The sequence below is a fragment of the Hirundo rustica genome, chromosome 19 (genome assembly GCF_015227805.2).
Source record: "Hirundo rustica isolate bHirRus1 chromosome 19, bHirRus1.pri.v3, whole genome shotgun sequence".
NCBI classification, from domain to species: domain Eukaryota; kingdom Metazoa; phylum Chordata; class Aves; order Passeriformes; family Hirundinidae; genus Hirundo; species Hirundo rustica.
In genome coordinates this window covers 1806906-1948184 of record NC_053468.1, presented here as the reverse complement: position 1 = coordinate 1948184, position 141279 = coordinate 1806906, and the positions used below count along the sequence as shown (strand labels likewise).

The following is a 141279-nucleotide window of genomic DNA, read 5'->3' as shown; positions in this document are numbered from 1 at the left end:
CTTTTTTAGCAGAAAACACAGGTTGATTGGGATAACCAGCCTTTCAGCTGGATAAAACAGGGTGTTTCGCGAAGACTCTTGAGCTCAGGCCGATGTGACACCCAGGGCATGGTAATTAATTAATTAACTGAGTGAGGAGGCCGCGCGTAGCTCGGTGTCCTGGCGCCACCGTGTGGGCGCTTTGTGTAACGCACCGCCAGGGAAGGATCCCCATTGCGGCTGAAACGTCCCCAAGTTTCAGTTCAAATTCCTAAATCTGAATAAAGTTACAAAATACTGAAACTTAGCGAAGCGTATTAGGTCTCACTCCTTTTCTATTAAACATTTCTTCGAAGGCAAAACCCCATCAGCTTTTTTATTTCCTCATTCCAGCTAACGAGATGCAATCGAGAGCATAATAAGATGCAATCGAGAGGATAATAAGATGCAATGAAGAGGGGAAACGCCCTACCACACCCATAAAACTCAATTTAACCCAACTTTTGCTGTAGAAATTAACGTTATTCTCTAAGCTATTGGTATACAAACACGTCTTACATAGCTAACCAAAAATGTACACATTTCTTAATAAAGTGTATTTTACAAAGGGAAAAGAACTCCGTCCTCTCTGCTTTATAATGAAGGACAAGGTGTTGCGAGCAATTTTGCTTTTTGAAGTTCAGAATTTTGTGACCTACTGTATCTAACTTTATTCTCTCATTTTGAGAAATTTGGGGGAAATTCCTCAAATGAAGATCACGTGCCCCATAAACCACTCTGCAACAAAAACCAGGGCGTGGGGATGGCAGCATGAAATCAAACCCACATGCACACAGAACCTTCCATAAAATTAGAATTGCAAATCATGTCCATGACAAACATGTGATTGTAAAATACTATTAATACTCTCATACTTGAATTCCTGGGACAAACAAATCCTGTTGGTGTTTTTCCACCCTTGTTCTTTTCTGTTAAAAAACAAAATCTGGGGTTTTTGGGGGGTTACAAACTATTCCTGAATGGCAAACACCGCTCCCAGTTTGAATGGAGTGTAAAAAGCCCATTCCCAGGGAATGAAGTGTAAAAAGCCCTCCAAAATCTGCAGGTACATGAATGGAAGTGTTTGAGCTGCGCTCAGGATTATCTGAAGATAAGCACATCACACACAATCCACAGGGCACTGACGGGAAGCGTTGGCGCTTTCCACTCCAAAGGGAGCAATTCAAGGTAAAATATTGCAGTTCTAACACCTCATTGCCGAAGAAAAGGAGCAGGAAGGAGGGAGGGGAGCTCTGTACTCACAGGTATGCTCCAGACTTGCATCCCATCGCTGTAGCCGATCATCAGCAGCAACGGGGGCTCATTCCCAGTGCTGTGGATTTCGTGGAATTCCATGTTCCTGGATGTGTCTGAAGGAGATTTCAACAGCAAAGCCATTATGAGACGTCAGGATCAAGCTCCCAGCAACATTAGATGGTGTTTCCTCAAGTGCTGGAACTAAAAGCAACCAAAGTGCTTTGCACCTTCATGTTGGAACAATACTGAAACGCATTCCTTCGTGCAAACACCGCTGTTTAAAGTTTCACAAAGGGAAAGCTTTAAAATGTAAAATGATGGAGAAAAAAATTCAGGGTAACAACATGGCCTAAGAGAACATGGTGATTGAGTCCCCATTCACACCTGAGCTCTTCCACCAGTTTACTTAGCCCTGTTCCCTTTCCTTTAAAGGAAGGTCAGGGATGGAGTGAGAGAGAACCCAAATCAGGGTTATTAGAACTAGAAATTACCTAATTAATCTCTACCTGGCTTTATGGCCATCTTTGGCCAGTTAAGGTTTGTTTGCTTGCGGGTTTGTTTTCCTTTTATTTTTTAAAAAAATCTCAAGCATTCCCTTTCTAGGTTCATATAACAAAACTCCTTACAATATTCTTCAGAATCCCTCATGTTGTGTTTAAATTTATTTTATGCTGCCTGTTCTGACTGGGCTTGGAAACATTCTCTTTCACCACCCCAAATAAATCTCTGTCTCTGATGCTTCCATGCTTTCAGTGAGCTTTGTTCATTCTCTCATGGTTGAAAATGTCATTTAAGAGGAGTTTGATTCAAGAAAATGATAATGTTTATGATTGTTCTATTACAGCTGACCCAAACCTCACAAGAACAGGTGAGAGAAAATGAAGCCATACCATTTAAATCTGCATTTTCAAATCTGACCCAGACAATTTTCTCTTTTTCTTCTGGTGGGGTTCCACTGTAGGCCTGGACAAAAAGCAAAAGGGTTGAAACAAGGAAGTTTAACAGCGGTGTTTCTCCCCCTGTAAGAAGGAATTTAATTAAAAACCACAAACATGATTAATGGAGCTTATTGTCACCAGTATTCACACAGCACAACCACGCTGAGCATCACTCACTGATGTAGAAATGACAAAATATTTACAACAATAAATCTTCTGGGGCAGGTAAGAAATGTCACATGACTTAAGAGTGAGTTAATAAAATTAAACACAGCGGCTTCTACAATCTTTTAACTTCAGCAAGTGTTGGAGGTTCTCACATGAGGTGTTCTATCATTAAAATTCTCTTCAATTCACTTAAAAGCTTTGCAAGCCAGACTGAGGAAAGAAAGAGGCCTTTACTGCAGTTTATATTACTGACACCTTTCGGTTCTGTTTGTGACAACTTTAATGCAGCCATTTAAGAGAGAATAAACTGCAATTCCAGGAGAACAGATCCATGTTTCAGCCCTGTGTTCTACAGATTCCCATAAAAAGATGAGATACAAAAGGAAATTGTGGAGTGTTTCCAAACTGGGGCTTTTACAGTCCTCAGGAGAAGCTGTGGTAGCAGGAGCGTGAGCACCAGCAGAAATACCATCACTTCCAAATGAGTTATGACAAAACACTGGGCAGTATTTGGGATTAAATATGAACACATCTTGTGTAATCACTTTCCACATGCCAGAAAAGCAGTAACATGAACTAAAAATACAAATGTAAAATAAAAGTGTGGGGTTTACTTTTCAAAACAAATCACATTCCACGCTTCCAAGGCAAGCTGATTTTTCAAATAAAACACAGACTGTATCCTTTAACCAGAGAGGGGGAATGGGAGGCTGTGGAATGCAGCAATCTCTTAATTGAAACTGGAAATATGTTTAATTTTAACCCTGAGTCCACAATGCATTTCACAGATTGATATTGCTGAGGGCACTGTTTTTGTATTATTACAGAATAAACGCACTGGGAATCCCCAAGAGGAAATTCATGAGGAAACAAGACCCTGAGTAACCAGGATAATCCCTGGAATCAGAATCAGGATCAATTCCTGAAGCTACAATCAGCTGCAGTGCTCCTCCACCACGGACCACAGCTTTCCCAAAGAGTAAAATAAAATTAGTTCCCTTCTGCTACTGGGAGGCCCCATGGGGAACCAGGGACCATTCCAGTGCCATATTTGTTATATAGAATAATTAATTCGTTTAATTAATTAATTTTATAAGTGTATGTGTATATTAAAATATACATGTCTACATAATTAATTAACTAATTACTTAATTAGATTAAATAATAAAATTTAAAAGCGGAGTGAGGATTCCTGACACTGTTTTTTTGTGCACTGAAAAAAAAGGGAATTTTAAAGATCCACACCCTACCTGTGGCACAACATCTTGGAGGAAGTTAACAACACTTTCCATGTATGACTGTTCCCTGGAAAACAGAAGGAGAATTTCAGCCAAAGATCAGAAACAATCGTGAGTATATTAAATTAGATCAGCAAAGGGAAGCATGGGCAGCCCTCAGAACGCAGGAGAACACCAAGCATGCAATGCAGGCACTGAATTTTACTGCCAAATTCTGGTAATAGAAACTGTGGCCTGTAAGTAATGAAAGGACTGAGTAATAAAAGTCTGTAACAAAGCCAAGTGATACCTGCTGATGGGGTAACTGCTTGGGGGGAGAAGTATAACATCTAAATTCAAGGAATAAGCCATGCTCTCCACATCAGAGGGGCCTGAAGTGGTACAGGGATTTGGAAATGATTCCTCAGGATTTTTCTACTTGATTTGGCTCTTACAACGTGAAAATGAGGATTTACACAACGACTGGAGCTCTCCTGGTGGCACAAACAAACTTCCAGAGCTCCCGTGCACGACGGACAGCGCTGGAGTACCTGGCAGTGCTCAGGGGATGGAACAAAACCCTCCCTAAGAACAGCAAGGAGAGGCATTTTCAGGTAAGATTTTACACCCTGGGAAGCTTATTCCTCCTTGGAAGTTCCTGAGCAGCATGGTTTATAGTGCAGGATACAATTGCTGGGGCAGGTTCAAAGCCCTGCTTCGAGCAGCGAGTCCCCCGTGGAACTGCTGAGTAACCCCAGCGTGGGCTGCGGGCTTTTTGCTGAAACCCTGCAAAAGTTGGTGCTTTGTGCCACGGGGAACACTTGAGACACGCTGGCAACAACAGCCACCTTCAGAAAGTCTGAGATTATTCAAGAAAAGCCTTCAGCTTTTCTTTAGGCAACAGCTTTGGCAGCGCCGAAATTAACTTTTACGCTGTTTTAATTTTTCCTGTGCTAACTCAAGATTTCTCTTAGCAACAAAGGAGATCTGTAAATCAGGAACTCTGGATGGCCAAAGGTGCTTTTTTTCTGAAGCTGTGCAAGATTGTTTTAATGAAAGCAGGAGTGTTCAGCAGTGAATAATGAAGCAGTCTGGAGAATTTAGGACTACACGCAGAAGATACTCGAACCCAAAGGCTGCAACACCTCTTTGAAAGCAGTGATAAATCTAAAATATGAAGTTTGACATTCCAGAAAGCCTATTCCAGCCCATGACCAAGCCAGCAACCCCAGGATTTCTGCATCCCAGACTGTCCCACTCAGCTTTAGGCTGAGGCCTTACAAACGAGCTGTGGTTTCTTGTGTGCTGATTCTTCTCTGATTTATGTAGGTCACCCAAGCTGCCCCTGCACACCTTTATTAAAATGCCTGGCCACAGGTAGAGCATTAAACAGTGTCTGAGGCTGCCCTGGGAATGCCAAGCAGCCACAGTCACGCTGCCTTCATGGTTCAGCCCATGCAATGCACTTTTTTTCCCTTCTCCCTAAGCACATCTTGAACCAAAGCTGATGTTTGGGAGGTGTTTATTCCGAGTGTGTGCATTAAATCGCTCCTGAAGTTGAAAAACTTCCAGAGAAGTGTCTTTAAAGTGGTTGAAAACAACATAATCCACAAAAAAAAAAATCCCAATCTTCCTTTAATAATGACGTAAAAACTTAACATGAGCAGCAGAATGCTGCTGAGTGCTCAGCACACACAGATTCATCAAAAACAGTGACATTTTAGAGGCACAGATACCTCAAGAACAAAACACTTTAAAGTAAAAAACAAACAAACAAACAAACAAAAAAACCCCATCAGGTAATCATCTTCTTACAATGTTTTTCTATTACAATATTTTTAAAGAATATTTTGAAGAAAATGTTTTTACAGAGAGGAAATGCATTTGTTGAGGAATTCCACCACATTAAAGAAATGGCTGCAAGACAAAGCTCTAACACAACTTTTTGTGCTACAACAATCAGTTTCTTGTGCTCTTCGATAAAAATGAAGCAAAATCATGTTTTGGAAATACAGAGTTATCTCCAAGGGGCACAGCAACACCCTGAAGTGGACATTTCCATTCAGTGCCATTCTGCAGCAACATAAGCATCCCAAGGAAGAAAGAAAAACTGCTACAGAACTCATTTAACAGACAAAGACCATAAATCTTCTAGGCTGTCTTACAGCCAAAAAAGCTCTTTTGCCATGAAAGCGTGAAAATCAGGATGCCCAGACACAAAAAGTGTCTGACCAGAAGACACTTCTTTTTCTTGGTTTTGTTCTTTTAAGTAAAATAAAAATTAAAAAAAATAAATAAATCCACAATTCTCCTTCCTGGAGGACTTTAATGACAAGGTTTGTATGTTTTAATATATCCATTCCTGGGACAAGGTGTTGTTTAAAAGAACAGCAGGAAAGGATCAGGTGTGGCACATCCCTCTGGCCTGGGGAAGAAGCTGGCATCACTCCTCTACACTGTAACGTTTCTACAGCAAAATGGTGCAAACAACAACAAAAGTTTGCAGTAATCAGCTTTTAAATACACAGCTTTGGTGTGCAGTTGCAAAGGATCCCATTTAGGGAGACAGCAATGCCACGTGTGCTGACTTTATTGGACAACGCTCAACGCAACACAACTGCAGCGTCAACACGAGCTGGCTTTGGGAGGGGAAAAAACCCAAACCAGCTCAGGCTGGGTTCTTCTACAAGAAAATCAAAGCCTTTTCAGTAAGGGCTGCTCTTCTAGAAGGTTCTTACGTGGCAGCTTGAGGGCGAACCACCACTCCTCCAGTGCAGCGACTGGGGCGGCGCGGGGACTCTGTCGCCATCGTTCCTGGGCACACACCTGCAACAAACACAGGGCTTTTACTGAAATTGCCAGGGGATTACTTATTACACAGGTTCTTGGTGTGTTCCTCAAGGAGGCAAGAGAGAAACTTCACTTACACGGACCTGCAGGCCTCGTCGCAGCACTTTTTTTTTAATGAGAAAAATAAAATCAAGCGGGCAAGCTCTTCAATCTCTACAGCTCCTGGAATGTTTGTGAAAACAAAAAAACCCCAAACCCCAGGGACCTGCATGATGAAGTGGGAAAGTTATCTCAAACTGCTCTAGATGATCTTTAAGGAGCCCTCCAACACAAACCATTCTCTGATCCCATGGTTAAAGATAGTGGTACAGGTACACAGTTGTCATCACCATTACACAAACCCACTGTTTACTAATGGGCTGCTGTCTCAGAAAATAATTATATAAAAATAACGTGCAGTCACAATTGCAGCGTACTGTACTCTTGAAAATATGGGATACGCTGCAGCTCACACATTCTACTGCTTTATGTCAGCTTTTTGTGCCATCCTCGAGCTTTCCTTCACACTCCTCCAGGGAAAAATCCTGTGTAAGGTTCCTAAAGGCAGAAAGCACTTGAGGAGCACCACAGATCCCAGCCAGCTTTTGGGGAACCCTCTCAGCTGCTCTGTTGTGTCTCCCCACCCCAAACCTGTTCATAAAGTAAAAGAAAAAAGCCAAAATCCCCAACGTGGTATCACTTATCAGCATCATTTCACGTCAGGCCAGACTTTCCAAGGGCCAGCTCATGAAGGGAGGCAGGATAACCACTGAGAAATTAGTAGCAAAATAATAGTTAATAACAAAACCTTCAGCAACACAACAGCAGCCTGACACACAGGCCGAGGAACCTTGAAAGGCGGAATGTCACGGAAAGGATGAAATCACCCCACGGACACCTGCGCCTGCCGTGCCCCGAGTGCCAACACCTTGTGCCACCCCACCCCGAGGGGAAGCGAGCACCGGGACAGATTTTAGTTCCTGATCTGGGCCTCGGCACGGCCGCGCCTCAGCTCGGGGCACCTGCGGAGCCGGGACCGTGGGGCCGGGACCGCCCGACCCCTCCGGAGCCCCGACAGCGGCCGGCCCGGCCTGGGCACCCTCCGCCGCCGCTATTGAGCAACTCCGCACCCAAACACCGCGACCTGCCCGGCCTCGCTCCCTGGCGAGAGGGGCCGCGGCCTCACGGAGCGCGCCCACCCCGCCGGCCGCCCCTCGCCTCACACCCCGCGCCCTCCGGCCGCGGCTGCCGGAGGTCCCCCAGGCCTCACGGGCGGGCCCGCCGCCCCCCGCCCCGGCCGCTGCCCGGCCTGGCCTCCCCGCGGGGCCGCTCCGAGCCGCCGCAGCGCTGCCCCGATCGCGGCCCCGATCGCGCCCCCGGCCCGGGCCGCCCTCACCTGCCGGGCTCCCGGCGCCACTGACACTGTTTGGGACCCCCCGGGCAATGACACCCAGCGCACCGCGTCCGCAGCCAATCGGAGCGCGCCGGGGGCGGGCCGCGCCCCGCTCGCAGCCAATCGGCGGCCGCGCTGCCCGGCGGTGGGCGGGGAGCGGCGGGACGCGGCCGGGGCGGCGAAAGGCGGGCGGCGCTGCCCCCCCCACCTCCACCGCGCGCCCCGCTGCTTTGTTTACATCGGGGATCTCGCGAGAGCCGGCGCGCGCCCGGGGTCGGCCCCGCGCACGTGGGGCGGGGAGGGGGAGGCGGGGGCCCGCGTGGTGACGTCACACAAAGGGCGTGGTCGGGTGGGCGGGGCCGTGAGGGGCCGTGAGGGGCCGTGAGGGGCCGTGAGGGGCCGTGAGGGGCCGAGGGACGGTGGAGAGCGGGCGGAGAGCTGCAGGCACAGAGTTACGGCAAAGGAGAAGGCCCGGGGAACCGAGGCGTTCCCCAACTGGAGCGCCTCCAGGCTGGAGAGCTCAGGGACAGCACAGGTTCTTGAGGGGCAGGAGATGCTGCCCCCTCAGAGCTCGGGTGCTGCGGCAGCAGCGCTGGAGACACGGCTGGGGAGGGGCCTCAAAACCCCCAAAAGGCCTCCAAGAGCTATGGAGAGATTTTTGGACAAGGGCCTGGAGTGACTGGACACAGGGAATGGCTTCACACGGCCAGAGGGTGGTGGATTTTAATTATACAAGAAATTGTTTCCTGTGAGGGTGCGGAGGCTCTGGCACAGGGTGCCCAGAGAAGCTGTGGCTGCCCCTGGATCCCTGGAAATGTCCAAGGCCAGCTTGGACAGTGGAAGGTATCTCTGCCTGGGAGTGACGTTTAAGTTGCCCTCGAGCCCAGCCCATGTGTGATTTATGTTTACAGGTTTCCAGCACTGCCCAGATCCCTCAGGGTGACACACAGGGCCCTGGTTCAGGTTTCCAGCAGTGGCACCAGGGCAGGAGGGGTGACCTGCTCCGGGAATGCACCTGACTTCTGTGACACCATCATCATCCACATACCAGGAGAATGAAACAATGACTGAAAACATGCACAAAGTGCCTGCGAGCAGGTTTGCACAGATGGGAGCTTTATTTCGCAAGAAAAGGTTGTAACTCGGGTTTGATCTTACCAAAGGAACCTCTGTTAACTTATCGGGTGTAAATTTCTTGTCTCACCTTTGGATATTAATTTCAGAGAAATCAAATGATAAAAGAGGTGGGCAAAGTACATTCAGGAGCAAACTGCTGCCAGTTTCTATCAGCAGGGAAGTTTCTGTCCAGTGCAGAGGAGCTCTGGCTGTTTAATTCTGATCATCGTCCAGCAGCTTCGCCATGAAAAATTGTAAGGTTGGGTTAATTTATTAAGGAAAAAAAAAAAAAAAAACCACCAAAAGTTTATAATTGCACAAGGAAACTTCAGTGAGGCTCACATTTCTGAGTGCAGCAGAATTCTGTGGAAGCTTAAATTTTGCTTCTGTGTAGAGAAAAAAAAAACCAAAAAACTGGGAAATTCACTACAAATCTTTTTTGTTTTGCATATTTCCCTTACAAGCATTAACACAGTCATCTAACCAAGGTGGTACAGTCACTCTTTAGAAGGTTCAGTGCAGAGTAATTGAAAACAGGTAATTATTGCCTTACTTTGTTGCAAAGGTTGTTGCCAGGTAGTTGCCACACAGTTGTGGCCTCTGCAGCCTTTCCTCCCCATCTGGGGTAGAATTTCAACATCACAGCAAAACTTTATGAACTGAAGTTACTTCCCACTTCCACAGAAATAAATTCTTGCAGGATCCAATTTGGACAGGCTGTTTCTTTCATCTCCTAAGGCAGCGCTGTGTTCCCAGCATGGATGAAAGGGAATATTTTCAGGAATAAAGTCCCCTGGGAATTCTGTAACCATGGTAACACATATAGATAGCAGGCCTGGTTCCAGCCCGTGGTTTATTGTTCCAGCAGTAAAGAACTGGATTCTTTAAATAACCATCCTGGCCACTGGAATAAAGTACTGGTCCCTTTTGCTTTCCCATCAAAATAAAATTTTTAAAAGTTAATATATTGCTACGGTATAACATTCAGGATAAAGTGCCAAGATCGGTTCTGTCGTAAATCTAAGCGGGATGTTAATGAATTCCAGATAAATATGAATACTTCTGTAACAATAAATTCATATTTCACTGCTGTATAAATAACAGAACTTAAGCTTGAAATAAAAATTAAAAAATAAAAAGCGTCCCCATCAAATTTTCATGTGTTTTATTGAGGTGAACATACACATGGTCCACATAGTCAATGAAAATAGTCATAAAATAATTTAAGAACTTGTGTTGAAAGGTATTAGCAGCACCATCGGTATTGGAATAGCAGAAAACACATCTCAGAGGGGCAGTGATGCCTGGATAAAATGCCATCATTTGGAACAGGGGATGGGAATGGCTTTGTCGGATGCTCTGGGGAGTTGGAGTTCTTTAAAACACACTTTTTTTGCTAAATACTTTCGACGATTATTGTTACAAAAAAATACAACTAAATAAGATACTGCATAGTATTTTAATTAACATAAAATCGACACTGAGGTGTGTAAAGCAAGTCTGAAATCTCTGCTTCCACATACATTTCATTTCTGAGTAGAGAAATCTAAAATTTAAAACCAAAATATAGACCTAGTGTATTCTCTAAAAGACACACTTTAGGTGGAACGTATCAGACTACGAAAATACATTATCTTCCATTCTGTTTAATAATTTACTTTAGTTAAAAAGTTGTGAAAGTCTCCTCACAAGAAGCGTATACAAATCGATGACTTTAGTAAATTAACAAAAAGGATTACTTTACTTTTTGTTTTCGTTTTGTCGGTTTTTTTTTTTTTAAAACAAGGCTTAGCCCCGCCGTAACAATTATACAAGGAAGAAAAGAGACTACATTTATATGAAGGAATACAAATTTACACACATTTTACAGCGACTTATACCCTACACATCTACAAAATTCACAGTTATAATACAAGCAAAGTACAAGGCTGGGATAAAGCTGTGTCGGATACCAAAAAAAGTTCCTACTTTAAAAAAAAAAAAAAAGATCAACGGGGAAGAGCTCCGAGACTCGCGCGGGCGCCGAGAGGAGGCTCAGCACACGCACACGGCTTTCCTGGGCGGGTGGAAGAGCGAGCTGCTGAGCTTCTTCTGCCCGCGGAGGCTGCGCCGCATGGCCAGCTTGGACGGGCTCCTGCGCTGCGGGCTGCCGCCCGCGCCCTCGCCCGGGGCCCTGCCCGGCCCCCGCCGCGGCTTCTTCACCGCCGGGCCCGAGTTGGATTCCTCCAGTGTCCGCTTAAAGCTGGCCGGGGGCGTCCTCTCCGCGTCCTGCGCCTTGCCGTGGCCCTGAGGGGACACCTTCAAGCCTTTTTGGTCCGTGCCTGAGTTGGCCGAGTTGGAAGGGGAGAGGCTGAGGGAGAAACCATTGCTGTAGGATTCCTGCAGCCTCAAGGCCAGGGCTTTGCTGCACTTCTCCTCCTGGGGGGCCGGATCCTTCGGGGTTCCTCCGGAGGAAGGTAAATTGCTTTTGGCAATCTCGTTTGGCAGCTCCGGGTATTTCTCTGAGAGCGTGTTGCTGTGCAGGAGGGGAGGAACGGGCTCGGCGGAGTTCAGTCGTGGCCAGGGGTCATCTTCTACGAGCTGAGGGATAAGGAAATAAAATGCTTAGGCATAAATACAACCACAGAAGGATCTGGGAAGGGACCTTCAGGATCACTTAGTTCCAAACTCTGCCACGGGCACGGCCACTTTCCACTATCCCGGCATGCTCCAAGCCCCATCCCGCCTGGCCTCGGACACTTCCAGGGACAGACTTGAGCCTATGCGGGAAGAGACAGTGTGTGGCGCTTTCAGAATTTCCCTAAACCTTATCAGAGGCAGAAAAATCCTGCTCCAAAGCAGACTCATCTTCTCTCCCTGCTGAGAGGTGGAAACAATCCCGACTGGGGACGTGAACGGCAGCTGGAGAACGCTGAGGGATCTGCTGGGAGTTCAGGGGGAAAAGCAGCGCCTGTAAGCTCTGCCATTGTCACCAGCAGCACTTCCCTGCACCAGGCACTGACAGAGGCACTGCCCTCTGATTTATACATGGCCAGTGGCCAAACGCCCTCAGGGCAAACAGCAGCAAGAGGCTCCTGACCTTTGCTGTGTTCAGCACTCTCCATGACCACGTTAGCAGGGGCTGGACAAACTCCTCAGAGCCGCCCACAGAGAGGGGCAGTGGCACAGACACCTAAAACATTCCTGTTTGCTGGGCAGGGTTACACTTCTCCTTGCCTCTGGATCCCTCACAGCACACCCAGCCACTCCCTGGGAAGCACAGCGAGGTCCCAAAAAACTTCCTAAACTCTGCCCCTCATCCCTTCTGCAGCCTCTGGGAAGTGTTCCTGCCCCATTCTCGGTTTTACCAGCTGGAAAATGGGGACAACGCTTGCTCTCGCTGTCCACAGGGGGATTATGAAAATTAGTGTTTATGCAGTGCCCTGAAGATAGGAATTCTGACCTTATTAAAGATTTAATTGTGAAGAAGTCCCTGGTTACTCGGTGAGTCCTTCAAAAGTAAATTTCAAGGCCACACTACACACCCTCAGTGGAAGGCAAATGGCAGTTATTATTTTAAGGAAATCATGTGCTGCAAACTGAAATGCACGCAGCTGAATCAGTCAGGGACACATCTCAGGTGAATAAACAGATGCTTCTGAAGCCATAACCCAGAACAACTCCAAGTTTAATAAAATGCACTCCAAAAGAAAAGATAATCAGGATTGTTCCCAGCATCCACACTGGTTTTCCACTCCTCTCTACACCTCTGTGGCTCTCCATGTGTAGACAAAACTGTTTAGATAACATCCCTCCACTGCATTTAACACAAGAGGGAAGACCTTTATGAATGGAATTTTAAAGGTTATTCTTCATCTCAGTTCCTGCAGAACGCAGAAGAACACCAGATCACACACAGCAAGCAGCTCTGGCAAGGCTGCTCCAGCTGCTCAATTTAATTCCTGACATTGTGTCACATAAAACTTAGTTTTATGTTTTTTATTGTGTAAGACATTTAATGTTGTGGCTCTTTTCCCCAACATCTCCCGCTGGTGCAAACAGCTGAGGCCGAACAAGGCTTTGGGAAGCCAAGGGAAAGGCAGAGGATGGACTGCTGGAGGGTGATGTAACAAAACAGGAAAAATAAACCACGAATCACCAACTGAATTTCTCAACACTCCAATCAATCTTCCTCACTGGCCTCAGGAATACTGGAATTAATTTGGTATTAGTACTTGCTGCCAGAAGCACAAGCAATTAAGAAATACTTTTGTTTAATTAAGAAACTTTGGTCTCCATCTATTTCCAAATTAATTGTTTTGGCAGGTAGCAGCTGTCAGGCATCAAGGCCATCCTTGCTTCCCTCACAGAAACCGTGATTGAAAATTTTAGGAGCTCTTACAATTTAATTTTTTTTCCTCAAGATTTTTCTAGGTTTAAAGCTCTTTTCAGGGATTTTACTCCACTAGATGAAAGGGGAGGAGACAAAGTTGAAGCTTGCCATTTTATTAGAGCTTGTTTCTCCCAAGGGAATGTTTAAAACTCCCTTTCTAATTTCTGCTTTCTTTTCCTTTGCCCAAAGGACAATTATCTGACGATTCTGCAGAACATCAAAGGACAGTGACTTAAATCAGGAGCAGCTGGTAATTACTGAAACAAACAGCCACTCATAACTACACTCCAATTCTTAGAGAGGGGGAAGAAAAGCCACAAAACAACAAAACAAAAACCCTCTGAAGAGCTCTGCTTTATGTTAACAACTCAAACTTGCAGCCTTCAGAAAGACCTTACGTTATGATGTCCCTGCCTCCAACAAAGAAAATCAAATCAACCAAAGGAAGATAATGAGATCTCCCAGTACAGAAAGAAAATGTTCTTTATGGTAACATGTGTTGGAACAAACTAACCTTAAAAAAATAAAATAAAAGCCCTACTCCACCACAACCAAACAAACCCAAATCAAAGCACGCCCTGTCAGGAGCAGGTTCACAATCTGCACTCCCTGGGCTGGGCAAGCGACACAAGCACCTGGCGAGGCAGGAAGAGAAACTGCAGCCCAGCCTTCATTTCTAAGAGGGTGTGTTGGATGGTTTCTGTTTTATACCTCTGATCCCCACTCTGGTTCCTCTCTGTCTCTAAAGGCTGCCCCAAATTTGGGGGAGGATCTCAGACAACTTACTTTAGGAAACAATGCATTTCAAGGTTTGTAAAGCAACATTATGGAGGGAGTACAGATCAACAACTACCAATAGCAGCAATTCTGAAAATTTATACTTTGGAACACCAAAGGCAGAGTGCTAAACACTTTTAAGAAACATTGTTAAAAGTTGGTCCAGTCCTCCAAACCTTTGCAGGTGGAAGTATTGAGGCTATGTTCTAACTGTAGCTCTCACAGAATATCCAGAGCTGGAAGAGACCCACAAGGGCCATGGAATGGCAACACCATCTTTTAACCAAACCGACCTCAGAAATAGATTATCTAGAGATATACAGCAAAAATTCAAAACAGCAACATGAAACAGTGACATAACCTGACAGGTGAGGTGTTCCTATGAGCGCTGCTGAACCTCTGGCAAAGTTCTGATGGCCGCAGGGAGCTGGGGGAGGCAGAGAGGGGACCCAGAGAGCCCTTACCTTGAGGGGGGGCGTGCAGCAGCGGGACGGGGTGAGGCTGCTGCCGTCGGGGCTGCTGTAGCTGGGCCCCTCGGCCAGGTTGAGCACCAGCTCCTCGTCGCCGTCCCAGCGGCCGCGCTCGCGCAGGGGAGCGATGCAGATGACGATGGCGCTGGTGTTGTCCGCCCGCAGCATCCGCTGCCTCCAGCGGCCCAGAGCCCGCCCCACCAGCATCCGGGCACACGACTGCCGCGCCTCGCCCTGGGGACACACGGGGACAGGGGGGGGTCACACGGGGCATCAAACACAGCCACCCCCACAGAGCCACCTCCACAGAGCCACCCCCACAGAGCCTCGCCCTGGGGACACACGGGGACAGGGGGGTCACACGGGGCATCAAACACAGCCACCACACAGAGCCACCCCCACAGAGCCTCACCCTGGGGACACACGGGGACATGGGGGGGGGGTCACACGGGGCATCAAACACAGCCACCACACAGAGCCAACCAGCATCTGGGCACGCACAGTCACACAGAGCCACCACATCACACAGGGCTGGCACCCAGAGCCACCACAAGGCACCTCATGCCACGCATGCTCCTACAACCCATGCCCCAAAGCACCTCCAGAAATACTGGTTAAAACACATCTTCCTTCTTAAATCCATCTTTAAATCAGTTTGTGGTATATTCCACATGTATACAGTACTATAAACAGTATAAATAGCTTGTAACACAGCAGTAGGTTGTAATAGGTTGGAACACAACCTACAGTCTTTCCAAAGTCCCTCATGGGGTTTGCAGAGTGTTTACTCTCTGATGCGCCAATATAAATTGTCAACCGTTTTGTAAAATAAATCAGAGAGTAATTTAATTCAGCCTAAACAGGCTGCATTATAACATGCACCTTAATGTGAAATAAATTTAATGTTCAGACAGCATTTTATGTAACTTCCTTAGAGAAGAAACTCATTATCTCCTTTATTACTCACAGACAACACCCTGCTAGTCAAATTTCCCCAAAACAAAAAGCCAATAATTTAAACTACGTTAACACCCATGGTATTTTACATCAGCCACATTGTAACAACTTTTACTGTTGTGGCAAAACCACCCATCTGCCTAAACCAACTCTGGGGGCTGTTTTTCACCCCTACCAGATCAAACAATCTTTAGAGGTAACAAGGATGAAATTCCCACACTGACTTCTGGCCGCTGCTCTCACCATGAAATACTTCTTCTCCTCGTGATCCTGGCACATGGAGATGGCATCCTGAGGTGGGATCATGTTCCAGAGCCCGTCACTGCCAAGGATGATGTACTTGTGCTTCTGGGGATCAATCGTGTGCACGCTGGTGTCGGGCTCGGGGGACACAACAAACTCCCCACTGTAGAAGTCGTAGCTCCAGAGATCACCTGGCAAAGCAGAAAATGGGTTGGGATTGTTACATAACACAAGAGGAATCTCACTCTTGGAAAACAGAGAAAAACGTTCCTTCCCAGGAAAACCATCACCATCAGCCTTGAGTCACCAGCAGAACATAAGGAAATTCCAGCCCAGCCACTGCTCAGCTCCTGCCACTTTCTAATCGTATTTAAACTAAACCAAGCTGCAATCAGAGGTCGTCTGCTCTCTTACAACAAGTATTTGTGGAAAAAGGAGAAAGGAAACAGATTAATACCTAGAAACTGGTGAAATCTCAACCACTCTCCAAACTAAAACCTATCTGAATTAATCGAGCTCTCCTTAAACAGAAGTAAAACCCGGGTTCGTTGATCCCACACCTAATGTGCAAATATTTGCGTGTGTAGGGGACGGGACCAAGGAAAAGCTAAGGAGGAGACTGAAGCCTTTTCCCTGTTAAATTCCCTTTGCCATTCCTTTTCCTCCCACAGCTCGAGCATCTCGTGCAGAGCCACTCGGGGCTCTCTGCAGCTGAGCACCACGCGCCAGCTCTGGGAGCTGGAGAGAAGCCACAGGAACACGGGCACTGCCTGAGCTCCGGCAGGAGGGCTGCAAAGAGCAGCTCCAGCCTCTCGGAGGACGGCCCCATGCAGGGAACGCTGCTATTTTTAAATCTCTCTCGCTGTGTGAATGAGTGTGGGGTCACCTCACCAGAACCAAAGCTGAACAGCACATCTGAGTCAAACCATCCCCTGGTTCAAGAGCTCCCTCCAAACCAGCCTCAAATAAAAACCGCTCCAGCAGAAAAAATGCATTGCCATGTCAATTTATTTCAATTCTATTTATCAAGTATGCTTGAAAAATTAAAAACCTTCTCTAAGGCTAGGCCTTCAAATCAAGAATAGTAATAATCTGCCCTAACACCTGTTTTTAAAATTTATTTCTATGTTCACAAACAGCTTCCTGTAGTCATAAGCAACATAAAGTAACATAATTATTACTTGCAAGCACTGGCTACATTTTTCTGCGCAGAATACACAGCTTTAAAAGCAGAAATCAATTAAAATGTCAGAGCTGAGCAGCAAACAGAAGCTCAACTCAAGAGTAAGGTTTTGTCAGGCTCTTCCTTTGCTTTTTGTTGGACAAAGCCTGGAGCTTCTTCCACATCCATCAGCACCCTTTTAAAGACAATAAATAAGCTTTTTGTCTTCCTCCTTGCCTCCATTAGCTTTGCCTTAAGCTATCAACCAGCTGAAAAGACTTTTCCAGAACCAGGGAAAGGGAATACTTCAACTCAATTACCCCACTCCACCGCAGCCCATCCTCAGCAGAGCCCCGGTTCTCCCTGGCCGCAGCAGCCCCACAAGCACACGCTGTTAATGAGCGCTAATTAAAAGCCACGGCTGCTCCTACAGAGGTGCACGGGCTCCCGACAAAGCCAGCTGGCAGAGAGATCAAAATAAATACTGTAACACTCGAGCTGAGCAACTTTTGGATGTGAATTGCCACGGAAAGTTCTCCTGCACGTCGGAGTTTCTCACATCACACTGTCACGGCCACAGCAGGTAAAATACACGAGAGCAGCATCAATTCCCAATGTATTTTCATATATATATACACGTAATATTTTTACACATCCATTTGCCACTTTGTTCATACTCACGTAGGAGAAATGACAAAATGCTATTAGCTGAATCGGTTTTTTAATTAAAAATCCTGTTCTGAGTGCTAAAAATAACCTGGCATTCATTAATTTGGGTTCTTTCACACACGTGTCATCGTGTCCATCTGCTCCCTTCCCGAGGAGGGAGCCAAGCAATCATCACACTGATCCCAGGGGATCTGCTCCAGGAGGAAGGAGGCTCCTCCCAGGGATAACTGGGAATATCACGAGGATTACAAACCTGCTGAAGGGCACAGAGTGGCTCTCACAGACCCTTCCAACTCTGAGCCCATCTCAAGGCATGGGGAACATTTATATTTTTATTTTGTTGGGGTTTTTTTTTTCCCTGAAGGGCAGAGCTCCCCAGCCTATGGCAAAGCTTTCTGGAGCTGTGCCCAGCTGTGCCCCCTCTCCCTGCCCAGCACCCCAGAACACAAACCTGCAGAGGAACTTCCCCTGGCAGCCTCTGTCACAACTCTGGGAAGGGAAAGGGAGAGGAGAGCAGCCAGAAAGCAGAGAACACGTTTCCCTGAGCGTTTCAAAGCGCTCTCAAGTCTTTAATCGTGTTCCAAAGCAAGCAGACAGAGCAGTGACCCCCTGGCAGCCTGGGATGTGCCAGAGGCTGGTGTTACAGGGCTGCAATGCCAGGCTCTCAGGCTGCCATTTGGGAGCCAGACTATTTTTGTACTGGATTAAACCCCAAACACTTACAAAACTCTCGACAAGTTTGTTCTTTAAAAACTTACACACTTGGGAGCGTTTCTTTCAGTGTGAGGTTTGCATATTTCTTTCCCAAACAAACAAAAAAAAGTTATTAATGTAGTTCCTTCTATATCTTCCAGAAAAACCTGTTTCTTAGTCCCGACTCAAACCAGAATAATATACACTGCATCTTACAAAATGAAATAGATGTTTGAAATCAGATACTAAAGGAGCAGGAAACTAATTTAGCTGCCTGTAAGAATATATCAAACTGTGCAGTCTCTCTTAATCTGCTTACTGTTACCTTATAAAATACAAAAAACCTAAGTCAAGTGCTGCCAGGAAGTAATGGAAATCACAAACAAAAACACCCATCAGGTAAGTGGGCTGGATTGGATTAAACCCAAAGCCTTCTTAGAGCAAAAGCACGTCCAGAAATCACATAAATCAAGTCTTTCATTTTAGTTTCTGGAGATGCTGTTTTGCATATAAAAAGGGGGTTTGGTTTTAATAGAGGAAAGAAAACTTTACTTTCATAACTCAATCCAAAATAAAACCCCAGTTTGATTAATCCCAGAGCTTTTTAAATCGATTTTTTTCCCCACAAGGAGCCACAGGTGCCCTCACATGATGTGTGTAACACACAGATCCCCAGAACAAAGCACACACTGCATTTGGCACAGCACATTTATTATTTTGTCTCGGGGCTGAAGAAAATTGTACAAGCTACAGCAAGATATCCTGAGGACGACAGGAATCCCAAGTTTGTCTGGTTTTATAGAGATAAAACAGAAGAGTAATTATCAACAGAAGCTGGAAATTGCTGTAAATACAACTTACACAATTCCATGCGATTCAGGTTTGTGGCCTACAATGGAGCAGGAAGGAAAAACTGATTGGCAGCTGTGCCACTTAATTTGAAAAAGAGATAAATGCACGTAAACAACCCTAAAATCTTACACAGGGATTTCCTCAGATCATGTGAGGTCAGCCATAACCTCTCCTCCAGGATTTCATGGTATGTGCATTCAGAGAGCTCCACAAAACAGTTCTGGCATCCAGTCAGTTGTTCTGGAAAACAGCTTCCCTACCACCCCTGTCAGAGATTCCTGCAGCAGCTCCACGTGGATTCCCTGCTCTGGTACAGAACTGCTCCTAGAGGGCAGCAGGAAATTCCTGTTCTGGGCAAGAGTCAAACCTCTACCTGCTCCACCTGACAGGGGTGAGTCCATTGTATTCCTGCCCAAAAAAGAAGCAGGGAAAGCAGAGTTCATGTTCCCACTGGAGGGAGTGGTTGAACTAACGGGCTCCTGGCTCAGGTTTCATCATTCATTCATTTAAACACCTCCCAAGCAGCTCCAGCAGTGCCAGGCAATCCCTCACCACAGATTCATGAGGATCTATTACAAGGCAAATTAGTATTTTTAAAAAATGTTCTCATTGCCTAGAAAAGGTCAGCAGAAGTAGCTGTGGAAACACAGAACTCTAGCACAGCTTAAAATGGTTTATTAGAAGACACAGAAACCTGCTGTGTACGTTAAAGCAGCTTACAGATGCTTTACAGGGACAGCACAAAGCCCAAATATTTCTGACTTGTTACGGGGCTATAAATAAATCAAGCATTATTTAAATACTTAAATAGAGCCGCTGTGCATACCACAAATGCTTATTTTAGGGCAGAAGGGCACTTCTGACAATCAGAATGGGAAAGGAGACGTCAACAGAATTAATCTGGTCACAAGGATTTCTTCTGCACCAGGATTTTCTGCTGTCTGGATGTAACTTTTCCAAGGTGCTTTATTCCTGCTATTTCCACATCCTTTTCTGAACTCCTTAAGAGTGCACCAGACTTAAAGGCTGGGGGATGAAACTACATCAAAATATTTTAAAATGTTGTAAGAGAGAGATGCTTAAAACGCCATCTAAGATCTAAATTTTAGGGGTTTTAATCAGATAATCTCCCCCATTCTAAATACAATAAATTCCTCACCCCAAGTTTCTCTGTTGAGAGATTCTTGTTGTCCTGCTAAACATTTTTTAATGCAGGTTGGGACCGGGCAGGAAGGGAGGCTGGTCCCAGCATGGGGTTTGAGCTTCCAAATCCAGGAATTGATAGAGATAGGTGTTCCCATTTTTTGGTCCTGGAAACTCTCCAATAATCCTCTCTCCATGCACTTGCTGGGAAAGAATGCACTGAGGGCCGACAAATGCACGGTTCCTTGAATTCCCATCTGCACACAAACCCCAGCCAAATCCTTTTGTTCAGCTTGCTGGGAGAGATCAGATCAAAAGCCAGAGAGCTCTCCAGACAGGCAACAAACTTACAATCACAGGAACAAAAGATGCATCGAAATTAAGTGTCCACATCTTGCAATCCAGGAGGAACACCTCCCCTGTCCTGCAGGAGGGAACAACAGGGACGTGCTGCTCAGGGGATGAAGGGTTTTTTGTTACTCGTTTACTAACTCCAAAGGATTTACTCAAACTCTCAAGTCAGTTCTCCTAACCACAAAATAAACTCGATCCTACCTGAAATATGACACATAAAGACTTTAAGATACAAAGAAAAGGTCCTTAAAATTGATTTTTTTTTTAAACTTTCAGGCACTTGTGACTCCTTGCTTGACACACAGCTGACTTTTCCACATTCATTATCGCTGCAAAATTCTCCTCAGCTCTGGACAAATCCCTGTGGCACAGCTATTCCTGCCTGTGAAATAAGACACAGCAAGGCTCTGGAATGATCCAGACCCTGGTCCCAGAACAGCCTGTCCCCATGGGCACTGCCAGCTGACCCAGGAGCACCGCCAAGGGCCTGCCAAGCTGCCAGCAAGGAATTACAGCACAGCTCTTACAGGTAAAAACACCACAACCCCAGCAAATCAAACCTATCCTGGGTATGTCTGCATAGAAAATTCTTCACTGCACAAAGGGAAAAAAACATGAACAGCCAAAGATGGGCATTCTGCAGTGGAATTTCAGGAGAAAAATGACCAGAAACATTAACACTCATGGGTGAGAGATACCCAATAATTCAGTTAAGAATTACTTCCCAAAAAACCATTCATCACAAGTTTTCTACTCCTGTATTATCCCATCTATCCTTGGAATGAGGTGCTCCTCAAAGACAGTTTCTCATTCCTAGTGCTCCCAAGTTCTGCTTAAATAGATTTGACTTTCATCCCATTCTATGCCAAGTCTGGGAAAAAAAAAAAGATTCTCCACAAAAGAAAGACTGAAGCATTTCATACACCATCCAGCAAAACCCCATTTCTGGTGCAAATGAAAATGTACAAACCCTGTGTGTCTCCAGGAGAGAGAGCACGTTTGTCTCTTTCTCACTGAGATAATGAAACTGTAATTTTTGACTAGCTGGTGGTAAAATTAAATCCCACCCTCATAGGGCTGACACTGAAAACCCTGCAAGTTATAAGTCACCTCCTTCTCTCCCCAACTACAGTGTTATTCAAAAAATGAGGTATTATTGTATTAAAAATACATTTTAAAGGCCCAGATTTTGAGAGACGAGTGAGGAGACCCCTGTAAATCTGTGTTTTGGCAAGCCCAGGGGGTGAACTGAGCTGAGGGCACTCACCCAGCGCTCTGGCCACGGCCAGGAAGGGGATCTGGTCGATGACGGTGCTGCGGCGCACGGGGCCGTTGTGGGTCAGCCGGGGCCTCTTCCACACCACCCGGTTCACACCTGACTTATTGATCACACTGCAAGCACCAGAGAGGGGCAGAGGTTAGGAACAGGAACCAGGAAGTCGGTGTCAATGAGGCAAAACCAGTTAAACATGCAAATGTGGAGGTAACGATGACGGCACAATGAAGTATTTCGAAACCATGGCGCTTCGATAGTTCTATATAAAGCCAAGGGGGAAATGAGAGATGAAGGGCAGAAGAAAATAAAAAGCAAGGTAATGAAGACCTGGAAGAAATTCTGGCTGGTTAGAACACATGCAAGAGTGTTTTTTTAATCTGTCAGGGACAGAGCAGAACTGGATTTGCTTCCCTCAGATGAGGACCATCAACATCAGCTCAACTCAGATCTAAATTCCACACAGTTCCTCCTTCCGTCTTCTACATCTCCCAAAGTTTGGCCGCACAGAGCAGCGTAGCACAGTTGAAACAACAGAAAAGGAAGGAGCAGCCTCCTTAAAGGATTTGCTTAATGCAAGGAACAGCAACAGGAAGTAGACACAAAAAGAGGAATTGTCCCGGGCTGGTGTCTGCAGGAAGCAGGAGATAAGAACAGCTCTGCATTTGCATGTGAACACCTGCTCTGAGGCACTGAGCACTGGTTTAGCTCTCCCAGATGGCATTGGAGGTCCAGAGGAGCTACAGAGCAAATAAATGGGGCAGCTGTGTCAGGCAGGGAAGAAGAACAAGTATGAACCATGAAGGAATAAGTCCTAATGAAACCAGGAACCAGCCAAGCTCGGTCCCAACCAAGCTACTAACGGGATACTTGAAAGTTCCTTTCATCCAAGGAACAGCCATTGGTAATTAGAAACTGAGCAGCTCTGGAACAGCCTCAAAATTCCTCATGCCGAAGCCATTCACTATGCACTTCCTGACACTTCAAAGGCCTTAACAACAAGGGCATGTTCGGCTCCATCCAGAGCACGGCAGAGTCACAAACACCACATCCTAGAACTTGATCTCATCCACTTGTGCAGCTAATGACCACACAGAGCTCACTTCAGTCACTATTGGAAAGGAAAACTCATCCCACACTCAGACTGTTACTGGGAAAACAGCATTTTAATGGAAGTTCCCATCATGCTCTCCTGTTAACTGTTCCCAGTTTGCTTTCATGAAAGACAAGACATTCCCAAGCACAGCTGCACAGTTCCACCTCACTCCCACCATGTGCCTCACAGCCAGCTTGGGAAAAACAGGAGGAACACCAGTAAAAATTTAAAAAAAAATTAAAAATTAACCATTCCTGTAGATACTAAGTTTCAGGGAATGCTTCTTTGAACCTTCAGAGACTTCCAATCTCCAAGAAACACCTTGAAAACCTACAGCAAAACCGCAGGTTATCCCTGCTGCAAAACAGCCCCTGATAACTCCCACCTGCCAGAGACACAAATATCTGAAGGTTAATGGGCTGACAGGGTTCCCAGATGAAGGATGTCAGCAGGAAAACCTCCAGTGATCCCTGCTCCGAGGAGGAAAGCGTGCCCATCCATCTGGTGTGGCACCAGGAGAAGGCAGAGCTCCCAGATCCCAGCCCTGGGGGTTGTCTCCAAACATTTGTGCCACCTGACAGAGCCCTGACTGCTCCTCCTCCCTCCCAGGGAACACACACCCACCCCAGCTGGGATGTGCCAACATCTGCCAGCACCTGCCAGGGAAGGAATGGCTCCTGGAAAGACAGGTGCTGAACTGTGGTGTTAAAACAGCAAAGGTTTTGTTTCAAATCCGGGATTTTCCTGGTGTTCCCTAAGTGGAAGCTTTGAGGAGCCGATTCCACAGCTGCCATTGTCATCTCAGGGACAATGCAGAACGCCTGAGAAATTAGAGTGCTGTGACAAACTGGATATTCCAGACCTCGTATCACTTTACCTATGTGAAAAGGCAACTTGCCCAACCTGCAGGTTCCTCAGAATTTAAAGAAAAACAGGCCAAAAATGAACATCTCTGCTTCCAAAGGGTTGTTAGTGAACATTTAGAACTGTAACCAACCCTCAGCTGCGTGATCCACCAGGAAATCAAAATTCTGGCTATACCATCAACCACTAGCAAAAAACCACAACCATGTAACAACAAACCCCTGTAATTTATTCCCCAATAAGTTGTAAGAAAAATTAAGAGAACAAAAGAGAAACAGCTGAGATTCAGCTCTTTGTGCCCTCCCACAACAAGCCCAGTGAAAAGCAGACACACCTACCTGCCCCCAAGGCCTTCGATTCTCTCCCTTTCTTTGGGAAGTTCTGGCTTGTGGTCCTGTGTCACCTCCACAGCTCTCACAAAGTCATCCTTGGGGTCATCTTGGACCCCCAGCACCACGCCCGAGTCGCCCACGTGGGCCACGTACATCTTGGAGCCGCGGATGATCACCACGCTGGCCGTGGTCCCCGACGTGCTGGGCAGGCCTGTCATGGTCTTGGGCCACTCTGCTGCAAGGAGAAACGAGGCAAAAAACGGACAAAAAGAATGGGTTTAGTTCTGGGGAGCTGGGAATGTCTTGAAGGGCATCTCGGAGGCTTGCGGGATGGTGAGACCTTGTGATTTACCCTTTGCTTCCCTGCCTGGAGTAGTAGAAATGTCCTAAATTCAGTTATTTTGTCAGGACGTTTGATTGGCAATCAGGATTTGTGGACGTTCCTGATCCCCTTGGAAGGGAGAAAAACTGCTATTTTACTGTCATAGGCTGAACAGCAACATTTTGTGCTGAATGGTGTCTCAAACGTTCTACTCACACTTCCCTTTGGAGGACTAAATAATTCAGACTATCTCAGTACGCTCTCGTTAAATTCTACAGGGGATATCCATGGAATTGAGAGCAATAACACAACTACACCTGGCCAGGGAAAGCCTCCTCAACTGCTTTGCCCTCAAACCACTTCTGTGAACTTCCTATTACACTACTCTCTCCAGTTACACCCAATCCAAATTTCTCTTTCGTGCCTTTCCTATTTTTGCGTCTACACGAGTTCATCTTCTCCCAAAACCGCACAAGTTGACTGAGACAACACCCCCATGGAGGCAGCCCAGCCACACCACCCTCCTCCCCACCCCAGCACCCACGAAAAGCAGGCTCAGCTCCCAGTTATCAGTGGATTCCAACTGCCAACAGCAACCTCGTGTTTCTTCTTCGCTGCACCCACTCACGTCTTCAGACAAACTCCAAAGGGAGCCTCATCTCCCTGTCACATTCTATCTCCTGCACTTCACAAGTCAGGCTCACGCAGCACAGCACAAAAAATTCCACTGTGACACAAGCTGTTTGCAGGAAATACCCAGCTCAGGCTGCCAAAGCACCGTGTTCTCTATTTGCACCACAACAAACAAACAAACAGCAAATAAACACACGAGGAAAGAAAAGGAAAGCACAGTTACACCTTAGCCTCTGTGAAAACAGATATTTTAATCTTCTAAAGCTTTAAATGGAATCAAAAGAATGAGGAACTTAAGTTCTAGTGCCACTGAATGATGTTCAGGTGCCTGAGGGAAGAAGACATGGAAGAGAACGGATGGAAAAAGAGAATTTGGAGAAGTAGAATTCACAGGCAATATGAAGATAAAATTGCAATTCCTCAGTGTGAGCGACCGAGACATCCAGCGCAATTTAAACATTTAAGTTCCAACAGTTCCAGCTTTGTGTTCTAAACACTAAAACACACTTTCTCCCTAGGAGCAGCTTTATTTCAAGAACACAAACATTCAATCAGCTTATTGGAAGTATTTTGTCTGGCAGTTTTAACTGTGGATATTAAATCTAACACATTCCAAATGGAAAGCAAACAAGGGAGGGAGCCAAGTGGTAATGAGGACTTCAACCATGCACTTAACAGAAAACAAGCTGAAACTAATGAGTTTCTGTCAGTGTAACAACCCCTGAACAGCAATAAAATATATTAGAGAGTCAAATCAGCCTTTATGGGGATGGGGAGCAGAGAGAAGGAAATCACCCACTTGTGGGAGAAAGAATGATGCAGCAGCCTCAGATTTTAGGCTCAACAAACCCAGGAATTATCTGCCTGTCATCCAGACACTGTAGCTCATGCCTTGCTCCTGTTCAGAGATAAGTATTAGATACAGCCCACTTCTCTCTGTAGAGATTTTGTCTCACCAGGAACCAGCACAAAGTGTCAAAACTGCTGGATTTTCTTCTGAGCCTGAGTATTAAAATCAAATCCATGTACTCAAGTGCTCCACAGATCAGGAGCATCAACAGCACATCTTTCTAAAGCAGTTTTCCCCCCCTCCACTTGAAAGCCACTGCCCTTCACACTCAGCTTTGTAACTTTGAACTAATAAACTCAACTCATTCTGTAGCTTCCAAAATGAACTCTGACTTGGGAGGATCTTTGGCATTCGGAGAATTTTATTACTACAGAATTAACGCCAAAAATGATCACCAGTAACAAATAGGCATTTTCTGGTTCAGTTTTTCTGCTTCTGTCCTCCTCAGTCTGGTTTGTGTCTATCAGGGGATGACTCCAGAACTTCCAACAACCAAGAGAGCAGCTGAGTACAAGCTGGAAGGGAAGGGATTCCAACTGGAAGCAATAAAGACCCCATCCTCCACCCCAAAGTCCCAAACCCTTCTCCCACACACTTCAAGATGCCAGCATACTCAGTCTCCATTCCACATCCACAGCGCCTTACACGTGATAATACGGAAAATTACTGCCTGTCAGAAGAATTCACACTGGGACTCCATAACAGGATGAAGTTATAAACTTGAGATAATGATGGGCTTGTCCCACAAGACTCAGGCTGCTGAGCACGTGCAGCAGGAATCAGGAGGAGCAAACACACTCTGGAGTTTACTAAACAGCCAACATCCAAGTGCCATCAAAGGCTCCCAGCCAGAGCTGTGCTGTTTCTCACAACAATTTAAATTGCTTCCACAAGCCCGGTGCTGTTTGCTAAACACCCATTACTAAACAGAGATTCCTGCGCTTTTCTCTGCCTTCAGTGCTCACACAGAGTTTCTGGTTACAAATAACACACCAGGGACACAAGAGCCAGAAAACTGAACTCTTTATCTTCTCCCCTCCCTGCCATCTCCCCCCGTTCACACATTTTGCACCTTATCACCCAGCCCTGCAGCCCAGAAGGCTGCACATCGCACTGCCAAGGCTGTGGTCAAGTTCTGGTGTTTCTAAAATTCACACCCTTCCCTCTGTACCCTCAAACTCGCTGTTCCTTCCCCGTTATCTCCTCAAGTATCTGACATTCACACAACTTCTCTATTTTGCTATTCAAGAAAAAGGAAAATGAAACTGTTTTGAAATTATAATTACTCCTCCCCCCCACCCCCCCCGAACCACTTCGTTGAAAGCCTGAGGTGCTCTCAGTGCAATTCTTGCTTTTCAGGTTTCCCTCCCAAGCCCAACTGTCACTGTCACTACTTCGGATCCAGTTTTACCATGTTCCACACCTCCCTTCACACGCTGTACGCTGCTTCTGCTGCTTCTCTGAAGCTTCTGAATGCCTAAATGCATAAACAATACACACACATTCTACACATTCCATATAAACAACCATGCTTTAAGTAAGAACCTTCATCTTAGGAAGAAAAAGTCGTTCAGAAACTCAAACTGCGACCTCACAAGACCTCGGGGAGAAGGATGAGTACAGGGATGATGACAGTCACTTGTCTGGGCATGCTCCTCTCCTTGACACTGACTTATTTACTACCCCAACTTCTGTGTTACTGCAAGTAAACAACGAATACATACATAAATACATAAATATATCATCATAATGATAATATATATTTATAGCTAGCAAAATCATCCTCAGGATACTAAGCGTGTTTTCTATTTTGCCAGGGACACGGCATATTCCCCCCTGCTCGAACACGAGTTATAAACCAGCCACATTTCAATCCTTCCATCAGGATTCACAAAAACAGTCGGAAGCACCGTTAGGGAAAAAAAAACCACCGTTCCCAGTCCATTCCAGCTGGTTAAAATTACTTTTTTAATTCTTTTTCATGACGAAAAGGAAACCTAAGGGAGAGTTCAGCGCGATTACCCAAGGCAACAAGATAAAGACCTTCCCAATGAATCGAACTTGGAAATCGACGCGTAACACGCTGAAAACAAACTGCAGCCCTACCACCGCACCGTTCCCAGCTACGTAACACAACAGCGAGCCCTCGCCCTGTGTTTACATCTTTCTCCTCCCAGCGTGCCCTCCAGTTTTTCTTGTTTCCCCGAATTACCCGGCTGAGCGGCCGGGATGCCCTCCCGCGCTCAGCCGCGCTTCTGGGCGCGGGGATGGCAGCGATGGAGGGAGGGAGGCACTCACAATAGTGCGGGAGAGGGGGAGGAGGAGGAGAAGGCGGCCGGGAAGCGGCGCAGCGCGGGCGGGCAGGGGGAGCGCAGCCCGCGGGAGAGCGCGGAGGGTCGGCGGCGGGCGCCGGCACTTACGCAGCTTTTTCCACATGGCGCGGTGGCAGGCGATGAAACCCTTGCGCAGGGCCGCGCACACCTCGGCCGGCTCCGCCGAGCAGAAGCCCTTCTGCTTCTTGATGAAGCCCCACAGGTTCTCCCGGGCGAACTGGGCCGCCTCCCGCCCGCCGTGCCCGTCGCACACGGCGAAGAAGGCGACGGAGCGGCGCGGCCGCCGCCCGGGGCCGGTGCCGGGGAGCTGCGCCCCGTCCTCGGCCGCCCGCGGGGTCCCCCCCCGCCGCCGCCCGCTCTCGGCCGGGGGCTCGGCGGCGCCGGGGCCCGCGGGCGCCGCTCCGCCTTTGTGCGCCCCGGCCGGCGGCGGCTCGGGCTCCACCACGATGTGGGTCACGTCCTCCATGTATTTCCTGCCGCCCTGGTCGGAGAACACGCTCACCCCGAGCGCGTACGGCCCCTCCATGGGGAGAAGGAGCGCGGGGAGGGGGGGTGGGGAGCGGCTCCGCGCGGCGGTCCCGCCGCTGCCCGCCCGCCGACGGCTATTGCTGGAGGAGGCGGCGGCGGTGCTCGGGCATGCCCGCGGCGGCCCCGGGCCGCTCCCGCTGCCGCTCCCTGCGCCCGCCGGAACGGGAACGGGCCCGCCCAGCGCCCCCTGCCGGCCCCGCCGCGGCGGAAGGGGCGGCGGGCGCGGCCGGGGCTCCGCGGCGCCCCCTGCGGCCGGCGGGTGGGAGCGCAGCGGCGACAGAGAGCCCCAAATCGCGACAGAGCGCGGGCGGGACGGGACACGACAGGACACGGCGGGACTCCCCCGGGCCTGCTGCTGTGGCACACACGCCGCAGCAATCCCGCCACGGGCATCCCTGTCCGAACGCTCGCGGAGCTCTGGCAGCCTCGGGGCCGTGCCCATTCCCTGGGGAGCCCGGTCGGTGCCCAGCACCCTCCGGGGGAAGAGCTTTTCCCCGATCTCCTGCCCAAACCTCCCCCGACACAACGTCAGGCCGGTCCCTCGGGGGCTGTCACTGCTCTGCCCCTCCTCTCGCCCTCCCGAGGAAGGTGCAGAGAGCGATGAGTGGTCCCCGGGTCCCCCCCGCGACGAGCGCTCCAAAAAGGCTTCACACAGAGCTCAGCACCGCAGGTAGGATGCGGAACTGGGAGCACAAGATTCCTCCCCCTTGCTCCAGGAATCCCCTGGTTGTTACCCAACCCTCCCGTCCTTCCCTGCCCGAGGAACCCCCACGGCTACTCAGATCCCCATCTTTCCCCACTCCTTGCTTTCGTCCCTGTTTTCCAGTTTAATTCCCACTAAGGACCCCTCTGGAATTACACATCCCTGCGTTTTATAATCACGACCACTTAAGACGTTTCCTTCACGCTGGAGGGGTTTGAGCATTTCGTTTTTATAGCTGAAATTCCAGACATTGCTTTACTGCCAGCTCTCAGAGCCCCTTCTCGCTACAGCGAAAACCACCGCGGAATTTTACAAAAATACTGCCCTGGAGATAATTGTTTGGCTTAAGGACTGCGAGCCCTTTGGATTTCCTTCCATCAGCCACATTAAAGTCAGCAGTATTTAAAACATAAAAAAAAATACATCCACAAGGCTTTGAATTCCTGGAGCACTGAGGGATTTGCAAACCTGTTACAGACATTAATGAATTAATCCACACTAATCCAATCAGGTAACGATCCCTTCCTACTTTACAGGTGTTTATACCCTCAGATCAATCACCAGATCATCAACCTCAATATAGAATTGCTTTAAAAATCTGACCATGAAGTTTCATGACAGTATTTTATGTAAGTATATTGGGCATTTCAACAGTGTGTAAAAGAGATAAAGACTAATTCGAGCTTTATGCAATCCCAAACATCACAAAGCATCACTATTTCCCTCTTAATTAACATAAAAACCATGGACACGACACATCAATTGCCAGGCCTTCACTGCCGCCCACATTGCAAGATATTTTTGATTACAAAGTAACCAGAAAACAAACAAACTGACTTAAAGCTATCAACAACAACAAAAAAGACAAAATAACATTGTCAGGCCTGGGTCGCCACAGGGACAGCTAAAGCCAAAAAAGTGCAATGTCTCTGTTTTGCAGCTGGATAAACGTAGCCAGATACGTTGTCATGTCAGGAGTAGCCTCCTTCAGTACAGGCAATGCTTTCCTGAATAATTTTGAGTGGAAAACCACAAGCTACTCCAGGAACAGAACCACACAGATTGGCTCCTACCGCTACTCTTTACATAAACGTACTTCAGGTAATCTGGTAAAAAGAAGGAAACAAGGGGAAAAAACCAGTTATGATGGAAGAAGCCCCTTTTAAACCCTAAGCTATTTCTGCCTTTCCATATCCTAGCATTGCTTTTGCCTTCCCAAGTGAAAAAGTGCCTGTCAATACTTCTACAATCGAGACAATAACCCATATCAATCATACCTACACTCACAAATTCAATCAAATTACAATACATCAAAGAGGTTTTTGCCCGTAACAACTACACCCTCCAAAGTGCCGTTGGAAAAGCAAAGTGCTTCAAGATTTACAGGGCACACAACCAGCAGATCCTGCAGCAACTCAAACCATATTTCCTCATTTTCTTCTGAAACCCTTCAGCTCACAAAAAAAAAAAAAACCAAAACCCTGCAACTAAACCAGACCCTCACAGAAATAGGAACATGTAAACGTTGCAGGGAGAAAAACTTCTAATAAAGACAAAGTTTGTTGCAGGGAGGAAAAACTTTGAAAAAAGATGAAGCTTTGACAGAAAGTACCACTGCCGTTTCCAAACCCCAGGACCTAAAAAACAGGCAATAACTGAGAGGCAATTTTTTTAGGCACCCTTGATACATTTATAAAAATGGGGAGTGCTTTTCTTGGTTTATGCTTAAAGGAAGCAAATGCTAAGCAGAAACTGCCCATGGTTCCTCAGCTATATTTTTCAGACGCAGAAGTCAGGTTAAACCACTCACAGTTAGAAGCTTTTTTACGTAAGAATTAAATTAATTTCACATAAAATATTTCTAACCCAAGCACAATCGGATATTTACTTGACTTTAACGATAACTTATCCTCATTTTGTCTAACAGTTGCTGAAATAAATCCACCTCAGAATGTTCTGGTTCAACTGATTTAAACCATTTCTCAAAATTAAAGGTCGTGATTGTTTTTATCAGAAAAAGTTCAGTATTTCTTTTAACTGGAGCTTAAAAAATTTTACATAGGCTTAAACTAAATTAGCTACATTTTGTTACAGCAGAATTCCTTCCCCTCAGCTACAGCAGACAATCAAAAGAAACAAAAACATGTCCACTTAAATTCTTCCTAATCCCCCATCAGCATCCTGCCCCTCTCTTCCCCAGAAGATTTAAAGATACCCCAAGTTATATTTTGCAAAAGCCATAACTCATTTTGTCTGGCAGGTCAAAAATATGTAATTATCAACACATGAAAATCCACATCAACTTGATATAGATATAGAAAAGCTCATAATTTAGGTAGAAACTTATAAATGATAGGAATAATTACAGCAGAAAGCTGCAGTGCCCACCTGGCTTTGGCAAACCCACATCCTTAAAGCCTGAAAATAATCTCTGCATTTGGGGACTGACCTTCATGTCTTAGTGCTTACAGATACCTCAGAATGTTTCTCCTTCCTCTAGCCCCTAATTATGCCCCTAATTAAGCTTCAATCAGCCCAGCTGACTGTGCCCAAAGGTTGTTACACCTCTTGCATAGCCCATGTGAAATGTGCCAATCATCTCAGCAAGGAGCTCAGATAAAGCATGACAATCTCACGTAAAAGAGGAAACTAGAAGTGAACAAAATCCACATTTTAAAAGGCTTTTCCCAGTCAGTGAAGGAAGGTGGGACCTGACCACACAAGGAGTTAACACCCCTGGCTCTGGTGCATAATGTGAATTTCTCCACTTGCCCTAAGGCCTGACCATCAGAGCACTGGTTTCACATCTCATTCAGAATGGGATCCTGAAGTGGATGTATATGAAAAACAGAAATGAAAATGTATTTATCTGGGTTGCAGTAAACATGAAAGGAAAGGGGGAAAAAAAGCATTAAAAAAAAAGATCTGACAAGTTCATGTGGATGCTCTGCATTTAGCTCTTATTTTAGAGCAACAGTCTGTTATGTTGGCTCCTCTACAGTTTAATGATTTCCTGTTAAGAATTTAAAATTAGAAGCCTCCAACAACTTCCCCATAAACTATTTTCAAGGTTCCTTTAATATCCACATCAAGGAGATATAGTAGGTTCATATGTTATCCATGTCAGTTCACTTCCTTCCCACTTCAAAATAAGCATATTGTAAGGAAATTCAGCAGGTTTTTATTGTTTTCTTAGAACCCCTTTTTCCACTAACTATGCCCAGCTAGAGTAATTAAAAAACCAAAGCTGTTCACATAAACAAGCTCACATTTAATCCATGACAAAACAAGAACTGCTGGTCCAATCTGAAAAGCCTGAACTGTGTTAGATAATGATCCAAAACTTAATTTCCCAATGACGAGTTAGCTCAAATTTTCAACTCCATCCATACTGAGCTTCCTCTTTGTTACCACATGAATGTTACAAACATTTTTTTGCTCTCTGACAAGTACCTTACCTTTGAGGAAAGCATGCAAACAACATTCTCTCACTGGCAGCACATGAAACAGATTCCATATTTTTCATCCAGGTTTCTAGAATTATATTCCTGGGGAATAAAAGAAAATATATACTACTTATTTATCCATAAAATCATTTGAGCCAGGCATATAAAAGGCAGAGCATCTGCAGGCCTCCCCTCTCAGTCCCTCACTGGGTCAGTGAGAGGCCTCCCAAACACTGATCACCACTTCCCTGACAAAAATCACCTCCCAAATCCACCCACCAGAAATGCTCCTGATATGAGCACCTCCTAATTGGTTTCAGCTAAAAGTGAGTCAGGTGAAGCTGCAGGTGACTTAACCTGACCCGAGGGCACAGCAGTGAGAAAAAAAGCAGCAGTAGGAGAAGCAATTCTGTTGCTTCCTGCGTGAACTTTAATGAATATACAACTCCTAATTTGGCTGAAATATAAATCTATGAGCACAACAGGGAAAAAAAAATACAAAACCTCCCTATTTTCAGTTTGAAGCTCAGTTATAGAGTCAAAACATGTGAGATAAAGACAACACTGCTACTCTCTGCGGTAAGTTTCAGACCAAGTTGACTTGTTATCCAGCTATGGTTTCACATATAGATTTGGAATGGAACTATGGAATGGTTTGGGTTGGAAGGGTCCTTAAAGTTCATCTCATTCCCACATTTCCCACTGTTCCAGACCGCTCCAAACCCCATCTAACCGGTCCTGGGACACTTCCAGGGATCCAGGGGCAGACACAGCCTCTCTGGGCAGCCAGTGCCAGGGCCTCACTGCCTTCCCAGGGAGCAATTTCTTCCTAAAATCCAATCAAAATTCACCCTCTGTCAGGGTGAAGCCATTCCCTGCGCCCTGTGGAGAGAGTCCTCCCCTGCAGGCACCCTCAGGTGCTGGAAGGCTGAAGCTGGGTCACCTGAAGATTCTCTTTTCCAGGCTGAGCAATCCCAGCTCTCACCCTTTCATGGGAACAACAACTTCCAGCAGAGGGGAGCTTCAGCAAGTCACTGGGGTCCAGAAACAGTAACTCAATACCAATATCTGGTTGGAATTTGGCTTTTTTTAAGGATTTTGAGCCTTTTTTTTGAGAGGAAGGGGGGGGGGGGCACAGAACATCAGCAGCCTCCATCTCTACCCTCCTAAAATCACACAACCACAGCTGCAGATATAAAAATCTCTTCCATACAAACCCCTTCCACACAGGGAGCTCTGACAACCCAGAGGCTGTTTGATCTCTGGGGGCAGCTTGGTTTCTGTTTTTACAATAACCACGACTAGATTTTCTTTCTCCATTCACCCCTCGCGAGCCTTGCCTGCATCCCCTTCCCCTACAATGACACCCAGATGTGCCACACTCCAGATTCTGCGCATGTGAGGGGTTCAGATACCCAGCTGCATCTTCAAAAAGCTCAGATTGCAGCAGCCAGACCGACTGAAGGCTTTTCCCCAAACAACATCCATCCCCGTTCTGCTTTCAGGCATTGGCAGCGTGCGTAAAAATCCTTCAACTATTTCTCCACATTAAAAAAAGACAAAAGGAAAGAGAAAGATACCAACAAAGATAAGAAAATCCATCAGAAGGGCTGCCAGCAAGCATTGGAGGCAGAAGGATTTTCCAACATCTGCAGTGATTAACGAGTGATTGCATTAAAATAATTTACGGATGTGAAAAGCACGTTATTGAATGGAGATGTTTTATTAATAAGCTCCCGATACAGTCTAAAGAAAATTAAAAAATAATTACACTCTATAACTAAGGAGTAACCAATTATCCAATAAAATAGTCTGTTGTCTGTTTTGCTGTAAATATGTTATTTTGATGCTCACTAACTGACTCAACACAGTGACTGAGGACTCCACCAACTCTCTGTAACACCTTCAACAACAAGCCAACTATTTGTGATAAAACAACACCAAATTGTTCAATATATAAAAATATCAAATCATGCAGTATTAATAAAAACCTGATTCTTGTATATTTAAAGTCAGTCTCTACCTAGAGATGAAATTGCATTTGCCATGAAGACTATTTTCCAAGCTTCACCGATATAAGTTACAAACTGAATACACAACATAATCCAGAGAAGCTTTGTACAATGTTCTTCCTTCACAGATACATTTATTTCTTCTTCTGAATGGGTACACTCTAGTTTTGTCTAGGAAAAAAAAAATACAAAAAAAATAAAAATTTGCCATGCAGTAGAAGGTACAGCCTGGCTCCTTTCTCAAAACATAGTAATTCATCAAGAAGATAAAGTCCATTGCCACAGTGCTTAAAAAGTATGTTTACCTTCACTGCATTTATTTTCAGAAAATTTACTAGATACTTTATTTTGAAGCAAAATAAAGAGCAGTATAAGCTTAAAAAATTACCTTTCTTAATACATTATCAATATTTTTTCCTTTATGCACTGGAAACCAGCTCTGTCCTGCTCTTAACAGACCTCCAAGCCTCCCAAACCAGGCCTCTAAAAGTAACTGAGCTAAATAGCCCCCACCCCCAGGGGGGCTAATCGCCAGCAGGAATCAGCTGTATTCCCTCCGGTGAAATAAATCCTCATCGTTTCAGAAAATAAAGGAAAAAGCTGAAGCCACCAATAAGAAATAGAGGGGAAAAAAAAAAAAAAAAAAAGGAAAAAAAGACAAAACAATCTTCCATGGTCTGTTTATGTCACATTCCTTTCTTCCCACCCCATAACATTTCTTTCTGCAAGTAGAGGACAAAGAATAATGTCCTCTCACAAAAATGGGAGCAGTAGCAATGATTTGAGTTTTAAAAATAATGTGCCCAAAGCAAAACAGCAGGAGCTTTGCCTCCTGTAATTTTAAAAAACAAAAAAGAACAGTAGCAGTCCTACATGAGCTAAAAACCCACAAGCAACAGAAATTTCATACAATAATGAAATTTCTTTCATTTTAATGATTATAATGTCCTGTAACAGCAAACTCTGGGTGCCCAAATAGCTCTCACACGAGCTGCCAACACACCTGGAAGTTGGAAACACACATGGAAAGCCCCGTATTAGCCGGGTGTTAGCACAGGGCAGCTGTAAATGATATTTAGGCTCTGTGAGGAGTTTGGGCTGGGTGGGGCTCAGGGTGTGAGGGGCGATATTGGATAATTTGGTGCTCAGCCCCAAAAGATAAAGACAAAGCTCCTCGTGTGGACCGTGAGGCCATGGTGGTCAATCCTACCTCACTCTCTATGGCTGCCTGCGGGGATTCACAGAATCCAAGGTTTGGAAGGAACTTTAAAACCCATCCAGTCCCAGGCAGGGCCAGCTGGGGCAGGAATGTGTCCAGGTGCGTTTGGGATGGCTCCAGAGAGGGACATTCCCCTCCCTCCCTGGGCAGCTGCTTCAGGGCTTTACCTCCCTCACGCAAAGATCTTCCTCGTGTTGGGGCGGAACTTCTCGTGCTTTAGTTCGCAGCCATTGCTCCTCGTCCAGCTGCTGGGAATCACCGGAGAGAGTCCGGCACCACCTTTGAGAGGGTTATTACGCGTTAACGAGAGCCCCTCTCGCTCTTCTCCAGGCCAACCAGGCCCAGCTGCCGCGGTCTCCACTCATCAGGGAGATGCTCCAGACCCTCCATAAAACCCCACCCCACAGCCGCTTCCCTCGTGCTCTTCCTCACAATGCCTCGTTGCTGCCGCTGCCGCCCGCCTGTGCCCGGGCAGGGCTGCGGGACCCCGGGGTGTGAGGGGGAGCAGGCAGGGAACCGAGAGCCCTGAGGCGTGATGGAGAGCGGGCGGGCAGGGGGACGAGAGCCGTGAGGCGGAGCGGGCAGGGCTGCGGGAACCGCGGGCCGTGAGGCGGGCAGGGCTGCGGGAGCCCCGTGAGGTGGAGTGGGTAGGGCTGCGGGAGCCCCGGGCGTGAGGCGGGCAGAGCTGCGGGAGCCTCGGTAGCTCCGGGGCGTGAGGCGGCGCGGGCAGAGCTGCGGGAGCCTCGGTAGCTCCGGGGCGTGAGGCGGCGCGGGCAGGGCTGCGGGAGCCTCGGTAGCTCCGGGGCGTGAGGCGGCGCGGGCAGGGCTGCGGGAGCCTCGGTAGCTCCGGGGCGTGAGGCGGCGCGGGCAGAGCTGCGGGAGCCCCAGGGCGTGAGGCGGAGCGGGCAGGCGGCGGGAGCCCCGTGAGGCGGAGCGGGCGGCAGGCGGCGGGGCGGAGGGAGGGGAAGGCGGCTCCGCACAGCCAAGATGGCGGCGGTGGAGCTGGAGTGGGTGCCCGAGACGCTCTACAACACGGCCATCTCGGCCGTCGTGGACAGCTACGGGCGGGCGCGGCGCCGCGACATCCGCTCGCTGCCCGAGAACATCCAGTTCGACGTGTACTACAAGGTACGGCGGCGGCCGAGCGGGGCCGGGCCCGGCCGGGCCTGCGGGACGTGGAAGGAGAAGCGGCCCGGGGGGCGGCCCGGGCCTGGCCCGGCCGGGGGCGCGGGGCTGACGGGCTGCGGGCTCTCGCCGGTGCGGGGCACGGCCTGGGGGCTCAGGGCCTGCGGGGCCGCCCGAGCTGCGGCTGGAGGAGCGGAGGCTCCGGGCTCGGGCCGTGCCGGGGCCTTGTGGTTGCCCCCGGGAGCCGCCCCGAGGCCGCGGTGAGGGGCTGGGGAGCGGCCGGGGGGGACGCGGAGATGGGGCCTGGCCTTGGGGGTCGCGGGGGGAATGTGCTTCTCACCACTGGGGAGCGGTGCGGGCAGGATGAGGCCGAGCTGGCTGTGCTGGAATATGTTTTTTCCTTTTTTTTTTTTTTTTTTTTTAATAATGTATTAGACACAGTGATGTCAGTGGTTGAAGGAGCAGTTTGCCGTGGTCTAGTATAAATTATCTGGGAGGAACCAGATGGAAAGAACTGGTAGTTGTTTGATGCTGTAGTTTATTAGCGTTAAATTATTCCTTGGTGAAAGGGCTATTCCTCGTTCAGCTGCCTCTGCAATATATAGATTTGGTGTAAAAAGTGCACTGAGATGGTCTATTAACTTCTTACTGTCCACTAAACAGGCATTTCATTCATATGCTGGAACAGCTGGAAATGAGTATTTGTCAGGGGAGAAACAATGTCTATAAAAACCCCCAAAAATCTAAGATGAGGAATAACCCTCCTTTCCTCTGCCAGCAAATTTCTAAAAATATTGGAATTTTTAAATGAAATAGTTCTTTAGACTAATCTTTATGAACTAGGGTTAATGACCCATTCTGTACATGGAGAGCAGTAGTATTTACTGGAGATAGGGAAATTGCTTCTCTAGCATTAAAATGGGCACGTACATTCTCTGTGTCCTGGTTATTTCATGTCTGCCTTAGGTGCTGTGAAGGATGGAAACCCATTTTTATGACATATGAGCATGCTCACAGATAATGATGTGATTGACACATCAGCTAAATACTAAAGATATTAAAATCATCGTGTGGAAGAATATTTTGGGGGTTACTTCCGGCTGTTAGTAAGTATGACCGTGGATAAATAAACTTCCTTGGTATTGCCTGTTCTCATGCTCATTCAGGTGAGAGGATGGTGCTGTGTGGCTTTTAAAAGCATGAAACAAAACCTCCTTCTGATGATGGAAATATCCAAGGGTACATTATTCCCACCTGTTTAAAAACTCATCTGTAGGTGAGCTTAATAGATCATTGACTTTTTATGCTTTTATTAGCACTCTTGAGTGGTTGCTTTGAATTCAGGTGGAGTTGTTCCATGCTGAAGAGGATCCAGCAGCACATCTGATTTCTGAGACCCTCGAGTGTGTTTCTTCTGCCTGTGTACCTGGGTTTGCCATCTTGCTGGGCAGGTGATAAGTGCCTATCCCCAAACGGTGTTTGTGTTGTATGGACAGTACAGCTGTTAATGGCAGTGGAATCACAGACTGGTTTAGGTTGGAAGGGACCTTAAGGAACATCTCTTTCCATCTTCCACTCTCCCAGGGTGCTCCAAGCCTGTCCAGCCTGGCTTTGGACACTGCCAGGGATCCACGGGCAGCCACAGCTTCTCTGGGAAACCAGGGCCTCACCCACCTTAGATATTTTTTCCTAATCTCTAATCTAAGCCTGTTCTATGCCAGTTTGAGGCTGTTCCCCCTTGCTTTTCCTGTAATTTCTGTGTTTCACCACTGGAGTTTTTGAACTGTGTGAGGTGCATCGATGTTCATCTTACTAGCCCACATCCACAGGACATCCTCATACAGAATAAACCAAACTGGGCCATGCCTGCAGTGAGTGTTCTGTGGCTGTAAGAGTAGGCTGGGCTTCCATGTCCTCAGTGTCATCTTTTCTGTGTAGGACAACCAGCTTGGATGGGGTCTAGAGAATGGCATCCCTGCCCTTGGCACGGGTCCCTTCCCTCCCAGACCATCCTGTGATTCTGTGACTGTCCTCTTTAACAGTCACTTTCAAATTCACTTATCCATAAATGTCCCTAAACCCTGGATGGGGAGCTGAAAGGAAGTCTCAATCCTCCCCGAGTGATGTCTGCCTCAAAGCCCAGCCCTGATCACAGATGTTCTGAAACTCTGCATTTCTCTGTGCACCTGGTAAATGGGTCTTGAGTCTCTTTTTGGATGACAACAGCATCGAATACATCAAAGGTGTCATTCAGGGGCAGCTGAATGAGGTTAGGCTGGGGACAGCATCCCTCTCATGGTATGTGTGGTGCTTGTTTTGGTTCTGGGTGGTTACTTTGAATATCAGGTGGATATTAAATCCCAGTTCATCGTGGTGAGCCATATTCCCTATGTCCTGACTATTGAGTTCCTTAAAGCAGAAGTAGAATTTCCAAAGCTATTAACAATTTTTTGAGTAAGACGGACTAGAAGACCTCTAAATATTTGTTTGACTACATGGTGTTTGTTGCTGCTGTGCTGGAGGGTGTGAATTATTTGTTAATGTCCTGTATTACTTTCATTCTGTGCTGATTAAAAGGAATAAAAAATGTTTCCAGTCTTTCACATATAACTTGTAAGTAATAGTTTTTTTTATCTAGGGATTAGTCATGGTTTGTGGTACTTGAGAAACTGCCACTGATTTTTGCAAAAAATAAAAGGTGGTACCAGTCAGATTTTGTTTTGATCTGTGGATGTTAATTGTCTGTGGCAACACAAAAATGTTTTTATCCTATTTATTGGTATTAACACTCAAACTGAACATTTGCCAGGCCTGCCTGGGTTTACCAACGTGTCCAGGTTGATTCAGAAGCCAAAGGTGAGATACAGCGGCAGAGACAGTCAATGTGCTCCTGTTTAAAAGGGAAGAAAATGCCAGCAGTGTCTTGGTGTTGTTCCCCAGGACACCCTCTAATCCAGTGTTTGGCTCTACTGTCATAACTGACTGCCTTTATTTCCCACTCCTTACCAAATCCAGCTTGTTTTACCTTTACATCTTCCGGAATTGTTAACTTCTGGGACGTGCTGTATAAACCTGAGTGGGGAACGGGGCTGGGGAAGCTGCAGCACGTTCTTGTGGCTTTGATAAGGAGTGGGTTCTGCTGCAAGGTGACAGGAACAGGCAGGTTCCTCATACTGAGCATATTTATTGTTCTGGAGCATTCTCAAACAGTGACTAAAGCTCAAAACAAGGCACTATCAAATAATCATGATTGTGGTAAAACAACAAACCTGCTCTGCTTCAGCAGGGTATCGCTGCAGATCTCTCTTTTTTCAAGCACCGTTTGACTTTTCCTTGTAACCATTAGAAAAATAAGAGGCAGAGCAGGATGCTTGTGAGGATATCCTGGAAATTTCTGAGCCTGCATTTGAGCTACAAAATATTTAAATGTCTTATTAATCACAGCTGTATTTTGAGGAGCTTAATAACTAGTATTGTTACAAGTTACACCTGCCTCTGGGGGGGGAAATAAAAATGTACACACATCATACTTTGTTTCCTTTGGGTGTTTGCCAGGCTGGTGTGTATCCTGGATGTTTTTTTCCTAGTTAAACTAGTTAGGTTCTCTTGTTTTTTGGAGAGGGAGGATGATAGAGAGGGGGTGTAGGTTTTAGAAGCCAAAGAAAGAAATATGTTGGGTCTCATATAACTGAGATTCAACATATGAACAAAATGCCAGAATTGTATATTAAAAAGTAGTGATAGCTGGAATAAACTGCAAGTCCAAAAAAACCTCAAACAAACAAATCTAAAACAAACAAAAAAACCACCTGAAAAAAATCAACTTATTATATTCTGTAGCTTGTTGGGATGAGGATAATGTTTTGAGGGAGGGTGTTCCTTAAAGAATCAAGTTTGTTGGCACAAGTCAGGTTTTGAACTCTCTAGTCAGTGTCTTGTACAGACTTCTTTCCCCTTGTGCCTCTGCTTTATACTCTATTTTGTGTAATTCCCTCATGACTTTGGTTTGTTCTCGAGGTGCTTTGCTGCATCAGTGTTCTCTGTCCCAGGTATTTGTTGCAGTTTCACAGTGCCAGCCTCATCTTGGACTGGTACTGGTTAACAAGGAGTTTCATCCCATGTTCATTTTCCTTTTGGAATGTCTCTGCTGGATCGTGTGTTTCTCTTTTCTTCCAATTGATTTTTCTTGAAAATTATTTGTCCTTGGAATGCTTTCTGGTGAGATCACTAGCCACAGGAGCAGTTGGAGATGCCATTAATTTGGTTTCTGTCATGTTTGTGTGTCCTTTGAACCAACGAAAATGAACAAACAGGGATTTGCTGACTGTTGACAACAAGCAGCCGAAAGTCCGTTCCCTGCATTGCAGCAGAGGTTGAGTTTACTGATGGAGGATCGTTGTGAACAGCATTTCTGTCCATTAGAGTAAAACAAGCTTGTCCCAAGGCTTCGGTCTCCAGGGGTTTGATGAGAGCGAGAAGGATGAGCTCCCCCTGAAATGAAGTGTGCCTGTGCTGCTGCTTCAGTTCTGAGCCTCTCTGTACCCAGGGAAGTACAACCAAGGTCACAGCACAGTGTGAGGGAGGCAGAGCACCCCAGAGCTTTCTGGGGGGCTCCTGCTGCGACCCCCAGGGTGAGCTCACGCAGACTGAACCCCCTCGTGCTGCTGTGCTTTTGGGGTTAGAAATGAAATGTGTGTGGGGGAAGATGATTTCACACATGTGCACAGCCTCTCTGTCACCTGGCAGGAGCAGAGCATGCACTGAATGCTGCTGGGCTTAAATCAGATCTTCCAGCACCTCTTCAAATTAAAGCCTCACAGTGAAGGAGAATCATGACCTCATGACTTTTTGCCAGTTATTATTATTAACACATGCCTTATTTCTGTAGTCTAAATTTAGAAGTGAACTGAACTGTCTTTCCTTCTTACATCTTTACTGGTTTGAAACTTCTTGTCAAACTTGTACTTCTCAGACTGGGTGTTTTTGGTTTTTTTTGACTTCTAACTATGGGTTATGTTTCCTCATCCTGCTATCTTCCAACTTCCCTACCTTTCCAGTATCTTTGTTGAGTCTGGGACACCAGAACTCATCATAATTGAGATAATGAGGTCACATCATGAACAGAGGTGTTGAGCTCCTGCTGAACAATAATTCCTGTTTCCACTTCACTTCCTCTGGGCTGATTGAGCTCTGAGTAAAGTTTTCCCAGTTCCTGAGGAGATTCTCACGTTTTTGTGACTGAGGCTCAGACTTGGTATCCCTTGTGCTGGACCCTGTGGAACACAAACTCTGCTGCTCTGGCCCAGAGAGCAGAGCAGGTGGGAACATTTGGGGTGCACAAGCACTGGGCTCTAAAAGTTGTCTCTGAATTCATTCTAGCTCAATAACATTGGGGTTTTAAATTATTTATTTGATTGAGATTTGTATACAGATCAGCCGGTAGCTGGCATTGTGCTTTCCAAGGAGAGCTGGAATTTTCCTTTTTTTAAAATGCCTTAAACAATATCCAGTAGAAGCAGTGCTTGTCCAGAGGGCTTGTAGATGATTTTGAAATTGATTTAAAAGCATGGAATGTACCTAAATTTTGAGCTGATTATTTTGGTAGTGAGTCATTTGTCAACAGATTGATTCAGTGAACTGTTGACTCAGGAAAACTTTTTCCTTCCTTGTTGAGTGGGGAAGGAAGATGATGGTTTCAGCCCAACTTTTTTCCCAGATTCTGCTGTTTAAGTACACTGTCCTTCCCCAGTCTGGCCTGATGCTCCATATTGCATTATTAGGCATTACAAAACATGCTGGGGAGCTTCTTGGATTTCCTCTGTGATTCTTACTGAAATATCATGTTTTTCGACCCTCTTCCAAAGTGGAGCAACAGGAGCATATTTTTCAAATTGCGTCGTCTTCAGTTCCTCTTCTAGAGGATCCTTGTACAGCTGGCTGGAATTAACCCCCATCTGCTTTAAAAATAATATAAAATTATTTTTATTATGTTTTGAGAAAGTTTGTGTGGGTTTTTTTAGCTTAATTACCCAGGGACAGAAAGACAAGAATTTTAATAGAATTAGGATAAAATAAATTACAAGTTAATATCATTAATATGTTTAATTGGGGATGCCACAATGTGCAGCTTTTGTAACACCCCCACCTGGACATGCGACTCAACATTCAGCCTTCGAGCCTAAGGAGGGTTGTGGTGGGTTTCTCACAGCTGTGCACAACAGCTGGATTGGGCATTTTTGTAATAATCCACCTGTATATTACATTTATACCTGTCCAGAACTCATGTGTCAGCATGAGCTGATGGAGCTGGGAGTCACGCAGGCTTTGAGTCATTTTTCCATAGTTAAAGAAAAATGAATCCCTGGTAGGTTCCAAATAGGTGAAGCTGGTGTGTAAAAGATGTTTCTTTCTCCTGAACAGAATAGTTCTTTAGAAGTCCAGAGCTCTGTGTTCACGTCAGGGCATGTTTTTCTTGAATCACTGTTTTGTTTAGTTTTTGTGTTATGTAGCAAGGCTGTGGTCAGGAGTTCTGTCTCTCTGGAGCTTTAACAGGAGAATCATTTCTTCAGTCCTCCCAACTGCTTCTCAATGAGTGTTACTGGATCTCCTGGAATTACTTCACAGTTTGATGTATACTCGCTATTTCCATGTCAAATTTCGTTTGAAAATATTGCTGTAACAGCCGCAACAGTTCCAAGGGGCTTCCAGCTGAGTTAATTCCTCAAAATGTTTGCCAGTATTTTGAGGGAAGGGGTTACAGGGATCGTAGAAGTCCCAAAGATGTTGTATTTCAAGTCAGAGCAGTGAAAAGTTGCAGCTTGGACTTTGGGCCCCAAGCTAAACTTGACATGTGCCTGAAATGATTGATACTCCAAAACTGAGGGTCCTGTGGGACCTTCCCCTCACTCCCTCTGACCCCACCAGGCCATTTACTCCTTGGCAGTTTCAGCATCTCCTTTAAGAGGGATTCTCTCCTTACGAGAAGTGTTTATGTAACTTCATAAATATATAAATTTTTAAAAGTCTTACTATGGTTAATTTTTGATAAACTGGGAATCTCTGGGATTTTGCATTAGTACTGTGAGGTGATAGGAGGGAGTGATACTGTACTTGAGAATTGTGAAACGTGATAGTATTTTTGGCTGCCTTAAATCCTGCTGCAGTGCTTTGGGGATGTGTCTAAGCTTTCTCCAGAAATGATCTCATCAATTATTGATGGGATGCCCACCTTCACTTTGGGCATGAAATTTAAACAGTGGTTTGTTTTTTTTTTCCTCCCTGCAGAAACCACATTTTTGGTTTTATAGAACATTCACTATGAGACAGCTGTGCTGAAGGAATGAAAACATTTAACCATGACTGTAGCTTTTAAATACAGCAGACTGGCTGTTCCTTCAGTGCCAGAGAGAATCCAGCTCCAGCAGGAGCTCTGATCCCTTTGAAGTGCAGGGACAAGCTGCTTTATCTGAGCAGTAACTTTGCATGCAAACTTGCTCTGGTTTTTAAAAGGCTTCTTTTTTTTTTTTTTTTTTTTTTTAATGTTCCCCTAGCAAAATAGATAATGAAAAGGAAAACATTCATTTCTGGCAATTGACGTTATTAGGTCAGAGTATTTTTGAAGTTTTTTTTGTAGGTTATGTTGTTAAAATAACAAGTTTGCTATGCTCTAGAGCCGGTGTTGTAAGCTTTTACAAGAAGAGTTGACTAAATTTCTGGCTGGAGATGTTCTCACATGCTGTGTTTGGAATATTAATTCATCAGCTCCCAGTGTTTGTGGAGAAAAAGGTGAACCAGGCACCAGATGCTTATCACTGGAAGCATTTTAAGGCATTATTAAAACTGGGAGGAATATTAATGTTTTCATTTAAGCACTGATGGTGCCTGTGGCAGGTGTGGAGTGGTGCTTCCTTAGGTCATGTACCCTCCTGTGCACATCTGTGGGTCAGGGCCTTTAAGACAATGGGAATTAATAGTTCACAATGGCTTTCTCTGACATTTATTTGCATGGTCCCTTTGTATCTGTGAAAATCCGTAGCATTTATAGCCTGATTTGGCAAAACTTAACCATGCACTGCATGGACAACTGTCAGGTTTGTTGTGAGTAACTCAGCTGATAAATTTGCTTATCTGCAGGCACAGGTCACTGGGCATAAAACAAGCCACTGCTTTTATTAAATTCATGAACAAACTCCAGTTTTTTAGTGGGGGACTCACCTGTGGAAGCTCAGGTGTCAGTGGGGACAGGGCTGGTGCCTCTCTGTAGTGCTGGCATTGGTGAGTGACCCCTTGCAGAACTTGTGGGTTTGGGTTTATTTATATCTGCTGTATTTGCATTGCTTCATCCTGGATTATGTGTCATTTAAATGTGTTTTGAAAGCATTTGGTACCAAAACTGTCCGTTGTATTTTTTTGCTGACTTCAGTCATTTCTTGGTTTCGTCTTGGATTTGTAGCTTGTGCGTGGCAGTGTTTTGGTGTTGCAGGAGGGCACAAACACCTGGAAATACATCCGTAGATTAAAAAAAAGCCAACCTTGAAACCATTTATGGACCTCTCATAGCTCAAATGTTAACACTGCAGTCGTGCTCCTGAGGTGAAGTCTTCTGACAGAGGAACTTGTGTTTTTGCCTGCTGGTTTTCAATGCTTTAAAGTCTAGATTTTATCCTAAGTTATCTTTGCTAGTAAGCTGAATTTCCCAGAAAAACAATGTTTAATGTTAAGATGAACTTACCTGTTTTTTTTCAGCTTTACCAACAGGGCCGCTTGTGCCAGCTGGGTAGTGAATTTTGTGAACTAGAAGTCTTTGCAAAGGTGCTACGAGCTTTAGATAAAAGGTGAGTGTCTTAACAGATCAATAATTCTCATTTCAACTCTCGATCTCTCCATCTAGGAAGAGATGTTTAAAAAAAGGCACAGACAAGAAAAACAAATGATGCAAACCCCTCGGAGTTGCTCAACACCGAGAGGTCGGTGCCGGAGTCCCTGGGAGTGGCAGTCACAGCACCCATTTCCTGCTGATTTAGCACATCCTGAGGGAAGCTGATAGGATTGCCCCAGTTTTGAAGAGTTTTCCTGTCATTCGATATTCCAACTTGTGGTGTTACAGAACTTGACTGTTTTAGAGCAGATTCTTTGTAACTGGGTTGAGCTTTGAGTCTTCAGACTCCGGTCCTGCCCATGGCGTGTGTGATGGTAACGGAGCCATGCTCGTTTGTCTGCGAGCCTGGGGGAGGGAGGGAGGGGGATCTGGGGCCTCCTCCCCGCTGAGTTTGAGCTGGAAACGCCGTCTCCCAGTTTTAATCCTGTGTGGGCAGCTTGTGTTTGGCTTCCAGGGGAGGGTGTCCCTGTAAAGAACTTTGTGTGCCCTGGCTTGGCGGTGGATCACCCCACACCTGGGATCCATCGAGGGCTCCTACTCATCTGCTTTGGGTTTGGGGAGCCTCGGGCTGGATTCCTCTCCTTCGAGTTCATGAGAGCCAACTGGCTGCTTTCAAACCTTGGTGTGTAACTGACTCTGCTTCTCTTTGTTGCAGACATCTGCTCCATCACTGTTTCCAGGCTCTGATGGACCACGGAGTCAAGGTTGCTTCTGTCCTGGCCTATTCCTTCAGCAGACGGTGCTCCTACATTGCAGAGTCAGATGCTGCTGTGAAAGAAAAAGCAATCCAGATTGGCTTTGTCTTAGGTGACTGCTGCTCACGGGCTCTTTGCTTTCTCTCTTGCAAGCTTCAGTTAATCTAACATTAATTATTTTCCTGTTAAAGATATGCCTTTTAAAAGAACTGTGAGTTTTGGAATGGAATTTTTTAGAAAGCTACTTGGTGTCTTAAAAGAAGTATGTTGGGTTTTAATATCTAAGAATGTATAGACTTTTTAGTTCAGACAGTTTAGGTTTAAAATTGGTTTGCAGATGTGATGAGGAATTTGCATGATTTTACTGTAGGTAAGTTTGGGGTTTTTTTGGCAGAAATATGTAGGAAAACGCTGTATTGCTAAAAAGCATGCCTAAACCAAAGTATTTCCTTCAGCTGTAGGAGAATTCTCCTCTCACGTTTCATCCTTTCCAGGTCAGGAGGATTTGACCTTGACAGGATTTCTGTCTGTAGAAGCAAGTCTATGAAATAAGTGATCACCTTGCAAGACCTGAGCAAACCCTTTTTTCTCTCGAAAATGTGTTCTGCTCTTCAAATTGCTGTTTGTTGCTGGTTTTTGCAGGGGGGTTCCTGTCAGATGCAGGCTGGTACAGTGATGCTGAGAAGGTTTTCCTTTCCTGCCTTCAGCTGTGCACCCTCCACGATGAAATCCTTCACTGGTTCCGTGCTGTGGAGTGTTGTGTGAGGTGAGCACACCTTGAATTCCCAGGAAACCTTGGAGCCATCCAGCTCCAGATGCTCCTTCAGTGCTCTGCTGCACCAAAACGCTTTCCTGGCTAGAGCTGAAGATCAGGAGGTGCTTGTTTTACACTAATCCCTGGATTTTCAGCTTCTAAGTTGGCAGCACAGTACAATGGATTAAAAAACCCAGTGTTTTGCTGTCCTGTGTAATCTCGCATGGGTAGCACTGCTGGATGATGAGAGTGGTCCAGCAGTTCTTGTTTTCTCAAGGATTTTTGCGTGTGAAGGAATGTTCTGTGGTGGACTTTGCTGAAGTTCTATTTACCACAAAGCGAATTTGCCAAATCCAAATAACATAGATACAGTTGAGCAGAAATAAAGGCAAAATTTACCTTTCCTGATTGCAGATCCAGCGAGTTCTCTTTCTCCATGCTGAGTGCTTAGCTCTGGGCCTGGGTGAAGATCTGGATGTCCAGTTCTTGTGGGCACCTCTAGCCACAGCTGAAAACATTTGGAAAAGGTTTTTGGGTTTTTTTTGCTGTTAGTTTTGAAGCTGCTGTGTTCCTCAGGGCCTGCAGAAGTTCACATTTCGTTGACAGAGACCTCTGTTGCTTTTCCCCTGTGTGTTGAGGTGTGAGGAGCTGCAGGCAGGAGCTGGCTGGGTTTTGTTGCTCTCACCATGACTTTGCACACTCCAGATGTGCCCATGGGCACCTGGAGGCTGCTGGGCAGAGTTAAAGTAGGATTTTTATTTTTTTTTTAGCTGCTGGAACAAAGAACAAAGCATGTGCTGTATTTATCTGAATCTAGAGCAGAACTTGTTTGGAAAGCTGCTCCAAATAAAGCCTTGCATCTTGTTTATGGCTGGGCAAACACGAAGAGTAAAGCGGCTTTGCCAAGAGCTGCTGATGTCCTGTGCCAGCCCCAGGGCCATGGCAACGCTGCTCTGCCCGGTTCTGCTGGCCAGCATTCCAGAAATGATGCCAGGAGCCTGGGCACACGTATCCAGCTTCCTAGAACTGGGGAGTGAGGGATATAGAGCCACAGTTACTGCTTGGGCTTTTGCCTCCTAATTAATCTAAAAAAAGTTTTCTCCTTGTATCAGGCTCTTTGGCAAGCTGGAGAAGTTGCTTAAAAATAACTCTGTCACCTTCTCTAAATAGAAATGAAAAGAAGGGAGAGAAGGGGAGGGAAACAAAGGGAACTGTCTCTGCTGGACCATAGTTGTGGAAAGGAGCTTTTCATTCTGTGCTGGAAGAAAGCATCCTGTGTTAGAATGAGCTCTTCTGACCTGGGGTGCTGGCTCTGTTTGGTAGAGACATCCATTGTTCCCTAGGGAACTGCTGGGGCATCACCCCTCCGGGCAGCAGAGGGAATGGGAAATGTTTTGGCATCTCCTAAACTCTCAGCATCGATGGTTTGGTGCTGTATAAACCTGAAAGAACGTTAAACATTTTGAGAAAGGCTAAATCTGTAAAATCTAAACACCTTTGTGTGGCACAGTGCAGTTATTCTACTCAGTTTACTCTCTTTCAGTTTGAGAATAAACTTGGTGTTGTTACCCTCGATCCCACTGCAGGAGATTCTCACACTGGGCTTGCACTGAAGTTAGGGGGAGTTTTAAGGAAGCAAAATTCAAGTGCAGCTTTTGAAAATACCACACTTTTTGAAAGTGCCACACTTTTTGAAAGTGTCAGCTCTTGCTCTGAAGCTAACAAGTCAAATCTCTGGGAGCTGAATTAACATATTGCATTATTAATAGGACAGAGTTTAAAAACATGTGAAGTTTTGTGTTATTTAAGCACAACTCGGTGTTTCCTTGTCCTGGCAGTAGTAGATTCTGTGGAGAAGCTGGGAAAGTGTGAGGTTTCTCTGAGCTTGTACCCTGCTTTCCTGGGAGTGTAGTGCTCCTTTTGGTTTGCCTTCTCTCGTTATTCTGTGCTAAACAATGAGGTACAAATGCATAACACAAATACGTGGTTCTCCCACGTCATTGTTGCACATTTGGCTGGTTCTTGGGTTGTTTTCTTGGTGGTTTCAGACTTCCTAAGCTGCTGTGTTGGCTCTGAGAGGCTGAGTGTGTTGGGGGAGGTTAGTCCCCAAAAGCTGTTATTGCAGACATCAAAGGAGGCTCAGAGCCATTAGCATAAACGTCCTGAGGCCTTTTCTCTTCCTCTTGGCTTTATCTCCTAAGATTCCTTTGGATTAATAAAGGGTTTTTTGTTACTCAGAACTGGATCACATAAACTCTGCTTATCCTTGAGGATTGGCTTAGGTTTAGCTTGGTTTTGGGGAGATTTCTTTGTTTCTAGGCACTATCACTGAAGCATCCAGACATTGGATATGATCTTTCCCAGGAGCTTATCTAAATTGCAGTGCTATCCCCAATGATTATTCCATTACATGGGATTTGGGCTCCGTGGTTTTGATGCTGCAGAGCAGCTCCCAGCTGAATGGTGTTGGCAAAATAGGTTTTTCTCTTTAGGAAAAACTGTTTACTTGATTCTTCTCTCGTTTCTTTATCATTCCTGTCTCTTATTGCTGGAACGTTCCTGTGACCAGGCACACAATGCACTTGCACATCGTGTTTGGTTCTGAGGCTTTATGTAAGGAAAAATGTGGGTGTTGCTTTTTGCTGTCTGTTGTTGAGCCACGGTGCTGGTTCCCACTGGAGAGCTGGAGTTTGTGTAGCTTTTGCAGGGTTTTGAAGGGCTTTTCTTTTGATGTTCTCTTTGTGCAGCAAATACACATCTGTCATGTGCTCGCCTTCACGCCCGGCTTAGGGAAATGGAACTTGATTTCCTTTCTTGTTACTGTTTGAGTTTGGTGATGCATCTGGGTGGGAAACTGAGGGACACTGTTGGGCAGGCTGAGTTTTTAGGATCAGCTGAGCTGTATTGCTGGGGGTATTTATTTTATAGTTTAGTATCAATTACTACTATTAATGGCTGCAGTAGCTTAAACCTCTACTTGGAGCAAGTGGAAACAGGTTTAGAAAAGAAATGGAGCAAAACCTTCTCTGTTCCCTTCTTCCTGTTTAACAACCGATTGGAAGTTTTATCCTAATGTATGATATCAGGACGAAAAAGCTGTTCCTGTACACCAACCCACACAGTCAGAGCTTGAGCCTCTGTGTAAAGCAGCTTCACATTCTGCTCCCCTTCCCACTGTGCAGTTCTCTCCCTGTGCTGTGTTGCCCTGATTTCCCAAGCCTTGCCTACTGTTTTCAGTCTCTGTTACTCACTGTCTAATGACACGTTTCCAGCAGGGACAGTGGAGGTTAATTCACCAAAATTCCATGTCTGCTCACTGGCAGGTGTTTGCCATGGAGCAGGAGCAGCTGCCCTGGCTGGGAATCCAGCTCTGCCCTTGGGGCTTGGAATATCAAAACACACCCATTCCAAATGCACCTCGTTAAAGCCAGAGAGCATCAGCCTGCACTGATGCACGAGTTCTTTACTTTTATTTATAACAAGCTGGAACTGCAACTTCTCTGGAGAAACAGCAGTAGGTTTCACCAGTGCTTTGTGCTATTGGCTGTATTTGGGGGTTGATCCTTCAGATGGGAAGAGCAGGGGCTGTTTCAATTGTTGTGGTCAATAAAATGGTCTCTCCTGGAGGTGCTGGATCTCATGTGGAGTGGATGTGACTAAATCTTAGGAGAAGATCTCCCCCAAGCCCCAAAGCACGAAAATGCCCACCTGGAGCTACTCAGGGTTTGGGGGAAAAGCGTAGGGAAGCAGCAAAATGAGCTGTGTCGTACTTGCTGTGGCTGCTTGAGGCTCCACCCTTTGGGAGGGAGGTGGAAGGGCTTTCTCCAGCCCCCTCAGCAGCTCTCTCTGCATCCCCCAAGGTTGCTGCACGTGCGGAACGGGAACTGCAAGTACCACCTGGGAGAGGAGACGTTCAAGCTGGCGCAGTCCTACATGGACAAGCTGGCCAAGCACGGGCAGCAGGCCAACAAGGCGGCGCTGTACGGGGAGCTGTGCGCCCTGCTCTTCGCCAAGAGCCACTACGACGAGGTGAGGCCTTGGGGGGCTCTGCTGTGCTGGCACCTCCTGCGCACGGTCTGCTTCTGCTCTGCTTGGGGCCTGTGGGGCGCTGCCAGAGCAAGAACTCCTTTGTCTGCTGTTGTTTCTGTGTGTTCTGTGTTAGTCTGTAAGCTCTTCACGGCGCTTGGGCCAACGTGAGGATTCGTGTTACCTTGCACATATGTGTTGGTCACCTGTAAATGAAATATTATAGAAGCTTATTTTAACAATTAAAAATGAGGAGCAGAACACAGCCTTTGCACCCAGTTTGTAAAACTCTGTCTGAAGTGTAACTACTCCTTCATAAACTGGTTTTCCTTTAATCCCTAAGTTCACTGATGGAGTGTTGTCCTGCACAATGGGAATTGTGAGGAGTGCTTAAAGATCATAAAATACCTTGTTCTGTCTGTAAAATTAATTGTGGTATTATAAACCTTAGATTAATATAAAATGCTTGCATATTCACAATTAACTGTAAAAGTGGTTTTTAAGTCTATCTTTTAAGACCTAACTGGACAATTCATTACAGATAAGTAATCAGGCTCTATATTGTACATTTTGGAATGTAAATTCCAGCTTTTCAGAGACAGGTAGTATTTTTTCTTAATGCTCCGATGTTGTGGAGTTCCAGCTTCATTGTGTTGGTGCCTCTGTCCCACAGGCCTATAAGTGGTGCATAGAAGCCATGAAGGAGATCACAGTTGGGCTGCCTGTAAAGGTCGTGGTGGATGTGCTACGACAAGCGTCAAAGGTGAATCCAAAACCTCCCCGTTGCTTTGGGTACCAAAGCGCTGCCAAGAATGGCTGAGGAGAGGTTGTTACCTCCACAATTCCCCTCAGGGGCCCTCAGGGCTGTTTGTGTTTGTCTCAGAATGGGTGGGGGGTTGTTTCTATTTGTGTCTTTCTGAACCTCAGTTAGAGCTGCACAGGTGACCACTGTGACAAAGGTAACCTGTGAATGTCCTGGAGGGGCTCTGATCCCTCCTTGGTCTGGACTAGGTACAGCACAGTCCCTTCAGTCAGGCAGGATGAAACAGGAGGTTTATTAATGCTGTGCTCCTCTTCTCAAATAACCAAGGAGTCCTTTAATAACCACAATGATGTTCTGAAGTGAAGAGCAGCAGTAAGTGTGGCAGTGTCTGGGGCGCTGAGCTGTGAGTGCACAGCTGCTCACGTGCTTCCCTTCCCTTCCCCTGCCCAGGCCTGCGTGGTGAAACGGGAGTTCAAGAAGGCTGAGCAGCTCATAAAGCACGCCGTGTACCTTGCCAGGTAAGGGCCAGTCCAGAAAAAACCCTTCTAAAATTATACTCAGCTTGCCTCAAGTTGTAACGGAGGTGTATTTGTGCAGGGAGCACTTTGGAGCCAAGCACCCCAAATACTCCGACACGCTACTAGACTACGGATTTTACTTGCTCAACGTAGACAATATCTGCCAATCTGTTGCCATCTATCAGGTAGGGAGCAGGACTTGTTTCTCTTGATGTTTTTCATCTCTCAGATGTTGTAGTTAATTCATGGAGATAGAGAGTAGTTGATTTAATTAATGCCATTGTGATGTTTAAAGAAAACCCCAAATGCTGCCCGCTATGGGGTTTTGCTTTCTTTGTCTTCCTCTGACTCATGTCTTTTATATAATTAGTGTCTCAAATATGTAGATAACTTCAGAGCCAGTAGATTCATCACAGAGATGAATTTGGGGGTTTTTTTTGTGTTAACTGATGAAATTGTATTTTTGGAACCCTTGCAGACAGCGCTCGATATCCGGCAGTCAGTATTTGGAGGTAAAAACATCCATGTAGCTACAGCTCATGAAGATTTGGCTTATTCCTCATATGTTCACCAGTACAGCTCTGGGAAATTTGACAATGCACTGTGAGTACAACACACAGCAGCAGTTAGTGCTGTAAATGAAGAAAAACGTTCATTGCATTCATATTTCTAATTTTACATCAGTTGACTGCTGACATACGTAAATGTATCCTGAATTTTTTATTTCAACTCTCAGATTCCATGCTGAACGTGCTATTGGCATTATCACTCACATTCTCCCAGAAGACCATCTCCTCTTGGCCTCTTCAAAGAGAGTTAAAGGTAGTTCTCTTTGTTGTTTGAATCATTTGTTCATCTGATCCTTACCAGCAGTGTAGCTCGAATTGTCTTTTTCAAGGAGGTGTTTGTAGTCATTGGTGTTTACAGCACACATGTAAAATACAAAAACCCAAACTTTTAAGGCTTAGCCAGATGAGTTGGAGTGGGGGAGTAAAATTGCAGAATATAAAGATGTGTTGGGAGCAGAGTTACAGAATATTGGGAGCTTGACGCAGCAGTGTGAAAGCAGTTTGTGCCTGTCACAAAGCCTGGGAGCTGTCCCCAGGTGTCTGGGGGCCCTGGCTCTGAGCACTCTGGGCACAGTAACAGCTCTGTCTCCTGCCCCCAGCACTTATCCTGGAGGAGATTGCCATAGACTGTCACAACAAGGAGACAGAGCAGAGGCTGCTCCAGGAGGCTCATGACCTGCACCTCTCCTCGCTCCAGCTGGCTAAAAAAGCCTTCGGGGAGTTCAACGTGCAAACAGCCAAACACTACGGCAACCTGGGCAGACTGTATCAGTCCATGAGGAAGTTCAAGGTAAGACTTTACTCCTGACCTAACATCTGCAGGACAGCTGAACTCTGTCACTCTAAATGAGGGGTTTCAACATCCACAGTTCCTAGTTCAGCTGGTAGTTCTGTGCCTGGAGAACTTGTGCTTTATCATTCACCCCAAAGGCTTGGTGCAAAAATAATCCATGGAGATGGATGATGCCCTCAGAGGGTGACAGCGAGCTTGGTGCTTGCAATCTGCTGATCCACTTAACTAAAGCATTTGGGGAACTTGTTTTATGTTTGGTTTTGTTACTTTTTGTCTGTTACAAATGCTACTGTTTGAGCTGCTACATAGTTAAGTTCTTTTCAACACTTTCCCCTCTTTTTTGGGGCGGTGAGTGGTGTCAGCCTGACCTGTGTGAATCTGGCCCTGACAGGAAGCGGAGGAAATGCACATCAAGGCCATCCAGATCAAGGAGCAGCTCCTAGGGCAGGAGGATTATGAAGTTGCCCTCTCCGTGGGCCATCTCGCCTCCCTCTACAACTATGACATGAACCAGTATGAAAATGCTGAAAAGCTTTACCTGAGATCCATAGCAATTGGTAAGTGACTACAGGAAACTTAAAGCTTTTAGAAAATAACTTGGCTGTTAGTCTCCAGCCAACATTCTGTGGCTGGAACTAAGTGGAGAATATAGGCAAATTTTGTTAGTAAAAATAACCTGAGAACTCAGAATGCAGCCCGTGGATATTTTACCTCTCAATTTGATTTTTCTCTTGGGTTCCTCTAGGAAAGAAGCTTTTTGGTGAAGGATACAGTGGACTTGAATACGATTACAGAGGTCTCATTAAACTGTACAATTCCATTGGCAATTACGAGAAGGTGTTTGAGTACCACAACATTTTGGCCAACTGGAACCGGTTGCGGGACCGGCAGTTCTCGGTCACGGATGCGCTGGAGGACGTCAGCACCAGCCCCCAGTCCACGGAAGAAGTGGTCCAGTCCTTTCTGATGTCTCAGAACCTCGATGGACAGAGCAGCTAAGAACTTGGTCAATTAACCAGTTAAGGTTTTTTCCCCCCAGGTTACAGGGGGAAAAGTCATACTGTGAAATCTAAACCATGTAGTTCTCTGGGGGCTGGAATTTGCATTGAAACACTGGTCCAGTCTACTGAAGAGTGCCCATACGGATGAATGTGTGTTAAATTCCTCTCAGCATGTGTATGGCATGTTTAGTTCGGCTCACATTTTTAACTTGGTATTCCCAAAAAAAAAAAAGAAACCACAAAACCCTTCTTTCAAAAGAAGCTACTTTGCAGAAAGTCTGCAAGAAAACATTAAATAAAACTGTTTGAGTTCAAAAGAGTTGCATTCTTATTACGGATGGAAGGTTTCATCGAGAGCTTTCTGCTGATTCACAGAGAGAACAAAAGCTGTACTCTGAGGAGCTGTAGGAGAAGGGTCTTGCTGCTGTATCACTGTAGCAAAGTTCGTGGTAAACAGCCAGCAAAGGGAGATGTGCTGGCCTTGGCTGCTGCCTTACCAAGAAAAGTGGCAAAAACCCGCTCTGGAGAGCACCATCGGCTCGCTGAGTGCCGCCTGTGCTGTTGTGGATGCCCTGAACTGGACCAGTACAGATCTCACAGACCAGCAACCACAGTGTCCTCGGTGCCACCACCAGTGCTCCCCCTGAGCAGGACCAGGACACCTCAGTGGACCAGCCTGCTAAAACCAGTTTTGGACCAGTGGCTTTAATTTAATATTTCTGCCCCTGCATTCACTTTGACAGTAGAACTCTCTCATTTTAGGTGTCTGATCAGTGCAAACGATATCCATGTGATAGATCCAGAGCTAGGAAGTGAATTGATGGTTTGTCTGTCCCCAGTGAGCTTCTGCAGAGATCCCTGGCGGTGCCACAGCTCCACACGCTCCACTCTGCTGCAGCCGCTCCTCCTTTCCTCTGCCATGGGCTCTTCCTCTGCTCACGGAGGCCGTACCTTGTTTATACCAGTGAAGAGATTTGTATTCTAATCCAGTTCCATTTTCTGTTTCTGGAGAACACAGCTCTACTGTACACTTCGCAGGGGTCAGTGGAAAATGCCAAAAAGCACAACAGGTCTTTTTTTTTTTGTGATGCTTCATTTCTACATTAAACAAGAGTACAACCAGAAACCGATTCCTCACGTTACTTTACGAAGCAGAGCTCGGCTGTACAGACCCTCTGAGAATGCCTCTCACGAGCTTGTCTTAATTCTTCTTCTCTTGGGGGCTGCGTGCTTGTGTGGGGTCAGGTGTTGCTCTGGGCTTTGTTCCGTTTCCTATCGTTGGGTGACATTTGGAAGTCTGTGTAACACAAACTAGAAGCGACTCGCTGCCGTTACCTCAGCTCTGCCAGCGGCACCAGCAGTGCCCTGGGTCTGGCATTCTGTGGATTCTGTCAGTTTGGGGGTTCTCTCCCCTTCTTTTCAGGATTTGTACCTTGGCCAGTCGCAGCTGGGGCTCGGCCAGCTCTTCTTGTGGGATTGGGAGTTTTGTTTGGGGTCTGGATTCTCATTGGTTTATGGGGTTTGTGGCAGGGAAAGGTGCTGGATGATCTTCAGGGAAGAAATAGAGGTTTTGGAGGTGACTTAGAGCTTAATGGCTCTTCCAAGAAATGAAATTTTACAGGCCAATAGTTCATATTCTGGTGCCTTCAAGTGTTTTTTTGGGGGGGAAAGGCTGAGTAATATCAACTTTAAAATGCAATGATATAATTAGTGAATGCAGATTAATGATTGCATACTTAGAATATCTTTACTGAGGTGAAAAGAAGTATTTGCATAAACCCCCCTGTGGTATTAGGACTTAACTGCAGTGTGTCTGCAGCAGCTGCTCAGTGAAAATCCAACTTAGTTATGTGTGGATTTAAAATGTGATTTATTTATAGCAGTTTTTGTTTATGACTGTGTAGGAGCTACAGACAAATTCAGCTATACAAGGTAAAACCTTCTTCTCCCTGAATGCCCATGGCACTGACAAGTTAAAAAATTCTTATGAGTTCTTAAGTCCTGTTAAAAGTTATTTAAAGTTAAACAAAATACAGAACAGTGTCAGAACTTGGGCAGGAAAGCAGCTTAAAGTTGTCCTAAAGAACCTGAGTGATTCTGTACTGCAGAAGTGTTAAATGTCCCAGCTGGGTACGTGGGTTTACCCTGGCGTGGGCTGGAGATCCTTTATCCACTCCGTGCTCCCAGTCTTGGGTCTCCAGCTTTCGGCTAAGAAATCCCAAAGGTCTCGAGGTTGTGTTTGGGATGAGGAGCATTATTTGAGTGACACCAGCCTGTGGCCTGCACTGACACTGCTCTTGTTCCAGCCCTGCTTGTGTCCCTGGTCATGGTTTGCCTTCAGGGCAGCCTGGGGAGGAGCCGTGCCTGGTACCCAAAGGCCTCCCTGCAGTGTCTGTGGGTGGCTGCAGTCTCAGCTCTGGGGGCTGTTCCTGTGTTCTTTCCTCAGCTGCTCCATCAGCAGCGTCGCCTGGGCTGGGAGGGAGGAAGGTCCTAAAGCTGCCTGGGAATTCCTTTGGTAGAGGGCTTGGCCCGGGGGCTGTTGTGATCCTTGAGGGCTCCAGTGCCTGCAGGGAATCCTGGCTGGGGCTGAGCTGCTCCTGCAGCGCCCCTGCAGCTCCATGCTGCCAGGGTGGCTCTGGCTGACCATGGACACTGCTGGAGCCTGGGGGGTTGGCAGGGCCTGGCTCTGCTGCCCCTGCTCAGGACCTGCTTTGGGGCTGGGGCAGCACAGAACTGACCCTGAGGGGCTTTGGTTCTGTGTTGGCACCTGGAGCCTGTCTGGGATGCTGTGCTGCTGCTCTTTGTGGTGCTCTCTCTGCTCTTACGGTTTGTTTGATGCTTTTGAGGAGTGGGAAGCTGCTGGGATGGTGCCAGAGGCAGGTAAAGGATCAGTTGGGGTGGATCTTGTAGCTTAGCTCCAGTCCTGCCCCGGGCAGAGCTGAGAGCAGCGGCTGCAGTCCCCTCTGTTCTCCCCCTGTGGGGTTTTCCAGCACCCCGTGGTTCCCCTCTCCCCTCCTGCCGTAGCACAGCCGGGTCAGTACCGGGGTGGGGGCCTGGCACGGTGGAACATCCATCCAGGAATTGATGGTTTGCGTTTCTAGGCGCACAACACACCCACGCGGGGCTGTTGGGGGCTGGCAGTGAAAGGGGAGACCTGGGAGTGGAAATCCTGTGAAATGCATCTTTTCTGTGAAGGTGAGTAAAGGAATCACTCCAGAGCCACTGGGTGCAAGGGGTGAGCACAGGTGTCACCTTAAGGTAAATTATTTTCACTATTGATCAAGTTAAACCCTCAATATTTTATTTTCAGTGCGACATTGTTTGGATCACTGAGGGGGGAGTTTGCTCGGGCTGCCGCTGCTGCTTCTCATGGTACAAAATGCACATTGAAGTTCATTCCCTTTTTCAGTCCCAAGTGTGGGAGCGCACAGTAAGGAAAACTGCCCGTGTTTTGGCACGGTTGGCAGAACCTCCCTGGGGTGATGTGGATGGGCTGGACTCGGGCTGGCAGCGCGGGGCAGGTGCTGCTGGGCCCAACCTGTCAGCAGATCCTTCCTTCTGCTGCCTCTGCAGAACATGATTTTACCTGGAAGTCCTCGTTCCCTTCTAAGAAAACTCCTGGCCAGTGTCAGTTCAAAGCTGCCTCTGCGCTCTGGGGTGTGTTTGACACTCCTTGTGCCACTGGGCCTCGGGAGCGCTGCGGGGAGAAGTGGGGAAAATTCCTTTATCTAGAAATGAACTCCAATACCTACAAAGAATTGGCAGCACTGGGAATCTTTTGTCCCTAAGTCTCAGGAACGTTTTGGGCAGTGACACAGGTGTCCCTGGGTGGTGTAAAGTGTGTGCTCTAGGGTCTTGTATTCCACTACTCCTTGCAATCCTCGGTATCTATAGCATGAGTGGCCTTAGTGAGTTTGTTGAAGTGCACATTTTTTTTTTTCTTTTCAAAAGTAAATTTTAAGATGGAAAAGATATATACTATATAAATATATAGAGATATTTAGAAACTTGGTTTGTGGTGCACCAGTTCAGTGTTGGATCGCTAAATACTCGTCGCAGGTACCATATGTGTAACTTTTCTTTTCTGTATATTCCTTTCTGGGAAGCAATGTTGCCATGGTAACTACAACTTTACAATTTCTTTACTACTTAATGATGTGAATGAATTCTACATTTTATTGAATATTACCAGGTTCAGTACTATTTTTATACTTTATTGAACTACAGGGGATTTTAATTTAATAGCATTAAAAAAAAAGAAAAAAAGATGTTGCTTGAACTGTATAACTGTATAAATTGAACTACTTACACAAACCCACCTCTAAACCAGAATCTCCACCTGTAGTGCCACGTTCATTTCTATGAAAGCATCTTGCTCATTACTAGACCCTGCAGCCCCTCTCCCTGTGGTGTCAGGACAAAGGTTTCGTACCCCACTTCTCCCCGCCATCCTTTGTGCCCACGGAGCCATCCTATGTTTGTAACCAGCATTGTGATATTCTGTAACTGTATTGCTCAGATGAAATATTGACCTAATAAATAGAGTGTTCCCGCAGCCTGGAGTATCTGCAGTGAATTGGTTATGGCTCCCCTTCCCACAGAGCCTGTCCTTGCAGGAGAAGGTGAAATCCCTGCCTTTGGGGTAAATCCTTATGGAGGGGGCTTGTGTTGGTGCCTGTGGAATGTGGACAGTGGGAGGGGGGAGCTCGTGGTACTTGCAGGATGTGGAACCTTCCCAGTTCCTTCCCCTCTTCTTGGTCTTTTTCCCCCTAAAGCAGCCATGGGAACACGAATTCTCTCCTGCAAGTGTGCACTGGCAGCACCAAAGGATCTCGTGTGGCTGCCTGAGCACAGAGTGGGTTAAAAATCACCATTTCTGGGGGTTTCATTTTTAAACCATCAGGTTTGTGTCTTTTGAGTGACCTGCAGCTCCCCAGCTGTGTGTGGAGCTCGGGCAGAGGCCTCGCCTCGTCTCATAGGGCTGAGATTTCCATTTTTAAAGGCAAAATGCTCTGGAACTCTCCCCTGGCTCTGAGAGCCTGGCCAGGCTCACAAGGGAGCCCCAGACTCCTGTAGCCTGAATTCCATGAATGGGAATGGATATCCCTGGGTGGCTGTGTGTGCTCCTGCAGCTTTCTCAATCCTTCCCCTTTTCCTCAGGGAAATGACAGTTGGGGAGTGCTGGATCCAGAGTGCCGAGAACAAGCCAACAACGGGAGACTCCAAAATAATTCAGTTTGCTGGTGTGAAGGAAGATTTAACAGCAGCAACCCTGAAACTTCTGCCCAGGTGAAGGAGAAACTGAGGTATGAATGAGGTTGTTCTGCTGACTTTTGGGGAGAGCAAGTCCAGCTGCCTCTGCCATCTCCTAAAATCCAGCAGCAGGAAAGGCGATCCCTGGAATATTGCATCCTCTAGTTTATTCTAAAAATTTTCTGATCCTCCTTGGAGCAGGAACCCTCAAAGGTGAAATCTTTCCTCTTTGCCCATGTCACCTGGTCAGGAAAATGAGGTTATTTCTGGCAGAGCACAGTTTTCCTTGAGAGCTTCCCTGTCACTTCTAAGTCACCTCAAGTCCTGCTGGAAAAATTGTGGGATAATCCAAGTCCTGAGCAGCCTTTAATCTTGCTCAGTTCCCTCTTAAACCAGTGTGACACTTTGAGGGCAGACAGCGTTTTCCTAAAGCAGCCACAGGCACTCCTACATTGGGTTTACCTTTAGCTGGAGGAATTATTCTGTTATCCAGAGAAAATTCCTCATGATCTGGGTCTGCACCACACAAGTGTGTGCTCTGCTGCCCTGGGAGGGTGAGACACATCCTCTCAAGGACAGGGCTGTGTCCAGGGCCAGCACAGCCAGGAATCCCAAGTTTGGGGATGGGATCCACGTTTCACAAGGAAATCTGTTGTCCTGGTTCTAAGAATGGTCCCCCAAAGGGGTCTAGGAGGGTTTTTTCTTGCTTGGGTTCAGAGCTGAAGGCAGTAACTGAGCCCCCACCCAGCTGTCCCATTCCAGCACATGGGAGTGAAGGATCTTTGGGGTTTTTACTGGTCAGACTGAAAGATTTCTGAGCCAAATTATTGGTATTTCTGATGTTTCCTTAAAAGCCTGGATTGAACCATAAATCAAATGTGGCCAACCTCAAAGCTCAGCCAGAGTCATTCAGAATCCTAGAACCATTCAGGCTGGGAAAGACCTTTGGGATCATCAAGCCCAATGGTGATCCAGCCCTCCCAACTCCTTGGAAGAGGAGTTTCTGCCCCAGCAAGGAAAGGAGCAGCTGCTTCCTCTTCCAAAAGCTGCGCTTCCATGACTGAGGTTTGTACAAGAGGAATGAAGTACTGGAGGTAGGTCTGGTACTTCCAGAGCCTTAATCCAGTCTTGGTGTTGATGTGTACAGCTCTTAGGGAACTCCAGGATCATCAAAAATAAGATCCCAAGGTTTAAAATAACAGAATTTTGGTTTTGCTGGGCTGGAGCTTGTTGCTATGACGCTGCAAGTATTGCAGGACTTTGTGGTGCCAGGAAACCATGGAGACAGCCTGGATCCCCTGCTTTTGTTCAGGTGAGGATGCTGCACTGATAGATTTCCATTGACCTCTCTGATGGTGTCTCAAAGTAACTGGAAGGCAGAACTGACCCTGCTGGGCCCAGTCTGTTCTCTGGGGGTGTGACTGGGTGGTTTCTGGATGTGGCTGCCTGCCACAGGTACCTTGTCACTAGGGATACACGGGAACTGCTCTGCTGGCCATCCACAGGCTCTGGGCACTGAGCGATCCCAGCCCCTTGGGATGTTCCTTGCATTTCAATTGCACCGATTTGGGGCGCTCGGCACATTTCGGTGCCTTTCTCTCGGTAGGAACTGTCTGGCTGGTGCTGTCCCCAGGCCTGCGGGAGGCAGCCAGGCGGGGGAGGATCGCCTGGAGCCGCGCAGCCGGCAGGGCACCGAGGGACTCCTACTCAGCCTCCCCGATCACGCTGTCTGGCAGCTCCTGGCTTTTGACTTCAGTTTACCAATTTAGATTTGAGGCGCTCCCTCCGAGCTGTTACAGACTAGATTGGACGTTTCAAAGGTAAAGAGAGAGACACTGGGGAGAAAAGAGATGAGAAACGAGCCGGTTCTGAGTGCCTGAGAACTCCCACAGGACATGTGGCTGTGTTTTAGCAGCTTGAAAATAGGTTTACGTGGGACAAATCCTCCTTCCCGGGCAGCCTGTGGCACCTGTTTGTGGCACAGCCGGTGCTGTCAGCAGCTGCCTCTCCCGTCCCTGTGTCACTCCACCTTTGGGGTGTGCAGGTGCTGGAGGAAACAGTGCAGGTGCTGGGAGGCACAAACACCCCTGCTACAGGTCGGGCTGCATTTTTGCTCAGGAACACAAACGTGTGGCTGGGCTGGGGTGGGCCCAGAGCAAACCACAGCTATGTTGGAGGATGCAGATTGCAAGGTAGGGACACCCTAATTACCAGCAGCTGACAGCAAAACCATGGCTCATTCCTCACTCCCTCCCCGGCTGCAGGAGCTTCTCCAGCTGCTGTTTGCCCTGCTCCCATGCCTGGGACAGCAGCTCAACCCGCCCAGCTCCTCCAGCACTGATTACCTGCTCATCCTTCTGGAAAAAATCCAGATGTAAAGGCTCTGTGTGAGCAGGAGAAGGTTCACCCTGCTGGGTGTCTGTGTGACAGAGGCTGTGTGAGTTGCTCACCTGTCACTGCTGGGTGGTGACCTTGCAGGTGTTGGAGGTGACAGTCTCTTTGACCCGGCTGTTCCTGAAGGTATAACTGATTTCAAGTTGCTTCTGAGTCCTTCCTGTGAGCTCTGGAACTGACTCGAGGTTTTCTGAAGGGCAGCAGAATTGCTCAAACATAAAAAAATGAACATAACCCCACGTTTAGAGGTGTTTATGTGAACCAGCACCACAGGCTGACTCATGCTTGGGCAATAACTCTTGCTTAACCTCGCCCTGTGGGGCGGCAGCAGCGATGAGCTGAGGAGGCCGGGTCCTGTCCTCACTCGTGCTGTTTGTCCCTGCAGGGGACCCGGGCTCCAGCCCGTGCTGGCGGTGCCGGTGCCAGCCGCGTGTCCGGCTGTGCCCGCTCTGCCCCGGCAGCTCCCGGCCCTTTCCCGGCACGGGGAATGGGGAACTTGCGGGCTCTGCGGGGGGATGCGGATGCTGCCGCTGGATGTCACTGTCGCCGTGTGGCGCTGGGTCCCTGCGCTGGGCACGGTGGGACGGGGCTGCGCATCCCCTGGGAAATCCCTAGGGAGGAAGAACCTTCCTGATGCCAGAGGTCACGCTGCGTGGATTTTGAATTTTTTTAACCAAGCGTTTCCAGGGTCTCAGAGAGCTCAGGAGCCTGATTTCTTTCTCAGAGCGAGACGTGAGGCTGATTTCTGCAGCTTTCAGCCACGTACACGAGCCAGGAGAGGGCAGAGGATTCTCTGTTCTGGCTCGAAGCTGAGGATTGGATCTGGGGTTTTCACCGAGTATGAAAACAGAGTTGGGAGCAGTGGTTAAATTCAGATGTGTGTGGCTTTTTAGCTCGTTGGTTTTATTATGAAATTACGTTAATGCCAATTTAAGTTTTTAATTTAAAAAGGCCTAGAAGTCCAAGTGCTGAGTAAAGGAGATGTAGATCTCTCATTTTAGATGACTGGTGAGCAAGGCTGGTGGATGGTTTCCCATTGGCCTCTCTCCTTAACGAAACCCCCAAAATTATCAAATTACCCTGCTGCCAACCTCAATCTCTGAAAATTAAATATCGATTCTGTATTTTTCTGTTGACTCATCCGAATCAGGAGGCGTTTCCAAGGCATCTATTTCTGCTGCTCGGAGCGCGCCGGTGCCCCCCGGAGCCGCAGCCTGTTTGTGCTCCAGCGGGGAATCGCAAAATGCCGATTTTTCTCCCACTTGTCTTGCATAACAAAAGGCGTTTGTCACCCGTTACATAACGGCGGGGTTTGTCACTTCTCCCGCTGGCCTTTCCCGGCCCCAGCACGGCCTCGCTGGATGCTCCTCAGCATCCCCGCAGCTCCCGGTGTGACTGATCCTGCACCCAGCACCTGCCTGGGCCTTTTCCCCCTCCTTGTACGGGAAGATGTGCAGCTCTGCGCTTTGCTGGTGGTTTCTTAGGGGAGCGAAAGGATGGGAAGGTGCTTGGGGGTTTTTTTTTTTTTTGCTTTTTAATACTTGTGTGAGGGAGCAGTGGGGTTTGTCCTTAGCTGAGGTGATGTCCCAGGCCTGCAGGAAGGGCTGTGCTGGGAATGGAGCTGAATTTGCTCTCTGCAGCCCTCACAAGTTTCAGGGAGCAGGAGTACCTCTCACCACCTGCTCCCTGGGCTGCCAGTTGCTTTTTTAATGCCTCTGTTACTCTTGGATGTCTCTGCTACCAGCAGGAATTCAGGTTTGGGTTTTTCTTTACAGTAGGTTTGATTCCCTCCTGGGTGGAATATTTTCTTGGAGCCTTAAAAAGAGGTAAATGGTTTTGTTTCCCCATGAACTAAAAGCAAAAGCTGGCTGGCTTCCCCTTTCTCTCTAATTGGAGGAGAGAGCTGTTTACCTGTGGCCTCATTAATTTGTGGCCTTATCACTGCCAGCTATCAAATGACCACAGCTCCCTTCTAAATGTGAAGCAGGCAAATGTCCCAGTAACCCAACAAAGTTGTCCCTGTTTTGTTTTCTGATTTCCTCAAAGCAATTTCTTAATTGACACTTTTTTTTTTTGGAGTGGATCTGATTCTAATTATTTTTTAATAAACTCCCTAAACTCTATGTTTCTTGTGGACCTTTGAACTTCCTGGTGCACCCAGCCTTTGGTCAGGAGATATGTTTATGGCTGGCTTTGAGTTAACCCTTTGGAGTCTGTGCTCTCAGGGAATGAGATGCATTTTCCTTCCCTCGTACAGGTAATGCTCAGGCACAGAGATCACTGCTGGCAAACCCAGGCTGTACCTGAACTGGTGGCCTGTTTCAAAGTTTAATTCCTATAGAATCAGAGGAAGCTGTGGGTCAGATTGGATCTGTGAAGCATGACTGGAAGCATGGGATGAGCAAACAGCTCCAAAGACTGTAAACAGCACTCAGCAACCCAGAGCAGCAGGGAAAGTACTGCTGATAAACATTTCTCAGTAACAGGCTTCTCCTTGGACATGGATCAAGGTATGGATGCTGCAGGGTATGGTCATCCCTTTAAATCAGTACAGCAGGAACACCTTTTGGGGATTAAATTTCCCATTTTTTCTCACCAGGCACGTATCCATCTGCTTGTTCTAGATGTGCTGTTACCGATTGTGTAGTTGCTTCGTGTCCATGCCGAGAAGAGGGATACAAGCTCCCTGCAAAGAGCAGAAGGCAAGGTGTGGATTGTACATGTGAGTACAAACTCATTCTGCCCCCGTGGTCTGGCTTGGGAGTGAAAGCGCTGACAGGCCCTTTGCACAACTTTTATTCTGATGAGGAACAGGGACCTTGGGCTGCACCTTGGGTGTTCTTAGGGAGCTGAGACCTCAATTCCCATCTCAATGTAATGGGAATTCAGGGTTTACCTCCTTCACAGGTGATGGTGAAAGCCAACAGCAGTGAGATTTCTCTCTTACTGAACTGCCCTTGCCAGGGAGAAGCCTGGAAAAGCTTGGAGTTAAAGGGATTTTGTTTTGGAAACTTACTTCCAGGCGAAATGCTTTCACAAAGAGAACTGCACTGTGCTGCCGTCACGGCCTGACCAGTCAGACAAGTGCAATTGTTGTGTCCCTGGGACAATTGGTGCGATTGCTGCAGCTGTGACTCAGCTGTGCTCCTGTGCCAGGTCGCTTCTGGCACCCGCAGTCACCCCAGGGCTGCACAAAGGCCCCTCTCTCTGAGGGCTGGCCCGGCCATGCCCAGGGCCCGGCGCTGCTCCTGGCTGAAGTTGGGATGATCTTGGTCAGGAATCCCTCATGCAGCTGGTGGTGCTGAGCTCCTGCTGAGCCAAATGCCCTGGGAAGGGATCACCTCGGGAAAGCACCCGTGGGTGGGTCTTGAAACAGAGGCAGATCCTTGTTCTCAGGCTGTCTTAGGGAATTTTGGCTTTTACCCAGGGCTGAATTCAATGATGACAAAAATCCACTAAGACAAGCCCTGCCCTTAAGATGTCTGTGGCATTTTCCCTCCCAAGTCTGCTTTCTTCCTCCCCCTTGTCTGAATTTTGCTGTCAGCTCTGGATGCAGGAGCCTCTCACAGTCAGGTGCTGAGCGGATGCAAAGGCAATCTCTTGCAAACTTTGCAGTGAGCCTGCTTGGACCATCTGAGGTACATTAGAGTTGTTTAACTCACAGCAGGATTTTATGGTGTTAGGTGTTACTTTACACAAGATAAGCTCCGCAGAGGGAAGCAGAGGTGATAGCTGTGAGTGTAGCTGTGCTGCCTCAGCCTAGCTGTTGTGAGGACTCTGTTAGAAGTAGTTTGGTTGAAGGGGATGTTGAAAATGCAGCTGGTTTCTCAATGCCTGTTCCCAACCACACTCTCGTTGTGCCTGCTGCCTGCAGTCATGTCACCTGTCCCCACTGTGACAGGCAGCTCCTCTCCTCCTCACCTGCAAAGACTGAAAGCAAGGAGAAGCCAGCTCATGTCCTCACCTCTCCAGTCAAGGTGCCAAAGGCTAGCATGTTCCTGGCTGATCAGAGCCAGGAGAAATGAAGCTTCTCCAGCACAAGCTTTTCACCTGCATTAGCAGCGAGATTAAAGCCATTTAGGAGCTCCAGGGACATGAGCTGGTTGTTAGCACAGGCATAACCCATATTTGCGTGGCCATATCTGTGTCCTTGTGAGATTACAGCTTCCACATGGCATGTGACTGCAGCGTGGAATGGCTCTCCTGGCTTATCATGAGTACACTTTGCTTTGCAAAGGATTGAGAGGGCCTTGAGTTCCCCTTGCAAATCCAAGCCTTTGTTCTCCCTTACAGTGCTGGCTGCACTCGGAGCTCAGCCAAAGCCAGGGATATGCAAGTGGGAGGCACAGATGGACTTCTCTGGCCAGCCTTCATCTGAGGCTCTTGCTGTTTTTAGAAGTTGTCCATCAGCCTGGTTCACTCCTGCGAGATCAGGCATGAGAGAAGCCTGTGGCTGTGTCCTTCCCCCTCCTCTGGGAGACAACACTGCTTTCTCCTTGGAAGCCTCTCCTGCTGCAAGGTGGCATAAGACAGACCACATCTCTGGAAATCTATCAGATTATCCTGCCTACCTACAACAGGAGTGTTTTGAAAGCATGTTTAATTGGATGGGGGAAAATCAGAGTACAAACAGATTATGCCTCTGCTGTTTCTCCTCGTGAAGGAAAGGAGCCCAAGTGCCAGTCAAACACGCTGTACTGAAACAGTGCACCTTAGGGAAAACTCTTCCTTTTCCCCTGACAGCTCTCCTGTGAATATTAATTTCTCTATTCGAGTGCCTTCCTCTTCCAGGAGCTGTGCAAGTGCAAACATTAACCAACTCCTCTGGTGCAGCAGCTCTTGCAGTGCAGAGTAGGCATGGAGCCAAAAAGGAAGCAGTTGTGAAGATGTTCTGTGTCTGCTGCTGGTTGTTATTTGCTGCTTTGGGCAGATTTAACATGATTACCATGTGTAATGTGATGAATCTGGTGTGTATAATATATGCAGGCATCTGATATGGTATTTATGTACTGATAGGTGACAGGAAGGAGAGCTGATAAACACAGATATATTTACAGGTATTCTGCATTGTGCTTAAACCAACTGCCTGTACATGTGGTTTAGTTAAACATCAATCCCAAACACTGTTGCCAGATGTATTTCAGTGTAATGCCAAATAGGAATTGTAATGAGGAATGTTTTCCAGCAACCTGTCCTTACCAGGAGGGTGGTGAATGCTCCGTTTGGTGGAATGATTAATGATGCTCAGCAGCTCCTTGGACTGTAAAGGTGGAGGCTTTGCTAATTCCATCTGGAAATTCCCTTCCTGATGCTCAAGGGTGGTGAAGATGATCTTCTACAAATCTTGCATCAGGGGAAGGGATCTGAAAGAGAATTTGGGCTAGTTATTGTTTCTGTGTGGCATTGTTAGAGGCATCTGAACTGCTAGAGGAGTTCCTTTCTGGTACCTGTAGGGAGTTGCTCACTTAACCACTTGTTTGCAATTAATGTGGTCTAAACACAAGTGTGATTGGTGACCAGTGGGGTGGGGAAATCATAAACACATCTGCATCTCTTTTATCCATCTCTGGTAAAATCAGGTGTGTTCCAAGTGTTCCCAGACTGGGAGACACAGGGAGCTAAACCTTCCAGAGGGACCAGTGACCAACCTCTGGTGCTGGTGCTCCTTCTCAACAGTTGTATTTTCACGTGTTCCTGTGCTATTTTATGCTTCAACAGTTCTGTAGATGTTTGTCTGGAGCTTCTCAGCCAGCTGATTGTTGGTGTTTGCTAATGTCCTATAACTTTTATAGCTGCTTGAAGTCCTCAGGAACTGAAAGAGAACTATCAGCTTCCTCCTCACTTCTTCAACTTGCAGCCTGTGAGAAACAGGATAGATAAAAGCTTTTTTTTTAAATTGTGCTTCATAAGTTTTTAGAGCTTTATGCAAATTAAAATAGGCATTATTAATGAGATGTTAATGAGCCCATCCCTTAGGTACTACTTATAAAATCAAACCTGTAACAAGCTGGGTATCTCTTTGTTGAAATTGAAAATAATTTGACTTCTTTTGTTAATCTTTTGCATGGTGAAATATGAACTCTCTAGCTGATAGCAGCCTTGGTTATTTCCTCTCCCCAATGTATCAGAGAAGCCTGGAAAATGATGAGCTTGGCACATATTTCCCAGTTGGTGCTGCCTGGGGAATGGGGCAGGGGATGGCATCTCCCCTCTCTGAGCCATGGCACCCCCAGTTTCACAGCCCCCTTTGGTGGCAGAGGCTCTCAGTTCTGTATCTCCTCTCACTGCTCCTTTAGAAGGTTTTGGTGTCTATCCCCAGCGATGTTCTCTGCACAGGAGTATCCAGCTGGCTGCAGTTCCAGGGAGCACAGGCTGGGATGAGGTTTCTGGGCAGTGATGCGTCCTGGGGTTCCACAGGGCAGTGAAGTTCAGGCTCGTGGCAGCGTTCAGGTCTCGTCCCTGCGCTGTCACCGCTGCCCTTTGCGTGCTCTTCCTGCCTCTCTCCTCTCATACCTGTGCCTCCCTCACACTGCCCTGTGCCTGACCCTGGCTGCTGCTTGGAGTGCTTCTAAATTTCTGCTCAACACTGACTCTGGAGGAAGTCAAGTTTTGGTTCTCATTGTATTTTGGTTTTATTCAAAGTAAAAAGCAAGGAAGTTCCCCTCCAGCATGCAGAATGTAGCTGTCAAGAGAAGTAGCTTTATTTCTCTTTCTTAAAGCCTTGAGTAGCCTGTTATTCTTAAAATAAGCCCAAAAAAGGGCAGTCCTCTTTATGTTATGCTTTGGGTCTCTTGTATGGTGGTGCAGGGGAGTAGCTGTAGTGAAATGTAGGCTCCGCTGAGATTGGCAGGAGGAAAAAAGGCAGATTTCATTTCTGTGATGTTCTGATTCCCTCCTACCAGCCTGGAAATGCTGAATGTGAGCCTTTGTCTGGCATATGGGGATCTGGAGAACTGTTGCTAATTACAGCAGTTGTGCTATCTCGCTTAAATGACTTAAATAATATATTAAGTGCCTTTATGATCTCCCACAACATGCTGGAATGCAAAGAAGTGCATTTTCTGCTGTTTATAGTTTGTGGCAGGAGTAACTTAGGGCACATTAATATGTGTAACTTAGGGCACAAAAAATGGGGTTTGATGATTTATTGCTTGTGTAACTCCCAGCGGGGTCTCTAGGTGCTCAGATCCTGTTGTGCAGGGTGTTATCCAGAGGCAGAGCATAAATTTGCATTCTGGAAGGTGAAGTTTAATCCAAAGGATACACCGTGCATGGCTGTAGGGATGATAGGGAAGGGTCAGGGCACACTGCTGGCCATGCATTGTGGAGTTAGTCTCATGGCAAAGGTAAAAAGTGTGGGACCCGGAGGAGGACCACAGGAAGTCGCATTCTAACTTATTTAAGGAGTATTTCCATTATTTTCATTAAAATTTAATTTGAAATTAGGAACAGGTTATTAAGCATCATATCTAGAAGTGGGAGTGTTCCAGGGCCTAGATTAGTGCTTATCCATAAAAAGAAAGGTATTCTATCTACTCAGGAGTATTTTTTACCCCTTTTTGTGTTTTTTATTTAGCAAAAATTCTGTTAGTCATCTGTTTCCACCCGGACTCCTGTGTCTCTTGCTTCTAAATCTCCAATTTCTATTTCTGCTATTGTACCTAATGTTTAGAGAAAATGTGAGAAGAGCGTGCTGTGAATGTCTTGTTGCTGGATCTGGTGTGAGGAGCAACTGTGGAGCAGCTGAGCAGTGCTAGCCAAGGGCTCCAAGAACCTGGGAGGGCAAATGTTGAGGGGGTGCATAAATCAAAAAGTGACAACAATGAAAAGATTGGCACATTTTGACCCTTAATCTGGTTTAGTTTGACATAGCTCTCTGTAAAATCACGAGTTCCATTAGAATATGCTACTAATTAGCAATATTTCACCTAACTGAAATTAACAGGCTCTGCAGAGTAGGGAAAAAAAAGAAGTATTTTTGTCTGGTTTTGCTTGCTAGTAGTTTGAAAACAGGGAGGTGAGAAACTTGTGTCAAATCTTGAAGTATAATTTTGCAATTGAAAGACTGAGGAGAAAGTGTGATCTGAAGACCTTCAGTTTCCTTGCCATGACATAAAATTAACAGCTCTCTTCATTCTCATTCTGGTTTAATATTCCTGCAGAGAAGGAAGCAGAAAGAACTCCCTGGGCTGGCTTCAGTGGAATGCAGGAACAGTTACTTCGGCAGTAACAGGGTACAGGCTGGGAGGGGTTTGAGCTGGCATTAGCTGGGTAATGTCTGCACAATGCTCTGGATGTTATAATGTGATGTATGTCTAAAGCTAAAAACAGAGAGATGCTCTCTGGGAGATAGGAAACTGTTTAAAAGCATCTCCTGATTGGCTTCCCAGAAATTTTCAAGGTCGTACATGCACCAGCTTGCAGGGATGCACAGCTGGCACCTCATCACTAAAGCCAGAAGAATCTCAACTCGAAGGCTGTTAGTGAACTGTGTGGGTAAAAATAGAAGGAAAAATTGCAACTACCTGAAAGTGGAAGAAACAGCTGGGAAGTGATAAGAGAAAGCAAAATGAGTGAAGAAACTCTTGCCCATCATTGTGGTGTCCAAGTGCTTTATAAGAACTTCAAATTGCTCCTTTCTTGAATGTACCAATTTTCTTTTTCAAGCTGTGACAATTTGGCAACCTCCATCTACCCTGAACATGTCTTCTATTGCTAAGAATCTGCTCAAGAGTCTACTCCATTCTCCAGGCCTAAATTTTATCACAATTGCTGGGTCAAAAGCTCTTCTAAGAGTACTTGGACTTTTACCCAGAGGCTGAGTGAGTGCCAAAGGCTTTTATGGATAAATGAACCGTATGTTTTATAAAATAAATATACATGCAAATGCTTAATATTTGATTAACCCCCAATGCTTTACCTTGCTGCATGGGCACAATCAAGCCACAAAAGTGGCAAGGCACAGTGTTGTCAGAGCTACACCTCCAGCAGCGTTGTGTCACGTTTGGGTTTGGGAATCCTCTGGAACACATCGACAGGCACTGAGTGTTCAGCTGAAATGACAGGAAAACAACCTGGTTGTCAGTGTCCTGCAGTGGATCACTGCTGGATTGAGGGGTGGGCTGGATTGAGCAGATGGCAACTCATCAGACTGTTTTAGTTGCCTTCTTGGCTTGATCAAACAGTTCTTCATTGACTCTGATTACAGACATGATGCCATCTTAGATAATGCCTCTTGATAAAGGACTTTAATATCCTTAATTACTATTATTAGCCATTTGACACCATAAAATAAAGGTCTGCTGTTTTAATGCCTGTTTCACCCCTGTCTGTAGGGTGTCTGGAGTGTCCTTAACAAAAACAGGGAGGTGGAACTTCTGGAACCCTATCAGAAGTAATGTGTGCATGCCAGCATAAAAATGTGTGTATGTGTGTGCGCACATTTGGATACGCCATTGTCCAGAGCTCTTTCACTCTGTGTTGGGAGAGCACTGAACTGAGACATCAGCCTGTTGGCAGGGCCCTGAAGGCTGGCAGGTTCCTCTGTTTGGGGATGTCCTTTGTTCAATGTTTGAATCGTGTGAAACCTTAATTAGCAAATAAGAAGCTTTGGCCTTCCCTTGCAAGTTTTGAAGCAGAATTAAGGGAAGTGCCAGGGTGTGACACAACAGTCCTGGCTCCATGGCTTTTGTTTTGCTCTGCTGCCCTGCTGTTTTGAGATGCGCTTCCTACTGTATCAGCTGCTGGCAAAATGTTCCCTAAGTTGGTCTGTGTTTGATGCTTTAGTGCTGCTTTCTCTGTACACAACAATCAAACTGCTGCAGTGCTGGGGACCCTGTGAACAGCAGCCTTTGAGCTGAGAAGAAAGCAGCCCTTTCTTTGCAGGAGAGAGGTGCCCCGTGGTGCCACCGTGGTGAGTCCCTGCCCGCCGAGTGCCGTGCTCTGGGGGCCGCGTTCTTTCCGCAGCACAATCTGGGCCTTCCTGGAGCAGAGTCAATGTGAGTCACTTCTCACAAAGCCACTCCCTTCATTTGATCTTCTGGTATTAATTATTTGCACTTCCTCTTGTCACAACGCTGGGGGTTTTTTTACTGCCCTGGATGGAACTGCAGAGGAATCCTTCACCTCCTTTCCAACACCACAGTGGTTTCTGTCTACAAGAGAGCACAGGATTGCTTTTATCAAATATCTTTCTTTTTCCCATTGTTTCCTGGTGACAGATACTACTCTTAATCTACACAGAGACAACACTTTGAAATGGGAGATCTCTATTCCCATCAATTGTTGGTACGTTGATAAATCATAGCATGTCTCATTTTCTGAATGACACATGTCTGGATTGCAGTCTGCCTCTTTTTTGTCACAGTTTTTCAGCGCTGACAACAGCCTTGCCAAAGCTCATCTGTTCCCTTAGTGTGCACTCCAGCAGGCTGATTAATTCTGTCACACTTTCCCTTTATAAGGCATAATCAAACAGGTTGATAGAAAATCGGGAAGGATGCGATATTTTTATAAATATCCAAGGCATTACGCTTACCTCGTGAGTGCCATTAGCTGTGGCACCTTGTTACCCCTGGGTTGGAGGAGCATCAGCAAAGTCTGCCAGGAAAGAAGAGTTTGTCACTGTTCTTTGTGGGCCTCAAGTGTGATTGTGCCACCCTTCCACGCACAGAGAAGCCTTGCTTAGGAGAATATCAAGAGTGGAGCGTGCCTTATGGTGTTTTCTTCTCTGTCTTTCAAAGGCAACTGCAGGAAAAGTGGGGGACCATTTACCCGCAAACCTTAAAATAGCTGCGAACGCGTGTGACGTGCCTCACTTTTCCTGGGTTGCGGAGATCCCACTATTAATAACGGGAGCTGAAATTACGGATTGAGCAGCACTTCTGAGCAGCTTTAAACCTGTCACGGGCTCCTTGAACACAAACATCCAGGGGTAAGTAGCTCAGCAGAAACATTAATTCTCTCACAAAGGGGTGGCAGAATTAAACTGAGGTAGCCCGCAGCTCAAATGAGGTCTGAGGGATGTTCCCACTTCCCTCGCTGCCTTTTCCAGAGCCTGGGCAGCGCTGTCCAAACCCCGTTCCCGTATCTGCCACAACCTGAAGTACAGGTCTGGCGTGTGGCACGCGTGGGTGCGCAGAGCAGGGCTGTGGCTCCTGCCTGCGCAGCAGCGCCTGTCACCCCCGCGCTGTACTGTCACTGCACTGCCAGCCCTCCGGGACAGAGGGACGCGCTGTTCTCTCCAGTGTCCCCGCCCCGCCTGGAACTCACCAGGAAAAAGGAGGGGATGAGGTGTCCACTGCTGCCGGGAAGCAGCAGGGGATGATGCCATGGCAAGGGCCTGGCTGTTGGGGCAGGGGCAGCTGCTCCAAAAGGTCAAGAGAGTGTTGGGAAGGGGGGATGTCTAGGGCAGGTGTGAAAAAAGAAGGGCCCCCAAACTGGAGATGAGGGAAAAAATCCCTGTCATCTCACTCTGAGAGTCCCCGGGCTACACCACACTGCAGCCCTGGTGAGCACTGCCGTTATTAGCATGTCCCTTCAACAAGGGGGATGATTTTAATTTAATTTTAATTTTTTTTTAAATTACATTTTTCATTTTCCCCTGTAGTATTCCACTATAAAGTTCATGCTGGCAGTAGTGTGGGAGTACAGCTTACATGACAGCAATAGGAGGGACCTGGTAAGAATCTGCTCCTTTTATTTCCCCCCCAAGTTCACATAAATCTGTCACCCTCTGCTACCACTCTAAGCCACTTGTTTCCTAGAAAATGGGGGGTGTGATAGACGTTTCAATTTGCATTTGCTCTGTTGTTCTTTGAGGAAGCCTTTGTATTTCCTCTCTCTCTCTGATAACATCAGAATCAGACTGGCAGATTCGGGGTAATTTTCTCACTCACCAGTTCACTGTAATTAGATATGAAACCATTCAGCTCTGACCATTGTAGACCTGACTGAGTCCTCTTATTGCATCTTGATCTCTCTCCCACCTTCTACTCTTCCCAAATATTTGGGATGTGCCCTGCCACACTCCTGTCAAGGCTATCTGAAGCAGGAAGGGGTAAAAGTTGTCCTGTGTTTGTCCAGTGCCTAGAACAGTCCTTAAAAAAACCAACATCCCAAGCTGGGAAGACAGGTATTTGGGAAGGAGGAACAGATTTAGAGGCCAACAACAAAGTTGCATTTTTGGCTTCTGTTTTAGTGAGCGTGAATCAGGAAATCCTAAGGCCTTACAGTGCTCTTCTCAGAAGTGTTTCTGAGTCGCTGCAGCAGCTCCTCTGCTGTTTGGCTCACCCCTTTTGAGCTCAGGCCTTTCCACTGAGGCTCCAAACCCCTTCTCCTTGCAGGTACCTGCCGCAGGCTGAGCTGGAGCCGGAGAGTGTGGATTTTTCCCTGTTCCTGACCTTGGACTGCAGCAGCCCTTGCAGAGCCCAGCAGCCACTGTGCTGCCAGGCTCCCACAGCTCCTGTGCAGCAGTAAATACCTGCTTTGCTTCAGATCCTTGACAGCAATGCAGAGACACTTAAAGATATTTGCTAAGTGCTTGTGAATTAGTTTTTGATTAGCGAATAATTAATAAATTCCAGCAATCCAAAGGACACGTGCCCAGTTCGATTTGCATACGCAGCACTTCTCTGTGACAAGAGAGTAGCTCAATTCATCTAATGCAAGTCTAAATTTTGTGTATGTTAATTTGATTTACCTTTGATACAGCATTTAAATAGCAACAGCATCTATAATCTTGTGCTCCCCAATGAGGCTTCAGTAAAAACTTACTGCCAGATCTAATCCAGGGTTAGCACACACAGCCTTATCTCTGGGCTCCTGCTTCAGTGCCTTTGAGAACATGCTTAATTTAATCTGAACAAAGACACTGCCATCGGGAGCCTCCAGCCTGGCTTTCCAATCCAGAGTATCTTGGTGATTAAATTTGGTGCAGGCCATGGTGTGTACAATGGATCCGGTAAATGATTTTGAAGCGCTCTTCAAATGAAATTCTGCTGGTTCTTGGACACCCTCTGTACCTCTGGGACATGAGGGATGCCACTTAAAGTTGGGTTTTTCTTAAAGTGCCATACATTTTCTTTGGAAGAGGACTGGGATTTTCGGTTAATAGGAAATGTTAGCCATCATTATGAACCATCACTCCAATCCCTTTTCCTTCCCACAGTGGTAGGAACTCCTCATGAGAGGGTTCTGCTTCCCCATTTGCACCAAATGCCCAGTCAGCTGTTTGTGACTATAAACTGGTGGCGGGATCTGATTTGTAATTATAATTTCAGTCTTTTTTTTTTTTTTTTTTTTCCCATGATTTAGCTGTTATTAAACCCCTTATACTGCAGAGGCATGGGGTCAGAGTTGTCCTGGCAGCATCCCTCACTGCTGGGTGTAGACAAAACAGGCCTGGCAGTGTCCTGTGAGCCTCAGTACCCAGGGGTTTGCTGTTGCTCTCTAGTAAGAGCCTGAGGATAAACAGACATGGAGAAATTGGCCTGAAAACCAGCAGGAATTGGTGTGGAGCTGCCTTACCCCACCACTGAAGCTTCCTGCTCTAATTGCTTTCTCTAACTGCTCTGCCAGTTTGGGGCTGGCTGTGTCCCAGTGCTGCTCATTCCAGGCAAAATGGGATTCTGTCATTATCTTTGTAATTCAGAGGAGAAACCAAAACATTAAAATATTATTACTGGACGTAAGGTCACACAGGAACACGACAGAGAAGTGAGGAATTAAACCCCATCTCCTCAGCTGCCAGTTCATACTTTAGGAAAGGGATCCATCACAAACAGAGCAAGCCCCTAGGAATGCCATGGAATATTTCACTTTATCACAAGATAAGAGATTTCTCCAGCTGTTTCTGGTATTGCCAGCTTAGGCTTTTGATTGACACATTGTTGTGTTTGTTGAATTCATTCTCAAATGTCTTAAAGAGTTTATTTTGTATCTAAACTGGAAGCTGCTTGGTGAGGAACTATGTTGAGAAGAGATATGTTAAAGGTAGAGTAGGAATAAGAAGATATATATATCAAGGGAGCTTATATCCTCTTATTCCTCTGCTACCTTTACTCTTTAAATGATAAATACATAGCCACTGGCTAATGGGTGAAGTATATTTCCACTAACTTAATTTATATTTTTAAAAAGTTCTACCCCCTCATCCTCATAGCCTATATTCCAGAGAGGTAAAAGCTCCCTTTGTGGCAGATCTTATGCTTGAAATTGATATGGTTTTTTGATATGCCACAAATCTAAGATTAAAGAAAAAAAAACCCAAAAAAACAATTTGGAAAAGATACAAGGAGGCTTTACAGAGCTTATTTCATTTGTAGTGTGTTTGCACTTGGGTGACATGAGGAGAAATTTGGCCTTGGAGCCCTGTGTCTCTGTAAGCAGCATTCCTGGCTTTGCATATCAGATATGAAATTTGTTTGGAATGTTTGCTGTAAAAATACCTACGCATGAACTTACATCAGCGAGAAAGCAACTCCGGCCTGACCTTTCTGCAGCTCTGATGTGGCAAGATCACTCGGTGCGGAAACAGTAACTTAGGGAATGACTCGCAACTGGTGTTTTCACAGGCTTTGTTTCAGGGCAGGAACAATCTTTGGAACAAGCTGCCCTTAGAAATCAGTGTTTTCTTTCAAACTCCTTATTTTCTGCTCGGGAGTGACCCAGGGTAGGTTACCAGGCTTAATGTTGTAACAAAGCCATTTGGGAAATCCTCCCATTCTGTGTCAGTCCTGGGCTGAATACTAAAAGCAAACATGCTGGAGAACAGCAAAGGGCAGGGGTGGTTTTGATCCTTTTACAATTCAGCCCGTGTTTCTGTTTCAGACAGTGAAAAGACATTTTAATGGAACAGGAACCTCCTACTGTCACCCCATGCCTGCAGCCCTGCGACTTAAGAGGACTTTTTGAGGAGAACCACCGTGCCCCGAGAGGTTTGAGGGGGGCTGAGGGGCTGATCTCCTATGAGTCTTTTGGGGGTTGAGGAGCTGATTCCCTGTGTGGTTTGAGGGAATTGGGGGGGATGATCCTGGTGAGGTTTGAGGGGGCTGAGGGCTTATCCCCTGCCAGGTTTTGGGGGGGGCCGAGGGGCTGTTCCCTGTGAGGACGGAGGAGATTGAGGGGCTGCTGCCTGTGCGGTTTGAGGGCATTGAGGTAATGACCCCTGTGAGGTTCCAGGGGACTGAGGACTGATCCCCTGTGAGGATCGAGGGCACTGAGGGGATGATCCCTGTGAGGTTTCAGGGGACTTGAGGGCTGATCCCCTGTGGGGATCGAGGGCACTGAGGGGCTGTTCCCTATGCGCTTTGAGGGTGCTGCGACTCTCACCCTCCCACAGGAGCCTGGGGCTGTTCCGCCGGAGACCCCATCGCACCGCAGCCTTTCTCCTCTCCCCGCTGCACGCTACGGGAAGCGCTGACAGCTTTAGCAAGCGACACCTTCCGAAGAGCCTGTGCCGGGGGCAGCGCCAGGTCCTTCCTCGTCACAGCTCCTTCCTCTGCGGCCGAGGAGCGAACTCGGAGCCGAGGAGGCACCGGCGCAGAGCCCCGACCGCTGCCGCGGCTCCCCCTCAGCCGCCCCTGAGGGGACGCGCGACGGCGCCTCCGGCCGGGCGGGGGGGGGTCCGGGGGGGGGTGGGGGGGGGGCTCGGCTCTGGCCAATCACAGCCCCGCCCCGTCCTCCCCGCGCCCCCACGTGACGCGGCGCGCGCGCCCCCACGTGACCCGCGATGGAGGCTGCGGCGGCGGGGCGGGCGCGCGGCCGCCGCCTCCTCCTCCCCCCGCCCCCCCCCGGGCGGCCCCGCCCCCCCTCCCCCGTCGGTAGCGGCTCCGGCGGGCGCCGCCGCGGCCATGGACTGAGCGGCAGCCATGGGCGCCAAGGAGTCCCGCATCGGCTTCCTCGGCTACGACGAGGCCCTGCGGAGGGGTGAGACTGAGGGACGGGGGAGGGTGGGTGGAGGTTGGCGGGGAGCGGGGCTCCGCGCTGCCCCCCGCCAGCGGGCGGTGAGGCGGCACCTCCATGACGGACCCCGCGCGGAGGCACTTGCACCCTTCGGGGGCTCCTTCCCCGCGCCCTTCGCCCTCACCCCCACCCCGTCGTTTATTTATTTATCTTATCTATTTATTTATTTATCTGTCTCCCCTCCTTGAAGGCGGCCCCGGCAGGGCCCGGTCGCCGCCGCCGGTGCCGTCCCCTCCCCGCCGCCCTGGGCCCGGCCTTCGCCTTGTGGCCGGCCGGGGTGTGCCGAGGGCAGCCCGGATAAATCGGGAAGCGCTGCCATCCCGGTGTGACAGGGCTGTCACACAGCTCCCCGGCTCTGCCGTCCCTCCCGCTCCTCGTGTTTACTTCCCCGTGCCCGGGGATCGCGCATCTGCAGCTCCGCATGGGAAGATGGATGTGGCGTGCGTGGCTCGGGGTTGATGTCGCTGCTTTAGCCCGGTTTAGGGTCCTCCCGGAGGATTTAAAGAGGAACTAGCGAAGGGAAAACATAAACAAGCTGGATGGTGAATGCTTGCAGCTGCAGGGCTCCAAGGCGACGGCAAGCTACACCCTGGGAGCTCCCTGGCTCTGGAATTGATAGCCAAGTCCAAGGACAAAGAGGGGCAGGAATTCGGCAGTAAATGGTTTGCAGGGAGGACAGGTGTTTGTAATTGTTGCCCTGTTGTGCGTTCACGTGATGCAGTGCAGGTAAAGCAGCTCACCTGTTTGATATTTAAAGCCCTGATAAAATTCATAAGCCCAGGCCGGTCTATGGCTGCCCCTTTTTATTCCTGCTTGCATGTGAGAGGCATGTCAGGAGCGATAAGGGAGAGCGGGGAGGAACCGCTGGGTGTTAACTGAAAAAAGAAACAAATTGACGTGAAATGGGGTTTTTGTTAAATATTTTCTCTTTATTTTTTATTTTTTTTTTCTGGTGGAGCCTCTGAGGGATGCCATGTCAGATAGGAAATGGAACAACGTAGTGTCAAGCAGGAGAAACAAACGTATGATTCAAAGTCACTTGCGTTACAGATTTTAAACATAACAGCCCTGAAGAATTTTCACTGCTAGTGAAAGTATAGGAAGTCTTTGAAAGCTTTGGTGCACGTATTTTTAGAAGAGCTGGAGTTATAAATGTAGCTTGGTAGAGGTGTGAAGTTAAATATATCATGAAGCGTTTGAAATAAGATGTTTGGTGGCTAATACGCTCATTTGGTCACGATGTACATTCCAAAGTTCATAAATACGAAAAAGCAAGTGTTTTGAATTTTAAAGTTAAACTCTTAGACTGCTTCAAAATCGAGGAAGTTGATCTGGATGCTTCATAATGAATAAGACTGATTTCTTCTTAATAAGAAATTATTTCTATGCAGTGAATATAATACTTTTATGTGTTACCTTTTTTTGGATGTTTTTCTTCTCTATATGAGACCTTCAATACTGTTTTTCTGTAGGAGACGAGAAAGGTTGTTTTAGGCACTCTGTTATAAATTGATGTTTTCCTAAATAACTCTGTTGTTTACTTAACCAGTGAATCAGTGTATGTATAAAACAGGCCAGTTATCAAAACATTATTTGTTAACACCATTCTTACTTCCACAGAACCTTGCTGGTACTTGTGGCATTTCTGTGGACACAAACAGAGATAATGGATAAATGTAAACATTAAAAAAAGAAAGCCAAATACATTTATCTCCAATTAGATCCACCTTCTCTAATGTCGTTTCCTGGTTGTTAAGTTCTGAGAAAGTTTTGTGTTAGGTGATATTTATACAAATTTTTCTACTGGGAATTCTTCATGAGTAATCAGTAGTGGTTAGCTGTACTTGTGGTAGTCATCCAGAATGCTGTGATCGTATTCTTGAGTCACCAATTTGAATTTCAGTTGTTCAGAATATCTGGAAAAAAATGCTGCTTCTGTCATCTTCAGAAAACAAGGCTGACTTCTAAGCAACTTCATTTATTGCAATTCCATTTTGATAGTAACCAAAGGCTGGGAAGGTGAGGGGAGTTGTGGTTAAAGGCTCACAATATAAATAACCGTAGCTAAAATGTAACTTCTGTTCGAGGAGATGAAAGTGCCGGAGCAGGCTGGTGGGGATGGCCTTTTCCACCCTTGAACAGGAGACAGTCCTGCTGTTTTATTTTCCTCCTTTTCCTTGGCGCAGGCAGCTGACGCTGCTGCGGTGACGTGGCCGTGTGGATGGGCACGGTGAAGTTGTCCTGTGACCACCAGTGCAGGTCACAGGAGTCCCATCACCCTCCCTGAGATCTGTGTGTGCCTGTGCAGCCCGAGTGGAAGGCAAGGGATGCTATTTTAGACATCTCTTTTTATGAATTTCGCCAATTGTGGTCATCTTATTTATAGTAGCCAGAGGCACAAAGTAGTGTTGCTGTGGAGGAGGTTTGAGAAGCGAGGAGAGCTATTCCTGACCCCACAGACCTCCTTCTGAGGATGGATTCTTTGTGAGGAGATGAAATCCTTGGGCAGGTCATTAGAGGTGAAGTCAGAAGTGCTTTGTTCCAAACTGAGCATAAAATTGTCAGTTACTTTATCAAACTAAAATTGTGGTGGCATGAACTGGTACTGTGGCTCTTGAGCTTGTTGCTTTTTTTCTTAGGCCTAAGCTCCAACAGCAATTTTCTTTCCTAGGGCAGTGCTGCGAGTCAGCCAGTGTCCTGTTTTGGTGGATTTTCCAGTGTTTGTCTCTGGTTTCTCACTCCTCTCCTACCACTGTGTCCATCAGGCTGGGTGCTCTGGCCTTGCCAAGGAGGTGCTGCTCTAAAGCCTGCCTTCTTTTAGTTCTCATGCTGCCAGTCTTGACACCCAACTCCTCAAAGGGCTGTCTTTGGGCCAATAAAACCCTATAAAAAAAGAGCTTTTTATCACTGTTGTATTAGCTCCAGCACAGCAATTCTTTCATTGCGTATGCCCTGTCGTATATGGAATATTTTAATAAGAATACTCCAGGAGGGAGATGCTTGTGTGGTATTGGTGGCCAGTTTGTTTCAGATCCCTATGGACTGTATTTTCCAGTGGCTGTTAGTGTGTTCTGCTTCAGTAACTTTGACAGGATAATCTTAGACTGAGCATAAATGTACGTAGATATTTTTGAATTATGAAAGTGTAGAATCTGTAGTCAAAGTTTCTGTGAATGCTACCTAAAGCAGGTGTAATTCAGGCCATTTTCAGCTAAATTATCTGTGGTAAATATTGAGACAGGGAACCACTTAAAAGAAACGTTGGTGGATAGTCATGGATCTGTCAGATTTGGGCCATAGGGGAAGGCAGAGTTTTCCTTCTGCTCAAAGCAAGGTAAAATTTTTGTTTGATGAGTGCAGGGTGGAAGAAAGGGAACTGCCACAACATCAGCATGGTCAGTGAGCGTAGTTTGGAGAAATGAGTGACTGCTGATAAATCCATTTAATTGTGTTTGGTCCTGCGCTCAGTGATCTCTGAGAAAAAGAGCAAAATGAAAGCACAGAAAGTGCTGTTGGAAAATGTACATGCAGTTAAAATGCCGGCTACCAGCGAGGCGAAACTTGCAAGTGTATCAATTGCACAGGTTTTGCCTCTGGAGAGCTCATGGAATAGTGGTTTTTAAAGGCAGTTTTCTTCCCTGGTTGTGTGTCTCTGAGGTGGAGAACACCAAGCCCATCAAAGTAACAAAAACCCGCTCTAACCCACAAGGAGGTTGGTGAGTGTGTGCCAGTAATGACTAATGTGTGATGGGCAGAGGTTATAAATCTTGCTAATGACCTTTTGTGTCTTGATTGAATTTGAAAAATAGCTACATTTGTTTTATTTAAATCAAGGCAAATATATCTGGTGTCTGATCATTAACATCCTCAAGCGTACTGATGTCATAAATCTGACAAAAGGATGATGGAAAACTTGTGCAAATATATAATCATCTAGTTGAGGCTGTCGATCTCAGCCTGGTGACAAATCCATGGACTCAGCCCTTCAGCCCATGGAAAACTGCTTTTTATTACTCCAGATTATGAAATTAACTTTTTAAATCCCTGACATCTTCTTAGGGAAAACGATCAGGGAACCATTTTAGTGGTTTATTCTCTTCTTTCAAAGAAGGGGATTGTTCTGCTTTATTTTCTCTCATAGCTGAAAACCAGAGCTTGACCATGCTAGGGAGGTGAAGGTTCTTCAGGATATGTTATCTTCTAAGGATATAAACCTGTGCTTTTCTGAGCCTTGAGTTTCAGAGTCATGTGGTGAAAATGCCTAGAAGTCTCTCAGCTTTTTTTTTTTAGCTATCAGAAGGAAGAGAATCCACTGTGGAGACAGTCTGCATTCTACAGCGAGGCTTGTTATGTCAGCCAGTATTTGATGGCTTCAGGGCTCTGTCATATGATGAAAGCAGGTATGAATGCAGAGCTTCACACTTCCTGTTTATAAAGCTGCAGAGCTGCGAGTGGCCACTCAAATTCACAGAGCAGTAATTATTTCACAACTCTGGCATTCAGTTGTGGTGCTTGTTTTGGGAGGGCACCTCAGTAGTCTCTGCTGAATGTGTATTTCAAAGGCAGGAGTGACTTGGGGAATTCTACTGAAGCTTCCATGAACTGATGAGAAGATGCTAATTAGAATCATGGGCTGCTTTGGGTTGGAAGGGACCTCAAAGATCACCTTGTTCCACCCCCCTGCCCTGGACACCTTCTGTGAGATCTGGTTGCTCCAACCTGGCCTTGGATCCTTCCAGGGATGGGGCAGCTTCTCTGAGCAGCCTGTGCCAGGGCCTCACCAGCCTCACAGGGAGGAATTTCTTCCTAATATCCAATATAATCCACTCTCTGTCAGTGTGAAGCCACTCCCCCTTGTCCTGGCACTCCAGGCCCTTGTAAAAAGTCTCTCTCTGTGTTTCTTGTCAGCTCCTTCAGGTGCTGGAGGGCTGCAGCTGGGTCACCCCAAAACTTCTCTTGTCCAGGCTGAACAATCCCAATTCCCTGACCCTTTCCTCCCAGCAGAGCTGCTCCAGCAGCTCCATGTCCTTCTGGAGTTGCACCTCAGGGCTGGGGGCAGCTCTGCAGGTGGGGTCTCACCTGAGGGGGCAGAGGGACAGAATTCCCCATTTCCCCCGCCCATGCTGTGGGGTCAGCCCAGGACACAGGACATGTCCAGCCTCTCACCCACTGCACTCCCAAATCCTTCCCTCTACCTACAGCTGCACTTGATTTGTTGGAAGAGAGTTGGTTTTTAATCTCTAATTCTTTAGCTGCTAAATTGCAGCCACCACTTTCTCCTCTACCTCAGCTTCCAAGTTTAGGGAAGTGAACCCAGGGGGTTTCAGCCTCTTGCTTAGAACTACCCAAGTTATTTCCTAGTGGAAATGAGGAACATTGGTGGAGAGAACTTAAGTCAGCTAACAGTAAATTTCCTTTCCTGACATACCTTTTGTGGTCTTTAGAGGTTCTTTACGAAATACCAGTTGAAAACTTAGAAACTGGGGTAAATATTGCCTCCTGCTTAGGCTGCTGCAAGTACTGTGGTTCTGTGGGAGCCGATTGCGTCCTCTTAGTAGGTTTTTAGTAATTCTTAGATGGTTCCCAAGCATGGCACAAACTTGGAGATTGCTCAAGTGTTGAATGTGCAGAGAGTGATGCAAGTCTGAGAGAAGGGGATTTAAGAACATAGATGTTTCATAAATAAAAAAAAGTTGATCATCTTAAAGGAAAAAACCCTCAAAAAGCTGAATTATGATTCAGTAAACGTTGGGAATCCTCTGGTTTCTCGCTTCTCAGGTGAATCATGTCTCTGAATACAAGCAGGCTCACAGTATTAGCTGCAGTTCTGTCCTGTCAGCGTGTTCCTGGAGATTCCAATCAGAGCAGTCAGGAAAGCTGCCAGGGGAGTTTAAATAGATATCATTCCAGCCATGGGGCTGGAGGTCACAGGATAAGCTGAACAAATCCTCATTTTGAGTGTTAAATATCTTCATATAAGTGAAAAGACCACTATCAGGCTATTCTGTGTGTAGTACATTGTATTTTCTTGACGTAGACTGAAATTGAGTCCTCCAAACGTTTATTTGGATTATAGATTATATGCCTATATATCTCACAGATTGTAAACCTGAGCTTTATTTCTTGTATTTTAATCAATTACATCAGTTGTTTTATGGTTTCTAATCAGTTTCTAGTTTTTTCTCCTGTAACACCAAGATTTTTTTTTTAAATATACATGCCCAGAGAAAGTTGTTGAACTTTCATCCTTAGAGATTTCCAAGCTCTGCCGGGACAAAACCCTCCGGAAGCTGGTTTGAGTTCAGCCTTGACCCAGTTTCAAGCACAAGGGTGAATCAAGTGACCTCCTGAGATACTTTCCAACCTGATAGATTCTGTAAAATATTTCTGTTCAGCTTGACTTCTGTAAAGGCTTGTTTTGATGAAGTCCTAAATCTACCTGTCAGTGTCTTACAGAAGGAAAAAAAAAAAGTAAAAAAGACAAAAATAGAAACTAGGAAGTTGTTCAGTGTGAGATGGGGCATCTCTAATGAAATGTGAAAGTAAAAAAAAAAAGAAGAGGGGACTACTTTTGAATCCTGTTTACTTGACTTGTAACAGTTTCAGGCTTTCTGGCTGCTGGCACTGTGGCAGAATGAGTAAAACAACCCTCACCCCTTTGCTCTGCTCGAGGGAACTCGGCCCACTGTCTCCTTTCATAAAATAAGTAAGGCATTCAGTTCTTTAGTACTCAAGAAAATGAAATCAGATTCAAAAAATGGGCCTCTGAAGGGATGACAAGCCTGTAAGAATGAAAAAGAACACAGCATTAACAAGTAATGTGATGAGGTGAGGCATGAAGTGTCTTTTGAATTCTGTAAATTAGGTTTATTGTACAACTCCTGCTTTCAGGTACGACTGGCTAGGATTTTTCTGTATTTAAAAACCCAGGTGTTACTAATATCTGTCATTCAAAAAGTGTCACTATCTTCTGAAAATTGAGTGTATCTTTGGTTAGGTTGTGAAGTCATCCATTGGTATAAATCATTTGGCATATGGGAGGTCTGATGAGTCTTCGTCTCTTATGACATCTGTATGACTTAGTTATTAATTGTTATTAAAATAATCCTGCTCTGTTCTGGTCCAGGAAGAAGTTGTAAGTACTGTGAGCATACAGTACTTAGAGCTGATGGAGGAAGGGTGGGACAAATGTTGCATTTTCAATCAGCAGAGTGGTTTCTGTCCACTGACTTTGGTTATTTCCTAGCCTGATGTTAACCAGAACTGCCCAGTTGGGGTTTTCAGGGTCTCCTTTAGGGCTCTTCTTTGCTTGATGGTTTCCTAGTTTGAGTTTCTGTATAGAAAAGAAAGTTCTGTGGGTTAATTCTAATTAAGAGTTTCAATTTTTAGTCATTTAAAAACAAGTTATTTCTTAATTTGTTCCATTCCTTGAAGCAGGTGCTTTTTCTATAAGTTGTACTTAGTCTGAATTATTGTGAATGTCCGTGTGATATTTGCAGTATTGAAGAACTACAAAAAGCATCTTTAACATTTAATTTTCATATGAAAAGGTCATTTACATAATGAGACAATGAAGCCTTTGGGCAAAGATGAATGTAGAAGAAAAATCCATTAAGGTAGATTTTGCCTAAGAGTTTGAAAGGGCCTAATTCACCAAACTTTGAATGCTGGGTTATTGCTAGCATTTACTGGAATAAAATTCCCTGCTTGCCTAAAAAGACTGGCAAAATCCTAATGCACATTTTCTTTTGTGATTTCTTCAGGGACACCTTACCTTTGTTAGTGATGACTCTATATCTCCTAGGCTGTGTAGCCCTAATGTTTGCAGCTGAGCTGTGTAATAGTAGTTTTCATTTCTTTTTTACATAATGAATGTTAACACCTCTGAGAAATGGGGATTTTTATGGGGTTGTATTTACAGCTGAGCAGGGCTGACATGGTCCCTACAGGTGGGGCTGATTTGGAAAGTGCATCATTTTGAAATGCTGCTTTATTAAACTGATGTAAAATTTCTTTGGCGTTTCTGATTTTTAGTGGCCATAAACTGAGTTCACATCTTGGTTTGACACTAAATGTGTTTGTATGTGGGTTTTGTAGTAGTTCACCAAATCTGCTTTAAAATTATGTGAGTTATAATCAGTCAGAATTTTTCTATGTAACCTATTAATTAATTCATTAGAATGGCAATTAAAGGGAATTCCTTAATTTAGTGTATTGCTGGCATGTGCCTAAGTCCTAGCGATGTGAGACTCTTGATTTAATAATCTAAAAGTTTAACAAACCCATTTTTCTTATAAAAACATAGTAACGTTTGCAGCAGGGCCTTTATTTGGTGCTGAATAAAAGGAGGTGGCTGAGAGAGGTTTGGACTGGGACTAATCAGGCGGTTTGTAGTGACCAGGGTTTATTTCCACCGTGTAAATGTTATTTAATGTGGGACTGCTGCAAGCCCTGAAATAGTTCCTGGCTGAATCATTGCCTCCCCTGGCGTGCTCAGCTGTCACAGGTAGGGTGACTTGGCAGATCCAGTGACATGCCCTGATCTCCAGGGTGTTTAAATCCTCCTTTTAACCAGTCACCACCCAAAACAAGCCTCTCTCACGTGGAAACGTGGTTTTGAGGCGACCTGTGCTTCCCATGGGGGGTGTTTGGGGTAAACCGAGGTATTAATGGCGGTGTTAATGAACTGCACAGGTTCATGTGCCCACCAAGGAGGAGTTCTCTGCAAACCAGAGCTCCTGGGACAGGGATGCTCTTGCAAAAGCAGCAGGGCCACCCCTCCCTTGTGATGGGAAACACTGGGCAGGCTGAGATGGGCAGAAAGAACGTCTGGCTTTGTCAGACACTGCAGTCCTGACTTTTGGAGTGGTTTTAAATAGTCACTGAGACAGTCTGTACCTTACAAAGAGATGTGACTTCCTCCTGGTCAGGCTGTGCAGCCACAGGGCCAGGCAGTGGGAGCTGCTCTGAGCCAGGCACTGCTTCCAGCCAGCAGCTACGAAGGCAAAAGGAATCCCTAACATTTATTTTGATTTTTTTTTTTTTAATGTCCGAATCCTTTGAAGCTGTTTCGCTTAGTTTAGAGTCTGAATTGGGCCCACAAGCTATGAGAGGCAATGTCACTGGGCCAAAGTAAGAGAGAATTGCATTCTGTATAAAAATGTGGACTTCATCCTTTCAAAGTAAAACCTACTACAAGTCCTTTGGAATTCTTCCTCAAAACCAGTGATTTTATTCACGTTGTATCTGTCTTTTTTGTTAGCTGGTCCTTCAGTTGTCATCCACTCACAGTTTAATTTCATGTTAAGTATTTAATATAGAATGGATGGTTATGTTTCTTTTGTGTTTTGAATGGATGCTCCTTATCTCAAATCTCATGACAATGGCAGTGCTCAGGGTTTGCACAGATTCCTGAGCTGAAATATTTTAACAGGAATTTCTATCTGATCTAAGCTTGCCCTCTTCCAGTTTGAACCTATTGCTACCACTACAGTTGCTGATGAAGAGTCCTTCTCCAGTTTCCTTGTAAGCTCCCTTCACATGCTGGAATTGTTTCAAGTGATTAATTTTACTCCATTAGTTTGCAGAATTTGTTCTTTTAAAATTCTGAGACCTTGAATGAAATAAAAAAAAGTGAAAGAAACACAGAGCCTTAAACAGAACAGGAAGTACCAGATTGAACAAGTCTGTGGATGTGGGGGAAAAAGAACTGAAAGTATTGGGATAGTAATTATGAGAACTTGAGTTTTGCAGATTGAATTTGTTCTAAAAATGAACTTGAATGTGGCATCATGAATGTATTTTGGGCTGAAGAAGCACTTCTTTTCAATCCCTGTTTCTAGCTGTTAGGTATTATCCAGAAGCAAAATCTTACTCTGGAAATTTCCTAGTCTTGTCAAGATTTCTAGCACGTTTTTCTCTCGTGATGTGATACAGTTAGATCCTGGATTTTGGTTTAAAAATTGAAAAAGTGGATTTGCACTTTGTAGAGCTGAAAGAGGAGTGCTTTAGGATGAATGAGCAGCAGTTGGTGCAGTCAGGGCAGCCTTGTCTGTGTTGTGCCAGGATCTTAGGGAGGGTTGTTATCAGTGGAAGAGTAATGTTGGGCACTTTTTGGTCTCTGTTTTCCAATCCTGCAGCTAACAACATGATTTGTCTTTGCCTAAAGAATTATAATAGATCTTTTTCCATTAACCAATTCCCTGCTTTTTTTGTTGCCTGCAATTCAGCGTTGTCTTCTGATCACCTTGGTTAAAGAATTGTGGTGTGAATGTGTTGTGAGAACTAATGTTATTTTCTAAATGAGTAGATTGCGACGTTGATAGAGCAGAGCAGGAAGAAACCACAACATGCCCCAATTCCAGTGCAGAACACAGGATAAATATCTGCAGAGGCCACAGTGTTACAGGGATAGAGGTTAAGAAGCAGAATAGAAGATATTCGATAAATATAGAATCATAAAATGTTCATAATTTATTATGTAAATGTACCGCTGCTAATAGAGACTGTAATGTCCTTGAGGATATCTTGTGAGTCTCTCCAGGGATTCAGGGAGAGATTCCAGCTGCTGCCTCCCTTCAGGGCACCCTTTGGTGTAAAGTCATTCCGCCACCTTTTCTGTTTCTGTGGAACAATGGGCAGTGTGTGCCTGTGAATGTCTGGAATTGGAGTCATCCCATCCATCCCATCCATCCCAGCCGCTCGGTGGCCCTGGGATGGCTGGAGCTGCTTTCCCGTGCAGCTGTTCCAGCGTGCATCTGAACGTGCTGTTTCATCCTTCCCTATGGAGGCCCTGAGGAATAACGTACATCTGATGCTGGGTATCTCCGGTGAGAAACCCTGTCATGTACAACTAGTATGGCATCTTCCAGGATAATCCTAAATATGAAGCCTGGGATGTTAATTGAGGATTCTTTTAACAGGAGATGCGGCAGCGGAGTTTGGAAATAGTAATGCTAATTGTTTGCTATTGTCTGTTCAAAAATAAAGCTCTGATTCAGCTCTTGATGTTCTACCAAACGTGTAATGGGGTCCCAGAACTAAGCACATGTTGGTTTTTATTTTATTTCTTTGCTCCCTAGTCCAGTGTCTGTATTTGTGATTGTGCTGGTGTTTTTCAGCCTTTCACAGGTTGTATATCAAGCTTGTCATTATGTGTTCGCAACAGTGCGACAGGCGACAGAAATTTGGGACTTGACACTAAAATGTTCCCTTATCATCCCAAACTCAGATGCAATTTTAGACAGACGTGTCCCCAAGAGTTGGGAATAGGAAGGCTGGAAGCAGAGAGCCTTTTCCCGGCCGTGTGAATACACACGTGTGGGGTGTTGGTGCCAGAACACTTGACTTGCAAGTGAGTCATATATTTCCTCTGACTTTAGAAATTAAGATGTAGTGATGTATAAATATTATCTGAATCTTTTATTATTCGTGTCATAGTGTGTAAGTACTGTGCTTTACGAGAGTTGGCTCTTTTAGCTGCCAGAGGCCAACGCTGGAGTGAATATTTGATCAAAACTACGCCAGCAATCCCAAATTAGAGCTCCTTCCTTGCCTCTCATCCTCACTGAAGGTGATGGGAAACTCTGCTTTCCTATGTAGAAGTTGTAGCTTCTGTTTAACTTTCAGGCTTAGAGTGTAATTTTTTATTTAAGGAACAATTCATATTACAGCTGCATTTAATATCTTCGGCACTGTTGGGAGACAGGCTATGAAATATTTGTTATATTACAATTTATTTTGTAGCACGGTCCTTATGTGGTGTTTGCATTTACAGAGTTGGCACTTGCCTTTCATTTTAACAGGGTGTTTATTTCTTGGAAATGAGTTCTATATTGTAATTTTGTGAGTCTTAACAAGCATGAATGTCTCGATGATTTTCATGGTGGTAATAAAGCAGAAGCAGCTTTTTTGAATTGTGACAGAAGCTGCTCTGCTCACCTATAACAACAAAAACTTTCAGTGTGTTTGGCAGGAAAACTGATGAAAGGACAGCTCAGAAAAGCAGAGTTTAGTTTCTAATCTAAACAGGACTAAACATTAATTCTAAATGCTGGAAAGATTTGAGAGCTAAAACATTCACCTGGGAAATCATGGACAATTCACAACTATGAAGGTGCATCAGAGGAAAATAGCGGTGGAAAGGGAAAGCAAATACTGGGAACTCAGTGAGGATGGGCGTCCCAGACTCTCGATTATTTTTTAGTCCATTTTATCTTTTGGGGGGTAGTCCAGGGTTCTCAGCACTGCTGCTCAAGATGATGGCTGCTCTGTTTAAAACTATTTAAAAGCCATTTAAAACTTGTTCCCCTTTTGCCCCTTTTCCCAGCCAGCAGAGGACAGGGGCCCATGGGTGGGAAAGGCGACATCCTGGGATGATTCAGGGCTGGGAACTGCTCCTGGAGAATGAGTTTACCAATTCTTTACTCGATAACATGAATCACTTTTTGTCCCCGATATATAATATTGCAGTTTACTGTGCTTAAATTTGCAGTTGTAAAATTGGTAAAATAGGTTTTGCAGATCTGCAAAGTTTTGTGAATTTTCAGGTTCTTCCAGGTTTATCCCATGGCTCATATGGTTGGACCAGGGAGTTCCTTTAATTCTTGAAGGTCTAAAATACAGCCAATAAGATTTCCACGCTCAGACAGTGGGAGGATTATTTCAGTGTTGTTGTTACTAGTAGTGTTAGTAGTATTAGTAGTATTGCTGTTATTTCACTGGCTGTTATGTACCAGTTCCTCTCCACACTTACTGGGAGACTTAATCCAAACAGCAACGTGCCCTGATGGAGATCGAGAGGGATAAAACAGGCTGGGAATGCTGCCATTCTTTTGGGGATGGGGACTGTGAGGAGTAAGCTCTTTGAAGATTAAAAGCATCACATAAATGCTAAGTATTTGTGTTAGAGAAAATTGGCAAATCCTGTTGTAATGGCTAAAATCTCCTTGCACTCCCTGCACAGGAGATGTTAAACCTTTGATATGCATTAGGGGAAGGTCTGATAGAACCAGGGAAAGCTTTATCCACAGGATGAGCCACTGCTTCCAAAACCAAAGAATAGGTGGGAGGAAAAAAATACAGCTGGATTGAATAATTCAATTTTTTTTTTAAATTCCCAAACTGTGTTGTTTTTATCCTTTAATTGCTGTTATTGGTAAACGTCGTGTGAAGCCTTTCTGGAGGTGCCCTGTGTAAATTGAGTGGTGCCATTTGTGATATTCCACGTACAGAAGATTCCTTAGGAGTGGATTCATTTGTCCATTAGGGAAGGCACGAGTTTTTAGTCTGTGTTGTCTCCCAAAATATTCCCAAGTGGATTCCTTTTTAGTGAGGATGTGTGGGTGTGGAGGTTGACTTTTTAGTTATGGCCGGTTCATTTATCTCAATTGTGTTTTGCAGTTGGTTCCTCCAATTTGGGGTTGTTCCCAAACACAATTTACTTTCACTTGCACGTTTTACCTCTTTGAAGCTTTTTAGTAATTGCTTTGGTTCTTGACAACTTCATAACCACAGCCATTAAGTCACAATAAAGACTAATGAAAAAAGTAATAAAATTTCCATGTATAACTAGGATGAAGATTCCTAAGGGAAATATTGAGCGAGTGATTACAGGGAAGATAATTGTCTGGTTAGAGAATTATATGCCCTGTGAATTTGATATTGAACCTCTAAAATTGTCACTTAAAAATCAAAATATTAGAATTATGAAAAAACCTGAACTGGAAGTGAGGAAGAACTTGAGACAGGTGAGTTTTTCTTGCTTTCTGAAGGATGAGCAAGTTGTCAGTTTTATTGGAATTCAGGTTTGGTTATTTTTAGTGAAGAATAAATGCAGTGTTATGCTGATGGTTGCAAATTATTGCTTGCTTTGTGTACTTGTGATGTGCAGGGCTGGTGGGATTTTGTATTTTAAGGCACTGACTTAACAAGCTGCTTTTCACCCAGTAGTGACATTGGAAATTCAGATTCTGGGGTGTGTTTGGAGAGTTTTGGGGGCATTTTGATGCTTCAGTTTCTGGGGGAAATTACCGGTACTTGAGTCAGAGGGGTGGAAAAGATTCTTGACCCTTCACCTTGACTGACCTTTTTATCCTGTGTTTTCTCTTCCTGCTTATGCAATATCTTGTTTCCTGTTTTGACTTTCAGCATCATCGATTCATCGTGGTTTTCTCCCTTGGTTGGGCTGCTTTGGGTTTTTGTGCTGGGAACCTGTGAACCAGAATAAATCCTTTATTTTCACCTAGTCAAATTAAATATTTCAGGCTTTCGGGACAAAGATCAGCTTTTTGGTGTGGTTACTGCTGCTCCTCCTAATGGCAGTGATTGTTTGCACAGAGCTTTTGTGATTCTGAAGGTGTTTCTGTGTCCAATTAGATCTACCTGATGTTAATTGGTCAGTTTATAGTAGCCAGGACAGATTAATTCTGCCTTCCCCTCAGTTAAACCCTTGGAGTTCTGCCCTTTTCGCTGATTAAATCAGCTTTTTAGTAGTAGCTTTTACACAATATCTTAGCTCGTTTGTCACACATCTGTCTGATGCAGGCTGGAATTTATATCCATTTCAGTGCCCAGACAAGACATGGAGAGGTTAAGTGTCTCTTGCCTGGATGGCTCCGGCAGTATTAAGAGTTCAAATGCTTTTGTTTGTCACCTTCGCTCCATCAGACAAGTGCCTGCTTTGGAAAGCTGTGCTTTGGGTCTCAACCTCTATTTCTCAGCATTTTACATCAGTGTGCTTTAATTTCGAAGGATGGGGGGAGAAGCGTTGTAAGGGAAGGTGTTTTTGTGGCTGGCCTGACTTTGCAAATAAATTTTAAATAGGAATTTTAAACGCATTTCTTGTGTTTACTCTTGACGCATGTATCACAGGTAAGGTGTATAATAATTTTTATCTAGCTGTAATTACTCCACTAGGCCTGGCCAACCACTCCTTTTAAGCAGACACTGTAATGTGTGTCAGTTCTAATATTCCTTGTGTTCGATAGCTGCATCATCAAAACCAGATATCATTAAGGAAGATTTCAAGATCCTTCTTACAATATTTGAATAAAACACTTTATTGAGGTAGTTTTGCAAACCTTAGCTCAGATTCAGAGGCCTCTCAAGAAGTATCCCAGAATATGTGTAGGTAGTTTGATTAGTGAGGAATTGGCTTTGATGTAACCCTTTTCTCCTCTCTCTTTTTCCAAAACAGGACGTGAACAAGCAAAAATATCAATTTTACTTGTATTTAGCCATGCAGTTATATTTTTCTGATGACTCTTAATAATTTTCACTATCAGCCTGGTAATAGCAGAGCAGCTTTTGCTGAGGCAGGTATTTGCTGCCCAGTTTCTGTTGTCAAAAATTGGCCTTTCAGTGGGATTTTTGGAGGGGACAGAGGTGGTGCCATACCCCAAACCCTACATTGCTCACAGGGGATTTTAGAACCTTCCCAGAATGTGGGGGTGGGATTAGAGCTGCAGGATGTGGAAAGAAAAACAAATCCCTCACGTGAATAGAGATTCAAAAATGAATGGAGAGTGTGGCAGCAAAACTTGCAGAGCTCCACTGGAAAGGTTGATTTCCTCCAGCTTAGTTTAAAGTTTTATAGGAGTGACAAAACAAGGTTTAAGTTTAGAGTTGGACTTGCGTAATTCTGAGCTTCAGATACAGTTTTAGTCCAAAAAGAGAACTCCAGGGTGACTTGGTGACAAATAGGTGAAAGCAGAGCAGAACGAGGCGGTTTCCAGCACGGGCCAGTTTTGGAAGGCACCACACATTTCATTACCTGGATAGATGGGAATTCAAACAAAAAATGTGGAATAGTACATCCATATAAACAGCCTGAAGTTTAAGTAACGCTGGGAAACTAAAAATACCCTCGGCAGTTGGTGAGCTGAAGGTTTGTTACAATTACTTTAAGCCGGGTGACATTTTTAGCTGAGGTGGCGTGGTTTCATTTAAACTTTATTAAACAAACTGGAGCTGGAATATTCCCTGGAGGGTTGGATGCAGCACTAATCTCCTGTTAAACTGTCTGCAGCTTTACTGGAAGCCCTCCAGCTGAGGTGGCCCAGGAGCTTTGTGTTAGCAAAGATAACATAGACACAGTGACAGTCTGGGGCTTTGTTTCACCGGTGGTTTTTGGAAGTGGGCTTGATAGATTTTTTTCAGAATTATCACACAATATCTAATTATTGAAACTCGGTTTTGAATCAGCCTCACAGTCAAAAGGTCACCTGAGTGATCTGGAGGTGTAAAGAATTAAATGTGAGTTGCCAATTGAGTCGCTTTCCCTGCAATAATATTGAGGCTGTGCCACCTGTTATTGGCAGGTGGGATGTGAAGATGGTTTTTGCTGTGTTCACTACCACAAACTCATCCTGGGAAGTTGTCAGTGTGTTTTTCCCTGTCAGGCTGTGAATACAGCAAGGGTGCACCCCATAGTGTGGTGTCTGTCTCCTGTGTCTAATGACAGCAGCTTGTGAATGCTCTTCTCAGAGGTGTTTGTAGACAACTGGCTCCTGCAAGTGTTTGGGGAATCTGTGCCTTTGGAAAAAGTGAATAATCCTAATGAAAGAACTTCAGTCAGTGTAGGAAACACGTTTGTCGACTACACTGGTGTCTAAAGGCAGGATGAAAAACCTCTCTGTGTTCTGTGATGCTTCCTGTGTGTTGGGCTTGTGGAATTGGGAGAAAAAAGGCAGCTTCTGGGGATGAGAGTGCTCTAATTTCTAATATTATTATAGTAATAGATGTATTGCTTCTAGAAATGTTCCTTTAATAATTGAAGACTTAGTTTTATTTCCTCTCAACACGCCATCGTGTTCTATCTCTGTTGAATAATTGGTGCTTTGGTTGTTGGGATTTTGTATTCAAATATTTTGCCTTCCAGACTCGTAGTAAACATTGATAATATCTTTGATTTATACTCTGCTCATTTCAGTTGTACTTTCATGTGCATGGATCTAAATGTATAATGAACTTATCTTTACAAAGCTTTGCAGATGATTTTAAATGGCCAGCATCAGTCATTTTAATGGTTCCTGGGGAAGGAATGGAAGTAATTACCTTTCCTGTTATTCCATGACCTTTTTTGTAGTTTCTGCATGCAAACAATAATACTGAGTGGGCTCTGGCAATAATAACTCGCTTTTGAAATGTAACGTGGGCTGGCAGAATCAACTTATCACTCCTGTTAAATACACTGATAGTGCAGTTCTTTTTGAAGCTCTTGGGAGTACTGCTTGACAAATCTCATTCCCAACCTTCTCCTCACCTTGGCTGGCGCTCCAGTCACTCCCATGGGTTATGGGAGATACCTTTAAATGGGATTTTCCTACTCCTGAGCACTGCCTGGAGTGCACACTGGGCAGTCAGGGGTGCTGTAAGCATCAGCTTAGCAAACGCTGTGTTTGTATAGAAACTTTTGCCAAAAGCCCCAAGCCAGATTGGATTAAATGGTGAGGAGATCAAAAAATTAACAGAGGGGGAGAAGAAACCAGAGCACAGAGTTTATTTTTGTTAAAGATACGTGTGTATGTGCAGGCATATAAAACCTGCAAAAAAAAAAGAGAATATTTTCATCCCAGTACTGTTGGATTTAGTCTAGGATCCAGGTTGTTTGCTTTGCTTTGCTGAAGTTACAAAGCCAGTAGCTTCCCCTTTCCATGATCCCTGAGCAATCCCAACGCTCATTAAATGTGGGGAATTGTTGCTGCTGGCTGAAGAATTGTTGTGCTTAAAGGTGAGAGGAGGTGAAGCACTTCTCTTCATTTCCTCCTTGTCTGAGTGGTCATTAAAGCATCACCTGCAAAAGCACACGGTGACTCTGGGTAGATGCTAATGGGAAATAATGGAATTTAAACACCTTGTAAGCCTGGTAACAGTATGAGATCAACATTCTTCTGCCACGTAATTAAAGCAGGCTCATTTTAGTAAAATGAGATATGTGCTAATGATAAGCACCACTGTGCTAATTGATAGCTCTGGTGCTGTGTGGGTCACACTTGAGGTTTATCTCTTAGATACTTGGATTTTTTTTTTTTTTTTTTCTTCATGGTCACAAGTACCCAGAATCTCTAATAAAATTTGAGAGGAAACATAACCCAATTTCTGCTTTTACACAATTGTTAAGTGGAACCAATGTCTGTTTCAGTGTTGACTCGGATTAAAATTAGGGGGGAATGTTTTAATGTGATTTACTTTTAAGGATTGATTTTTTTGCTTTTGATGAATGAATTGACTGAAAAGTAGATGTTTTACTGAGTGCTGGATTAAGCCCTCAAGTGCTCTGTTTTATTTTGGCTGACAAAAAGCTCGCCAAGCCTTTGGCCATGGCAGTGTTGTTTCTGTCTGGCTTGTGATAGCAGGGTAAGGAAAATGCCTTGCTATAAATACAGTAACACAGCTCTCGTGTGCAGCATCATTTCCCTGAGCTTCTGCGTGGTAAATTGCTTTTTCTGCACGACTCAGGAACTTCCAGGGCATCCTGTGCCATTCCCTGCAGCTTGGCTGTGGACAGAGGGTTTGTTTTGTTCCACCAGATCCTTCCCTTCTTAAACACTTTCTTAGAAAGTTGCTTTGTGCTTGTAAAATCTGAAGGCAGCTCTTTCCAGGGAGCTCCCAGGCCAGGATGAGCGGGGTGTCATCACATTTTCCACCTTTACAGTTGTGAACAAGCTTGAACAGGTGTAGCTGGCAAGCAGATTTTGGCTGTGCAAGGGAGTCTTGGGTGAAGAATTACATGTAGTCCAACATTTTATTCCTATTAAATCACACCTCACTGCACTGTCTCGTGAACTCATAGTGGTGATAAAGGATTTGTTTTAATACAGAAAAGCAGACTGGTTAATAGATGACGCTGCTTGAAAGATGCTGTTGGAGCTGCTCTTAATAATATTCACCACTGCTGGTCGCAGATAATTTCCCTGGCTTACATGCAATGCAAAATTGATCATAAAGCTGCCTTATTTTCCTTTGTGTGACAAGAATGGTGCTGAATTTAGAACAAATTACAATCCAATGTTGTAGTCAGAAAACTTAGGCAGTGAGCTGTTGTTCACACTGATGGTAACCACAGGTCTGCTTCCCTCCTCTCTTTTCAAGCAAGATTAGATTATTAGATCTCATTTTCCCCAGTCACATTTTCCCACTCTTTAGGGGAAGTCATGCATTTAATTTCTTCATGTCTTTTTATTGTAAAAGTAAACGTAAGGAGCGGAGGATTTTGAGATTCCTTAAGCTATCACCTTTCTGTAACATCTTTATTGACCACATTTTAATAATTTTTTTTTCTCTCCTCTGTTCTCAGTTACAGACATAGAACTGAAGAGGCTCAAAGATGCTTTCAAGAGAACTTGTGGCCTCTCCTATTATATGACCCAGCAGTGCTTCATCAGGGAAGTTCTGGGTGATGGGGTCCCTCCCAAAGTTGCTGAGGTGAGCTGTGAACTTGCTGCTTTTCCTGGGAAGCCAAAAGCAGTGGGTAACGGGCAGCTGGATGCTGCTGTGCACACACAAATGTTCATGGAGTTGATTGAATTGCTTTCCATTTTTTATGCAATATCACAATGCACAGTCTCTGCCTGAAAATGGTTTTCCAGGCTTGGGTCGTGGGTGCTCAGGGATGTGCTGGGCTGAGACCTGCTCCCAACCCTATTAGTACCTGCTAGATGACTTTGAAGTAAACCTGAATATCCAGATGCAAATTTGGGCAATTAAAAGATTGGGAATTTGTAACGAGACCATGATAACAGATTTTATTTACTCCAGAGATGGCACTTGCTGTTGGTTTCTTTGAGATTCTGTTGGCTGTTACTTTGTTTTCTAAAGATGAACCTTTACAAGCTCTTAAAAATAAATTTGCTCATAATAAATGTATAAATGAGCTGAAAAATAATCAAAATTCAGAATCAAAATTTGCAACATGGATGTAAACATGTATCCATGTGTATACATCTAAAAAAAATAATAATACCATCCTACACACGTGCATGTTTACAAAGTTATTTTCTTTTATAGAGATACCCCTTTCTTGAGAGAGATATCAAAATATTATTGGTAGAGAGACCAAACATCAGGCAGACCTTTCAAATGATCTCTTGCTCCGTGTCATTTCTAGTCACAGCTTCTATTTTTGGCAACCTCAGCGCTGTTGACCTCAGAGGCAGCGTGCGAGTCTCCCAGTTTTATTTAGATAATGTGAGTGCTGAAGTGTTGCATTGCTCAAGGTTTCACACTCTGGCAGGGCTCCTTTTCCTGAGCTTAATATTTTCTCCATTCTTTTTCCCCCCCTGTTTTTTCCTAAGTGTTGGCAAAGAGGATGATACTACTTTACTTCTGTAAACAGTTGGTTTTTTATGTGGGTGTTTAAGGCTTAGCAGGAAAATTTGCAGTGGAGGAGGAGGGGTCTGATTAGCCCAGAGCTTGGAGCCTGTCTTCAGTATGAATTTTTGAGTGTTTCCTGGATGTTTTGGTAACTCCTAAGAGTAAACAAAAATGTATCTTTCACAATGTATGATTGGTTTGAAATAGTATAAAATATTGAGAGTTTTATATTCTGCGGTAACTTGTACTTTCATCTCCCTTTTATGTCAATATTAAGGATTAAATTACTGATTTGGTCACAAACAGAGATTCTGGGGTTGCAAATGTCTGCTGCCTGGTTTTTATTTTATTTTTTTTAAATCTGTCCTTAAAGACACAATTGTGGTGATGATTCTCTCTTTTAACCCTCATCATCGTTATAGAGCAGTTCTTGGTTTCCAGGTGGTGAAATAAAATTAATGGAAGAATCCTAATTGGATTTTGATGGCTTCTCATCAGAACCCATCTCAAAATTTGAGTACAAATTATGATGTACTTGTAGCTTTCATACCCAGGCAGTGCAGTATCAAATCTGGGAGCTTGAAAACTGTAAATTGGGCCAAAATTGGGATTTGGGCCAAAATTGGGATTTGAGTCAAGGCATGCTTTGTAATTCCTGGCTTCAGGATGGGGACAGGCAGCAGAGTCATTAGGCAGCTAAAAACCTGGAGTTTTCAGCCTTTCAGTCACTAAAAGAGATCATCTGGAGCCTCAGGTTGCTGGGCTGTGTGCTCTGCGTGTTGTGAGTGATGGTTTTTCATAGCTCAGGAGCAAGAGGCCCTCAGGAATTTGTTAAATTAAAAACACAGGAGCTTTAAACGGGACTTTAAACAGAGAAGTGAAACCAGTGGAACTTTGGTCCAGCAGTTTGGGTGATTGTCCTGCACACAAAACATTTCTTACGTGTTCTGGGAGGATCTCTTGGGGGAGTGGAGTTGAAGATATTAATAAAAGGAAATTTAGGGATGCGTCTGTGTTGTTAAACTGCAGGAAAGCTCAGGTGGTGGGGAGCATGAACACAGCTTTGGTTTTTAAATCGTGTAATATTCTTCATCAAACAGAACATGTCAGGCTTAAATTTTATAAAAAAAAGTGTTATGTGCTGTATAATGATAGTAAATTTTACATTCTGAAATGCAATTTGCTGTGATTCTGCCCGGGTGTGGCTGTTTTTTAAGTAAAGCTGCAACAGCATGAAGTAATTTTGGAAAACACAAAATTGCATCACATTTTGATGGTGCACGTTGTTAGAAGTTTTCCAAATGCCACACCAACGTGAAAAAATGCGGAGTTCCTTGCTTAGAAATGATGTGTTACGTGACTAGTCAGAGTTTATAAACTCTTCCCAAGGAATGATTAAGCAGCTAAATTCCAAGCAGTGCCAGCTGCCCGTGGTTGTAATTACATATATTAAATACTGAAACATTGGACATTATCCACAGAATCCCTTTCCTCTGTTTGTCTCATGAGCAATCCTTGCGTGGTGATGAAATAGTGTATAAATGTGATATTTGGTGCTCATCTGCTATGGCAGCTGAGATGTACAAAGTTCAGCAGGAGCGAGTGGATATTTTAGCTGCATATTTCAAAAAAAGGAATGATTCCAGTGTAACGTGAAGGTAAATTGCTCACATGGGCAGGGTAGCCTTGAAGGCATCTGGTGAAGACAGAAGGCTTAGACATGAAAAAAGCGTGGAATTCAAATCTCTGCCTTGAAGCCTCTATAATTGTTGTGTCCAAATAAAGCACAAATTCTGTTTTAATAATTCAGCCCTTCAAGCATTTGTGACTGGATTAAAGTTTAGTGGCAGAAGAGGCTGATCTGAGCCCCCTGTGGAAATGAAAGAATTTGGGGAATGTCGTGTCTCCGAGTGGGATGGAAGTGAGGGTCGGGACGTTTTGTGGAGAAATGAGATCCTGCTGTACATTGATTGACGTTGCCATGCCTGCAGACAGATTTTAGTGGTCCAGAGGGATGGATGAGGGATGGAGGGACAGACAGACAAGGAGAGGATTTCTGCACGTCACACAGCACTGCTGTGAGGTGTCTGCAGCCAAGGCTGCAGGAGCAGCAGTAAATCTGGTGTAGCCACTCTTGTTTTAGGTGTTCCCTTATCACCTTCCTGCCACCACAGCACTCACTGTGTGGCTTGGCCAGGTCTAACCTTGCCAGGCCCAGCACTGCTTTTGTTTGGGCACTCCCAGTCCTGGCTTAACTTTGAGTTGAGGAAAGCACCCGGTGATGCGGCAGTGACTCACAGGGCTCTGGTGTTCCCCTCTCTGCTGCCAGCCTGGCCCTGGGGATTCCTGCTGCACCCCCTTGCTGCCTTTGAGATATCAGAGCCCAGCCTGGAGGAGTTTGCAGTCCAGAAATAGAGAAATTTGGGAAACAGCACGAACAAGTGAGAAGTGTCTTCACTGGAGGGTTCTAACGTGGAGATTTTATGTTGCTGTTCGTGACTTGTGCCTGTGTTTCACTAAGGAAAGGCTCTTTGTAGGTACCAGAAGGTACAAAAGGGTGACACAATTAATAACTGAAATGTGTTTAGCTGAATGTGAGGTGCTGAGCCTAAAATCCGTGTAACATGGAGCCTCTATAAGCTGCTGATGTTACTGCTGATATCTGTTTGCCCTGATTCTGGTTAACTTCTCTGTTTTTGGTTAACTTCTCTATTCTTCTAGGTTATCTACTGTTCGTTTGGAGGAATATCCAAAGGGCTGCACTTCAATAACTTGATAGTTGGATTAGTTCTACTCACAAGAGGCAGAGAGGAGGAGAAAACAAAGTGTAAGTGATGTAACTTCAAACAGTAACAGTGAGGCAGTGGATTGTGAGTGTAAAGTGTGACCATTTTACAGTGAAGACGGGAGTTTTTTGAAGCATTTTTAGCTGTAGTTTTTGAAATTAGGTGCATTTTTGTTTTCTGTATTCATTGAAATGAAATATTTGCCAAGTCATCACCAGTGTCAGTGTTGGGATCCTACAGAAAGCCGGATGGTCTCTGTATGTGGGCAGAGGAAGGAGAATGGCATTGATATTTTAAAAAAAAAAAAGAAATTATCTGCCCACTGACTTCTGTTGTTTCGTGTTCTCTGTTAATCTGACTTGATAATATTCAATTTCCTTTTGATTACAGTGGTGGAAGAAAAGGAAGATCTGGACCTAAACCTTGTGGGCCTGTTTTGAACTTGAATCAACTCAAGTTTTTAGTCCTTTAGTTGTTGCACAGCCTTTGATATTCTCAGCCAGTTATAAACTTTAAATCTGAAAAATGTCTCTGCCGTAGATGTTTACACCTATTTCTATTTCCTCAGATATTTTCAGCCTCTTCTCTAATGAATCTGGGAGTTATGTTGTCCGTGAAGAGATGGAGAAGATGCTGCATGTGGTTGATGGGAAAGTCCCAGAGTCACTCAAGAAATGCTTCTCTGAGGTTTGTCATGCGCCTTTTCTCCTGTTGCATTTACAAAAAAGTCAGGATTACATTAAGTAGCTTCTTTTTCCTACTCGTGCACACATGGGAACAAATTGACCTTGTTTAAATGGGGTAAAAGCTCTTGGTTTTTTTGTGTTGTGGTATTACATGTAATTTATATTGATGGGAACAGTATTTGGTGTATAAATGCAGGCATTCTCTGTGCTCTTGTATTCACTGTGCTGCTTGGAAAGAGATCATTTCCCAATGGTAATCATGTCATCAGGTAAATTTAAATACTAATATTGCTGCTGGGAACTTAATCATTAGTGTGAACATTTTATTGCAATCAGGGAAGAAATCTAGAACACAGAGCTGAGAAGAAAGAAAATTGGGATTTAAAAATGCCTGGCAGCAGTGGTTGGTTCAAAATAATAGTTTTATATTATTGCTTTTGTATCATTGTTCCTGCCAGGAGCTACAACATTTAATTATGCTTTAGGCTGTTTGAGAGATGTAATCTTTCTGGAGCTTGCTGAAGTCCTCCTCTAAACCAGGGCATTGGTACTTTGCTATATTCACAGATGATTCTTGGACTCCAGGGATCCTGATGAATTTTCAGGTTTTTTTTTTGGTTGGTTTGTTATCAGAGAACTAAGACCAGCAAAATGGAGACATCATTGTACATTCTTCTGGCAAAAGGATTCACCAGATTGACTGGCAGCTTTATTTGTGGCTGTCAGGTTACTTAATTACTTTAGACTTTATGGTTCAGTGTTGGAGATAACCCTGGTTGTGGCATTGCCTGAGCCAGACTCTGATCTGGCCCTGGTGTCCTGTTGGCTTTGGAGGCAGTGATTGCATTCCTGAGCCCTGGCTGGAATCATAAATCCTGAGTCCACTGCAGTCCAGCTTCTGGAGCTGCCCCACGGTGCCATTTCCTATTTATAATTTCCCATCAGTGTGCTGTGATGAATTGCACCCTACAAGTTAATTGCACACTGTCCAAGAAATCCAGAAATACTTTATGAAGCCTTGCAGGAAGATGAGTATCAATCTGAGCTTCAGAGCATTTTCCTGTTGAGGAAAATGCTGCATATTGATTTTTCTTTTAAAATTAAAATAGTGTAATAACCCACTCAGCAGGATTTACTGGGCTCTTAATCATCCACGGTCGTTGTTGGAGAGTGAGAAAGTTTAATATTCCTGCTCTGGGCCTTCCTGCCTGCCTTATGGAGGTTGGGTTTGATTTCAAGAATGATGTTTACAGGTACTTCTGTTCATCAAAATTATTGCATGTACTCAGCTAGAGATAAAAGCTTTAGAATATTCTGTATGAGTTTTCCTTTTGATTCTGAAATACAGAAGTGATAACTGCGTTGCTCAAGTTCTGTCGTAGCTCAGCTGTAGTCATTGCTTGCTTCAAATGCTTTCTTCCCCCTGGCTAAAGTTTTTCTGTCCCTCTTCATTGTCCTTCCCAGGAAAATTGGAGTTTTAATGACCCGGCTCGTGCTGCCTTTACAAAGAGCAGTGCAAAAAGTATAAGGAAAGGGTGGAACAGGGGTGAGAAAATGTTCTTTTCTCTTGATCCAAGCTGTTGGAGAAATGAAAGAATAAGAAATCAAAGTGAGGGTGGGCAGGCCCTGGCACAGGGTGCCCAGAGCAGCTGTGGCTGCCCCTGGATCCCTGGCAGTGCCCAAGGCCAGGCTGGACAGGGCTTGGAGCAGCCTGGGACAGTGGGAGGTGTCCCTGCCCTGGCAGGGGTGGCACTGGATGGGCTTTAATGTCCCTTCCAACACGAACCATTCTGTGATTTGTTGGATGAAAATATAAAACTCTTTATAGTCTAGCAAAAGAGGCATAAAAAGAATGAATATCTGGAACTGAAACAGTCCCCTGCAATGGGAATAGGAAGCAAATGCTTCAGCAGTGCTGGTGATGAACCATTGGAGCAGCCTGGCAAAGGGAATATAGTGAATTTTCAATTTTCTGCACTTGGCAGTTGCAGATAGTCCGTGGCCAAATGCAAATTGTTGGATTCTGTAGAGATGTAATTCAGTGAAGTTTAATGGTCTGTGATATGAGGGGAGTTTAAATAATCAATGACTTGAAACCTCTTCCACTTTGCAGCCCCCTGTTTATTTCCCCTGGAGATGAGAATCTCCATATAATGAGTTTGTCTACTGATAATGGGTTTGCTTTTATTTGAGGTAGTTTTGTAGGTCCTGTAGAAATTAGTCTGCTGATCCCTATGGTTTCATGGCCACAGCTTGGCAAGGATTCAAAGAAATGGTTTAAACAGCACTGAAATTCTGTGAATGTGTAGTTTTTATGTATTCCTGATCAGGGAGTTCCAGGAGGCACGGAGTGAGCAGATCCTGGGAATGTCATGTTCACATTTATGCTTCAGTGTGGGGTTTGGTTAGTAGAGGCAAGAAAGTCCACATGTTCCTGCAGTAATTAATCACAGCATTAGTTATTCCCAAATCTGATTTTTCTGTGTTGTTTGTATACCTGCACAAATAGAACAGAATGTTTGTGATTTTATAGCACCAGTTTTTTTTGGTGCAACAGAGCCGGTATCTATAATAATACATTTAAATTCAACAAAATAACCTCTGCTGTTTTGAATTGCAAGTAACCATTTTTCTTTTCATCCCTTTCACCTGAGGTTCAGGGTAAATGAGTTTCCAAAGGCCACATTGAGTAGGTGGCTGAAATGCAGAGAGAACTGAAAGTTAATTTCCCTCCCATTGCTGTTTCAAAAGCAAAAGGAAAAACAGGCACGGCTCCAAGCAGAAAAATTACATTAGCACTTATTTTTCTAGGAGATTGTCCCAATTTTTTGTTCATACAGCTGGATGGTTCCTGTTTACTGGCAGTGAGAAAAACAGCTCCCATTTTCTGGTTTTCCTTGCAGGGCGAGAAGGTGAACTATGAGAAGTTCAGGGTTTGGCTGCTGCACAACAAAGACGCTTTCACCTTCTCGCGGTGGCTGCTCTCGGGAGGGGTGTACGTGACCCTCACTGATGACAGTGACACCCCAACCTTCTACCAGACCCTGGCTGGAGTCACACACTGTGAGTAAAGGTGCTGCTTGTCCTGCACGTCTTAGCAAAACCTGCCAGAGTTCACAGCCAGAGTCATTCATTGAGTCTGCCTGCTCCGCTGCGCTCGGTTCAGTGGGAGAAATTCCTTCTCTGAGCTCGCTTCTTCTCTGCTTTTCTGTGCTGTGATACAAAATGTTGTCCACAAGGACACTGGGTTGTTATTTTTAAGGGATAATAATGCTGAGGCTACAACACTTCTATAGAAGTTTGCTACCAAGCAAGCAAAATAAAAAAAGTGTCTTCTGAAGTGGCTGGCTGGTAATGCTGGGTTTATTTTTGGTCTTTATAGTGGGTTGTAAAACTACGGAGAGAGTTGAGAAAATAATATTTGTTTCAAAAAGAAGTGTTACCTCTTAATTTGCTTCTCCAGTAAAATAAATAATATTCCTGGCATGTGGTAGAATTAACTGAAGAGAAGCATCCTCAGGAACTGTCTCCGGAGCAGAAGTGCTTCCTTATGTCTGTGTTAACGTAAAAGAAGGAACAGCTGGTTTTGAAATTAAATCTAAAAACAAAAAGCCGATAAAGATCATTGATGTACCAGAGTAATGCAAGCATCCATTCCATCCTGAGGATCCCTGGGAGAAGGAGGTGTCAGGGATTTGAGCGCTCTGCTTGTGTTTTATGCGCTCTCCTGGATTTTCCTCACTGGTGTCAGGGTGGCATTGAATAATCCTCTAATGGGTGAGTTCCTTGAATAAAGCAGCACACTCCTTTTATCCTCTTGGTTGCAATAAGAGCATTCAAACTCTTCTCTGACCATCTGAAATGAAAATGCGTGGTGAAGTCAGCAGTTTATGAACAGGTAATTTATTTGCATTACGTGAAAGGTTGAGGTTGCAGAAAACCACTGAATATTCTGAGGTCTCACAGACGAGGTGGAGAAAGAGGAATGTGAAAAAACCCCCAAGCCTCTGAGTGTTCTGGAGTTCAGCTCTGGGAAGGATCTTGACCTGTATCAAACTGAGACCTGCTCTTTTTTATGCTTTGAAATGGAAACTTTCGGAACAGTTTTTACTGGGCTTTTCCCAGAAAGTTTATTTATATTGAAACCGAGGTTTGGAATTTAAAAAATAATTTAACAGCTACTGTTTTAATAGATTTTATTTCATATTGGTTGTTGTTTTCACTTCTGGTTTTGAGATCCCTGTCACTGGTACCATTGTGTCAGAGCTGGGATTGAGCTTTTCAGTGAATTCCAGAAATACATGGGGGTGATGAGGTTATTGTCCACAGAATTGGCAAGTTCACGTGACAATTCTGTTTGGACCTCTATAAATTTTACTGAACTCCCTTGTGATTTACAACAGCGTAGGAATCTCATCCAACAGATGCAAAAGTCAGGCAAATGCAAGTGCTCGAGGCTTGGAAGTAATTTCAGCCTAACCAGGTCACTCCAAAGAGTAAGAAACTCAGTGCACAAGTATTTTTAACACAGCTGAATGTGTAAAACACCGAGAGCTGTTGAAGGCTTGTTCTTAATATTTTTTCCTGGGAGAATGGTTGCCTTTGGAAGGATCAAGAAGTGAGATAATGTTTGGTAAACTGAGGCAAACACCATAATGCAGAGAAAGAGGGCAAGGTTTCCACTTTCTTCTGTTGTAAAATGCAAAGTAATTAGTGCCACTCACTGGTGCAATCAGGGGTTTTGTCAGTCCTGCTGCATCTCCTGGCACAGCCTCAGCCCCCTTCCCCATCCTCACCTCACACTCTGCTCCCCATCCAGCTTTTTGGACAATGTGTCAGAGCCATAAGAGATGGCAGTGATAAAAAATAGGGAAAGTTATTCCCTTTGATTTAGGAGCAGCCCCCATTTCACTGCAAAGCATCACTGACTCCATTTAAATTTGCTTAATGAGCCAGGCTATCAGGGAAACAAAGGAATACTAATTTTTCCTTTGTAAATAACATTTGTTTTGGTGTGCAGATGACTTTAATTACATTTCTCAACACATAATTAGAAATGAAATTTTAAAGTTACAGGAAGTTGCACACACTTGCTGCTTTTAATCAAATTTTGTTCCATTTCACTTAAATCAGAAATATGAATAATTTTATTTGAAAGCTGCCAAAAGAACTGGCCTTTGATCCTAGAAAAGCATTTTCAGGGATATGAATTCATCTTGCACCTGAGGAGTGACCACTAGTTTGGATTTTCTCTCTAGTATGATCACATGCATTTAAATTTATTTAATATATATATTTTTGAAGCCATCACATTGAACAGCACTGCGGTGGAGCCTGTGAATCCCACATTTCTGTCATGCTGACTCAGGGGACACCTCATTGATTTCCTTCATTTAGCTGGAAATAGTTTTTTTTTCTGCTGCAGCATAGGTGCTGGATGCCTTTTTTGTGTGTCATTTTGGTGTGACTCAGTGCCATGTAATGGGCTTAGGTACTCAGGTTTTCTGCCCTTTTCCAAGGGGAAAATAACTCTGTTCATCAAGTTGCTGGTTTTGAACTGACAGAATGTTTAATCTGTACTTCTTGTGTCACCGAGTTCTGATTAAGTAACATCCAAATTCCCCTTTGGATGGAAGAGACTCCTGTGTTGTCAGAAAAATTCACCCTGTTCTTTCTGCCGGCTCTCACCCACCGAGGTGCAGTTCTGACTGCAATCATCAGTACCAATAATTCTATTTTCGAATACGCATTTACCACTCATTTAGTGCAGTAACCGAGAGGAGGCCCGGAGAAGCAGGCAGCGTGGCTGGAATGGAAGAGGCAGTTTTGGAAAGAGCACGAAATCCAAGCTGAGCCTTGTGGAAGGCACGAGGTGGGATTGTCAGCTCCGTGGGAGGATGAGGATGGGAGGCTGGAAGCAAAGTGCAGCGAGGGGATCCCTTCACTTTGCTGCCATTCAAAGGCTGGGTGTTAAATTCCCCTTCTGCAGCTGGGGCAGGGGATGCGTGGAAGCCACTAGAAAACAACCCTGAAGATTTTGGCTTCATAAAAGCTGCTTTTAAGGGCTGGTTTCATTGCGCGCTGCCTTTCCCGAGCGTGAACGCTCGTGCTGTGAGAGGAGCTGTGCTGTTGACACCTCCCGTTCCCACCTTGAGGCACTGATAATCCATATTCTGCTGGATGAACACCTGGAGCTCTCTTGGCAGAGGTTTTGATGTCCCCTTCCCCGTGCGTTTGCTTTTAATTAGGAAAAGCACAAAGATGAAAGTCTGACAGCAGCCCGGGCCGATAAGTAAAAGCCTCGGTGTCACTTAATCTGTATTTTGCCACTTGTTATCCTCTTAGTTCCGGGCTATTTTATGTCTTGCAAAGCAGCTCGGAGTCCCAGAGTCTTCTGGGGGTTAATTTGGAAGCCACAAAGGAGGGTTGTGAGCGAGAGGCGGTGTTTGGTGTTTGCCACGAGGAGCCCTCCCTGCCAGCAGGGCCTGGGGTCTGCCTGGAGCACGTCCTGCTGAACAGGGAACGATCCGAGGCCTGGTAAAATGTTGGGAATATGGTATGTTTCTGCTGCTGTGAGCCAGACAGGATCGTACCCATAGGTGGGTAAAAACGGAATTTTGGTCGTCTGTTGGGATGCTTGGTGAATTCCGGTCGTGTAAAGAATTGTGATAAGCAGTGGCTGAAAGGGAAACGTGTTTTTAAATTTGTTTTCTAAGGCAGAAGGTTATTCATGGCTTGGTATCTGTGGAATATTTTGTGGGAACGGCATTAAAACGTAGCGTGGGGGTTTAGTGTTCATCGCTGCCATGCACCTGCCTGTTGATCAACGCTCTAAATTAAGTCATTTTTAGTAGTTTTAGATGCTCTTTTGATTGAAAATGTTTATTTGTTCTTCCTTTACAAGAAGACAGTGCTTCAGTTGTACTTGTTATCATCCCTTTGATTCTCTTGGTCCAATTCTTAGAGAACTTAACAAAAAAAATATTCATAGTTTTACAGATCTGAAGGTTTTTTGCATTTCTATCGGGCAAGTGATGAGGGAGACATAAATCAGCACGTGGTAGTAAACTGCTTAAATTTCTCAGGTGAATCAAGTCCATGTGACCTCAGATAATCATATCATGTATTTAATTACCAAAATGAGTAATTACTTGGCCTGGAAAGCCTGTGTGTCCTGAGGTTTTGGCCTAGATCGTGTATATAAAATACATCGTTTTAAGTAATCTGAATGAAAGCCCAGTTTTACACTTTGATGTGATTTGAACAGACATTAGAGAAAAAAAGTATGTATTTTGAAGAGATAAAATCCTTTATCTGTACCAAACCTCTGTGGAATGTGGTGCTTTGTCATGCCCATTGGTATGTTTGGGTATTAGGTGTACTGTGCCTTTCCCATGCTTCGTTTAACTTCAGTAACAAATACGATTATGTGTATAATCATAAATTGCCAGAGATTTCTTTCAGTTTGCACTCAGTGAGGAATAGACGGCGCACTGCATATCTCGAGACTGATTTACAAGATTATGTGAGAAAAAAAATCACTCTGGAGAGATGAAATTACGCAACAGCTGCTGCTCAGCTGCAGTTAAACTTCCTGTGCTGCAATCCAATAAATCCTGCTCCCTTTTATTCACTGCAGCCCGTGCACTGGGCTGCAATTCGTTACAGCTGTAAGGGAGAAATATTCCTTTGTCACATTTTTGCTCGTGGTTAACCTGATTTGTGTAAGGCTAATCAGTGCTAAGAACGTTACTCACTGCTTGGTTTTTACTTTCTCAAGTGCTTGGCTCTTGTGCAGAAAGTCAGTGCAGCGGGGCAAGAATAAAAATGTAACGCTTGTGCTAACACTTATCAGCTGTTCTTTTCAAGGTGATTGTTTGAAAATTCTCTGTCTTTGAGTGACCATGATGTCGGTTCACCCACTGTGAACAGAAGGACAAGATGCTTTCTGATAACCTTTCTTTTCTGACATGAAATTAAACAATGGAGTCAGCACTGTAGAAACGTCTGTGAAGTACAATCGAAAAAAATCAGAATACAACTAACTTCTGCTGTAGGTATTTGAGAGAGGTTCTCTGGCAAAATATAACGTTCTTGCAGTTCTTAATTACTAAAGACAAATAATTGCACCTGCCAGAGGAAGAAGGGTTCTGCAGATTTACTCTTCAGTGAGGACAATTTGAGCTTCCTGCTGGCTTTTGAATATTCTGTGTTGCATCCCTTGAAGAATGAAGTGCAGCTCACACATTTGTTATTCTTCCTACTTACAGAGGTGGATTAAAAGGAAGCAAAGTGATTTACATGGTCATGCACAAGAGAACATAAATAATGCTTTTGTGTTTGCTAATGAGAGCAGTAAGGTGGAAGTGGAATTCCTAAATGGCAGCACAACCTCCCCTCTGCCATGGTTTGGGAAGGGTCCTGGGATTCTCCTCATATCTGTGATATTGCCATGTGCTGATCTTTAAAGAAATAACTCCTCTATTCCTTTTTCTTGATTTCTAGTAGAATAATATTCCTTTATAAATTTGGATTGCTGCTTCCTCGTGTATTGAGGACGGGCTCTCAGTAGGGCCTGTGGTGATGGGTTTAAACTAAGAGGAGATGTGAGGGAGAAAGGTTTTGTGATGAGGTGGTGGATTCCTCAGGTTGGATGGTGTGGGAGGTGTCCATGGAGATTGGGGTGACCTTTAAAGGCCCCTTCCAACCCAAGTAAGTTTGTGATTAGACCCCAGCCAAGAGGCAGGGGATGGAAAAACAGATCAGGGCATTGATCCATCCGGGAAGGAGGAGGAGAGGAGAAAGGAAATGAGTTTTTCTCCTGGATCATCTCTTCTGTCCCTGTGTGAAGGCACAGGAGCTGGGAATGATGCCCTGAGGAACTGGGGCAGGGCTGGGGTTGTCACCTCCGTGACTGCTCTGAAGGCACCCAGGAAAGGGGCATTGGTCACTGATGTCCCTTCTCCTGCTGGGCTGTCCAAAAACACCTTACAGGGAAAGGCAAAGCCCTTCCACCCCTCCAGCTCCAGGTATTTATTGAGGTTTTCCACTCGTTCTGCCGCACAGGGTGCGGAGTTGGGTGAGTTTTGGTGCCTCATAGGATGCTCCTGCTGGGTAGCTACAGCTGCTCCATGCTCACTGCACCTTACCCAAGTTACTGTTCTAAAGTCAATTACTGCCACTAATGACAGAAACGGGGAAAGAAATCAATAAAGTTTCAATTTGACGCAACTTTTTTAGGCGAAGCCTTTCTGTTCTTAAGCCTTACCGGATTATTATTGTTTCTGTGGACTAAACCAGGCCAAATAGCTCAAGTTAAACCTATTAGAAAGCTGGCGTGGATTTAGAGGCTCAGAACCATCTGGGAATGAGATCACACGTAGTGGTTCTTAATATAGACAGCTTTGTCATTCCAGATCTATTTGAGAGCCAATTAATTGGCACTGACCTGAAGCACTGTCGTGACACACTTGCATATGTAAAAAGGTTAAAAGTATTGTTGGGCAGAAATTTAGTCTTGTTTTTTATATATATATATATATTTGATTTCAAGGATAAAGCATAAAGGGAGCGTTTGTATAGAATGTTTTGGAGGAAAACACAAGTTTTTCCTCTGGCTATTTTTATCTATCCTTGCTTAGCACTTTGTTTTATTTCTTGGGTTTAGGGGCTTTTCCCCCTTTTTAAATTTTCTCTTAAGTTCCTCTGTGTTGTAGGTTTGAATAACCACTCCCCCAGTGTTTACCGTAAATTAAATAAGCATAAATCATTCTATAGTACAAATAATAAAGGGAAACTAACTATTTTATATTTGGAAGAAAATAATGCTGAGATACAACATTTAAATGCCACATTAAAATTTAGCTTTATTAAGTTAGCTGTGTAATTAATTAATTTAATTATTTATTACTGTATTAAAAAAGCTAAAAGTTTCAAATAAGATTTTTTTAAGGACAGCCAAGTACTACATAATTCTTTTCCTTGAAAAAAATCTATGATTCTTATTTTTTTTTTTTAAATGCCTCTTCACATCTTTTTCGAGGCTTTAAATACTGAACACCTTGGGAAAAGACACTGCAGATATAATCTGCCTGTTCAAATCACCAAAAAGAAACGGGTGAAGAAGGGAGGCTCTAGCAGTGGGAAAAGTTAATTTCTGTGTTCCTACACACTTGTGACGATGGTGCACTCCTCAAGGGCGAACAGGGAAGAAGATTCTGTGGCCAAAGAAGGTAATTTTGGTTTATTTTTGTTGATTCTGCAGTGGAAGAATCCGACATCATCGACCTGGAGAAGCGCTACTGGCTGCTCAAAGCTCAATCGAGAACTGGCCGCTTTGATTTGGAAACGTTTGCCCCCTTAGTGTCCCCCCCAATCCATCAGTCTCTGAGTGAAGGTACGGCATGAGCTCAGTGAGGAGCCGCTGCTGCTCTGCTCACTTACACCTGTGATGGCTCAAAAATGTTCTCAAATCTCCTGTAAGCTTGAAGGGCAGAATAACTTCACTGAGTCCTGCGAAATGGGAGAAGGGGCTGGAGGAATGTGTTTGTTGGGAAATGGGGAATGCTGAAGGAGGCGTTGCGCTTATCAGCTGGCAGGAAATGTCACATTTCGTGTAGAAGTTGCTCTGTAGGTTTTTTTTTTTCCTTAATCTTCTGTAAAGTCAGAATAAACTGCTGGCCCTGAGTGAGAGAACATGGAGCACTTTTAAGCTGACAAATGGGAGTTCCATCTATTAAATGCCAGCTCAGTGTGCAGGTCAGCTGTTGTGCCATGCAGCCCATGGAACACTCCTCCCTGACAGGGTAAATTAAGGAAGATTTTATTCAGGAGACTCAGTCAGGAGATTTGTAAGTTGTCATTTCTACTGACAGCCAAACTGGTCTGTCCACTTGAAGCCACTCTGGTAATAACTGGAGGTTGCAGTTGTCCCATTGCCATTTGCGGCACGACACGGGGACATTTGGGGACCTTCCACTTGCACTCCAGTTCTGGTTTAGAGTCCTGGAGTGACAATTTTTTTATTACCAAAAGGTTTGCTTTACTGACAAGTGGCAGCAGTAAGTAACAAATGGGAAAGTCATCTGCAATGGTAAAAAAAATCACAATTTATGTCTAGTTCTGCAGGGATGTATCCCCACATCCTTTTGTTTCTGAGTGTGTTTTATCTACTTAATGATTTAAACTTACACAGCTGCTTTGGGGAAACTTGAATGGTTTCTGGTCATTCTTTCGCTTCTGTAGAGTCATTGTTGCTAAAAAAGAAAACAAATTACGGGATAAATAATGCTGAATGATTTGAACTCTTAAATGCTTTGAAGGCTGGTAGCTACAGCTCTTCACCCAGGGCCAGGTTTGCAGTGAAATTCAGTGATTTCCATAGGAATTTCTGTCAGGCACGTTGGAATTTCTGGCCACACTGGTTCAGCTCCACTCTAAATCGGTCATTACAGGGAGGGTGTGAGGGCCAGGCAGCTCTTCAGAGCTCCTGATTCCCTCCCCACCCCTGGCTGGATCAGATCTCATTCACCTTTAAATGGCCTTAGTAGCGCTTAATTACCTTCATCACGCTTAATGAGAATAAATGACAAGTGTTTTGTACTTCTCCTTGCCCCTGTTCCCCATTAACCCCTGGTGGAGGTGCTGGGTGCCTCTCTCGGGTGCTGTAACAGGAGATGCTTTTGTGGTTTGCAGGTTTGTTTAATGCTTTTGATGAAAACCGAGACAATCACATAGATTTTAAAGAAATTTCCTGTGGGCTCTCAGCATGTTGCAGGGGACCCTTGGCAGAGAGGCAGAAGTGTAAGTATGCAGAATTTAACTGTTCATTTGGGAGGAGTTTTTCGGTTTGAACAATGAGGTTTAGTTGTTTTCACCTTTTGAGTTTGTTTTCCCACTGGACAAGTCTGTGAAAGGTGACTTTAGAAGTTAAAAAAAAAGAGGAATTTTAAATATCACGGTTTCCTTTTATAAAGGATGATTAAACCTAATTCCATATATTTTACAGCTTATCAGTAGTTCCATGTAAATTATCTAACTGGGAAAAACTACATTTCAGAAGTTATTTTTGCAGTGTTCTGCATTTTGAGGCAGAAGTGTGTATCTCAATATAGAAAGTGCAAACACTTAGCTACTCATTATCTATAATAGCAAACAAATGTCCTATTTGATTGTCTTGTGCTAAATAGCATGTTGTGGCTTTTCACTGCCCAGTTCCCAGCTGGCTCCCTGCAAGGTTCCTGTGTTTTGAAACACTTTTTGTTCCCTTCTTCTCCAAAACCACATTGCTGCAGCTTCCAAGCTGTAATTCCCTGGAAATTTCTGGATGCACATATGTCCCCTGCTATGTCCCATCAGCAGCCACAGCGGAGGATTGCAGGAATTCGAGTTTATTAAACACAGCTGCTCCATTTCCTCACCTCCACACGTGCATCCCCCCGTCAGAGCTGTCAGCACTAAATCAGCTGCTCGGGGCTCTGCAGGCTTAGGGGGCTGCAAGGAATAAAGGAAAAAAAAAAAAAAAGGAGATTTCTGGAGTGGTTCTAACAGCAAAATCAATCCCTTTTCCCTCAGTTTGCTTCAAGGTGTTTGACGTGGACCGGGATGGGGTCTTGTCTCGCACCGAGCTCAAGGACATGGTGGTGGCACTTTTAGAGGTGTGGAAAGACAACAGGACAGACAAAATACCTGTGAGTGCTGTCTGGGGGCTGATTTCCTCACGGTTCCTGAGCCATCCTTCCACAGGAGGAACGTGCATCTTGTTTGGGTGGGGTCAGGGGGCTGCAGGCCCCCCCGAGCCCCTCAGCTGGGGATGGGGGCGAGTGGCTGGCCCCTGCCTTGCAGAGCTGTCACCTGCCCCAAGCACAAGGTTCGGTCAGACCGTGTTCCTGACCTGCCCAAAAAGCTCAGTGGTTTGTCTCTGGTGTGTGTCCTTCCATAGAGAGACGGGTACAAAAGCACAGCTTTTTGTCTGGGAGCCCTTGGTTTGAATTGCTGAGAGTTTCCAGCGTCTCTTACAGTTTTATTTTTATTCTGAGCACATCCTGCTGGGAGGCTTTAACTCTGTTTTCTAATCCTTTTGTTGAAGGAGTTGGACATGGGTTTGTCTGAAATCGTGGAAGATATTTTACATGTGCACGATAACACAAAGGTAGGAATTTGCTGTTCTTTCCTCGTCGTTTTTATAGCCCAGAATCTTCAATTTATTTATAAGGAAGTGCTTTCTTTAGAGCAGAGATGTGTCAATAAAAGGATCTTTTTCAAGAAATGTCAGTTTTCCATTAAAATTAACCACGTTCTGTGAAAGCAAGGACACGTTTGGATTTTATAAGCCATTTTAATACTTGAAGCTAAACCCAAAATGCATAACCAGAAGAAATTAATTGGAAGCCTGCACGGTTTGCAAGGCTCTGCTGTGCATAACTAACACCAGTTTTAAATCTGATGCTTGACTTCTCTTCTGGGGAAACTGTTCTTTGTTTCCTGTTAAAATTGATCTTAGGAGAGAGTGCAGAAGTTTATCTCATGTTTTATGCTGTGTCAAGACACATTATCCTCCTGTGGAAGCATCTGTCATGACACAACAAAAAATCTCGGTAGTTTATGTTGTGCTTTAAATGTAGCTGGGTGTAAATCTGTAACTGTCTGTAATTCTCCTCCTTGCTCTTTGGAGAGAGGAAATTCGGAGATATCCACAAAAAATATTGTGGAAGTCGCTTCCATTATTTCATCCTTTGCTTCACTAATTGGGAAGAGTGTCTGGAAATGATAAATAATTTATGAAAAACTATAAAGAATGTCTAGAAGTGCTTAATTACGTGTTTGAATAGTCATCTTGCCTGCTTGTACTCCAACAAAGTGGTGGGCAAATACTTTATTGTAATTCTTTAATTGCCAAACCTGTCGAAATTGTGGCTTCTGTTTCATCCTTTGAGATTTTTATTGTTCGGCTTCTTTTAAAAAGAGGAGTTTATAAGCAAGTGTGCAGCAGTCCTGATTCCACAAAGAGTTAAAAAAGAAGACTTCAATCTTCAGAATATCTCTGTAGTTGCATCATCAGTGTAGTGCTGGAAAGAGCTGATGGTGCAGTAATTACATAAATTATTTAACCTCTTCTGGTGTGTTAGCTTTGACCTGGGTGAACTCTGGAGAAAATGGTCTGTAAGGAGAGGCAGAGTCACTGCTATAAAATTGGCTCTGAATTACATTGCCAGATAAAAAAATGAGATTGATCCCTTCACTGAGTGGAAGATCCCTCTGACATGGTCAGTGTTACACCCCTGGGCCTTGGCTGGTGATGGAGAATTAATGGGATTTGTGTTGTTAGGTGAGATCACGAGGGCTTGGTGACCCAAACTGGTTTTTGCCAGCCCTCAGAGGAGGGTGGCTGTGGAGTGGGTGCAGGTGATGGATGCTGATGCGAGTGCTGGAGAGGTTCCACCCTGGGCACTGCTCACCCTCGGTACTCTCAGAGCTGTTCAGTTCTCTAGGTTGCCTGTGTTACGCTAAAACTGGAATTTTTATTTTCCTTTCCCTGGATCAAATTTTACTTAAATAGCAGCAGATGCCAATTGCTGTCGAATCCCTGATTTTGTCACGCCTTGTATGAGACAGGTAATGAGCGTTTTACCAGAGCCAGGTTCAACTTTTGATGGTTTTTTTTTCCTTCCCCTTTCCTTCTCCTCCCTTTCAGCTCGGACACCTCACTCTGGAGGACTACCAGATATGGAGTGTGAAGAGTGCTCTTGCCAATGAATTTTTAAATCTGCTTTTTCAGGTATGTTTAGGGGAAACCTCAGGTTGTAATTTACAGTAATTAACTGCTGAGCTTTCTGCATGGCCACGAAGTGCAGCATCAGCATTTGTGTGGCTGATGAGGGGATGTGGCTTTGCAGCTCTGGGCTGCCTTGGCAGGGCGATTCTCTCTTTGATTTGTTCCTTGCAGTGCATGGAGATGCCTAAAGCCTCATCTGTTCAAGAGAACCCGGTGCACTGCTCAGAAAATGAAATTTCGAGTGTATCAGCAGTTATATTTTCCATTAGACAAAGGCTGTGTTTGAAATGATTTTTTGTGGCAAAATCATTGCCAAGAAAGTAACCCAGGGCCATGAGAAAAAAAATCTCTAATTCTTTCCCTTTATGTTTTCCAACCAGTTTCCCTTTACATTTTCTGTTAAGACCTCTCATTGCTTCCTTCATGAAGCAGTCCTGGAAAGCTGGGATATCCTATCACTGTTCACTTGCAGAAGCTGAGGATTAAATATGTGCTAAATTGGGTTTTAATTGAGCCTGAATTGGATTTTTCTAAATCCTTGAAATCCATATTTTAGCCCTGGCTTGCTTTGTGCAGAAAATAACCCTCAAGGAGTGTTTTCATCCACTGCAGTTCGTTTCTTACCTGGTTTCCTTTGAGGCTGATACTTGGAGCTTAAACTATAATAATAATAATTAATAATCCTGACTGGCCTGTGACTACTTTATAAATTACATTTTGAATGATGCTTTCCCAAGAGCTTCAGGGTGACTGAGTGAGAGTATCCTGAGGCCACCAGCTGGGAAGAGGAACCCCAGAAAAGTTCTTGAGATTCATTTTATCTCTAATTACATCAGGTCTGCTGAAGTTGCAACCTTCTCCAGAAGGGCTGTCTTTATTTTGGGCCTGTCTGACATCAAATATGCCCTCATAACTAAATATTGATGAACTAACAAATATCCCTGCAATCTCGACAAAGAATGAATGAAGATGTAATAAATCTGTCTTAATGCTGATTACACATCACCAGTGTTGCACATTGCTCATTGGAAGTCTCATTTACAATGGTTTTTTTCCCTCCTGGCATAGCTGCTGTGTTTTAATTTTAATTTTTTTTTTAATAACTTTATCACGTAAAAGTCTGCCATTGATTTATCTGGGCATTTATTTGAGGCGTCATTTGCCTCATCTGCAGACAGAAAAGCCAAATATTCTGAGTGGAAAGCTTGTCAACAAATGGGTTTGTTTGCAGAGGGGTTGGTTTATCTGAAGAATCTCATTTTAGCTCAATGCCACACAAATTTAAAAAGAAACACCAGACCCAGCTGTGTTGTGTGTGTTGGAAGAATCTGTCGCTTCCCCCTGGCTAATGGCCTTTGTTTCATTCCGAGCGTGGTATGGCCTCTCTCCCCGTAACATCAATTCAAATAAGACATTTTAGCAGCGATTAGAAATCTCCAGCTGAGATACAAATTGATGGCCTCCAAAGAGACATCAGGAGAAGGCTGTAAATCGTGGGGTGAGCAGCAGAGCCAGCTGGGAGGGTGGAGAGCTGCCCCTGCTCCCTGGGGGCTTCCCCAGCAGCTCCTCCCTGCCCTCCTCCCTCCCTGTCCAGCTGTGCTGGGCCAGCAGTGGAACACAGAGAGCGCCACTGGTTTGGACTGGGAATAAAACCCTCCCCCGGCCAGGAGATGGGCCCTTTTCCTTCTGGGTTCAGCTCAAAGCTAAATTAAAAAAAAGAGAAATTCAAAGAGCAGCAGACGTTTAGAGCGTGGCCTGCGCTTTGCAGAGTGCTTTTGGGTGCTCTGCTCTGAACTCCTGCCTCAGCCTCTGCAGTTTCCCTTTCAGTCCCATCTAGAACCACTCATCCCCGGCTTTTTCCCTTCCAGTTCTTTTGAACTTCTAATTCACCCTCTTCCAACCACCTGCACTCTCCCAGCTCCTCATTCCCTCTCTCCAGCACATCCGGACATCTTAATTCGTGCATCTGATCCACGTCAGTCCTGGGACGTGTCACAGCCTGAAATAAACTGCTTTTCTCTTCACCTTAACAGCTGTGTGGCATTTGACATCCTTGGTGCTTTTATCTGAACGGTGGGAGCAAACTGGGAACCTCACAGCTCAAAAAGACTTTTCTTATTAGCGATTTCTTCAAGTTTAAGTAATCTGGCTCCATTATTAAATGCTGAAAAGTCTTACCTGAGTTGTTTTTTTTGCCTGTTAATAATAAGAATTTATTTCTCTCTCCAGGTGTGTCACATAGTTTTGGGACTGAGACCTGCCACCCCAGAGGAGGAAGGACAGATTATTAGGTGTGTGCTTTGCTCAGGAGCTTAAGTGGCTTTCAGATCCACCTTGTAGTATTTTCCAAAGGACCGGAAATTGCCTGTTTGAGCTAAAAATTCCCCTTCTCTCTGTGCAGAGGCTGGTTGGAAAGAGAGAGCAGGTATGGCCTCCAGCCAGGGCACAACTGGTTCCTCATTGCTATGCCCTGGTGGCACCAGTGGAAAGAATATGTCAAATATGTAAGTAAAATAATAATAATAATAATAATCTATACTGGATAAATGATTTCTTGTCCTTCTGAATGTGTTGATGGAAAAACCAGTGTGGAGGAAATGACTGCTGAACCAGTAACGCTCAGAATTGAGCATCTCCTGTCTCTTGGTGGAAAAGAATTGTTCTGCTGAATCATTGTGATGTGGGGAGCTTTGCGCTGTAATTTCATTAAATTCTCCTCTCTTTCGTCGTTCCTGCATCTTAAAATATTGTTTTTGAATAAAAACCGTGCTCACAGGAGCATTTCTTTCCCATTTTCTGATCCATTTGATCACGAAGCTGCTCGCTTTGGGCTTGACTTGGCTTGGGCCACAAATACACTCTGAATTTTCTGGATGAAGGAGGAAATTGGTATAATTTGCTTTAGAGGCAATAACAAAAAATGGTCTAATACCCAATCAAAGGAGTCCTACTAAAACTTTATTGATACAGGATGCTCTTTAATACACTTCAATTGAAATATTTCAGCTGAAAGCGCCACTGAATTGTACAAAATACAGAATGTTTAATAAATCTAATAAAATTTAATTGGAGAGAAATATTATTTGCAGGCTAAACAAGTGAAATAAACCCCTGCAAAAGAGTTTTTATACCCTCATAAGTAATCATATAAGTACTTGATTTGTTTTATAAGAACAAATAGCTGAAAGTACTCAGAAAATTGCAATATGTACATTAACTGACCTTGTAATGACCATTATTCTTTGTGCACAATGAATTGGCCAAATGAGGGTTTAAATGCCAGAAATGCCAGGTAATTTGATCCTCAGCCTGGTGTGAGTGCTCAGATGTGCACAGGATTTCATCCCTAATCCTTTGCATAATGGCACAAGGGCATTACTCACTGCACTCCTCAAGCAGAAATAAAAAAACCCCAGGATTTCTGTGAAAATGCTGCAGGTTTGAGGGAAAAACGTGGTTTTTGTTTTTGTGCTTGCTGTTCTCATTTAACCGTATGAACTTCGAGTCTTGAAATATTTACAGTCTGTAATTACAGCTGTTTTAAAACCAGGTGTATTTTTATGTATCTAGTCAGGGAAAATAATTTTGGAATTCTGACTCTGTGCAGAATGGTTTATTTGATTGCTTTAACAATTTGGGGAGTTTATTTCCGATTTTTTTCATTGTCAAATGTTGAGAGCATTTTTCCTTCAGCAAACGTGCAAGAGTGGTCACAGCACTGCGAATTTTTGGTGGCTGCTTTGACTGACACGCCTTTGATCTTGGCTCATAATTCACTTTTCTATTTCTTCCCAACTCTAGGATGCAAACCCAGTTGTGATAGAGCCTTCATCTGTCTTGAGCGGAGGTAAGAATCCCCTCGTAGCTGCTGCAGCCAATACCCCAGAACAGGGAGAAGACAAAATGGGAGGTCTTAATGACTCCAGTGCACCAGAAGAAAAGTTTTCAGATAATATTTCCACTGCCTCAGAAGCCTCAGAGTCCACCAGCAGCAGTAAGCATCCTATTTCCTTGGAGGTTTCATGTAGAACAGCTTTTGGGAAAACTGCACACTGCATGGACCCCCTCCCTCAGCCAGAGAGATAACACAGCTTGGATTGCAGGGTTTTGAGGAATTTTTTTTGAGGATTTTTTAGTGTGTGGTGGCTAAACACGAAGTCTGGTTTAACAGCAGTTCATCTGTTATGCTGAGATTCATTTCCAGAATTATTTTCGAGGTATTTTTTTGTCCTATGGTTGATTTTCTGAGTGGATTCTTTCCCCCACTTTGACATTAAGTTGTTTTAAGCTGGTTGATTCTATACTCTGCCATGCAATGATAGTAAAAAGAGGGAAGAAACAGCAAAAAACCGTGAGGAAAAGCGCGGTTGTAGTTTTACAGGGCATGTGATTTAAATTTGAATGAGTTTGTGCAGATCCTAGGAGCCATCTTTGTGAAAGAAGAGATTTTAGCCCAGATTTTCAATGAGTTCTTGTGAGAATTGGAGATTTTTTCCTTGTAAGGCAGCTGAAGGTTGCATCTGATATTTTAAAATCATAATTTCAATTGAAATTAGGTAAATTACTGTGATTTTTTTGGCTATAGGGGTTGGGGGAAACAAAGGGCAGAGATACAAAGGTTCTTTCTTTTTATTTTTATTTTAATTGAAATTTCCATATAGTTCTGCGTGACCAAAGCAGCTTCTATAAGAATAAAACCATTTGACTTTTCAAGGGAAAAATAAAACAAGGCATCATTGGATATCTCTTCAGTTTTGTTTTTTTAGGAGTTTGATATTCAAACACCCAGATAACAGCTAAATGCTCACCACACTTGCTCATGCAAAGCTGGCTAGGCTGTTTCAGAGCTGTGTTTGTGTAATCATGATATAAAATATATAAAATATAAAATCACAGATCCCTTTCTGGGAGATAATAGATGAATCCCTCTGGAGGTGGAAGAGTTGCATGTTTCACTGCAGGATGAAGGGCAGCACTTTAAAAACAAGGATACGGGAGCGTCACTCGTTCCTTTGTGCTTTACGGGCTCAGGCAGTGAATAATTTCTGGTTTTTCTCGTGCTTTGTGCTCAGACACTCTGTACCCTGGCAGCCCGGGCTCTGAGGTGAGCTTTGCAAGGCAGCACAACACTTCAGACAACAACAACCAGTGTTTGCTGGGATCCAGTGGGAACGCTCTGCTGCAGCTGAACCCCCAGAAACCAGGAGCTATTGATAACCAGCCCCTGGTGACACAGGAGCCAGTCAAGGTAAAGGCAGCCGAGGCACGGCAATAGAGGAAAAGCAGATTTTAGCTCTCTTTTATCACAGCTTTTTTTCAGCTTAATTCTGAATTAACGCTGCTCTGTCATACGGCAAAATTTGGGTTTCTTGCTCTTATTTTAAGAGGGGAAAATTGTGTTCTGCTTCTGTAGCTGCTCTTTGTGTTTTGTGAGAAAAGTTCAAAATATTCTTGCAGTTGGAAAGGTATTTATGCAAAGACAGCTTTCTGCATTAAATGTAAAATACTTTGACAATCAAACACTTCAACGTTTCCATCGAAATATGAATTTACTGCTGTTGCATAACAACAGAGTAAAACGGACCTGATGGTTTTTGCAGTGTGAGTGCAAATAGAACATAAAACACAGACCAGCAGCATCAGTGCTGAGCAGAGATGGGATTTTTCTGTTCAGAGTTGTTGAAGTAGGTGACACAAGAGCAAAACACGAGTTTTGTACTGCAGAAGCTTTTAGAGAAACAGTAAATAATGAGACTTGAACGTTAATTACTGTTACATTTAACTACCATCTCTCAGTGTGAAAAGCAGCTGCTAATTGTTACTTAGAAGTCTTTTAATAATTAAAGAGTGTTCTGTGTTCATGAACTAAAATCATTGTGGCTGTGTACTAATTTCTCCACTTGAGATGTGACAAAACCCCTTCTTTTCCTAAAGGCTGCATCATTAACTATGGAGGGTGGAAGGTTGAAGAGATCTCCACAGCTGGTGGAAGGAAAGGATTATGTCATGGTGCCAGAACCAGTTTGGAGAGCACTTTACCACTGGTATGGAGCAAACCTGTCCTTGCCCAGGCCGGTGAGTTGTGATTTTTGACGCTTTTTAACAACTAAATTTGTCCAATGCCACGAGGTAAACTCTTCCAATCATCTACTTCATCCTGTGTCCTGAAGAGCAAACTGGGAAAAAGCAGCCCCAGACTGGCCCTGGTGGAAGGTTGTGTGTGTTCAGCTGGAGGTTTGCAGCACAATCCCAGGGGGCCTGGCAGAAGTGCTGCTGGTGTTTGCTACAGCACACAAAAGTAAACCTGAGGTCAGTTTAAAAGATTTGCCATCAAAACTCTCATCTCCAAAAGCTGAGGTTCAGTTAAAAAGCTGTAAAATGGAAAGTGGGACACCTGCAGCTCTGAAAAGCGGCTCCTTCTCTCTGACAATCTCCTCGAATAGGGGGAAGGCAACGATTGCTCCTTCAGGTTCAGCCCCACAGAAACACAACGTGCAAAGTCTGGGGAAGAGCTCCCAAGCAGCTGGCAATAGGTGAGGCCAGGAAAGAGAACAGGCCAAGACTCTCCTCTGTCAGAATGGCTGCTCAGGAGCACCTGGGAGCTGGAGCTGCACGACTCTGCTCGCTTGGAAACACTGGGAACTTGCTCTTCCGTTTCCCTTGAGTGTATTTATTCCACAGACTGGTTGGTTTGTTCTCTGTCAGGTGGCCCCTTGCAGGAGATGCAATTCAAAAAGGATATGAGGGGATTTTTGTGCTGGTAGCAGTAGATGTTTTGGTGGTTGGTGTCACAAACATTCAGTGTCACAGATGGGAGAGGATTATCTCCATGATTTTTGACAATTTGGTCTGTTGGCTCTAGTGCAGACAATTATTTTACAGGGAAAAATCACTGGCTTCTTACCTCCTCCCACACATTCTCCATGGAAACAAACACCTTTCATGATCCAGAAAAGGCCACATCACTTTATACACAAAGTAATGTGCTTTTTTTCCTTCAGAAAATGTCATCACCATTGTTTTTGTTGTAGCTGAAGTTGAATACTGTGGCACTTCAGTGTGATACGTTCCTTCTCCCAGCTTGAGCTGTTTTCATCTGCTTCACGTGGTTACAAAAAGACTGAACATTTCTGGCTGTATATTTGGGCAGATCTAGGTGGCAAAATCTTTGTAGAAGTGGTGGCTGAAAAGCTGCAAAATGTGTTTTGGGGTAATTTCAGCTTTTTCAGTCAACACAGCAAAATGCAACAAAAGTAGGTTGCAGCCTGTTTGTACAATATGAAGGTTTTAAGTCAATCCTGTGGTTCACCAAGTTCAATCCAAATGTCTTATCCTGCATTTGTCAGTTCTTTCAACAGCTGTGAAACTTCTGTGTGGAAGTATTTTACACTGAGTGGAATTAATGAGGTTCATTGCAGATTCACGTATATTCCAGGCATTATAAAAAGATTCTTTCCGTGGTGTGGTGCAGAGAGTGATGCTGCACTAAATAAGGTGTTTGCCTTTGACAACCTGCAGCTAATAAGCTCCAAAAAGTGCTTAGGAATCAGGAAATTGTCATTCCTGAGGAAATTTGCCTCAAACCCCACAAGAAGTTCCAATTTTTTTATTTTTCTTGTCTCCTCATAAAAGAGTTTGGTTTTTTTAATAATTTAATCACCTTTTAATGATTAACCCTCTCCCCTTCCTATCCCTCTCCCCTCCAAACTTGCGAGGTGACTCTCTAAAGCGTTTTTGCAGGTGATCAAGAACAGCAAGACGAACGCCGCGGAGCTGGAGCTGTTCCCTCGGTACCTGCTGTTCCTGCGGCAGCAGCCGGCCACGCGCACCCAGCAGTCCAACGTCTGGGTCAATATGGGTATGATGAGCCTCAGAATGTTCCCTCAGCATTTGCCCAGAGGTAACTTAAGAATGCAGCAAGAACCACCGCCCCCCGTGCAGTTTCTAGGCCGGCCCAGGCTGGGGGAGCTTCCTGCGCTGCCCTTGTGCTCCAGCTCGATGGTCCTGCGGCGTCCAGGGGCTTCCCCTGCCCTCTCCTCCAGGGAAAAGGCAGCAGGAGCATTTGCAGGGCTTCCTCTGCCCTCTCCTCCAGGGAGAAGGCAGCAGGAGCATTGGCTGGGCTTCCCCTGTCCTCTCCTCCAGGGAAAAGGCAGTAGGGAGCATTTGCAGAGCTTCCCCTGCCCTCTCCTCCAGGGAAAAGGCGGCAGGAGCATTGGCTGGGCTTCCCCTGCCCTCTCCTCCAGGGAAAAGGCGGCAGGAGCATTGGCTGGGCTTCCCCTGCCCTCTCCTCCAGGGAAAAGGCAGCAGGAGCATTTGCTGGGCTTCCCCTGCCCTCTCCTCCAGGAAAAAGGCAGCAGGAGCATTTGCTGGGCTTCCCCTGCCCTCTCCTCCAGGGAAAAGGCAGCAGGAGCATCTGCAGAGCTTCCCCTGCCCTCTCCTCCAGGGAAAAGGCAGCAGGAGCATTGGCTGGGCTTCCCCTGCCCTCTCCTCCAGGGAAAAGGCAGCAGGAGCATTTGCAGGGAAATCAGTTGATTGCCACTGTTTATGGACGAGTTGAGAGTGAGAAATGAGCATTGCAGAGCTATCAGAAGAGCCAGAGCTGGGCATTCCCGTTTTGGGAGCGATTCCTGTAGCCATGGAATAGGTGCCTCTGTGCCTCTCTGATAGTGCAGTGGCACAATAAATTCAATTAATGCTCAGCCAACTGCTTCTGAGTTACTTGGGCAGCTGGGCTTTGATGCCCAAAATTATTTAATGCTCTTTAGAGAGCCACAAAATGAATGGAATATGAAGATTATTATTTGATGCAGTTCAAAAAGACAATTAAATACAAACACCCAGCTAAAATCTCTTTGTCATAATCGTGGTGGTAATGCTCACCAAAAGATTGTACAAGAGTAATCTTGAAGGTTGTGGCTTCCCATTTCAGCTGGGGCGTTGCAGGATTTGTCTGCAGTTCCCAGTTTGCCTCTCACGAGAGGCTGGAAGGCATCCCTGCTGTTCACATCGGGACACACATCCAAAATGGGCTCACCTGACTGCTGGAAATGCAGTCCTTCAGCCTTGCTGGTGTCAGAATGTGGCCAAAAGCCTGATGCAGATGCTCAATTTTTCACAGCTTTGGAAGGATCTCAAGCCTCTGTGTAGTCAGCAGGTGCCATCGAGTTGTGCTGCACAAACTGCCTCTGCCCAAATTCAGCTTTCCTGCCTGACCTAATCCAATGGAAACTGCTTCGTTTGGACACCCTAAAATGCCCAAATTCCAATGAAGAGAATCTTCTCATGTGCCAAATTTGATCTTGATTTGGAATGACTTTGCACTGCACTAATTTGATTGTCCAATCTGTCATTAATCTTGTGGAGTTCTCAGATGTGCTTTCTTGCTGTAATCTTACAACTAATCCTCTGATCCCTAATCTCAGAAAATGTTTTCTTTTAAAAAAACCTGAGTACTTTGCTTGGTACACTGAAGCCAGACTGATGCTTTGCTGATTTATAAGGTATCATTTGCTCTCTTGTCAAATTGCACGTGATAATGGAATATTGCACCTTTTCATGTTGTACTGTTTATTTTATTGTAATCTTTTAACAGTGAAAATAGAATTGTGTCACTTCTCAGGCTACTTAAAGTATTGCAGTTGCCCAGTTTGGGTTTGGCTGGATAACAAAAGCTTTTCGTGTTTGTAAGGAGTGGAGAACTTCTGAATTTTAAACAAAAAAAAAAAGCTCAAAAAAACCTCCCCTCTTAAAAGCTGGTCTTATCTCCAGTGCAAATGTTTTATTTAAAGATGAGCTCCCATTAGAAGGAGCAAAAATCTTGACCAATTAGTTTGTTGTTGCAAACGTGAGCTTGTTGAGAAATTCTGGTGGCAATCCCAGGTGTTTTCACAGAATGTTTTGAGGAATTTTGTTTTTAAGAAATTTAGTTATTAATAGTATATCTGTTGAGAGCTGCCAGGCTGATTTCATGTGCACAAATGAGCATTCAGCCCCATAGAAGAGCTGAAGCAAAGCCATGCTACTCCCAAAAGTAGTCAAACTGGGGTTTTTTTACTTGATTTTACTTACAGGATTCTCTCAAAAGGGAAATCCTTATGAAATTTTGAAGTTCTTTATTTTGAAAATCCCCTTTGCCTCTCATACTGTGTCTTTTAAGAGACAAAAAGAATGGTGAAAACATGTAAAACTCCACTGATTTTATCATTTCCTATGAGAATCTCAGAAAGGCAATTTTCTAATAGGTTTTGCTAAGAAGGGAGGTATTTTATCTGCTTTGTGACAGCAAATTTGTTGTCCCAAAGGGTCAGTAACAACTGGGTTTCCACCGAACTCGTGAACACGAACACTGCAAGTGTATAACATTTTTTGCAGAGGGAATATCCAGTGGATAATTCTCGCTGTGACCTCTGGGTAAATCCTTTCTCTCACTGGATGCAGGGAATGTCCCTTCCCCAAATGCTCCTTTAAAAAGGGTCCTGGCTTACACTGGCTGCTTCAGTCGGATGCAAACCATCAAAGAGATCCACGAGTACCTGTCGCAGCGGTTACGGATAAAGGAGGAGGACATGCGCCTCTGGCTCTACAACAGCGAGGTAACCCTGCTCCTTCTCCTTCCTTTTTATTTATTTTAATATGGATTCTGTGCTTTATTCCTTTCCAGAATCTATTTACACATGCACTGTGGCCATGAAGATCCTTTACAGCTAAAAGCTCTTGCTGTTTATTTTTCCGAGTTTTTTGTGCTTTCATTTCCAGTTGAGGTGAAAGGATTTCACCTCAGAGGGTTGGACATGTAGAACTCTAATTCTATGATGTGGTTTTGTTTTGTTTTGTTTTTCTCCTGCAGAACTATCTCACTTTGCTGGATGATGAAGATCACAGACTGGAATACCTTAAAATCCAAGATGAGCAGCATTTAGTAATAGAAGGTATAAAAAGTATAATTGACTATACCTCTAAAAATAGAGATTTACTGAGTGTACCTATGGGGAGGTGATGGCAGAGCTAATTCAGGAAAGTTTCCCTGTATTTTGTCCCTATTTTGAAATACATTTGGATCTCTCAACAGCACAGAGTCATGGTGGTGGCTCATGAACTGATTTGTTCAGACCTGGTGGATCTTTACTGAGAATTAGAATAAGCACTGAAAAATTTGCTATTCAACAGCAAAAGCAATCCCAAGGCTGCTTCCTAAAGATGTTACTGGTGTGCTTGGAGGGATGCCAGTGTTAGAATGAGTTCCAGTAATGATTAGAAACATTGAAATGGAAACTAGCAAAAATAATAGCTAGAAGTAAGCACATTTCTAATCCCAAATATTAGAAAATTTTAATTAAACCTCTTCAGCTGTGTAAGCTCTCTGGAGTAAGTAACAATTTTTAAAAACCCCTTTTCATGTCCTTTTCTAGTTCGAAACAAAGACATGAGCTGGCCAGAGGAGATGTCTTTTATAGCAAACAGCAGTAAAATAGACAGACACAAAGGTGAGTCTTTCACAGAGTATCTGGATTACGATGAGAAGAGGAATCCAAGAAAACAGTTGAAATGTTGAAACAATTCTTTTGAACACGAGTCCTGTTAACATTGGGTGAGGCCTTTTATGCTGCTTTGCTTGGCCTTTTTATTAACGTCAGTGCTGGAGATGTGGGAGCGTGGGATCTTTTGTTTATCACCTTGGATTTTGTTAAAGCAAGGAATAATCAAGATTTTAACAAGTGAACCCAGAATTTTCAGTACCATAATTACCTGTAAATATTCTGTATGGGTTTCACTGCTGTCTGTGATGGATCAGACCAACAAAATACCTCAATTTCTGTGAGGCAGGCTTGAGAGAGCAGATATTTTAAACATCTGCTGCATCCCTGCAATGTCATCATTGGCTCCAATTAAATTGGTTACTGCGAGAAGATGCTGCTACTACATTCAGAATTTTCTCATCTGCACAACTACTGAAATGATGGTTTTTGGGGTTTTTTTTCCTCAGTTCCTACTGAGAAGGGTGCCACAGGCCTGAGCAATCTGGGGAACACGTGCTTCATGAACTCCAGCATCCAGTGTGTCAGCAACACCCAGCCCCTGACACGTTACTTCATCTCAGGGAGGCACCTCTACGAGCTGAACAGGTAATTCCTGGGGGACAGCAGGGGCTTTTGGGGTGCTGGAACATTTATTCAGGGCTGTCTGCTCCTGCAAGCTGACATTCAGTGTAAAGGAGTGGTTGAAATTCAGTGTTAGCAGCTCTGCAGCAGATACTGCGTTAGAGGCGTGGAAATACCAACTCTTGTTTCTGCTTCCTCCTTCATCTCCAGGCTTGAGCTGTGCTTAAAGGGTAACCTGGTGTTTGTTCCTTTGTGATTTCCAGGACAAACCCCATAGGAATGAAAGGACACATGGCCAAGTGCTATGGGGATTTGGTCCAGGAGCTGTGGAGCGGCACCCAGAAGAACATAGCCCCCTTAAAGCTGAGGGTGAGTTAGAACAAGGATTTCTTGGAAAAGCAGAAATTCAGTGCACTTTTTCCTGGTGTTACCTGTACTGGAGCAATCTGGAGACTCAGAGTCTCCCCTGGAAGGAGCAGTGTTGATCACACCTGGTGGAGTTTGTGATTTTAAGGCCAAAGGAGTTGCATGATGTGATGCAGGTTGTGCTGTAAGAAGTGGCTTTTACAGCCCCTTTTAGGTCCAAAAGATGATGCATTTCCCTGTAAATGAGCTTTTGTTCCGAAAGCAAAGGGGCTCCCTTCAGCTCTTGGCAGTTGAATTTGTGTTCATTGACAGCACGTGTCTCATTGACAATATTTTGATTTATTTTAACATTTTTTACATTACATTAAATAAGTTTCTGCTTTTTTGTTTGGTTTTTTTTTTTTTTTTTTTAAATAGTGGACAATAGCAAAATATGCTCCAAGGTTTAATGGCTTTCAACAGCAAGACTCACAGGAGCTCCTGGCTTTTCTTCTGGATGGGCTTCACGAGGATTTGAACAGAGTTCATGATAAGCCATATGTGGAGCTGAAGGACAGCGACGGTCGGCCAGACTGGGAAGTGGCAGCTGAGGTGGGGCTTCAAATCTTTGGCTTTTGGGGTGTTTTTTCTTTTCCTTACAGTACTGAGCTGAGATATTGTTGAGGCTGCCTGTGGCAACACTTTTGTGACTGCAGCACCTTTTGGATCCTGTCAGAGCTGTGATTTACAGAGATAATTTCAGCTTTTGAGCTGAAAATTAATTTAATTGTTGTGATAAAATTATCAAGATGATACTTCGCAACAATTTTGAACAACTCAAAATTAGGGAGTATCAAAATATTTCAAGATGTCTGATGATCCCCTCGGAAATGTTTTAAATGGCGTCATACCTTGATTATGGTGTTGAGAACTTTAATTGTGCTGTAACTTCCTATTTTTTGGAAATTAGGAAATAACTTTTTTGGAAATAGTTTGACTCCCACAGGCCAGGGAAACTTTGGAGACCAATGAAGTAGTCTCCAGTTTCTAACTTTGTATTATATTTGTTTTGTGCTTCATTTCAGGCCTGGGAAAACCATCTGAGAAGAAACAGATCCATTGTTGTAGATTTATTTCATGGGCAGCTGAAGTCACAAGTGAAATGTAAAACCTGTGGGCATATAAGTGTTAGGTTTGACCCTTTTAATTTTTTATCCTTGCCTTTGCCAATGGACAGCTACATGCACCTAGAAATTACAGGTGAGTGGTGTAAATGTGTCGTTCCTAAAATAAAATCTGTATAAGTGGATCAGCTACAAAACATCAAAGTTTGATGTTTGTATTAATACTTGTTAAGACTAATAGTCATTTTAATATAACAGAGTGCAAGAATTTGCATTGGAGCACAGTCAAACCAAGATAAAATTTTTAGAAACAGAAAAGGATGGCCCAATTTTAGTCTTGATTGAAGGATTTAATACAAAACCTTTTTAAAATTGAGATTTTGAGAACTTCCCTTCTGTTTCCTCTCTTGTGGAGGTTGTCCTAAATCTGCCCAGAGGAAAAACAGGGGCTGGGGGGAGAACACAACATGGGGCATGAACTGTGCTCTGAAGGAGTGGGGATTGCTGGAAAAGAGGCAAAAGGAAAGATGTAAAAAAGTGAAACAAATTTTGAGACCATTTTCTACTGCCTATGCAGCAAGAGATTCTCTGACATTGACATCGCCTGCAGACCTTGAAAATTGACTGGGAAAATAAAATAAATCATCCATTCAGGTTGGGGAAAAAAATAATTTCCAGTAAGTAGGGAGCTGTAATGTATTATTGTCATTAAAAGTTGCCTGGGTTGCTGAGCAGGGTGTTTCCTTTCCCCTTTCCAGTAATTAAATTAGATGGTACCACTCCTGTTCGATATGGGCTGAGATTGAACATGGATGAGAAGTACACGGGCTTGAAAAAACAGCTGAGTGAACTCTGTGGCCTCAAACCAGAGCAGATTTTGCTTGCAGAGGTGCACAGCTCCAATATAAAGGTAAAAACAAAAAAAGATGAATTATTGCTGCCACGTGCTTTGGGTGCTTTTGTTACTTCTTTGTTATTTTTAACATTTAAGCTTTGCTTACAAGGGCTGTGAAATAATTTAACTAAAAGTTAGCTATCTCTCTATATGAACTTTTATTTCATTCTCAAACAGTAATTTGACTTGCTGTAAATAATTAAAATTGATTGCTAATGATATTTTTAGGAAAAAAACTCCTCTTGAGGTAATAAATCTCAAGTTAAGGTGCTGTGGTGGGTTTAAACACTGCCAAGACATCAGGACCATAAGTAATGACTGGTTTATAGTGTGTATGGATAATTCCAGGTGGATTTTTTTTTGCTGCAGATTAAAAGTGCTTGAAATGAGATGTTCTTGGTGTGTTTAGAGAGCCACTGGTAACTCCTGCAGGGGGCTTGGGCTCCTTTATTCTTCTGGAAGGGTGTGAGGAGGCAGATGGGAGGGAGAGAGGAGCTGATAAAGACAGTTTTTAGGAATCCAAGTGCCTGAGCTTCTTTCCCTCTCTCCTGAAGAACTTCCCTCAGGACAACCAGAAGGTGCGGCTGTCCGTGAGCGGCTTCCTGTGCGCGTTCGAGATCCCCGTCCCGGGCTCCCCCACGTCAGCCTCCAGCCCCGTGCAGACAGGTGAGAGCAAACTCTGCTTTTCCTGCTCGCTTAAACTGCGGCGGTGAGAAGCCCAGGACCGAGCTCGACCGTAAAGCCAGGATTAAGGAAGGGCCAAGCGCGGGGTGCGCTCGGGGAACGGAAAGGACCAAAACGCCGAGCTCAGCTGTGGTTGCCAGTGATTGCTGATTGAGTTGTCTGCCTGCAGAGATCTCAGCTGGGCCGGCAGCCAACGGAGCCCCCAGCATCCTGCCGAACGGGGACGTCCCCAAGCCAAGCCTCATTCCCAACGGGATGCCAAACACCGTGGTGCCATGTGCGACGGAGCGCGGCCCGCCCAGCTGGGCGCTCAACGGCCACGTGCCCTCGCTGTGCGACAGCCCCTGCACCGGCTACATCATTGCAGTGCACAGGAAAATGGTCAGTGGCCTTGGAAAGGAAAAGTTCTAAAAAGCAAAGGTTTAGTTGTTTCTTTTTCCTGCATCCGCATGATAATTGTACGCGTTTGTGTTTGATAACCTCGCCGTAATATCATAAAATATCAGCGTTTTTCAAGTCAGTGATCAAAACTTACAGTATTTAATATTGGAATTAGTGTGGTTTTTAATACAATTAGTGATTAATCCTAATTGCCAAGGCCACAAGGGCAGCAATCCGGGTGATTTTTGTACTGTGAGTTAATGCAACGTTCACATCTGACTCCTCCGTTTTCTTCCCGCAGATGAGGACAGAGCTGTATTTTCTCTCATCCCAGAAGAATCGGCCCAGTCTCTTTGGAATGCCGTTGATTGTTCCGTGCACGGTGCACACGCGGAAAAGGGACCTCTATGATGCTGTGTGGATCCAGGTTTCCAGGCTGGCCAGCCCCCTCCCTCCTCAGGAAGCCAGTAACCATGCACAGGACTGGTGAGTTGGGCACCTCAGCCGTGGAGCCGGGTTAGAATACACTGCCTTACCCTTCCGTGCAAGATTTGAAATTGTGTTCATTTGATTTCTCGTAATAATGGCAGTAATTAAAATTAAATCCTTTTTAGTGCAGTTAAATGTAGCTGCACTTAAATGTTGGCATCCTTCTTATCCAGTGACGGATAATTATTTATAGCTGACAAATTTCAGCCATGGAAAGGCAGCTTTTAATAGTAAATTGTGACCAAAATTATCATTTTGAGGGTTTTTCTTTAAGTAATCATAACGAGCCCAGTGAAGGGAGGTAATAGCAGTGAGAGTGCTGCTGTTTGATGTTGTGTTCTCCTCTATTTCAGTGATGACAGCATGGGGTATCAGTACCCCTTCACCCTCAGGGTAGTTCAGAAGGATGGAAATTCTTGTGCTTGGTGTCCGTGGTACAGGTAAATTGTCCTTTTTTCCATTTACAGCAGGGAATCACTTCAGCAGAAAGGTAATTTATGGTAATGGGTCTGTGGTACATTTCAGACTTCAGAGGTAATATCAGACAATAAGAATCTGGAATGTAATTTCACCAGAATTCTCTCCAGGCAGACTTGCGCTGCAGCACAGCTTTTATGACTTGCAGAGCTGAAAGTTCTGCTGCCACAGAAACTTTAAATTAGGAGACAGAAATGAGATTATCCAGAAAGCTGTTAACCTCTTACATTACTCTGTGTCTGTGTGCAGTCTTGGATGTCCACAGACTTGCATGGTTTGGGGAGATTCGCACAAACCCAGATTTTCAGATGTAATTCATCTGCCCCTGTGAGTTCCTTGCCATTTGAAGGGTAAGATCTAAAATGGGCAATAAGAAATTCACCCTGGAAGGATGCTTGGAATAAACAAAGACTTGCTAACGAAAATTCCAGACCCTTCTGGAAGGTATTCAGGCCATAAACTAATTTTTTAGGAAGTGTTTTGTAGCTCTTAGGATTAGTTATCACGATGAAAATGACTTGTGGAGGCAGAGCAGTGGAGATTTTGGTGTTGTAGCTGTGTTTGGTCAGCACTGGACCATAATGGAATGGAAGGGACCTTAAAGATCATCCCATTCCAACACCTTCCACTGGATCCTGTGCAGCAGATGGTGGAGCTCACCCAGCTGCTTCCACTTCTCACTCTGGTAAAGTTTTGCAATAAAAACACAAATCACTCTGAGCATTGCTGCATAAAAACGTCTCACGCCGAAGGCGAGCCCTGGAGCTTGGAGGGTGCAGGTGATACAAACCAAGGAGCAGAAGTGAATTAATGTAGAAGTGCTTGGACACTTCACTGACCACCCCCAACCTTTTTGTTTCAGGTTCTGCCGTGGCTGTAAGATTGAGTGCACAGAGGACAGGGCTTGTGTGGGCAATGCCTACATTGCCGTGGACTGGGACCCCACGGCGCTGCACCTGCGCTACCAGACCTCGCAGGAACGGGTAAAATACCAGCAGCACCCCGTGGCTCTCTGTTAGCGCCTCTGAAACACCACCCACCACAGCCCTTTTTGTTTCTTTGATGCTGCTTTTGTCTGTTTTCTGTCAAACCGAAGGCAGCAGTCGTTGGGGCAGTGTATTCTGGATAAATCGATGTCTTGATGTTAGATCTCTTACGTGCTCTAATGGTGTGGAAGGGAAGCTTTTAAAGAACCACAGCAGTGCATTTGCTGTCTGTTGTGGATTGCTTTTAAGCTAGTCAAGATATATAATAAAATATTACATAATACATTACAAAATATCTTAATTTGATAAAATTTCTCTAAGTATAAACAGTTATGCATGTGAGTAAACCTATTTCCTCATTAAGCCAAAAAACACATCTGAAGGTAAGCCTGTAGCTGGGTTAATCTGGAATAACTGTTCCAATTTGTGAGTTTTATCTATAACGTTGTGCTTTATGGATAATTTCTAAGCAGAGCCCAAGTATAAGACCAGTGAATTATTTTTTTCTGCCTCTTCATAACTGAAACAAAATTCCTGCTAAAACTTACCACATCTCGTTTTTATCTTTAATTCTGACCAAGCCAGCGGAGTTATTAGTGTGATACTGTGAGGAGAGCTCTCCTCTGAGCAGTGTGTGTTACATTTCCGAGTCAGAGACAGTTTTCTCTCCCTTCAGATCGTGGAAGAGCATGAGAGTGTTGAGCAGAGCCGCCGAGCGCAGGCAGAGCCCATCAACCTGGACAGTTGTCTGCGAGCCTTCACCAGCGAGGAGGAGCTGGGGGAGGATGAGATGTACTACTGCTCCAAGTGCAAGACCCACTGTCTGGCCACCAAAAAACTGGATCTTTGGAGGCTTCCCCCTATTTTGGTAGGATCTTGTGTCATTTTCCTCCTCAGCAGCAAACCCAAAGCAAATGTTCCCAAATCTGCCAAGCAGCCTTGCTGTGGATAAGATGATTTGCTTTGTTCACACTCTCGGGTGGGGGCACTGACTGAGTTTGCAGGCAAATAAAGCAAACCTCAAATCCTTTAGAATGTTTTTGGCTGCTGCCTTGCAGGAAGTGGTGGTGGTTTGTGCTCAGTGTCAGCTCATGCTCAGGTGGTGACACCATCTCCTCTCTGGTTGTGGAACACCTGCAGTTCTTATTTTTCATACTTTGCAGCTAATTCAAAACAGACAGTGCTGATCACTGAACTGAAGCAACCTTTGCCATCATTTCCACATGAAAATGTTAGTTTAGTATTTTACCGGCTCGACACAAAATCCAGATTGGGACACAGAGCATTATTTTTACTAGCATAGAATAAAATGCGTATGTTTTGGGAAAAACTCTCTTTAAACGGTGAAATTACTCACTAGGATGTCATTGCCCCCCTTTAATAATTTTCTCCCACGTTTCCCCTCAGATCATTCACCTGAAAAGATTTCAGTTCGTTAACGGCCGCTGGATAAAATCCCAGAAAATCGTTAAGTTTCCCAGAGAAAATTTTGACCCAAGTGCCTTTTTGGTACAAAGGGATCCGAGTCATTTCCAAAGGAAGCAGCTCACCCTGCAGGTCGAGAGCTTTCCTGAAGCACGGGCTGGCCAAGGGGACACCAGGAGAACAGATGTGCAGGTGACTGGCACAGCTGGAGAAGGGGACACGCTGAACAGGAGTCCATCCTCCCTAAACACTGCTGTCCTCAATAATGTCAAAGGTAGGGAGTGACTGGGGAGAATTCCGCTCAGTGCTGGTGTTTGGAGGGGAGAAATGTTATTATGTACGAAACTTTGATGTTTGGGAGGGTTTTCTTGCCAAAGCACTACATTTGGAAATGTTTCTTAGCGACAATTTAGCATAAAAATGAAAGAAAATTTAAGAAGCTGCTCAGTGACAGCAGATATTGGTACTTGTGGAAGTGGGCTGGAATTAGAGTGAGGGATGTGCTCCTGCATGAAAGAATTAAATTTCAGTTTTTAGGTGCATGGGTGTGTGTGTACAAAGATGGGGTTTTATTTCTGTACATTACTCATGAGCTGCAGTGGAACAGTGGGGTTTAATGTTTGATTATTTAAAAAAAAAAAAAAACACTTTAAAAAGAAATCTCGACTGTGTTTGTACTCATCTTGGTAAATCTCTGTGCTTTCTGCCCTAGCATCTCCATCCTTGGGGAGGAAGAGTGGAACCAGCTGCCCTTCAAGTAAAAACAGCAGCCCCAACAGCAGCCCGAGGACTTTGGGGAGAGGCAAAGGGCGCCTGCGGCTGCCCCAGCTGGGGAAAAACAAACTGTCCAGCAGCAAGGAGAACCTGGCTGCAAACAGGGAGAACGGTGCTGAGCACGAGCAGGGGGATGCCCTGACTAAAGGACAGGCTTTGGGGGGCAGCCAGAGCGAGCTGTACCCCGGGCAGGACAGCGAGGGGGCTCTGGCCAACGGCTTCCTGTGGGAGCAGAGCTCGCTGAGCAACGGGCAGGGCGAGAACCACAGCGAGGACGACAGCGCCGACGACCAAAGAGACGACGTCTGGGTCAACCCCATCTACAACCTATATGCAATCTCGGTAGGTGGCTGCTGCTGTGCCAGCACTGCTCCTGGGGACACTGCTGTCACCAGAGGCCTTTGCTGGGGTCCTGCCAGCTCGGGCCTCTGTAGGGAAGGGGAGCGAAAGTCAGCGCAGTCAATTCGCCCTAAAACTGGGTGCGAATTAAGTCTCTGCTCGTTTGTTCTGCTTGTGTATGTGAAGTGAGCTCCAGCTGTTGTCGTGGTGGCTCGCTCGCAGATGATGAGCTTGGGAATCATTCATTGGATGTTTGATCCAGGATTTCCTTTCTTCATTTTCCTCAGTGCCATTCAGGAATTATGGGAGGGGGTCATTACGTCACTTATGCCAAAAACCCGAACAACAAGTGGTACTGCTACAACGACAGCAGCTGCAAGGTAAAGCACTTCTTTTTCCTCATTATTTCATGTCATTATTCTAATTATTTCAAATCATTTTTGCCTTGGTTACCCAGAGCTAAAGAAATTTAGAACGGGAAATTCTAGCTAAAGAAATTTTAGAATCACAGAATGATTTAGGTTGGAAGGAACCTTAAAGTTCATCGTATTCCACCCCGCTGCTATAGCAGGGACACCTTCCACTAAATCAATCATTTGTGGAGAGCTGCTGGTTTGAAATCAGGAGCATCTCCAAAGCTGCATCGGATAAATATTAATATTATTAACTGAAATTGTACGTGAGGTTTTCTTCCCAAGGTCACATCTGTTCATCAGCTGCTCCCACAGTTAAGGGAAGATGCTTATTTCATACAAAGATGGAAAGATGTCTAAGAATGGAAAGCCAGGAATGCATTTCCATGATGGCAGCAGTTTGTATTCAATTGGTGAATAACTCGGCTCTGACACTTCTAAGGATTTGCATTCATCGCTCTAAAAATTGTCAGAGTTCCCAAGTAATTCGTGGAGTGAGATAACAAAGAGGGGAGACAGAACACGGGATTCCTTGTGCTACACCCAGTTAAAAATACCCTTCTTGGGGCAGTAGTGTGTGTTTGAAGTGCAGCAGTTATCCCATGGGCTTTTCCCGGGTGTTTTCCCTGTGTCAGGAGTTGCACCCGGACGAGATCGACACGGACTCTGCCTACATTCTGTTCTACGAGCAGCAGGGGGTGGACTATGCCCAGTTCCTGCCCAAGATCGATGGCAAGAAGATGGCAGACACGAGCAGCATGGACGAGGACTTCGAGTCCGACTACAAGAAGTACTGCGTGCTGCAGTGAGCCTGAGCTGCCGCGGGCTGCGGGAGAAGCCCCGGGATGTGCCCTCGGGCAGGCGTGACTGAGACAGGGAACAGCTCCTGGCTGTCCCCTGGGAGCTGAAAGCACAAAAAGAGCCCCCTGGTTAAGCAGTTAATATCCAGTAGTATCGTTTTGTTCTGTTTTCTCACTACATGCTCGAAACGTTTCTGATGTTGGACATCCGAGACTGCCACTGGCCTTTAAATCCAATGGTTTGAGAAAAGCCGACTAGGACCAAATAAGAGCTAAATTAAACATCCAAATAAGAGCTAAACAGAGTAGTGTAGAGTTTACCAACTGTTCTAACACCCCCCCCGAGGCTCTCGTTAGGTTTAAGGTAACGGGGAAAAACAATTTGTAGTGTTGTCTTTGGACAACATGATATTGCTACCTCCTTTTTCCTGCAGTTTTATTGCATTGTATTGGCAAAACAGGGAAGGCGAGAGAAGGAAAAGTGCACGAATGGAAACAAATTACCGTCGTGGGGAAGAGAAGTTTCCGGTTTTGCCACCACTAATGTGTGTCAGTTGCTTTCTTTCTGTGTGTTGGGAGCACAACCAAATCATCATTTGAGAAGAGGTTAATTTCTACACTTGAATGGTTTATTATTACTTGTGTTTTCTCCACGTGTTGGCTGTGCAGATCAACATGTTTCAGGAATGGCTTTTCTGCCTGAAGAGTGCTGGCTCAAACTTTTTTGAGCTGCCTCGAGAAGAAACTTCAGGTTGGAGAGAGTAGTTGTGATTACACTCACGGTGTCTTAAAACGTGCACATTGCACAAAACGTTCCCAGCTTTTGGAAGGAGAGATGCTTGAGCTTGTGTTTCATGACTGGCGTTGCTTTTGAAATTTTGCACTTTTGAAAATGCATCTGATTCAGTTGAGAGCCACAGTTTGTTTGGTTTTTCTGTTGTTGTTGTTGTAAGGGCTCTGGAGCGAACGGCTGTGAATATCCACTGTGTATTTCAGAGGAAGAAGCTGTGGCTGTCAGGTAGCTGTCGTAGCATTCATGGATGGAGGGGTTTTTTTTAATTGGTTTCCTAACTCAGTTTCTTGTTTTCAAAATTTGGTTGCCTTTTCAAATTACCTTTTTGTTTGTTTGTTACACCAGGTTATGCAAATCCTTGCAATTAAACCAGACTTGCTTTCCGTGCCCTTGCAACATGCTCTGTAACTCAAGGGCTTCTTGCGTGAGGGAAAGTGTGACTTAGCAGAGACTGGAAAAAAAAGAGAGGGTTGTTTTTTTTGAGCAGGCATTTCTTTAAACATTTTCAGTGTTAAATTGTTTGCATATCTGAATGAAGATAAAAATTTTCACTCTTTTGGCCTTTTGTTCTTCAGCTGAGCTTAAGCAGCTTATTAATTTTGTCGTACATCATCATCTTCCCAGTTCTCTAGATTTTTGTACCTCCACTAACAAAACTGTTACTCACGTGGTTCTCTGCGATTAATGTTTGGATTCACTTTGGGGAGTTTGACGAGAATGCCAAACCTTCAGCGAGTTTTATCATTTCCAGGAGGATCTGGGGTTTATCCATTTAAGAAGTGGTATCAGCTGGTCTGGCTGTCTTTGCTCAGGCAGAGCCCTCCCAGCCTTTGGAGGCTGTGCCTCTTTGGGGACAGCAAACCTGTTCCAAAAATGAGTCTTGTCTTACCTGTCAGGTGTTGCTCCTTATCCTCTATGGTCTTTTATCTTTGAAGTGGTCTGAACATTGAGCCTGAAGAAAAGCAAACATGACTTGTGAATTTCTAGGTTAGAGGCTTTTTCAACACCCACTTGTCTACTCCTCCCTCTGCAAACTCCATGAAAAGTGAAAGATTTTCAACTGATTTACTTTAAAATGTTTTATTTAAGCAGGTAGCACAATCTACTAATGTTATTTGATCTTCTGTGTTTGTTACATTGGTTGTAATTAATTTTTTAAATTAAATTAATTCAAGAATTAGTAGTAAATTTATTAAGTTAACTATTAACGACATTCACTTTGTAAATTATTGTATAAAACTTATTGACAATGCACTGACTTTAGAAAGATGTTAATGTACATAAATGCCTTGTAAATAAAATAGTGTCGATGTACTGGAATATGAGCTGTATTAAAACAAAGGTATTGGTAATTGTATATGGAGTGAACCTGTTTATCTGTAACTATATTATTCAAACAAATTAAATACTGTGGATGCAGATGAAGTGTCACTTCTTGTCAGATAATTTTTAATAACTGTTTTCCTGCTTTGAAGTGTCTGTGCCGCTTCCACGAAGCTTAAATGCCTTTGAAGCATGGGCGTGCATCCAGCAATTCTTTGCAGCTTCTTCATTGTTTACAAAAAGGTAAGTCGGGTATTTTGTTGATGATAATAACACTTATTACTTGAAAACAATCCCTGTCAGCAGCGAAGCGATCCCTCAGGTACAGGAAGGTTTTGCTCTGGTGTCTTTGGGCAGGTACCTGATGTGCAGTCCTGCTGCTGAGCTGTCCCTGCTGCTGTTTG

The 141279-nt window shown here is 44.9% G+C and overlaps 4 protein-coding genes across 23 annotated transcripts in view; 2 read left to right on the top strand and 2 right to left on the bottom strand.

The window, feature by feature from the left end:
* BCAS3 (BCAS3 microtubule associated cell migration factor) overlaps positions 1-7898 on the bottom strand; it is a 297790-nt gene extending 289892 nt beyond the window's left edge. For 6 of the 12 annotated variants that reach the window (XM_040082185.2, XM_040082183.2, XM_040082194.2 and 3 more), the window contains exons 1-5: positions 7824-7896; positions 6337-6424; positions 3632-3686; positions 2166-2238; positions 1282-1388 (exon numbers count right to left, since the gene is read on the bottom strand). In XM_040082185.2, the coding sequence (XP_039938119.1) occupies positions 1282-1388; positions 2166-2238; positions 3632-3686; positions 6337-6407 (306 nt within the window). In that variant the 5' untranslated portion in view covers positions 6408-6424; positions 7824-7896. Of the gene's footprint in view, positions 1-1281; positions 1389-2165; positions 2239-3631; positions 3687-6336; positions 6425-7823 lie in introns of all 12 variants that reach the window. The other 6 variants (XM_040082182.2, XM_040082188.2, XM_040082190.2 and 3 more) reach the window with 2 other exon arrangements.
* Positions 7899-10084: 2186 nt separating this feature from the next.
* PPM1D (protein phosphatase, Mg2+/Mn2+ dependent 1D) lies at positions 10085-28901 on the bottom strand. The gene is made up of 6 exons (XM_040082705.2): positions 28419-28901; positions 24200-24428; positions 21896-22020; positions 15756-15946; positions 14550-14789; positions 10085-11516 (listed from the first exon to the last, which is right to left on the bottom strand). Exons 1-6 carry the CDS (start codon positions 28855-28857, stop codon positions 10971-10973), a joined length of 1770 nt encoding a protein of 589 aa, XP_039938639.1. The 5' UTR covers positions 28858-28901; the 3' UTR covers positions 10085-10970.
* Positions 28902-36267: 7366 nt separating this feature from the next.
* On the top strand, positions 36268-59916 carry APPBP2 (amyloid beta precursor protein binding protein 2). 2 transcript variants are annotated; one of them, XM_040082378.2, is made up of 13 exons: positions 36268-36338; positions 46110-46198; positions 46898-47049; positions 47580-47703; positions 51552-51720; positions 52391-52480; positions 52931-52998; positions 53078-53183; positions 53477-53601; positions 53735-53820; positions 54167-54357; positions 54752-54917; positions 55106-59916. In XM_040082378.2, exons 3-13 carry the CDS (start codon positions 46929-46931, stop codon positions 55357-55359), a joined length of 1500 nt encoding a protein of 499 aa, XP_039938312.1. In that variant the 5' UTR covers positions 36268-36338; positions 46110-46198; positions 46898-46928; the 3' UTR covers positions 55360-59916. The 2 variants fall into 2 exon arrangements, with proteins under 2 accessions (XP_039938312.1, XP_039938311.1); XM_040082377.1 differs by lacking the exon at positions 36268-36338 and adding an exon at positions 37190-37367.
* Positions 59917-77841: 17925 nt separating this feature from the next.
* USP32 (ubiquitin specific peptidase 32) lies at positions 77842-140982 on the top strand. Of its 8 annotated transcripts, none has more exons than XM_058422986.1 (34): positions 77842-77944; positions 98269-98396; positions 102006-102111; positions 102639-102757; positions 105660-105819; positions 113021-113152; positions 114451-114558; positions 115330-115445; positions 115844-115906; positions 117449-117532; positions 119759-119820; positions 119931-120033; positions 121331-121376; positions 122602-122777; positions 123464-123604; positions 125270-125387; positions 127967-128121; positions 128376-128457; positions 128938-129012; positions 129513-129651; positions 129891-129996; positions 130411-130584; positions 131058-131232; positions 131855-132006; positions 132546-132657; positions 132845-133056; positions 133358-133542; positions 133899-133985; positions 134885-135005; positions 135685-135876; positions 136416-136707; positions 137146-137549; positions 137834-137926; positions 138595-140982. In XM_058422986.1, exons 1-34 carry the CDS (start codon positions 77857-77859, stop codon positions 138766-138768), a joined length of 4680 nt encoding a protein of 1559 aa, XP_058278969.1. In that variant the 5' UTR covers positions 77842-77856; the 3' UTR covers positions 138769-140982. The 8 variants fall into 8 exon arrangements, with proteins under 8 accessions (XP_058278969.1, XP_058278968.1, XP_058278967.1 ...); XM_058422985.1 differs by having other exon boundaries at positions 125270-125429; XM_058422984.1 differs by having other exon boundaries at positions 121331-121523.
* The last annotated feature ends 297 nt before the right edge of the window (positions 140983-141279 follow it).

Excerpts from the sequence above, each read along its gene's own strand:
- PPM1D (XM_040082705.2), bottom strand. The coding sequence starts at position 28,857 with ATGGAGGGGCCGTACGCGCTCGGGGTGAGCGTGTTCTCCGACCAGGGC. Across the intron at positions 22,021-24,199 it reads ATCGAAGGCCTTGGGGGCAG|TGTGATCAATAAGTCAGGTG; the intron begins GTAGGTGTGTCT and ends TGGTGCTTGCAG. Across the intron at positions 14,790-15,755 it reads AGGAGAAGAAGTATTTCATG|GGCGAGGCGCGGCAGTCGTG; the intron begins GTGAGAGCAGCG and ends GTGTGTCCCCAG.
- APPBP2 (XM_040082377.1), top strand. The coding sequence starts at position 37,227 with ATGGCGGCGGTGGAGCTGGAGTGGGTGCCCGAGACGCTCTACAACACG. Across the intron at positions 53,184-53,476 it reads AATCTGTTGCCATCTATCAG|ACAGCGCTCGATATCCGGCA; the intron begins GTAGGGAGCAGG and ends GAACCCTTGCAG. Across the intron at positions 54,918-55,105 it reads CCTGAGATCCATAGCAATTG|GAAAGAAGCTTTTTGGTGAA; the intron begins GTAAGTGACTAC and ends GGGTTCCTCTAG.
- USP32 (XM_058422982.1), top strand. The coding sequence starts at position 77,857 with ATGGAACAGGAACCTCCTACTGTCACCCCATGCCTGCAGCCCTGCGAC. Across the intron at positions 105,820-113,020 it reads CCTGGCTGGAGTCACACACT|TGGAAGAATCCGACATCATC; the intron begins GTGAGTAAAGGT and ends TTGATTCTGCAG. Across the intron at positions 128,458-128,937 it reads GCAGCATTTAGTAATAGAAG|TTCGAAACAAAGACATGAGC; the intron begins GTATAAAAAGTA and ends GTCCTTTTCTAG.